This window comes from Heterodontus francisci, unplaced genomic scaffold (genome assembly GCF_036365525.1).
Source record: "Heterodontus francisci isolate sHetFra1 unplaced genomic scaffold, sHetFra1.hap1 HAP1_SCAFFOLD_940, whole genome shotgun sequence".
In the NCBI taxonomy this organism is placed as follows: Eukaryota; Metazoa; Chordata; class Chondrichthyes; order Heterodontiformes; family Heterodontidae; genus Heterodontus; species Heterodontus francisci.
In genome coordinates this window covers 1,413-145,591 of record NW_027140924.1, presented here as the reverse complement: position 1 = coordinate 145,591, position 144,179 = coordinate 1,413, and the positions used below count along the sequence as shown (strand labels likewise).

Sequence of the window (144,179 nt, the reverse complement as noted above, 5' to 3'; positions counted from 1 at the left end):
AGTAAGGCTTTTGGTAAGGTCCTGCATGGGAGATTGGTTAAGAAGGTAAGAGCTCATGGGATCCAGGTCAACTTGGCAAATTGGATCCAAAATTGGCTTAGTGGCCTGAAACAGAGGTAAATGGTTGAGGGTTGTTTTTGCGAATGGAGGGTTGTGACCAGTGGTGTATCACAAAGATCGGTGCTGGGACCCCTGCTGTTTGTAGTGTACATTAATGATTTAGAGTGAATATAGGAGGTATGATAAGGAAGTTCGCAGATGACACAAAAATTGGTGGTGTCATAAATAGTGAGGAGGAAAGCCTTAGATTACAGGGAGATATTGATGGGCTGGTAAGATGGGCGGAGATGTGGCAAATGGAATTTAATCCTGAGATGTGTGAGGCGATGCATTTTGGGAGGACTAGCAAGCCAATGGAATATACAATGGATGGTAGGACTCTAGGAAGTACAGAAGGTCAGAGGGACATTGATGCACTTGTCCATAGATCACTGAAGACAGCAGCACAGGTAGATAAGGTGTTTAGGGAGGCATATGGGATTCTTGTCTTTATTAGCCGAGGCATAGAATATAAGAGCAGCGAGGTTACGATGGCACTGTATAAAATCCTAGTTAGGCCACAGCTGGAGTACTGTGTACAGCTCTGGGCACCACACTATAGGAAGGATGTGATTGCACTGGAGAATGTGCAGAGGAGATTCACCAGGATGTTGCCTGGGCTGGAGCATTTCAGCTGTGGAGAGAGACTGAAAAGGCTAGGGTTGCTTTCCTTAGAACAGAGAAGGATGAGGGGGGACATGATTGAGGGACACAGAATTAAGAGGAGCATTGATAGGTTAGATAGGAAGAGACTTTTTCCCTTAGCAGAGGGGTCAATAACCAGGGGGCATAGATTTTAGGTAAGGGGCAGGAGGTTTAGAGGGAATTTGAGGAAAACAAATTCACCCAGAGGGTGTTTGGAATCAGGAATACACTGCCTGAAGGGATGGTAGAGGCAGGAACCCTCACAAAGTTTAAGAAGTATTTAGATGAGCACTTGAAACGCCATAGCATACAAGACTACGGGTCATGTGCTGGAAAATGGGATTAGAATTGATGGCTGGCACAGACACGATGAGCCGAATGGCCTGTTTCTGTGCTGTATAACTTGATGACCTCATGTCTCTATGAACATCAAAGAGTGCTGGACATTAAGAACAACAGCAACCAGCCTCTGAGGTTATAACTTAGTCAGACATTGTTTATTCATTCAGGGGATGTGGGCGTGGTTGGAAAGTCAAACATTTATTTAATCATTCCTAATTGTCCCTGAGGAGGTGGGAATGAGCCAGCTTCTTGAACTGCTGCAGCGCGTGTTACTCATATGTTACTCCAATAGTGCTGTTTGATAAGGTGCTCCAGGATTTTGACCCAGTGACAATAACCGAACAGTGTGTGCTTGGAAGGAAACTTGGAGGTGGTGTTATTCCCATGTGCCTGTCTGCTTTGTTCTTTAGCTGTTATCGGTCGCAGGTTTGAAATATGCTGTCAAAGTCATTTGGCGGAATGCCTCATCACCAGAACTTTCAAACAAGCACCAAGATGTAGCTTGGCTGGTGGTGAGAAGGGCCCTCCCCGTCAGATCCTTCATGCACACCCGAAGTCTCGCCCCCTCCGCACAGTGCCCCCGCGTTGGCTGTGGTGGGGAAGAGACGGTCGCCCATCTCCTCCTGGAATGTGCCTTTGCAAAGCAGGTGTGGAAAGAGATGCAGTGGTTTTTGTCAAGGTTCATCCCAAGCAGCTCTGTAACACAGGAGTCTGTGCTCTACGGGCTGTTCCCAGGGACGCACACCGAGACAAACATCAACTGCTGCTGGAGGACTATCAATTCGGTGAAAGACGCCCTTTGGTCTGCCCGAAACTTGCTGGTCTTCCAGCGCAAAGAGTTGTCCACCACCGAATGTTGCAGACTGGCACATTCCGAGGTCCAGGACTACATGCTGAGGGACGCACTAAAGCTTGGGGCAGCCGCAGCAAAGGCTCAATGGGGAAAGACCACAGTGTAAGGTTCCCCCACCAAGATGGACTGAGGGGCTGGATCCATGGGAAACCCCTCGAACTGTATCGTTAATATTCTCAATTGCTGTAAATGTAAAACTGTAATTGACATGACAATTGTGAAACGGAAGGGTTGGGAAGAAACTCATGACAGTATTGAAGGAAACTGATCTCCCTTGCAATGTTTGTATTTTTTGGTGCTGTTTGGAAACTGTTTGGCAATGTAATTTTTACAGATTTTTATGAATAAAGTATATTTTGGAAATAAAAAAAAAAGAAATATGCTGTCAAAGTATCCTTGGTGAGTTGTTGCAGTGCATCTTGGAGATAATGCACAACAAAAGCAGGTTGCGTTGCTGGTGGAGAGAGTTAATGTTTATTGGATGCCAATCATGCAGGCTGTTTCTTGGTCCTGGATGGTGTCGAGTTCCTTGAGTGTTGTTGGAGCTGCACTCATCCATACTTCTGACTTGTGCCTTCTCGGTAGTGGAAAGGTTTTGATAGTCAGGAGGAGAGTCACTTGCTGGTCCAGTTAAGTTCCTGATCAATGACAACGCCCAGGATGTTGATGGTGTGAGATTCCACCATGGTAATTTCATTGAAAGACAAGGGTAGATGGGTAGACTCTCTCAATTTGAAGGTACTCATTGCCTGCCAGTTGTGTGGCACAATTTTGCTGAACACTTTTCAGCCCAAGTCGGAATGTTCAGGTTTTGCTTCATGCAGGACATGGACTTCTTCAGTGTCTGAATGGTTGAGAATGGAATTGAGCACTTTTTAATCATCACCGAACATCCCCACTTCTGACCTGATGAAGGAGGGAAGGTCAAAAGCAGCAGACTATGATTGGGTGTAGGACACTACCCTGGGGAACTCCTGCAGCACATGCTAGGGCTAATATGATTGGCCTTCAACAACCAGAAACATCTTTTATGCCAGGAATGACATCAGGCAGTGGATAGATTTCCCCGATTCCCACTGACTTATATTTTACCATGGCCCCTTATTACCACACTTAGTGAAATGCTGCCTTGATGACAGGAGCAGTCACTCTCACCTGACCTCTGGAATCCAACTCTTTTGTTTGTATGGACCAAGGCTGCAATGAGGTCTGGAGCTTACCAGTGTTGACAGAATCCAAGCAGGACATCAGTGAGCAGGTTTTCGGTCAGTAAGTTTCTGGATATATACTTGAGGTGCTGAAACCAGCAGGGCTATGGACCAAGAACTGGAAAGTGCCATTTAGACTGCATAACACTTTTTCTGAAGGCACAAAAACATTATGGTTTGAATGGTCTCCTTCAGAACCATAATGTTTTCCATCTTCTAGGTTTCTATAAAGCCCAGGGAATGGACTGAAGCAGATCCCAGTAAAGGCGATGGTCCAAGATATAAAACCGAGAGGAATGAACTGAAATGGGCCATAACACAGAGCATTGTCTGGGATATAAACCCCAGGGGATGGGCTGAATCTGGTCAGAAAAGAGGGGACATTCTGGGAATGGGGTTTGGTATGGTTAGTGTGGTTTACAGAAAATTACACATTTGCACTTCTATGAGTGAAAATACAGCTGTGTCAGATGAATGGACTTTGAGAGAACAAAAAACTTCAAGCGTAACAAACAGACAGACAACGTGTAATCCAGGGAGGATGGGCCCAGTGAGATCAGACAGTGTGTAACCCGGGGAGGATGGACCCAGTGAGATCAGATAGTGTGTAACCCGGGAAGGATGGACCCAGTGAGATCAGACAGTGTGTAACCCGGGAAGGATGGACCCAGTTAGATCAGACAGTGTGTAACCCGGGGAGGATGGACCCAGTGAGATCAGATAGTGTGTAACCCGGGAAGGATGGACCCAGTGAGATCAGACAGTGTGTAACCCGGGAAGGATGGACCCAGTGAGATCAGACAGTGTGTAACCCGGAGAGGATGGACCCAGTGAGATCAGATAGTGAGTAACCCGGGAAGGATGGACCCAGTGAGATCAGACAGTGTGTAACCCGGGAAGGATGGACCCAGTGAGATCAGACAGTGTGTAACCCGGGGAGGATGGACCCAGTGAGATCAGATAGTGTGTAACCCGGGAAGGATGGACCCGGTGTGATCAGACAGTGTGTAACCCGGGAAGGATGGACCCAGTGAGATCAGACTGTGTGTAACCCGGGGAGGATGGACTCAGTGTGATCAGACAGTGTGTAACCCGGGGAGGATGGACTCAGTGTGATCAGACAGTGTGTAACCCGGGGAGGATGGACTCATTGTGATCAGGCAGTGTGTAACCCGGGGAGGATGGACCCAGTGTGATCAGACAGTGTGTAACCCGGGGAGGATGGACCCAGTGAGATCAGACAGTGTGTAACCCGGGGAGGATGGACCCAGTGAGATCAGACAGTGTGTAACCCGGGGAGGATGGACCCAGTGTGATGAGACAGTGTGTAACCCGGGGAGGATGGACCCAGTGTGATCAGACAGTATGTAACCCGGGGAGGATGGACCCAGTGAGATCAGACAGTGTGTAACCCGGGGAGGATGGACCCAGTGTGATCAGACAGTATGTAACCCGGGGAGGATGGACCCAGTGAGATCAGACAGTGTGTAACCCGGGGAGGATGGTCCCAGTGTGATCAGACAGTGTGTAACCCGGGGAGGATGGACCCAGTGAGATCAGACAGTGTGTAACCCGGGGAGGATGGACCCAGTGAGATCAGACAGTGTGTAACCCGGGGAGGATGGTCCCAGTGTGATCAGACAGTGTGTAACCCGGGGAGGATGGACCCAGTGAGATCAGACAGTGTGTAACCCGGGGGAGGATGGACCCAGTGTGATCAGACAGTGTGTAACCCAGGGAGGATGGTCCCAGTGTGATCAGACAGTGTGTAACCCGGGGAGGATGGTCCCAGTGTGATCAGACAGTGTGTAACCCGGGGAGGAGGGACCCAGTGAGATCAGACAGTGTGCAACCCGGGGAGGATGGACTCAGTGTGATCAGACAGTGTGTAACCCAGGGAGGATGGACCCAGTGTGATCAGACAGTGTGTAACCCGGGGAGGATGGACCCAGTGTGATCAGACAGTGTGTAACCCGGGGAGGATGGACCCAGTGTGATCAGACAGTGTGTAACCTGGGGAAGATGGGCCCAGTGTGATCAGACAGTGTGTAACCCGGGGAGGATGGACCCAGTGAGATCAGATAGTGTGTAACCCAGGAAGGATGGACCCAGTGAGATCAGACAGTGTGTAACCCGGGGAGGATGGACCCAGTGAGATCAGACAGTGTGTAACCCGGGGAGGATGGACCCAGTGAGATCAGATAGTGTGTAACCCGGGAAGGATGGACCCAGTGAGATCAGACAGTGTGTAACCCGGGAAGGATGGACCCAGTGAGATCAGACAGTGTGTAACCCGGGGAGGATGGACCCAGTGAGATCAGATAGTGTGTAACCCGGGAAGGATGGACCCGGTGTGATCAGACAGTGTGTAACCCGGGAAGGATGGACCCAGTGAGATCAGACTGTGTGTAACCCGGGGAGGATGGACTCAGTGTGATCAGACTGTGTGTAACCCGGGGAGGATGGTCCCAGTGTGATCAGACAGTGTGTAACCCGGGGAGGATGGACCCAGTGTGATCAGACAGTATGTAACCCGGGGAGGATGGACCCAGTGAGATCAGACAGTGTGTAACCCGGGGAGGATGGACCCAGTGTGATCAGACAGTATGTAACCCGGGGAGGATGGACCCAGTGAGATCAGACAGTGTGTAACCCGGGGAGGATGGTCCCAGTGTGATCAGACAGTGTGTAACCCGGGGAGGATGGACCCAGTGAGATCAGACAGTGTGTAACCCGGGGAGGATGGACCCAGTGAGATCAGACAGTGTGTAACCCGGGGAGGATGGTCCCAGTGTGATCAGACAGTGTGTAACCCAGGGAGGATGGACCCAGTGAGATCAGACAGTGTGTAACCCGGGGGAGGATGGACCCAGTGTGATCAGACAGTGTGTAACCCAGGGAGGATGGTCCCAGTGTGATCAGACAGTGTGTAACCCGGGGAGGATGGTCCCAGTGTGATCAGACAGTGTGTAACCCGGGGAGGAGGGACCCAGTGAGATCAGACAGTGTGTAACCCGGGGGAGGATGGACCCAGTGTGATCAGACAGTGTGTAACCCAGGGAGGATGGTCCCAGTGTGATCAGACAGTGTGTAACCCGGGGAGGATGGACCCAGTGTGATCAGACAGTGTGTAACCCGGGGGAGGATGGTCCCAGTGTGACCAGACAGTGTGTAACCGGGGGAGGATGGACCCAGTGTGATCAAACAGTGTGTAACCCGGGGAGGATGGACCCAGTGTGATCAGACAGTGTGTAACCCGGGGGAGGATGGACCCAGTGTGATCAGACAGTGTGTAACCCGGGAGGATGGACCCAGTGTGATCAGACAGTGTGTAACCCGGGGGAGGATGGACCCAGTGTGATCAGACAGTGTGTAACCCGGAGAGGATGGACCCAGTGTGATCAGACAGTGTGTAACCCGGGGAGGATGGACCCAGTGTGATCAGACAGTGTGTAACCTGGGGAGGATGGACCCAGTGTGATCAGACAGTGTGTAAGCCGGGAAGGATGGACCCAGTGAGATCAGACAGTGTGTACCCCGGGGAGGATGGACCCAGTGTGATCAGACAGTGTGTAACCCGGGGAGGATGGACCCAGTGTGATCAGACTGTGTGTAACCCGGGAAGGATGGACCCAGTGAGATCAGACAGTGTGGAACCCGGGGAGGATGGACCCAGTGAGAGCAAACAGCGTGTAACCCGGGGGAGGATGGACCCAGTGTGATCAGACAGCGTGTTACCCGGGGAGGATGGACCCAGTGTGATCAGACAGTGTGTAACCCAGGGAGGATGGACCCAGTGTGATCAGACAGTGTGTAACCTGGGGAGGATGGACTCAGTGTGATCAGACAGTGTGTAACCCAGGGAGGATGGACCCAGTGTGATCAGACAGTGTGTAACCCGGGGAGGATGGACCCAGTGTGATCAGACAGTGTGTAACCCGGGGAGGATGGACCCAGTGTGATCAGAAAGTGTGTAACCTGGGGAAGATGGGCCCAGTGTGATCAGACAGTGTGTAACCCGGGGAGGATGGACCCAGTGAGATCAGACAGTGTGTAACCCGGGGAGGATGGACCCAGTGAGATCAGACAGTGTGTAACCCGGGGAGGATGGACCCAGTGTGATCAGACAGCGTCTAACCTGGGGAGGATGGACCCAGTGTGATCAGACAGCGTGTAACCCGGGGAGGATGGACTCAGTGAGATCAGAAAGTGTGCAATATAAGAACATAAGTAATAGGAGCTGGAAATGTTCGCAATAACCTGCACCCGCCATACAGCAGCCTAAAAGGTACCATGCAGACCTTTTGTTGCAACTAACATGTGAGTGCGACCGTGCTGAAAAAAACGCTTGTGAAACCAAGCCACACAGAACAACTCAGGTTTACATTGAACAGCTGAAGTAGGTCATTTATCTCTCAGACCCTCCTTTGCCATTCAATGATATCATGGCTGATCTTCTACTTCAGCTCCTCCTTCCAGCATTTCCTCCAAAACCCTGAATTCCATTATTATCCTCCAATCTATACTCAACGACTGAATACCCATAACTCTCTGGGTTACAGAATTCCAAAGATTCACAACTCTTGAATGAAGAGATTTCTCATCATCTCAGTCATAAATAACTGAGCCCTGATTCTGCGATGATGACCCTGTATTCCAGAGTCACAAGCCAGGGGCAACATTCTGTCAGCGTTTACCCTTTCAAGCCCTTTAAGAATGTTATCTGTTTCAATTCGTTTACCTTTCATGCTTATAAACTCCAGGGCTTATAACCCAGCCTACTCAGTCTCTGCTTATAGTGTTAATTGCATGTTAGTTTTGTTTAGTTGTGTGCAGGTAGTGAGCATTAATTAGTGATTCACTTAACTCCCTATTAATGGACACAGACTAAAACAGTTTCGGGGGTAGGAGGTGTATGCTTGCAATATATAGCTCTGCAAATAAATATATAAATGCCTAAGGATCTATTCAAGTTCTATACTTCATCGACTTGCTTTCTGGAGCAGAATACATAAGACAATTCTCTCATTCCAGGAACCCTAACTTGAGAACATAAATTGTTCTGACTCTTGGCAAGTATTTCCTTCCTTGGGTACGTAAACGAAAGCTGCACACTGTATTCCAAGTGTAGCCACATCAATGCCCTAGTAAGACTTCATTACTGTTATACTCCAATCCCTTCGCAACCAAATAAAACATATGTTCTTCAAGAGAAGGAAATCCGCCGGCCTTGCCTGGTCCGGCCTACATGTGACTCCAGACTCACAGAAATGTGGTTCACTTTTAACTGCATCCCCACTCCCCGAAGTGACCTTGTGAGCTATTCAGTTTTCAAGTACAATTGGGGATGGACAATGATTGCTGGCCTAGCCGGCGATGCTTCCATCTCATGAAAGAATAATAACAATAGTCATATTAATAATATAATTTGTCTTTCTACCTGCTTGCCGTACCTTCAAGTTAACTTTCTATGCTTCAAATACAAGGATGCCTCGGTCGTTCTAACTGCAAACATTTCCCAGTCTCTCACAATTTAAAACATTTTTTTCTGAAGCAAATGGAGGACATGAGACTTTGCCACATTGAATTACATCTGCCATGTTTTTGCCTACTCACTCAATCTGTCTACATCCCTGTGCAGCCTCTTTGCTTCCTGCTCACCGCTTAATTTCCACTTAACTTTGTTTCATCAGTGAACTTGAATATGTTCCTTTCAGTACTGTCACCCAGCAGGGAATGCATGATAATAAACTGATCTCTGGTTGTATTTTGTGGGTTGGACCAGCTACAGATGTGCCGGGTTAGGGCACTGCACAGCCGGGACCACAGAACCACCCCTCCCCTGTACACTGTGGTGGATTATTTAATTTATGCTGATGCCAGTGAGCCTGAGAGTCAAAGAGTCATAGAAAGATACAGCACTGAAACAGACCCTTTGGCCCACCGAGTCTGTGCCGACCATCAACCACCCATTTATACTAACCCTACATTAATCCCACATTCCCTACCACATCCCCACAATTCCCCTACCACCTACCTACACTAAGGGCAATTTACAATGGCCAATTTACCTATCAATCTGCAAGTCTTGTGCATTGGTGACAAACATCAGCAAATTCCGGGTGCGCTGCCATTGGTTAATGGACAGAAAGTCCTGGGCAGAGAATCCACCATTCTCTGGTGTACAGTGTCCATGCCAAAAGCACCAACTCGGAAAAAAGCAATCTTTATGGTCCCTGTCATTTTTTTTATTCGTTCATGGGATACGGGCATCGCTGGCTCGGACAGCGTTTATTGCCCATCATTATATTGATAATACACTGCATGTTTCTGTTGTGCCAGCCATGTTACTGAAGTAATATGCATTTCATATCCAACTGTCAAAATAAACGGACAAGTCGCAACCAAAAGCTGAGTTTTGCTATTCGCTTATTTCCCAGTATTCCATCTATTTCTCGATTGAACACTTACTATTGGATTTAATGATTGATTGAATGTAAACTGGTCAGCAAAATTATAACAATGTTATTTTCGTAGTGAACATTTTTAAACCTGACTAAAGTAATTATTTTGCATTGTCAGAATTAAGGGTTCTCAAACAGTATATTACAGGTAAGAGAGTAGCTAAAGTGAATATTGGTCCTTTGGAGGATGAGACTGGGGAGTTAATAGAGGAGAACACAGAAATGGTGGAGACACTAACTTGGTTTTTTGCCACAGTTTTCGTGGTGGAGGACACTAGTAGCATCCCAATGGTAACAGGAAATGCAGAGGTTATAGGAAGAGAGGAACTTAGAAAAATCATCATCATTAGGCAAAAAGTACTTAGAAAACTATTGGGATTGAAGGCAGACAAGTCCCCAAGGCCTGATGGCCTACATCCTAGGGTCTTAAAGGAAGAGGCAGTGGAGATAGTGGATCCATTGGTTATAATATTCCAAAATTCTCTGGGATGCGGGAAAGGTTCCAGTGGATTGGAAAAAAAGCTAATGTAACGCCTTTATTCAAAAAGGGAGGGAGGCAGAAAGTAGGAAACTATAGACCAGTTAGTGTAACATCTTTCGTTGGGAAATTGTTAGAATTCATTATTAAGGAAGTAATAACAGGACATTTAGAAAGTCAAAATGCAATCCATCAGAATCAGCATGGTTTTATGAAGGGTAAATCATGTTTGACTAATTTGCTACAGTTCTTCGAAGCTGTAACAAGTAAAGTGGATAATGGGCATCCTGTAGATGTAGTATATCTGGACTTCCAGAAGGCATTTGATAAGGTGCCGCACAAAAGATCAAAACACAAGGTAAGATCACATGGGGTTAGGGGCAATTTATTAGCTTGGATAAAGGATTGGCTAACCAACACAAAACAGAGAGTCAGGATAAATGGGTCTTCTTCTGGTTGGCAAGATGTAACTAGTGGCGTGTCACAGGGTTCGGTCCTTGGGCCCCAACTATTTACAATATATCTGAATGACTTGGATTCAGGGATAGAAGGTACTATAGCCAAATTTTCAGATGGCACTTAAATAGGTGGAATAGTATGTTGCAATAAATAAATAAGAAATGTACAAATGAATATGGATAGGTTAGGTGAATGGGCCAAAATTTGGCAGGTGGAGTTTAACGTGGATAAGTGTGAGGTTATCCACTTTGGTCGGAAGAATAGAAAGGCAAATTATTATCTAAATGGAGAGAAACTTCAGAATGCTTTGGTGCAGAGGGATCTGGGTGTCCTCGTGCATGAATCACAGAAAACCAATATGCAGGTAAAGCAGATAATAAGGAAGGCAAATGGAATTTTGGCATTTATTGCTAATGGAATAGAATATAAATGCTGCAACTGTACAAGGTATTAGTGAGACCGTACCTGGAGCACTGCATACAGTTTTGGTCCCCTTATTTGAGGGGGGATGTAGTTGCATTGGAGGCAGATCAGAGGAGGTTCACTAGATTGATTCCAGAGATGAGGGGGTTGTCTTTTGAAGAGAGATTGAGCAGTTTGGGCCTTTACGCTCCAGCATTTAGAAGAATGAGAGGAGGTCTAATTGAGGGATATAAGATGATTAAGAGGATTGACAAAGTATACGTAGAGAGAATGTTTCCTCTTGTGGGCAATATAGAACGAGAGGTCATAGTTTTAGGATAAGGGCTAGCAGATTTAAAACAGAGATGAGGAGAAATTACTTCTCTCAAAGGGTTGTGAGTCTGTGGAATTCACTACCCCAGAGTGCGGTGGATGCTGGGACATTGAGTAAATTTAAGGAGGAGATAGACAGGTTTTTTTAATTAGTAAAGGGTTGAAGGGTTGTGGAGAACGGGCAGGAAATTGGAGTTGAGGTGGAGATGAGATCAGCCATGATTGTATTGAATGGCGGAGCAGGCTCGAGGGGCTGAATTGCCAACTCCTGCTCCTAGTTCTTATGACCTTATGACCTTACGTCATTAATGCAGATTGTGAATAGCAGAGGCCCAGGTACTGATTCTTGTTTCCCCCTGTTAGTTACAATTTGCCAACCTGAAAATGTCCCATTTATTCCTACTCTCTGTTTTCTTTCCATGAACAGCGCTCACCCATGCTAATATATTAACCCACAATTCAATGAGTCCTAATTTTGTGTTGTAACCTTTTGTGTGAGATCATTTTTGAAAATCCAAATAGTTTACGCCCATCTTATCCCTCTTACTAGTTATATATTTCAAAAGCTGAGATTTGTCAAACACAATTTCCTGTCATAAATCCATGTTGAAGCTGCTTCCTCATATTATGATTTATACATGCCCAGTTGTAATGTCCATAATAATAGATTCTAGAATTTTGACTACTAATGATGCCCAGTTATGGGGCTATAGTTGCCCATTTACACTCTTCCTGTACTCTTAAAAAATGGCATTATGTTTGGTACTTTTTAATCCTTGCGAATCTTTCTACAATCTAAGGAATTCTGGAAGATCAAAATCAGTGTATCCACTATTTCTAGAGTTACCTCTTTTAAAGGCCTAGGAGGCAAGTTGTCAGCTGTAGGGTATTTTAACCATCTAGTCCCATTAATTTGTCCAGTGATACTTCTGTAATTACACTGATTTCTGTAAGTTCCCATTCATGTTAGACTCTTGATTCATTGTTCTCCATCATAATGCCACCTGTCTCTGTCTCGAATGGGCCAATGTTTACTTTCAAGAATCTTTTCCTCTTAACATACCTATCGAAATCTTTGCAATCTCTTTTGTGTCTCTACCCAGACTACTCTCATATTCTCTTTTCTCTTTCCTTATCAATTTATTTATCATCCTTTGCTGAATTGCAAATCCCCCACCCCGAAAATCCTCAGGCTTCATACTCTTTTTGTCAACATTACAAATCTCTTCCCTTGATCCATTACTATCTAACAACTCCTCTTCTAAGCCACAGTTTTTATGCCATAAAGGAATGTATATTTGTTGCAAATTATGCATTCATCTATTAAATGTGAGCCATTGTTTGTCTATCATTATACCTTTTCATATATTTTTCAATCTTCTTTTACCAACTCTCCCCTCGTACCTATGTGATTTGTTTTGTTTTAGATTTAAGACCTTAGTTTTAGACTTAACTAAATCACTTTCAAACTCAGTTTAAAACTATATCGTATCACGGTTACCCTTTCTTAAAGATCTCTGTACTACAAGTTTATTGATTAACTCGTTCTCGTTGCACAATACTAGATACAAAATAGCAGTTTCTCTAGTTGGTTCATCCACATTCTGATCAAGAAAACTATCTTTTATAAATACCATGAACTCATGCTCCACATTATTCCTGCAAATGTGGTTTGCAGAGTCTGTATGAAGATTAGAATTCCCCATGATTACTGTATTGTCCCATTTATTATCCCATCCTCTCAGCCATCGGCACTCCTGCTATTTTATTATAACAATTACATTTTTGCGTTAGGACTTGTTGAAACTAAAACCTGCTGCTTGCGCGGTGAGGAAGCATTTTTATCTGAATGTCTGAATGTGAGATTAGAAATCGCTGTTTACATTTCTAGACCATCTATAGAATCGTGTTCGTATTTAAAAAGACCGCCTAAAATCAGCAACATCAATTGAAATGTGGGGAGAAAATCATTTGGATGGAAGCACAGTATGGGCAGTGTTGCACTGGCCGTTTGTTATACCTGCCACACCGTACACCGTTCCCTTGAAGTCAGTGGAACTGAATATGGGGCTGGGTATTCACCAGCGGCCGATGTGAAATAATCCATTTTGCACCTCTGCTCAAGTCGATTTTCTACTCTTAACGCACTCAAGTTCACCAACGTGCCATGTGTATCATTATATTTTGTAGTGAAAGCGACCCATGGTATATTTGAGAATTTGTGACCGTGTACTTGCTATTTTTGTTTATTTGATTTATTAACAATTTACAATGGGATGTGAAAGTCACTGCCAATGCTGGCCTTGATTGTCGATCGCTTATTGCCTTGATACAATTGAATGACTTTCTCAACAACTTCAGACAGCAGTTAACTGGAGTCATAGGGAATACCGGATAAGGACCACCGTTTCTCTTTACTTTCACCAATATGACAGCTTCGTGATCATTTTTGCTGATTATTTTTATTATTTCGAGACTGAAACTTATTGCAAATACTCAACTGGAAATGGTGAGATGTGAACTCACATTCTCTGGATTATTAGCCAAAAGCTCTGAATTGCCAGCCCAGACACATAACCACAACATGACCATAATAATGGACATCATTATTTATTGTGGCAAAATGTTTCTGTCAAAGTCATTTTGAAATACTTCTCATCACATTACACGAATAAAGGTCGGGAGCTCAACAGATCAGCAATGTCTCCATCACATCTCACTATGTTTAAATTGTGGAATGTTTTAAAGAGTCAATTTCTAACTGCATGATGCTGCAGACTACACTAACCATTTCATTGAACTTTGTTGAGCTGCGTGAAGCACATTGCAGGATGTTAATTGTCATAACACTAGCAGGTTATTTAACTTCGCTGTACACCGCTAAGCGGATGGAAATTCTGGACATAATTTTAACTTTGGACGAGGGCCTGCACCATTTAATGGAAGTAAATGGAAGAAAGCGGGTTTGGTCGCTAGGTATGGGATCAGTCGTTATTAGTTGCGGAACCTCCAAAGCTGAAGGAACTGACTAATTTGAACATTGGCCAGTGGTATAACTGGGTGATAATGAATTAGCCGCCTATTATACACCATGCCTGATATCCGATTCTGCTCACTCCAAATCGATCTCGCCAGTTTTACAGCATTTACAGCAGTTTTACAGCTAACAGGTTTTGACTTTTTTTTGGTTTTTCAGTAGATTTGTTGGGAATTTAGAATAGTGGGAATGGAGGTTAAGGCAGTTGTATGTTCCTCCTGCAGAATGTGGGAGGTAAGGGTCGCCAAGAGTATCCCTGCTGAATGCATCTGCGGGAAGTGCACCCAACTCCAGCTCCTCACAGACCGCGTTAGGGGACTGGAGCTGGAGCTGGATGAACTTCGGATCATTCGGGAGGCGGAGGGGATTATTGAGAGGAGTTATAGGGAGGCAGTCACACCTCAGGTAAAAGAAGTAGGCAGATGGGTTACCGTCAGGGGAAGGAGAGGGAACCAGCAGGCAGTGCAGGGATCCCCTGTGGCCGTTTCCCACAACAACAGGTATACCATTTTGGATACTGTTGCGGGGGACGACTTACCAGGGGTAAGCAATGGGGTACAGGTCTCTGGCACAGAGTCTGTCCCTGTTGCTCAGAAGGGAAAGGGGAAGAGGAGCAGAGCATTAGTCATTGGGGACTCCATAGTTAGGGGAACAGATAGGAGGTTCTGTGGGAACGAGAGAGACGCACGGTTGGTGTGTTGCCTCCCAGGTGCGAGGGTACGTGATGTCTCGGATCGTGTTTTTGGGATCCTTAAGGGGAGGGGGCGCAGCACCAAGTCGTGGTCCACATAGGCACCAACGACATAGGTAGGAAGAGAGATGGGGATTTAAGGCAGAAATTCAGGGAGCTAGGGTGGAAGCTTAGAGCGAGAACAAACAGAGTTGTTATCTCTGGGTTATTGCCTGTGCCACGTGCTAGCGAAGAGAGGAGGAATAGGGAGAGAGAGGAGTTGAACACGTGGCTGCAGGGATGGTGTAGGAGGGAGGGTTTTGGTTTCCTGGATAATTGGGGCTCTTTCTGGGGTAGGTGGGACCTCTTCAAACAGGATGGTCTTCACCTGAACCAGAGGGGTACCAATATCCTGGGGGGGAGATTTGCTAGTGCTCTTCGGGGGGGGGTTTAAACTAATTCAGCAGGGGAATGGGAACCTAAATTGTAGTTCCAGTGTACAGGATGTTGAGAGTAGTGAGGTAGGGGATAAGGTGACAGGGACGCAAGAGGGCACTGGCAAGCAAGAACCTGGTTTAAAGTGTGTCTACTTCAACGCCAGGAGCATCCGGAATAAGGTGTCTGAGCTTGCAGCATGGGTTGGTACCTGGGATCTCGATGTTGTGGCCATTTCGGAGACATGGGTAGAGCAGGGACAGGAATGGATGTTGCAGGTTCCATGATTTAGATGCTTCAGTAAGAACAGAGCAGATGGTAAAAGAGGGGGGGTGGGGTGTGGCATTGTTAATCAAGGAGAGTATTACGGTGGCAGAAAGGACGTTTGAGGACTCATCTACTGAGGTAGTGTGGGCCGAGGTTAGAAACAGGAGAGGAGAGGTCACCCTGTTGGGAGTTTTCTATAGACCTCCGAATAGTTCCAGAGATGTAGGGGAAAGGATAGCGAAGATGATTCTCGACAGGAGCGAGAGTAACAGGGTAGTGGTTATGGGGGACTTTAACTTTCCAAATATTGACTGGAAATACGATAGTTCGAGTACTTTAGATGGGGCTGTTTTTGTCCAGTGTCTGCAGGAGGGTTTTCTGACACAGTATGTAGACAGGCCAACCAGGGGCGATGCCACATTGGATTTGGTACTGGGTAATGAACCCGGCCAGGTGTTAGATTTAGATGTAGGTGAGCACTTTGGTGATAGTGATCACAATTCGGTTAGGTTTACCTTAGCGATGGGCAGGGACTGCAGGGCAAGAATTACAGATGGGGGCAAGCAAATTATGACGCGATTAGGCAAGATTTAGGATGCGTAGGATGGGGAAGGAAACTGCAGGGGATGGGCACAATCGAAATGTGGAGCTTATTCAAGGAGCAGCTAATGTGTGTCCTTGATAAGTATGTAACTGTCAGGCAGGGAGGAAGTTGTCGAGCGAGGGAGCCGTGGTTTACTAAAGAAGTTTAAGCGCTTGTCAAGAGGAAGAAGAAGGCTTATGTTCGGATGAGACGTGAAGGCTCAGTTCGCGCACTTGAGAGTTACAAGCTAGCCAGGAAGGATCTAAAGGGAGAGCTAAGAAGAGCAAGGAGAGGACACGAGAAGTCATTGGCGAATAGGATCAAAGAAAACCCTAAGGCTTTCTATAGGTAAATCAGGAATAAAAGAATGACTAGAGTTAGATTAGGGCCAATCAAGGATAGTAGTGGGAAGTTGTGTGTGGAATCAGAGGAGATAGGGGAAGCGTTAAATGAATATTTTTCATCAGTATTTACAGTAGAGAAAGAAAATGTTGTCGAGGAGAATACTGAGATTCAAACTACTAGGCTAGATGGGATTGAGGTTCACAAGGAGGAGGTGTTAGCAATTTTGGAAAGGGTGAAAATAGATAAGTCCCCTGGGCCAGATGGGTTTTATCCTCGGATTCTCTGGGAAGCCAGGGAGGAGATTGCAGAGCCGTTGTCCTTGATCTTTATGTCGTCATTGTCGACAGGAGTAGTGCCGGAAGACTGGAGGATAGCAAATGTTGTCCCCTTGTTCAAGAAGGGGAGTAGAGACAGCCCTGGTCATTATAGACCTGTGAGCCTTACTTCAGTTGTGGGTAAAATGTTGGAAAAGGTTATAAGAGATAGGATTTATAATCATCTTGAAAAGAATAAGTTCATTTGCGATAGTCAGCACGGTTTTGTGAAGGGTAGGTCGTGCCTCACAAATCTTGTTGAGTTTTTCGAGAAGGTGACCAAACAGGTGGATGAGGGTAAAGCAGTGGATGTGGTGTATATGGATTTCAGTAAGGCGTTTGATAAGGTTCCCCACGGTAGGCTATTGCAGAAAATACGGAAGTATGGGGGTTGAAGGTGATTTAGAGCTTTGGATCAGAAATTGGCTAGCTGAAAGAAGACAGAGGGTGGTGGTTGATGGCAAATGTTCATCCTGGAGTTTAGTTACCAGTGGTGTCCCGCAAGGATCTGTTTTGGGGCCACTGCTGTTTGCCATTTTTATAAATGACCTGGATGAGGGTGTAGAAGGGTGGATTAGTTAATTTGAGGATGACACGAAGGTCGGTGGAGTTGTGGATAGTGCCGAAGGTTGTTGTAGGGTACAGAGGGACATCGATAGGCTGCAGAGCTGGGCTGAGAGATGGCAAATGGAGTTTAATGCGGAAAAGTGTGAGGTGATTCACTTTGGAAGGAGTAACAGGAATGCAGAGCACTGGGCTAATGGGAAGATTCTTGGTAGTGTAGATGAGCAGAGAGATCTTGGTGTCCAGGTACATAAATCCCTGAAAGTTGCTACCCAGGTTAATAGGGCTGTTCAGAAGGCATATGATGTGTTAGCTTTTATTAGTAGGGGGATCGGGTTTCGGAGCCACGAGGTCATGATGCAGCTGTACAAAACTCTGGTGAGGCCGCACCTTGCGTATTGCGTGCAGTTCTGTTCACCGCATTATAGGAAGGATGTGGAAGCTTTGGAAAGGGTGCAGAGGAGATTTACTAGGATGTTGCCTGGTATGGAGGGAAGGTCTTACGAGGAAAGGCTGAGGGACTTGAGGTTGTTTTCGTTGGAGAGAAGGAGGAGGAGAGGTGACTTAATAGAGACATATAAGATAATCAGAGGGTTAGATAGGGTGGATAGTGAGAGTCTTTTTCCTCGGATGGTGATGGCAAACACGAGGGGACATAGCTTTAAGTTGAGGGGTGATGGATATCGGACAGATGTCAGAGGTAGTTTCTTTACTCAGAGAGTAGTAGGGGCGAGGAACGCCCTGCCTGCAACAGCAGTAGACTCGCCAACTTTAAGGGCATTTACGTGGTCATTGGATGAAAATGGAATAGTGTAGGTCAGATGGTTTCACAGGTCGGCGCAACATCGAGGGCCGAAGGGCCTGTACTGCGCTGTAATGTTTTATGTTCTATGATCTATGTCAGGCTTCATTTGGTGTAGAAACATAACTGCTGCGATGGTCAATACCGGTAACATTCTGGGAAGCTTGGTGCGAGCATTGCAGGAGTGCATCTCACTATCTGATGTCATTCCTCATTGACAAGTGCTACGGGGATCTTGTCACAGGATAAGTTTTCAAATGGAGGAAACTGTCAGAATTCGATCAATGTGATGTTTCATCTCTTTTGCCCCAGATACTGAATTGAAATGTTAATTGTACACTGACTGGTGTCTCTCACTCATCATAGATAGAGCTTGCTGTTTTTATTTTTTCAGTTGATAAAAGTACCATGAGCAATAGTATTACAATTCTGTCCCAGTGTCCGAAATCGAATCCTAAAGGAATGCATATAGGACCATTTTGCAAAATGAAGAGAGCGAGATTATTCTGCCCTGTTGTTCAGTCACTGGTAAAGGGGATCAGCGTAACATGGTCACAAAGTGAATAAGCGGAGGGATTAGCAGAAAAATATGCAAAGGTTGGTGGAGAATGGAATGTTTTGCCACAGAGAATAGTTAAGGGGAAAACAGATGTATATTTGAAGCAGAGAATTTAAATGTCTGTGGAAAGATGAGAGTAATGCTGTAATCCAAGAACCAGTACAGATAGACAAATGATCAAATCCCACCCAGAATATATCAATGCTTTTATTGTATTACCGATATGGCATGATTTTCATTTTCTTTACTAAGATACTGTCAACCCCATTGAGATTATATTAAACAGAACATATTTAATAATCTGTTAACAAGAAGATGCCAGAGCTTCAATCGACACCATTACCTTGCAGGTTGCTTTTGGTAAATAGTCTACTTTCAATATGTAACTACCTCTCTGTGCAGTGCCAGACTTCCCACTCCACCCCATAATTCCGCATCGTTTGCAGAAATTCCAGGAATTCACAATTCCAGCTTTGAAGAAATTACACAAAATTGCGCTTTATGTCATCAGAACACAGGATTCCTTCAAATAAATGTCGGTTTTAAGATAATAAGGAGATGGACAAAGTTCTTTTTCTCAATTTCATCACGGCGACACGGGTTCAATAGAGTCATAGAGTTAAACAGCATAGAGACCGGCTATTCGGCCCATCATGTCTGTCTCGGCCATCAAGCACCTATCTATTCTCATCCCATTTTCCAGCACTTGGCCCTTGCATGCTCTGGCGTTTCAAGTGCTCGTCTAAATACTCCTTAAGTGTTGTGAGGGTTCCTGCCTCTACCACCCCTTCAGGCAGTATGTTCCGCATCATAACAATCTACAAACTGTGAATTTAGAAATGGAATAGTCTTGGCAGGCCATATACTTCAGTGTAGTAGAAGAGAATGAGAATTCTAATACTTAATGGTATGACAGAAATTCACAATTTTCTCCTGACAGTTTGTAATGGGATAGTCTGTGGCACCTGTCCCTCCTTTCATAAATAAAAAGAAAAAAACCCTGGCAATTCAGTTAGCTGCACTTTCTTGAAGTTCAAATAATGGAATTCTCATCGTATTGTATTTACCGAGCCCATACACAGCCTCAGGCGCACGGAATATCATCTGCTCTGAATCCAAGTACTATCCTAAACTGTGGAGATCCTGTTGTAAGAAAGCTGAGTTTTGGTATCCTGAAAGATAACAGTTGAAAAATCAGACGGATCTCACATTCCTTCCTTTAACTCCTGATTAAGGAATTGTCTGGGATTGGTGGGAGGAGATTGGGTTGGGTGGTTTACTCCCAGTAGAGGTGGAGGGATGAATGATGTTTGACTCCGTTCATGACCTCTGTTTCTTTGAACCCAGTTTGGATCAAAAAGAATGCAATTTATGACCCATCAATCAAGTTATCATCAATCATCATAATGAGAGAATTTCTCCAAAACAATGAAGGAAAATCCAACTCGACATCATGCACTAAACAAATTTAACGATCGCAATTCAGAACTGAAAACTAAAGTTAGGCACACAGAAGCTTAATAGGCATTAACACATATAAAAAGATTTATCTGGCAACTGAGTACTAAAACACTAATGGGTAGTTACTTAACAAAATTATGTAGCGAAGCTTGTCCAGGCAATTAACCTATCATTATAAATCAGTATCAAAGGAGGCTGAGCTTTCAGCACAACAGCAACGAGACCCTAAGGTTATACATTGGTGAGACACTTTTTATTCATTCACGGGATATGGCGTGGCTGGAAATCCCAGCTTCTGTTGACCATTTTTAATTGTCCAGGAGGAGGAGGTGATGGTGAGACACCTTTTTGAAAGGCTGCTGTCCATTTGTGAAGGCATGTTCATAGTGCTGTTAGGAAGGAAGCTACAGGATTTTATCCCGGCGACAGTGAATGAAAGGTATGTGGTTTGGAAGGGAACTTGGAAGTGGTGCAGCGTTTTATTGGTTAAGGAATCAATAACAGCTGTGAGGAGAGATGATATGCTAAATGCTTCATCCAATGATGTCAGATGGGTTGAGCTGTGAAATTCAAAAGGGGCTGCCACAGTACTAGAAGTGTACTGTGGACTCCCATATGGAGAAAGGGAGATAGAAGAACAAATACGTAGGTGAATGTTTGAGTACAACAACATGAGGGCAATAATATTTGGGCATTTCAACTACCCTAATATGGACTGGGATACAAACAGTGTGAAAGGCACAGAGGGCACAAAATTCTTGAACTGCATTCAAGAAAATTTATTTTTAGGGAGTGCGATTCTAGATGTCGTCTTCGGTAATGAAGCTGGACAAGTGGAGGAAGTAGCAGTGGGTGACCATTTGGAGACAGTGACGATAATACAGTTAGTCTTAGTGTAATCATGGAAAAGGGCAAAGATAAAACAGGAGACAAAGCTCTAAATTAGGGAAAGCAACGTTTATGAAGATGAGAGGTGATCTGGCGAAAGTGGACTACTTGAAGGGGAATTATTGGCAAACCAGTGGGACACATTCAAAAGCGAGATTCTACAGGCACAGTGTAGACATGTCCCCACAAAGATAAAGGGTGGTACGGCCAACTCTAGAGCACTCTGGGTATCTAGAAGCAAACAGGGCAAGCTTAAGCAGGAAAAGAAATCTTATTACGGTCACAAAAATCTTAATACTGTAGAAAGTCTAGAGGAGTATAGAAAGGTGAAGTAGAAATGAAAATTACGAAAGTAAAGAGAGGGCATGAAAAAATATTGGTAGGCAAAATGAAGGAAAACCCAAATATATTTTCAGTACATTAAGAGAACAAGGATAACAGAAAGAGTAGGGTCTATCAGAGATGTACAAGGGAACTTATGCATGGATGCAGAAGGTGTGGGCAGGGTTCTTAATCAGTTTTTTGTCTCTATCTTTACAAAGGACAGGGATGATGCAGTCATTGTAGTACAAGAGGATGCGTGTGAAATATTAGATATGATAAACATAATGAGGGAAGTACGAGAGTGTCTGAAATCCTTGAAGGTGGTTAAATCACCAGAGCCAGATGGATTGTATCTCAGGTTGTTAAAGGAAGCCGGGGAGTAAATAGCAGATGCTCTGTGGATCATCTTCAAATCCTCACAAGATACAGGTGAAGTACCAGAAGATTGGAGGTCTGTGAACATTGTACCATTGTTTAAAAAAGGTGTGAGGAATATGCCAAATAATTAAAGACTGGTCAGTCTGATCTCGGTGGTGGGTAAATTATTAGAATCAATTCTGAGAGACAAGGTAACCTGCCACTTAGAAAGGCGTGGAATAATCAGGGATAGCCAGTTCTGAAGAAGCGTCACTGACCTGAAACGTTAACTCTGCTTCTCTCTCCACAGATGCTGCCAGACCTGCTGAGTATTTCCAGCATTTCTTGTCTTTATTTTAGATTTCAAGCAATCACAGTATTTTGCTTTTAATTTAGATTAATCAGGGATAGTCAGCATGGGTTTGTTAGGGGAATATCGTGTCTTAATAACTTGATTAAATTTCTGACGAAGGAACAAGGGAGATTGATGAGGGTAGTGCAGTGGATGTGGTCTACATGGATTTTAGTAAGGCATTTGACAAGGTCCCAAATGGCATACTGGTCAGTAAAATGAAAGCCCATGGGATACAGGGGAATGTGGCGAATTGGGTCCAAAATTAGCTTAGTGACAGGAAACAAAGGGTAATGGTCGACAGATTTGTTTGTGAATGGAAAGCAGTTTCCAATGGCGTTCCACAGGGTTCAGTGTTGTGTCCCTTGCTGTTTTTGGTATATATTGATGACTTGGACTTAAAGGTGGGTGGCATGATTGGGAAATTTGCAGACAACACAACAATTGGCCGTGTAGTTGATAGTAAAGTTGACAGCTGTAAACTGCAAAAAAAAAATGTTTATTCATTCACGGGATGTGGGCGTCGCTGGCCAGGCCAGCATTTATTGCCCATCCCTAATTGCCCTCGAAAAGGTGGTGGTGAGCTGCCTTCTTGAACCGCTGCAGTCCATGTGGGGTAGGTACACCCACAGTGCTGTTAGGAAGGGAGTTTCAGGATTTTGACCCAGCGACAGTGAAGGAATGGCGATATAGTTCCAAGGCAGGATGGTGTGTGACTTGGAGGAGAACTTGCAGGTGGTGGTGTTCCCATGTATTTGCTGCCCTTGTCCTTCTAGTTGGTAGAGGTCGTGGGTTTGGAAGGTGCTGCCTAAGGAGCCTTGGTGCATTGCTGCAGTGCATCTTGCAGATGGTACACACTGCTGCCACTGTGCGTCGGTGGTGGAGGGAGTGAATGTTTGTAGATGGGGTGCCAATCAAGAGGGCTGCTTTGTCCTGGATGCTGTTGAGCTTCTTGAGTGTTGTTGGAGCTACACCCATCCAGGCAAGTGGAGAGTATTCCATCACACTCCTGACTTGTGCCTTGTAGATGGTGGACAGGCTTTGGGGAGACAGGAGGTGAGTTACTTGCCTCAGAATTCCTAGCCCCTGACCTGCTCTTGTAGCCACGGTATTTATATGGCTACTCCAGTTCAGTTTTCGGTCAATGGTAGCCCCTAGGGTGTTGATAGTGGGGGATTCAGTGATGGTAATGCCGTTGAATGTCAAAGGGAGATGGTTAGATTCTCTCTTGTTGGAGATGGTCATTGCCTGGCACTTGTGTGGCGCGAATATTACTTGCCACTTATCAGTCCAAGCCTGGATATTGTCCAGGTCTTGTTGCATTTCTACACAGACTGCTTCAGTATCTGAGGAGTCGCGAGTGGTGCTGAACATTGTGCAATCATCAGCGAACATCCCCACCTCTGACCTTATGATTGAAGGAAGGTCATTGATGAAGCAGCTGAAGATGGTTGGGCCGAGGACACTACCCTAAGGTACTCCTGCAGCGATGTCCTGGAGCTCAGATGATTGACCTCCAACAACCACAACCATCTTCCTTTGCGCTTGGTATGACTCCAGCCAGCGGAGGGTTTTCCCCTGATTCCCATTGACCTTAGTTTTGCCAGGGCTCCTTGATGCCATACTCGGTCAAATGCTGCCTTGATGTCAAAGGCAGTCACTCTCACCTCACCTCTTCAGTTCAGCTCTTTTGTCCATGTTTGAACCAAGGCTGTAATGAGGTCAGGAGCTGAGTGGCCCTGGCAGAACACAAACTGAGCATCACTGAGCAGGTTGTTGTTAAGAAAGTGCCGCGTGATGGCACTGTAGATGACACCTTCCATCACTTTACTGATGATTGAGAGTAGGCTAATGGGGTGGTAGTTGGCCAGGTTGGATTTGTCCTGCTTTTTGTGCACAGGACATACCTGGGCAATTTTCCACATTGCAGGGTAGATGCCAGTGTTGTAGCTGTACTGGAACAGCTTGGCTAGGGGCATGGCAAGTTCTGGAGCACAGGTCTTCAGTACTATTGCCGGAATGTTGTCAGGCCCCATAGCTTTTGCAGAATCCAGTGCCTTCAGTCATTTCTTGATATTACGCGGAGTGAATCGAATTGGCTGAAGTTTGGCATCTGTGATGCTGGGGACTTCAGGAGGAGGCCGAGATGGATCATCAACTCGGCACTTCTGGCAGAAGATTGTTGCAAAAGCTTCAGCCTTATCTTTCGCACTAATGTGTTGGGCTCCCCCATTATTGAGGATGGGGATATTTGTGGAGCCACCTCCTCCAGTTAGTTGTTTAATTGTCCACCACCATTCATGGCTGGATGTGGCAGGACTGCAGAGCTTAGATCTGATCTGTTGGTTATGGGATCGCTTAGCTCTGTCTATCGCATGCTGCTTATGCAGTTTGGCATGCAAGTAGTCCTGGGTTGTAGCTTCACCAGGTTAACACCTCATTTTGAGGTATGCCTGGTACTGCTCCTGGCATGCCCTCCTGCACTCTTCTTTGAACCAGGGTTGGTCTCCTGGCTTGATGGTAATGGTAGAGTGGGGAATATGCCGGGCCATGAGGTTACAGATTGTGGTTGAGTACAATTCTGCTGCTGCTGATGGCCCACAGTGCCTCATGGATGCCCAGTTTTGCATTGCTAGATCCGTTCAAAATCTATCCCATTCAACACGGTGATAGTGCCACACAACACGATGGACGGTATCCTCAATGTGAAGGCGGGACTTCGTCTCCACAAGGACTGTGTGATTGTCACTCCTTCCAATACTGTCATGGACAGATGCATCTGCGGCAGGCAGATTGGTGAGGACGAGGTCGAGTATGTTGTTCCCTCGTGTTGGTTCCCCCACCACCTGCCGCAGACCCAGTCTAGCAGCCATGTCCTTTAGGGCTCGGCCAGCTCGGTCAGTAGTGGTGCTACCGAGCCACTCATGGTGATGGACATTGAAGTCCCCCACCCAGAGTACATTTTGTGCCCTTGCCACCCTCAGTGCTTCCTCCAAGTGTTGTTCAACATGGAGGAGTACTGAGTCATCAGCTGAAGCGGGGGCGGTAGGTGGTAATCAGTAGGAGGTTACCTTGCCCATATTTGACCTGATGCCATGAGACTTCGTGAGGTCCGGAGTCGATGTTGAGGACTCCCAGGGCAACTCCCTCCCGACTGTATACCACTGTGCCACCACCTCTGCTGGGTCTGTCCTTCCGGTGGGACAGGATGTACCCGGGGATGGTGATGGCAGTGTCTGGGACATTGTCTGTTAGGTATGATTCCGTGAGTACGACGATGTCAGGCTGTTGCTTGACTAGTCTGTGGGACAGCTCTCCCAACTTTGGCACAAGCCCCCAGATGCTAGTCAGGAGCACTTTGCAAGGTCGACAGGGCTGGGTTTGCCGTAGTCGTTTGCGGTGCCTAGGTCGATGCCGGGTGGTCTGTCCGGTTTCATTCCTTTTTATAGACTTTGAAGCGGTTCGTTACAACTGAGTGGCTTGCTTGGCCATTTCAGAGGCATGTAAGAGTTAACCACATGGAAACTAAGGAGATGACAAATGAATTGAGGATGTATTTTTCACTGATCTTCACTATCGAGGATACAAGTAACATAAGAACATCAGAAAAAGGAGCAGGAGTAGGCCATTCAGCCCCTCAAGCCTGCCCCGCCATTCAATAAGATCATGGCTCATCTGTCCCAGGCCTCAACTCCTCTTTCGGGCCTGACTCCCTGAGATTTCAAAAATCTATCTACCTCCTCCTTAAATCCATTTAGTGATCTAGCCTCCACAACTCTCTGAGGCAGAGAATTCCAGAGATTCACCACCCTCAGAGAAGAAATTCCTTTGCATCTCAGTTTTAAATGTGTGACGCCTTATTCTGTAATTATGTCCCCTAGTTCGAGATTCCCCCACCAGTGGAAACATCTTCTCAACATCCAGCATGCCAAACCCCCTCAGAATCTTATATGTTTCAATAAGATGAACTCTCATTCTTCTAAACTCTAATGAATAAAGGCATAACCTGTTTAGCCATTCTTGATAAGACAACCCCTTCATCCCAGGAATCAGCCTAGTGAACTTTTTCTGAACTGCCTGCAATGCTAGTATATCCTTCCTTAAATACGGGGACCAGAACTGCACACAGTACACCAGGTGTGGCCTCACCAACACCCTGTATAGTTATAACAAGACTTCACTATTTTTAAACTCTAACCCCCTGGCAATAAAGGCCAAAATTCCATTTGCCTTCCTAATTATTTGCTGCACCTGCATGCTAACCTTTTGTGTTTCATGTCCAAGAACACCCAGATTGGCGGCACAGTGGCGCAGTGGTTAGCACCGCAGCCTCACAGCTCCAGGGACCCGGGTTCGATTCCGGGTACTGCCGGTGTGGAGTTTGCAAGTTCTCCCTGTGTCTGCGTGGGTTTTCTCCGGGTGCTCCGGTTTCCTCCCACAAGCCAAAAGACTTGCAGGTTGGTAGGTAAATTGGCCATTATAAATTGTCACTAGTATAGGTAGGTGGTAGGGAAATATAGGGACAGGTGGGGATGTTTGGTAGGAATATGGGATTAGTGTAGGATTAGTATAAATGGGTGGTTGATGTTCGGCACAGACTCGGAGGGCCGAAGGGCCTGTTTCAGTGCTGTATCTCTAATCTAATCTAATCTAAATAGTTGTAAATCAGGAAATGGAAGGGAGGGAGGAACTCAATAAAATTACAATCACCAGGGAAGTAGTCCCGAGCAAACTGTTGGAACTGTGGACTGACAAGTCCCAGGGTCCTGGTGGACTTCATCCTAGATCCTAAATAGTGGCTAGGAAGATTGTTGATGCATTGGTTTTCATTTTCCAAAATTCCCGAGATTTGGCGAAGGTTGTATTAGATTGGAAAATAGTGAATGTAACTCCTTTTATTTAAAAATGGGAGGGAGACAGAAAGTCGAAAACAACAGGCCAGTTAGCTTAACATCTGTCTTAGGGAAAATGTTAGAAGCTATTATTAAAAATGTTACAGCAGGGCACATAGAAAAATTCAAGGTAATCAGGCAGTCAATATAGTTTTGTGAAAGGGAAATCATGTTTAACCAATTCGAGTACTTTGAAGAAGTAACATGTGCTGTGGATAAAGGGAAACCAGTGGATGTATTGTACTCAAATTTCCAGAAGGCATTTGACAAGGTGACGCATCAAAGGTTATTGCGGAAAATAAAAGCTCATGGTGTAGGGGGTAACATATTGGCATGTATAGAAGATTAGCTAGCTAACAGGAAACAGAGGCATAAATGTGTCATTTTCTGGTTGGCAAGATGTAACGAGTGGTGGGCTACAGTGATCAGTGCTGGGCCTCAACGCTTTACAAATTATATAAATGACTTGGATTGGATGATGGACCCCTAGGTCTGGTTGCTATATTTGCTGATGACACAAAGATAGGGACAGAAAGTAAGTTGTGAAGAGGACAAAAGGTGACTACAAATGGATATAGCTAGGTTATGTGATGGGCAAAGATCTGGCAAATTAAGTAGAATGTGGAAAATGTGAAATTGCCCATTTTTACAGGAAGAATAAAAACAAAGCCTATTATCTAAATGGTGAGAGATTGCACAGCTCTGAGATGCAGAGGGATCTGGGTGTCCTAGTGCATGAAACGCAAAATGTTAGAATGCAGGTACAGCAATTAATTCAGAAAGCTATTAGAATGTTATCGTTTATTATGAGGGGAATTGAATACAAAGGTAAGGAGGTTTTGCTACAGTTATGCAGGGCATTGGTGAGACCACATCTGGAATACTATGTACAGTATTGGTCTCCTTTTTGAAGGAAGGATGTAAATGCATTGGAAGCAGTTCAGAGAAGGTTTACGAGATTAATAGCTGGAATGGGTGAGTTGTCTTTTGAGGAAAGGTTGGACAGGCTAGGCTTGTATCTGCTGAAGTTTATAAGAGTAAGAGGCAACTTGATTGAAACATGTAAGATCCTGAGGGGTCTTGACAGGGTTGATGTGGAAAGGATGTTTCCTCTTGTGGGAGAATCTGGAACGAGAATTCACTGTTTAAAAATAAGGGGTCGCCCATTTAAGACAGAGATGAGGAGAATTATTTCTCTGAGGGTCATTAGTTTTTGGAACTCTCTTCCTCAAAAGGCGGTGGAAGCAAGATTTTGAATATTTTTAAGGCAGAGGTAGATAGATTCTTGATAAGCGGGGGGGGTGACAGGATCTTGGGGGTAGATGGGCTCAGCCTTGATCTTGAAGAATGTCGGAGCAGGCTCGAGGGGCCAAGTGGCCTCCTCCTGCTCCTAATTCGTATGTCCATGTAGGTACCAACGATATAGATAGGACTAGGAAAGAACTTCTACATAGGGAGTATGAGGAGCTCGACACTAAATTAAAAATCAGAACCTCAAAGGTAAAAATTTCTAGATTATTAATCGAGCCACGTAGGATTAATAAGATTAGAGAGTTATAAGCTTGGCTCAAAGATTGGTGTGGGAGAATTGGTTCCAGTTTGTGGGGCACTAGCACCAATCCTGGGGAAAGTGGGAGCTGTCCTGCTGGGACAAACTCTACCTGAATCCAAGGCCCAAAAACACTCCTTTCAGGTGAAGCAGCGATTTACTTGTCCTTCTTTCAATTTGGTATATTGTATTCGCTGCTCACAATGTGGTCCGCTCTACATTGGGGAGATCAAACACAGATGGGGTGACCACTTTGCTGAACACCTCTGCTCAGTCTGAAAGCATGAGGGTCGTGAGCTTCCGGTTGCTTGCCATTTTAACACTCCCCCCTCCCCCCACCCCCCCCCCCCCCTACCCCCGACCCCTGCTCTCATGCCAACATTTCTGTCTTTGGCCTGCTCTAGTGTTCCAGTGAACATCAACGCAAGCTCGAGGAGCAGCACCTGATCTTTCGATTAGGCACTCTACAGCCATGCAGACTGAACATTGAGTTCAATAACTTCAGAACATGACTGGCCTTTTTAAAATATTTTATTTAATAACCCTGTGCCTGCTTTTCATGTGGTCTGAGCTGCTCATTATTCAGCTATTAACAGTCTCACTGGACTAATGCTTTGTCTTTCACCACAAGCATTAATACACTCTTTGCCTTTGTCCCAGGACAGCGTTGTTATTTCATCTCTCCTGCCCTATCAAACACCTTCCTCTTTGTTCTCTCCCACACACCCGTCCCCTTCACTTGCTTCAAACCTAATTCTTTTCTAACCTTTACCAGTTCTGATGAAAGGTCACAGACCTGAAACATTAACTTTGCTTCTCTTTCCACAGATTCTGCCAGACTTGCTGAGTATTTCCAGCACTTTTTGTTTTTGTTTACCTGAACCATGCTGGGACCAGTGTTCCAGTGAGTCACATAACTAGTGAAGTAGAGAGGGCTTTAAACTAAATAGTGTTGGGGGGAGGGGGGGTGGGATCATGTAGGGGAAGATTAACTAAATTAAAGGGAAATGACAAGACAATAGATCAAGGTAGCAATGAAGGTAATGATAATCAGAGTATGGTTGGAAGGGATAGTGATTGCAAACTTAAAAGTGTGCCAGCGGCTAGTGCCAGAGTTTACAAAAACAGTAAAAACAAAATGAATTAAAGGTTCTGTATCTGAATGCTTGGAGTACTTACAATAAAGACAGATGAACTGTCAGCTAAAATAGAAATTCATATGTTGGACCTGATAGCAATTAGAGAGACGTGGCTACAAGGAAACCAAAGCTGGGACCTGAATATCAAAGGGTATGTGACATTCAAGAAGGACAGGAAGATGGGAAAAGGTGATGGGGTAGTTCTCTTAATTAAAGAGGGCAAGTATAATACAGGAATCATGGGGAATTTCAATCTACATATAGACTGGGTAAACCTAATTTGTACTAATGTTGTGGAGGAAAAATTCTTGGAATGTATGCAAGATGGTTTTCCAGAGCAGTACATTGAGGAACCAACTAGGGAATGGGCTATTTTAGATTGAGTATTGTGCAATGAGAAAGGGATAATTAAAAATCTTGGTGTAAAGGAGGCTTTAGGAAAGAATGACCATGACATGATAGAATTTTACAATCAGTTTGAAAGTGATGTTAAACAATCAGAAACTAGGGTCTTAAATCTAAACAAAGGAAACTATGAGGGGAAAATTGGCTATGGTAGATTTGGAAACTACGTTAAAAGGTATGATGGTAGATAGGCAATAGCTAACATTTAAAGAACTAATACATAGTTTACAACAAAGTACATTCTGTTCATGCAAATAAACGCAGCAAGGAAAGTGGTCCAACCGTGGCTAACAAAAGAAATCAACGATTGGATTAGATCACAGGAAGAGGCGTATAAAGTTGCCCAGAAAAATGGTATGCCTGAGGATTGTGAGCATTTTCGAATTCTGCAGAGGACCAAGAAAAAGATTAAGGAAGAGGAAAAAAAAAATGAAAGTAAACTTATGAGAAACATAAAAATGGACTGTGAAAGCTTCTATAGTTATGTAAAGAGGAAAAGATTAGCAAAAACAAATGTGGGTCCAATACAAATGGAGTCAGGAGAAATTATAATGGGGAATAAAGAAATGGTAGAGAAACTAAACAAATACTTTGTGCCTGTCTTCATGGAGGAAAATACTAAAAACCTCCCAGAAATAATGGAGAATCAAGGGACTAGCGGAAACAAGGATCTGCAAGATATTAATATTAGAATTAGAACATTACAGCGCAGTACAGGCCCTTCGGCCCTCGATGTTGCACCGACCTGTGAAACCATCTGACCTACACTATTCCATTTTCATCCATATGTCTATCCAATGACCACTTAATTGCCCTTAAAGTTGGCGAGTCTACTACTGTTGCAGGCAGGGCGTTCCACGCCCCTACTACTCTCTGAGTAAAGAAACTACCTCTGACATCTGTCCTATATCTATCACCCCTCAACTTAAAGCTATGTCCCCTCGTGTTTGCCATCACCATCCGAGGAAAAAGACTCTCACTATCCATCCTATCTAACCCTCTGATTATCTTATATGTTTCTATTAAGTCACCTCTCCTCCTCCTTCTCTCCAAAGAAAACAACCTCAAGTCCCTCAGCCTTTCCTCGTAAGACCTTCCCTCCATACCAGACAACATCCTAGTAAATCTCCTCTGCACCCTTTCCAAAGCTTCCACATCCTTCCTATAATGCGGTGACCAGAACTGCACGCAATACTCAAGGTGCGGCCTCACCAGAGTTTTGTACAGCTGCATCATGACCTCGTGGCTCCGAAACTCGATCCCCCTACTAATAAAAGCTAACACATCATATGCCTTCTGAACAGCCCTATTAACCTGGGTAGCAACTTTCAGGGATTTATGTACCTGGACACCAAGATCTCTCTGCTCATCTACACTACCAAGAATCTTCCCATTCGCCCAGTCCTCTGCATTCCTGTTACTCCTTCCAAAGTGAATCACCTCACACTTTTCCGCATTAAACTCCATTTGCCATCTCTCAGCCCAGCTCTGCAGCCTATCTATGTCCCTCTGTACCCTACAACACCCTTCGGCACTATCCACAACTCCACTGACCTTCGTGTCATCCGCAAATTAACTAATCCACCCTTCTACACCCTCATCCAGGTCATTTATAAAAATGGCAAACAGCAGTGGCCCCAAAACAGATCCTTGCGGTACACCACTAGTAACTAAACTCCAGGATGAACATTTGCCATCAACCACCACCCTCTGTCTTCTTTCAGCTAGCCAATTTCTGATCCAAAGCTCTAAATCACCTTCAACCCCCATACCTCCGTATTTTCTGCAGTAGCCTACCGTGGGGAACCTTATCAAACGCCTTACTGAAATCCATATACACCACATCCACTGCTTTACCCTCATCCACCTGTTTGGTCACCTTCTCGAAAAACTCAATAAGATTTGTGAGGCACGACCTACCCTTCACAAAACCGTGCTGACTATCGCAAATGAACTTATTCTTTTCAAGATGATTATAAATCCTATCTCTTATAACCTTTTCCAACATTTTACCCACAACCGAAGTAAGGCTCACAGGTCTGTAATTACCAGGGCTGTCTCTACTCCCCTTCTTGAACAGGGGACAACATTTGCTATCCTGCAGTCTTCTGGCACTACTCCTGTCGACAATGACGACATAAAGATCAAGGACAAAGGCTCTGCAATCTCCTCCCTGGCTTCCCAGAGAATCCGAGGATAAAACCCATCTGGCCCAGGGGACTTATCTATTTTCACCCTTTCCAAAATTGCTAACACCTCCTCCTTGTGAACCTCAATCCCATCTAGCCTAGTAGTTTAAATCTCAGTATTCTCCTCGACAACATTTTCTTTCTCTACTGTAAATACTGATGAAAAATATTCATTTAACGCTTCCCCTATCTCCTCTGATTCCACACACAACTTCCCACTACTATCCTTGATTGGCCCTAATCTAACTCTAGTCATTCTTTTATTCCTGATTTACCTATAGAAAGCCTTAGGGTTTTCTTTGATCCTATTCGCCAATGACTTCTCGTGTCCTCTCCTTGCTCTTCTTAGCTCTCCCTTTAGATCCTTCCTGGCTAGCTTGTAACTCTCAAGTGCGCGAACTGAGCCTTCACGTCTCATCCGAACATAAGCCTTCTTCTTCCTCTTGACAAGCGCTTCAACTTCTTTGGTAAACCATGGCTCCCACGCTCGACAACTTCCTCCCTGCCTGACAGGTACATACTTATCAAGGACACGCATTAGCTGCTCCTTGAATAAGCTCCACATTTCGATTGTGCCCATCCCCTGCAGTTTCCTTCCCCATCCTACGCATCCTAAATCTTGCCTAATCGCATCATAATTTGCTTGCCCCCATCTATAATTCTTGCCCTGCAGTCCCTGCCCATCGCTAAGGTAAACCTAACCGAATTGTGATCACTATCACCAAAGTGCTCACCTACATCTAAATCTAACACCTGGCCGGGTTCATTACCCAGTACCAAATCCAATGTGGCATCGCCCCTGGTTGGCCTGTCTACATACTGTGTCAGAAAACCCTCCTGCACACACTGGACAAAAACAGCCCCATCTAAAGTACTCGAACTATAGTATTTCCACTCAATATTTGGAAAGTTAAAGTCCCCCATAACCACTACCCTGTTACTCTCGCTCCTGTCGAAAATCATCTTCGCTATCCTTTCCCCTACATCTCTGGAACTATTCGGAGGTCTATAGAAAACTCCCAACAGGGTGACCTCTCCTCTCCTGTTTCTAACCTCGGCCCACACTACCTCAGTAGACGAGTCCTCAAACGTCCTTTCTGCCACCGTAATACTCTCCTTGATTAACAATGCCACACCCCACCCCCCCTCTTTTACCATCTGCTCTGTTCTTACTGAAACATCTAAATCCCGGAACCTGCAACATCCATTCCTGTCCCTGCTCTACCCATGTCTCCGAAATGGCCACAACATCGAGATCCCAGGTACCAACCCATGCTGCAAGCTCAGACACCTTATTCCGGATGCTCCTGGCGTTGAAGTAGACACACTTTAAACCAAGTTCTTGCTTGCCAGTGCCCTCTTGCGTCCCTGTAACCTTATCCCCTACCTCACTACTCTCAACATCCTGTACACTGGAACTACAATTTAGGTTCCCATTCCCCTGCTGAATTAGTTTAAACTCCCCCCGAAGAGCACTAACAAATCTCCCCCCCAGGATATTGGTACCCCTTTGGTTCAGGTGAAGACCATCCTGTTTGAAGAGGTCCCACCTACCCCAGAAAGAGCCCCAATTATCCAGGAAACCAAAACCCTCCCTCCTACACCATCCCTGCAGCCACGTGTTCAACTCCTCTCTCTCACTATTCCTCCTCTCTTCGCTAGCACGTGGCACAGGCAATAACCCAGAGATAACAACTCTGTTTGTTCTCGCTCTAAGCTTCCACCCTAGCTGCCTGAATTTCTGCCTTAAATCCCCATCTCTCTTCCTACCTATGTCGTTGGTGCCTATGTGGACCACGACTTGGTGCTGCTCCCCCTCCCCTTAAGGATCCCAAAAACACGATCCGAGACATCACGTACCCTCGCACCTGGGAGGCAACACACCAACCGTGCGTCTCTCTCGTTCCCACAGAACCTCCTATCTGTTCCCCTAACTATGGAGTCCCCAATGACTAATGCTCTGCTCCTCTTCCCCTTTCCCTTCTGAGCAACAGGGACAGACTCTGTGCCAGAGACCTGCACCCCATTGCTTACCCCTGGTAAGTCGTCCCCCGCAACAGTATCCAAAATGGTATACCTGTTGTTGTGGGAAACGGCCACAGGGGATCCCTGCACTGCCTGCTGGTTCCCTCTCCTTCCCCTGACGGTAACCCATCTGCCTACTTCTTTTACCTGAGGTGTGACTGCCTCCCTATAACTCCTCTCAATAATCCCCTCCGCCTCCCGAATGATCCGAAGTTCATCCAGCTCCAGCTCCAGTCCCCTAACGCGGTCTGTGAGGAGCTGGAGTTGGGTGCACTTCCCGCAGATGCATTCAGCAGGGATACTCTTGGCGACCCTTACCTCCCACATTCTGCAGGAGGAACATACAACTGCCTTAACCTCCATTCCCACTATTCTAAATTCCCAACAAATCTACTGAAAAACCAAAAAAAAAGTCAAAACTTGTTAGCTGTAAAACTGCTGTAAATGCTGTAAAACTGGCGAGATCGATTTGGAGTGAGCAGAATCGGATATCAGGCATGGTGTATAATCGGCGGCTAATTCATTATCACCCAGTTATACCACTGGCCAATGTTCAAATTAGTCAGTTCCTTCAGCTTTGGAGGTTCCGCAACTAATAACGACTGATCCCATACCTAGCGACCAAACCCACTTTCTTCTATTTACTTCCATGAAATGGTGCAGGCCCTCGTCCAAAGTTAAAATTATGTCCAGAATTTCCATCCGCTTAGCGGTGTACAGCGAAGTTAAATAACCTGCTAGTGTTATGACAATTAACATCCTGCAATGTGCTTCACGCAGCTCAACAAAGTTCAATGAAATGGTTAGTGTAGTCTGCAGCATCATGCAGTTAGAAATTGGCTCTTTAAAACATTCCACAATTTAAACATAGTGAGATGTGATGGAGACATTGCTGATCTGTTGAGCTCCCGACTTTTATTCGTGCAATGTGATGAGAAGTATTTCAAAATGACTTTGACAGAAACATTTTGCCACAATAAATAATGATGTCCATTATTATGGTCATGTTGTGGTTATGTGTCTGGGCTGGCAATTCAGAGCTTTTGGCTAATAATCCAGAGAATGTGAGTTCACATTTCACCATTTCCAGTTGAGTATTTGCAATAAGTTTCAATCTCGAAATAATAAAAATAATCAACAAAAATGATCACGAAGCTGTCATATTGGTGAAAGTAAAGAGAAACGGTGGTCCTTATCCGGTATTCCCTATGACTCCAGTTAACTGCTTTCTGAAGTTGTTGAGAAAGTCATTCAATTGTATCAAGGCAATGAGCGATCGACAATCAAGGCCAGCATTGGCAGTGACTTTCACATCCCATTGTAAATTGTTAATAAATCAAATAAACAAAAATAGCAAGTACACGGTCACAAATTCTCAAATATACCATGGGTCGGTTTCACTACAAAATATAATGATACACATGGCACGTTGGTGAACTTGAGTGCGTTAAGAGTAGAAAATCGACTTGAGCAGAGGTGCAAAATGGATTATTTCACATCGGCCGCTGGTGAATACCCAGCCCCATATTCAGTTCCACTGAGTTCAAGGGAACGGTGTACGGTGTGGCAGGTATAACAAACGGCCAGTGCAACACTGCCCATACTGTGCTTCCATCCAAATGATTTTCTCCCCACATTTCAATTGATGTTGCTGATTTTAGGCGGTCTTTTTAAATACGAACACGATTCAACAGATGGTCTCGAAATGTAAACAGCGATTTCTAATCTCACATTCAGACATTCAGATAAAAATGCTTCCTCACCGCGCAAGCAGCAGGTTTTAGTTTCAACAAGTCCTAACGCAAAAATGTAATTGTTATAATAAAATACCAGGAGTGCCGATGGCTGAGAGATTGGGATAATAAATGGAACAATACAGTAATCATGGGGAATTCTAATCTTCATACAGACTCTGCAAACCACATTTGCAGGAATAATGTGGAGCATGAGTTCATGGTATTTATAAAAGATAGTTTTCTTGATCAGAATGTGGATGAACCAACTAGAGAAACTGCTATTTTGTATCTAGTATTGTGCAACGAGAACGAGTTAATCAATAAACTTGTAGTACAGAGATCTTTCAGAAAGGGTAACCGTGATACGATATAGTTTTAAACTGAGTTTGAAAGTGATTTAGTTAAGTCTAAAACTAAGGTCTTAAATCTAAAACAAAACAAATCACATAGGTACGAGGGGAGAGTTGGTAAAAGAAGATTGAAAAATATATGAAAAGGTATAATGATAGACAGACAATGGCTAACATTTAATAGATGAATGCATAATTTGCAACAAATATACATTCCTTTATGGCATAAAAACTGTGGCTTAGAAGAGGAGTTGTTAGATAGCAATGGATCAAGGGAAGAGATTTGTAATGTTGACAAAAAGAGTATGAAGCCTGAGGATTGGCGGGGTGGGGGATTTGCAATTCAGCAAAGGATGATAAATAAATTGATAAGGAAAGAGAAAAGAGAATATGAGAGTAGTCTGGGTAGAGACACAAAAGAGATTGCAAAGATTTCGATAGGTAGGTTAAGAGGAAAAGATTCTTGAAAGTAAACATTGGCCCATTAGAGACAGAGACAGGTGGCATTATGATGGAGAACAATGAATCAAGAGTCTAACATGAATGGGAACTTACAGAAATCAGTGTAATTACAGAAGTATCACTGGACAAATTAATGGGACTAGATGGTTAAAATACCCTACAGCTGACAACTTGCCTCCTAGGCCTTTAAAAGAGGTAACTCTAGAAATAGTGGATACACTGATTTTGATCTTCCAGAATTCCTTAGATTGTAGAAAGATTCGCAAGGATTAAAAAGTACCAAACATAATGCCATTTTTTAAGAGTACAGGAAGAGTGTAAACGGGCAACTATAGCCCCATAACTGGGCATCATTAGTAGTCAAAATTCTAGAATCTATTATTATGGACATTACAACTGGGCATGTATAAATCATAATATGAGGAAGCAGCTTCAACATGGATTTATGACAGGAAATTGTGTTTGACAAATCTCAGCTTTTGAAATATATAACTAGTAAGAGGGATAAGATGGGCGTAAACTATTTGGATTTTCAAAAATGATCTCACACAAAAGGTTACAACACAAAATTAGGACTCATTGAATTGTGGGTTAATATATTAGCATGGGTGAGCGCTGTTCATGGAAAGAAAACAGAGAGTAGGAATAAATGGGACATTTTCAGGTTGGCAAATTGTAACTAACAGGGGGAAACAAGAATCAGTACCTGGGCCTCTGCTATTCACAATCTGCATTAATGACGTAAGGTCATAAGGTCATAAGAACTAGGAGCAGGAGTTGGCAATTCAGCCCCTCGAGCCTGCTCCGCCATTCAATACAATCATGGCTGATCTCATCTCCACCTCAACTCCAATTTCCTGCCCGTTCTCCACAACCCTTCAACCCTTTACTAATTAAAAAAACCTGTCTATCTCCTCCTTAAATTTACTCAATGTCCCAGCATCCACCGCACTCTGGGGTAGTGAATTCCACAGACTCACAACCCTTTGAGAGAAGTAATTTCTCCTCATCTCTGTTTTAAATCTGCTAGCCCTTATCCTAAAACTATGACCTCTCGTTCTATATTGCCCACAAGAGGAAACATTCTCTCTACGTATACTTTGTCAATCCTCTTAATCATCTTATATACCTCAATTAGATCTCCTCTCATTCTTCTAAATGCTAGAGCGTAAAGGCCCAAACTGCTCAATCTCTCTTCAAAAGACAACCCCCTCATCTCTGGAATCAATCTAGTGAACCTCCTCTGATCTGCCTCCAATGCAACTACATCCCCCCTCAAGTAAGGGGACCAAAACTGTATGCAGTGCTCCAGGTACGGTCTCACTAATACCTTGTACAGTTGCAGCATTTATATTCTATTCCATTAGCAATAAATGCCAAAATTCCATTTGCCTTCCTTATTATCTGCTTTACCTGCATATTGGTTTTCTGTGATTCATGCACGAGGACACCCAGATCCCTCTGCACCAAAGCATTCTGAAGTTTCTCTCCATTTAGATAATAATTTGCCTTTCTATTCTTCCGACCAAAGTGGATAACCTCACACTTATCCACGTTAAACTCCACCTGCCAAATTTTGGCCCATTCACCTAACCTATCCATATTCATTTGTACATTTCTTATTTATTTATTGCAACATACTATTCCACCTATTTAAGTGCCATCTGCAAATTTGGCTATAGTACCTTCTATCCCTGAATCCAAGTCATTCAGATATATTGTAAATAGTTGGGGCCCAAGGACCGAACCCTGTGACACGCCACTAGTTACATCTTGCCAACCAGAAGAAGACCCATTTATCCTGACTCTCTGTTTTGTGTTGGTTAGCCAATCCTTTATCCAAGCTAATAAATTGCCCCTAACCCCATGTGATCTTACCTTGTGTTTTGATCTTTTGTGCGGCACCTTATCAAATGCCTTCTGGAAGTCCAGATATACTACATCTGCAGGATCCCCATTATCCACTTTACTTGTTACAGCTTCGAAGAACTGTAGCAAATTAGTCAAACACGATTTACCCTTCATAAAACCATGCTGATTCTGATGGATTGCATTTTGACTTTCTAAATGTCCTGTTATTACTTCCTTAATAATGAATTCTAACAATTTCCCAACGAAAGATGTTACACTAACTGGTCTATAGTTTCCTACTTTCTGCCTCCCTCCCTTTTTGAATAAAGGCGTTACATTAGCTTTTTTTCCAATCCACTGGAACCTTTCCCGCATCCCAGAGAATTTTGGAATATTATAACCAATGGATCCACTATCTCCACTGCCTCTTCCTTTAAGACCCTAGGATGTAGGCCATCAGGCCTTGGGGACTTGTCTGCCTTCAATCCCAATAGTTTTCTTAGTACCTTTTGCCTAGTGATGATGATTTTTCTAAGTTCCTCTCTTCCTATAACCTCTGCATTTCCTGTTACCATTGGGATGCTACTAGTGTCCTCCATCACGAAAACTGTGGCAAAAAACCAAGTTAGTGTCTCCACCATTTCTGTGTTCTCCTCTATTAACTCCCCAGTCTCATCCTCCAAAGGACCAATATTCACTTTAGCTACTCTCTTACCTGTAATATACTGATTGAGAACCCTTAATTCTGACAATGCAAAATAATTACTTTAGTCAGGTTTTAAAATGTTCACTACGAAAATAACATTGTTATAATTTTGATGACCAGTTTACATTCAATCAATCATTAAATCCAATAGTAAGTGTTCAATCGAGAAATAGATGGAATACTGGGAAATAAGCGAATAGCAAAACTCAGCTTTTGGTTGCGACTTGTCCGTTTATTTTGACAGTTGGATATGAAATGCATATTACTTCAGTTACATGGCTGGCACAACAGAAACATGCAGTGTATTATCAATATAATGATGGGCAATAAACGCTGTCCGAGCCAGCGATGCCCGTATCCCATGAACGAATAAAAAAAATGACAGGGACCATAAAGATTGTTTTTTTCCGAGTTGGTGCTTTTGGCATGGACACTGTACACCAGAGAATGGTGGATTCTCTGCCCAGGATTTTCTGTCCATTAACCAATGGCAGCGCACCCGGAATTTGCTGATGTTTGTCACCAATGCACAAGACTTGCAGATTGATAGGTAAATTGGCCATTGTAAATTGCCCTTAGTGTAGGTAGGTGGTAGGGGAATTGTGGGGATGTGGTAGGGAATGTGGGATTAATGTCGGATTAGTATAAATGGGTGGTTGATGGTCGGCACAGACTCGGTGGGCCAAAGGGTCTGTTTCAGTGCTGTATCTTTCTATGACTCTTTGACTCTCAGGCTCACTGGCATCAGCATAAATTAAATAATCCACCACAGTGTACAGGGGAGGGGTGGTTCTGTGGTCCCGGCTGTGCAGTGCCCTAACCCGGCACATCTGTAGCTGGTCCAACCCACAAAATACAACCAGAGATCAGTTTATTATCATGCATTCCCTGCTGGGTGACAGTACTGAAAGGAACATATTCAAGTTCACTGATGAAACAAAGTTAAGTGGAAATTAAGCGGTGAGCAGGAAGCAAAGAGGCTGCACAGGGATGTAGACAGATTGAGTGAGTAGGCAAAAACATGGCAGATGTAATTCAATGTGGCAAAGTCTCATGTCCTCCATTTGCTTCAGAAAAAAATGTTTTAAATTGTGAGAAACTGGGAAATGTTTGCAGTTAGAACGACCGAGTCATCCTTGTATTTGAAGCATAGAAAGTTAACTTGAAGGTACGGCAAGCAGGTAGAAAGACAAATTATATTATTAATATGACTATTGTTATTATTCTTTCATGAGATGGAAGCATCGCTGGCTAGGCCAGCAATCATTGTCCATCCCCAATTGTACTTGAAAACTGAATAGCTCACAAGGTCACTTCGGGGAGTGGGGATGCAGTTAAAAGTGAACCACATTTCTGTGAGTCTGGAGTCACATGTAGGCCGGACCAGGCAAGGCCGGCGGATTTCCTTCTCTTGAAGAACATATGTTTTATTTGGTTGTGAAGGGATTGGAGTATAACAGTAATGAAGTCTTACTAGGGCATTGATGTGGCTACACTTGGAATACAGTGTGCAGCTTTCGTTTACGTACCCAAGGAAGGAAATACTTGCCAAGAGTCAGAACAATTTATGTTCTCAAGTTAGGGTTCCTGGAATGAGAGAATTGTCTTATGTATTCTGCTCCAGAAAGCAAGTCGATGAAGTATAGAACTTGAATAGATCCTTAGGCATTTATATATTTATTTGCAGAGCTATATATTGCAAGCATACACCTCCTACCCCCGAAACTGTTTTAGTCTGTGTCCATTAATAGGGAGTTAAGTGAATCACTAATTAATGCTCACTACCTGCACACAACTAAACAAAATTAACATGCAATTAACACTATAAGCAGAGACTGAGTAGGCTGGGTTATAAGCCCTGGAGTTTATAAGCATGAAAGGTAAACGAATTGAAACAGATAACATTCTTAAAGGGCTTGAAAGGGTAAACGCTGACAAAATGTTGCCCCTGGCTTGTGACTCTGGAATACAGGGTCATCATCGCAGAATCAGGGCTCAGTTATTTATGACTGAGATGATGAGAAATGTCTTCATTCAAGAGTTGTGAATCTTTGGAATTCTGTAACCCAGAGAGTTATGGGTATTCAGTCGTTGAGTATAGATTGGAGGATAATAATGGAATTCAGGGTTTTGGAGGAAATGCTGGAAGGAGGAGCTGAAGTAGAAGATCAGCCATGATATCGTTGAATGGCAAAGGAGGGTCTGAGAGATAAATGACCTACTTCAGCTGTTCAATGTAAACCTGAGTTGTTCTGTGTGGCTTGGTTTCACAAGCGTTTTTTTCAGCACGGCCGCACTCACATGTTAGTTGCAACAAAAGGTCTGCATGGTACCTTTTAGGCTGCTGTATGGCGGGTGCAGGTTATTGCGAACATTTCCAGCTCCTATTACTTATGTTCTTATATTGCACACTTTCTGATCTCACTGAGTCCATCCTCCCCGGGTTACACGCTGTCTGATCACACTGGGTCCATCCTCCCCAGGTTAGACGCTGTCTGATCACACTGGGTCCATCCTCCCCGGGTTACACACTGTCTGATCTCACTGGGTCCATCCTCCCCGGGTTACACACTGTCTGATCACACTGGGCCCATCTTCCCCAGGTTACACACTGTCTGATCACACTGGTCCATCCTCCCCGGGTTACACACTGTCTGATCACACTGGGTCCATCCTCCCTGGGTTACACACTGTCTGATCACACTGGGTCCATCCTCCCCGGGTAACACGCTGTCTGATCTCACTGGGTCCATCCTCCCCGGGTTCCACACTGTCTGATCTCACTGGGTCCATCCTCCCCAGGTTACACACTGTCTGATCACACTGGGTCCATCCTCCCCGGGGTACACAGTGTCTGATCTCACTGGGTCCATCCTCCTCGGGTTACACACTGTCTGATCACACTGGGTCCATCCTCCCCAGGTTACACACTGTCTGATCACACTGGGTCCATCCTCCCCGGGTTACACACTGTCTGATCACACTGGGTCCATCCTCCCCGGGTTACACACTGTCTGATCACACTGGGTCCATCCTCCCCGGGTTACACACTGTCTGATCTCACTGGGTCCATCCTCCCTGGGTTACACACTGTCTGATCACACTGAGTCCATCTTCCCCAGGTTACACACTGTCTGATCACACTGGTCCATCCTCCCCGGGTTACACACTGTCTGATCACACTGGGTCCATCCTCCCTGGGTTACACACTGTCTGATCACACTGGGTCCATCCTCCCCGGGTAACACGCTGTCTGATCTCACTGGGTCCATCCTCCCCGGGTTCCACACTGTCTGATCTCACTGGGTCCATCCTCCCCAGGTTACACACTGTCTGATCACACTGGGTCCATCCTCCCCGGGGTACACAGTGTCTGATCTCACTGGGTCCATCCTCCTCGGGTTACACACTGTCTGATCACACTGGGTCCATCCTCCCCAGGTTACACACTGTCTGATCACACTGGGTCCATCCTCCCCGGGTTACACACTGTCTGATCACACTGGGTCCATCCTCCCCCGGGTTACACACTGTCTGATCTCACTGGGTCCATCCTCCCCAGGTTACACACTGTCTGATCACACTGGGTCCATCCTCCCCGGGGTACACAGTGTCTGATCTCACTGGGTCCATCCTCCTCGGGTTACACACTGTCTGATCACACTGGGTCCATCCTCCCCAGGTTACACACTGTCTGATGACACTGGGTCCATCCTCCCTGGGTTACACACTGTCTGATCACACTGGGTCCATCCTCCCCCGGTTACACACTGTCTGATCTCACTGGGTCCATCCTCCCCGGGTTACACACTGTCTGATCACACTGGGACCATCCTCCCCGGGTTACACACTGTCTGATCTCACTGGGTCCATCCTCCCCAGGTTACACACTGTCTGATCTCACTGGGTCCATCCTCCCTGGGTTACACACTGTCTGATCTCACTGGGTCCCTCCTCCCCGGGTTACACACTGTCTGATCACACTGGGACCATCCTCCCCGGGTTACACACTATCTGATCACACTGGGACCATCCTCCCTGGGTTACACACTGTCTGATCACACTGGGTCCATCCTCCCCCGGGTTACACACTGTCTGATCTCACTGGGTCCATCCTCCCCGGGTTACACACTGTCTGATCACACTGGGACCATCCTCCCCGGGTTACACACTGTCTGATCTCACTGGGTCCATCCTCCCCGGGTTACACACTGTCTGATCTCACTGGGTCCATCCTCCCCGGGTTACACACTGTCTGATCACACTGGGACCATCCTCCCCGGGTTACACACTGTCTGATCTCACTGGGTCCATCCTCCCCGGGTTACATACTGTCTGATCACACTGGGTCCATCCTCCCCGGGTTACACACTGTCTGATCTCACTGGGTCCATCCTCCCCGGGTTGCATACTGTCTGATCACACTGGGTCCATCCTCCCCGGGTTACACACTGTCTGATCACACTGGGTCCATCCTCCCCGGGTTCCACACTGTCTGATCTCACTGGGTCCATCCTCCCCGGGTTACACACTGCCTGATCGCACTGAGTCCATCCTCCCCGGGTTACACACTGTCTGATCACACTGAGTCCATCCTCCCCGGGTTACACACTGTCTGATCACACTGAGTCCATCCTCCCCGGGTTACACACAGTCTGATCTCACTGGGTCCATCCTTCCCGGGTTACACACTGTCTGATCACACCGGGTCCATCCTTCCCGGGTTACACACTATCTGATCTCACTGGGTCCATCCTCCCTGGGTTACACACTGTCTGATCTCACTGGGTCCATCCTTCCCGGGTTACACACTGTCTGATCTCACTGGGTCCATCCTTCCCGGGTTACACACTGTCTGATCTCACTGGGTCCATCCTTCCCGGGTTACACACTGTCTGATCTCACTGGGTCCATCCTTCCCGGGTTACACACTATCTGATCTCACTGGGTCCATCCTCCCCGGGTTACACACTGCCTGATCACACTGAGTCCATCCTCCCCGGGTTACACACTGTCTGATCACACTGAGTCCATCCTCCCCGGGTTACACACTGTCTGATCACACTGAGTCCATCCTCCCCGGGTTACACACAGTCTGATCTCACTGGGTCCATCCTTCCCGGGTTACACACTGTCTGATCACACCGGGTCCATCCTTCCCGGGTTACACACAGTCTGATCTCACTGGGTCCATCCTTCCCGGGTTACACACTGTCTGATCACACCGGGTCCATCCTTCCCGGGTTACACACTATCTGATCTCACTGGGTCCATCCTCCCCGGGTTACACACTGCCTGATCTCACTGGGTCCATCCTTCCCGGGTTACACACTGTCTGATCTCACTGGGTCCATCCTTCCCGGGTTACACACTATCTGATCTCACTGGGTCCATCCTCCCCGGGTTACACACTGTCTGATCTCACTGGGTCCATCCTTCCCGGGTTGCACACTATCTGATCTCACTGGGCCCATCCTCCCTGGATTACACGTTGTCTGTCTGTTTGTTACGCTTGAAGTTTTTTGTTCTCTCAAAGTCCATTCATCTGACACAGCTGTATTTTCACTCATGGAAGTGCAAATGTGTCATTGTCTGTAAACTACACACTAACCATGCCAAACCCCATTCCCAGAATGTCCCCTCTTTACTGACCAGATTCAGCCCATCCCCTGGGGTTTATATCCCAGACAATGCTCTGTGTTCTGGCCCATTTCAGTTCATTCCTCTCGGTTTTATATCTTGGACCATCGCCTTTACTGGGATCTGCTTCAGTCCATTCCCTGGGCTTTATAGAAACCTAGAAGATGGAAAACATTATGGTTCTGAAGGAGACCATTCAAACCATAATGTTTTTGTGCCTTCAGAAAAAGTGTTATGCAGTATCAATGGCACTTTCCAGTTCTTGGTCCATAGCCCTGCTGGTTTCAGCACCTCAAGTATATATCCAGAAACATACTGACCGAAAACCTGCTCACTGATGTCCTGCTTGGATTCTGCCAACACTGGTAAGCTCCAGACCTCATTGCAGCCTTGGTCCATACAAACAAAAGAGTTGGATTCCAGAGGTCAGGTGAGAGTGACTGCTCCTGTCATCAAGGCAGCATTTAACTAAGTGTGGTAATAAGGGGCCATGGTAAAATATAAGTCAGTGGGAATCGGGGAAATCTATCCACTGCCTGATGTCATTCCTGGCATAAAAGATGTTTCTGGTTGTTGAAGGCCAATCATATTAGCCCTAGCATGTGCTGCAGGAGTTCCCCAGGGTAGTGTCCTACACCCAATCATAGTCTGCTGCTTTTGACCTTCCCTCCATCATCAGGTCAGAAGTGGGGATGCTCGGTGATAAAAAGAACAAAGAACAAAGAACAGTACAGTACAGGAACAGGCCATTCGGCCCTCCAAGCCTGCGCCGATCTTGATGCCTGCCTAAACTAACACCTTCTGCACTTCCAGGGCCCATATCCCTCTATTCCCTTTCTATTCATATATTTGTCAAGATGTCTCTTAAACGTCGCTATCGTATCTGCTTCCACCACCTCCCCTGGCAGCAAGTTCCAGGCACTCAGCACCCTCTGTGTAAAAAACTTGCCTCGCACATCCCCTCTAAACTTTGCCCCTTGCACCTTAAACCTATGTCCCCCAGTAACTGACTCTTGCACCCTGGGAAAAAGCTTTGATTAAACAGTGCTAAATTCCATTCTCAACCATTCCGACACTGAAGAAGTCCATGTCCTGCATAAAGCAAAACCTGAACAACATTCCGACTTGGGCTGAAAAGTGTTCAGCAAAATTGTGCCACACAACTGGCAGGCAATGAGTACCTTCAAATTGAGAGAGTCTACCCATCTACCCTTGTCTTTCAATGAAATTACCATTGTGGAATCTCACACTATCAACATCCTGGGCGTTGTCATTGATCAGGAACTTAACTGGACCAGCAAGTGACTCTCCTCCTGACTATCAAAACTTTTCCACTACCGAGAAGGCACAAGTCAGAAGTGTGGATGAGTGCAGCTCCAACAACACTCAAGGAACTCGACACCATCCAGGACCAAGAAACAGCCTGCATGATTGGCATCCAATAAACATTAACTCTCTCCACCAGCAACGCAACCTGCTTTTGTTGTGCATTATCTCCAAGATGCACTGCAACAACTCACCAAGGATACTTTGACAGCATATTTCTTTTATTTTTATTTCCCAAAATATACTTTATTCATAAAAATCTGTAAAAATTACATTGCCAAACAGTTTCCAAACAGCACCAAAAAATACAAACATTGCAAGGGAGATCAGTTTCCTTCAATACTGTCATGAGTTTCTTCCCAACCCTTCCGTTTCACAATTGTCATGTCAATTACAGTTTTACATTTACAGCAATTCAGAATATTAACGATACAGTTCGAGGGGTTTCCCATGGATCCAGCCCCTCAGTCCATCTTGGTGGGGGAACCTTACACTGTGGTCTTTCCCCATTGAGCCTTTGCTGCGGCTGCCCCAAGCTTTAGTGCGTCCCTCAGCACGTAGTCCTGGACCTCGGAATGTGCCAGTCTGCAACATTCGGTGGTGGACAACTCTTTGCGCTGGAAGACCAGCAAGTTTCGGGCAGACCAAAGGGCGTCTTTCACCGAATTGATAGTCCTCCAGCAGCAGTTGATGTTTGTCTCGGTGTGCGTCCCTGGGAACAGCCCGTAGAGCACAGACTCCTGTGTTACAGAGCTGCTTGGGATGAACCTTGACGAAAACCACTGCATCTCTTTCCACACCTGCTTTGCAAAGGCACATTCCAGGAGGAGGTGGGCAACCGTCTCTTCCCCACCACAGTCAACGCGGGGGCACTGTGCGGAGGGGGCGAGACTTCGGGTGTGCATGAAGGATCTGACGGGGAGGGCCCTTCTCACCACCAGCCAAGCTACATCTTGGTGCTTGTTTGAAAGTCTGGTGATGAGGCATTCCGCCAAATGACTTTGACAGCATATTTCAAACCTGCGACCGATAGCAGCTAAAGAACAAAGCAGACAGGCACATGGGAATAACACCACCTCCAAGTTTCCTTCCAAGCACACACTGTTCGGTTATTGTCACTGGGTCAAAATCCTGGAGCTCCTTATCAAACAGCACTATTGGAGTAACATATGAGTAACACGCGCTGCAGCAGTTCAAGAAGCTGGCTCATTACCACCTCCTCAGGGACAATTAGGAATGATTAAATAAATGTTTGACTTTCCAACCACGCCCACATCCCCTGAATGAATAAACAATGTCTGACTAAGTTATAACCTCAGAGGCTGGTTGCTGTTGTACTTAATGTCCAGCACTCTTTGATGTTCATAGAGACATGAGGTCATCAAGTTATACAGCACAGAAACAGGCCATTCGGCTCATCGTGTCTGTGCCAGCCATCAATTCTAATCCCATTTTCCAGCACATGAGCCGTAGTCTTGTATGCTATGGCGTTTCAAGTGCTCATCAAAATACTTCTTAAATTTTGTGAGGGTTCCTGCCTCTACCATCCCTTCAGGCAGTGTATTCCAGATTCCAAACACCCTCTGGGTGAATTTGTTTTCCTCAAATTCCCTCTAAACCTCCTGCCCCTTACCTAAAATCTATGCCCCCTGGTTATTGACCCCTCTGCTAAGGGAAAAAGTCTCTTCCTATCTCACCTATCAATGCTCCTCTTAATTCTGTGTCCCTCAATCATGTCCCCCCTCATCCTTCTCTGTTCGAAGGAAAGCAACCCTAGCCTTTTCAGTCTCTCTCCACAGCTGAAATGCTCCAGCCAAGGCAACATCCTGGTGAATCTCCTCTGCACATTCCCCAGTGCAATCACATCCTTCCTATAGTGTGGTGCCCAGAGCTGTACACAGTACTCCAGTTGTGGCCTAACTAGGATTTTATACAGTGCCATCGTAACCTCGCTGCTCTTATATTCTATGCCTCGGCTAATAAAGACAAGAATCCTATATGCCTCCCTAAACACCTTATCTACCTGTGCTGCTGTCTTCAGTGATCTATGGACAAGTGCATCAATGTCCCTCTGACCTTCTGTACTTCCTAGAGTCCTACCATCCATTGTATATTCCATTGGCTTGCTAGTCCTCCCAAAATGCATCGCCTCACACATCTCAGGATTAAATTCCATTTGCCAAATCTCCGCCCATCTTACCAGCCCATCAATATCTCCCTGTAATCTAAGGCTTTCCTCCTCACTATTTATGGCACCACCAATTTTTGTGTCATCTGCGAACTTACTTATCCTACCTCCTATATTCACTCTAAATCATTAATGTACACTGCAAACAGCAGGGGTCCCAGCACCGATCTTTGTGACACACCACTGGTCACAACCCTCCATTCGCAAAAACAACCCTCAACCATTTACCTCTGTTTCAGGCCACTAAGCCAATTTTGGATCCAATTTGCCAAGTTGACCTGGATCCCATGAGCTCTTACCTTCTTAACCAATCTCCCATGCAGGACCTTACCAAAAGCCTTACTGAAGTCTGTGTAGGCAACATCAACTGCTTTATCTTCATCTACACATCTAGTCATCTCCTCGAAAAATTCAATCAAGTTGACACGATCTCCCCCTGACAAAGCCATGCTGACTATTCCTGATTATTCCCTGCTTCTCCAAGTGGATATTAATCCTGTCCCTCAGAATTTTGTCCAATAGTTTCCCAACCACTGATGTTAGACTCACCGGCCTGTAATAACCTGGTCTGTCCCTGCTACCCTTGTTGAATAATGGTACCACATTTGCTGTCCTCCAATCCTCTGGCACCTCTCCGATGGCCAGAAAGGATCTGAAAATTTGTGTTAGATAGAGCCTGGGTTTTTTCAGGACTCAGAGAGAAATGTTTCTGTTTTCCAGCAAATTTTGAGGGGATAGAAAAAAAATGTGGCCCTTCCAGAACTTTCCATTGCTCCTTCTTTGGCCTCTACAGCATCTCCCACTTCTTCCTGCCGCGATTGGCAGCTATTCTTTCAGTGTTTTAGGCCCAAACCTCGCTGCCTCTTTCTCATACTTTAAGACGCTCCTTAAAGCCTATCTCATTGACCAATCTGTTGGTCATCTGTCCTCATATCCCCATAAGTGGAACGAAGGCAGTTTCCTCTGAACATTGTTTTCAAGAAGTTCTGCACTCAACTCTCAACATCAAGATTGGCTGGATGGAAGCTCTCAATTTCTTCAAAGAGGCCCACTTTCTCCGGATCAAACCGCTCTCCCTGAAAATTGTGGTGAATTCAGGAGAAATCTCCCAGCTAATCCCATATCTCCATCAGTCTGAGAGATCAACCTCTACACTGAATATCACTTTGATGTCACTGTCAGCAAAAGAAAAGTCGTTGTTATCTCAATTATTTTGTCTGAAAAATCTGGTCACAGCTGATTCAGTCGGAACTTTCAAAAGGGAACATGATATATACTTCTAGCGGAAAACATTGCAGCAATGTCGGGGAAGAGCAGGAGAGTGGGACTCATTGGCAGTGAGTCAAAACCTCCTTAAAAAGTGTTCAAAGCCACAGGTTGCCAGAAAGGGAGTCTACGTTTTAAGAAGTATATAACAACAAATTAACTTATAGAAATAAGACCTCCATGAATCTGTAGCCCAGTCTGCGGTGCACAAAGGAGAGAAATAGAGAAAACAAATTGTGTAGAAGTTACATGACCAGATGCCATGCACGGACCACAAAGTTTGCTCTACATCACAGATCATTTTTTGAAAGAGTCAGCACAGACAGTGATGGGTGAAATGCTGTTCTGATTGATTCTCTGGCCCCTATTTTGCAGTCAGCAGTGAAGTTACTGTGCTTGCCACTGACCTCGACCAAAAATGTCAACTTCCCAAACTTTATGATCCAGGTGAAAATTTTAATGAGATTCCCAGATGATTTCCTCAGGATGTGGGTCCCACCAGATCTCTCCAGCATAGTTCAATGTAATTGTAAATGTTAGAGCACGTACAGGAGTGAAGAGGAGACAGGCTCACGGAATCAGCCAAAACTAACAGCAGCATAAGGCATGTCCCAAAAGTTACCTGGAGCTTACAGGAAGGTGAGTAGTGTTTACCTAACCTATTAAGTCCTTTCCCCTAAAACTGGTGAGTAAAACTTTTATAAACGTTGATTTTTTTAAATTTTCCAAAACATTTAAAAAACGTTTAAATAAATGGCAAAGTGTATGGGACAGTTTGTAAAAAAAACATTGAGCTAACATAAATAACAGTTGTTAGAGGTGTGCGAAATAATTAACAGTCATTAAAAGACATGGACGGAAACAAGAAATAGAGGGAACCAGAAAAAGTAATATGTTGGCTTGGAAGGAGGTGGCATGGAGAGTCGACGAATGGCAGAGGAGTTTGATTCATGAAACATGATCTATTAGAGCCGAGGAGCGCCAGGAGACAGAGAGCAGCAATGGCTGGGGAGTGGCGGAGCCAGGAAACATCGAGGGCTGAGGAGTGGCGGGATCCAGGAAACATCGAGGTCTGGGGAGTAGCGGGAGCCAGCAAGCAGCGATGCCCGAGGAGCAGTGGAAGCAAGGGTGTGGCGATGACAGAGGAGTGGAAAGGACTGGTGAGTGGCAGGAGCTGGGACAGGGCCCAGGACCCGAGTTGAATGTTGAGGCGGGCATTACTGGGAGGGTCCGATGTTAAGGCTGGGTTTCACTGAGGGAATTTGATATTGAGGTGACTTTTTATTTCTCAGCGGGTTGAATGTTGAGGTGGGCAGTACTGGAGGTGTTAATGTTGAGGTACTCTCAAACCCAGACAAGAAGTTTTAAACAGCGAAAAATGGAATGAGGACACCCGACCAGAGTGGGAAAATAGACATCTGCATGAAAGAGTTGTTTGGACTCAACATCAATAATTTAGAAGAAGGGTCAGTGACCCGAACGTTAACTCTGCTTCTCTTTCCACAGATGCTGCCAGACCTGCTGAGTGGTTCCAGCATTTCTTGTTTTTATTTCAGATTTCCAGCATCCGCAGTATTTTGCTTTTAGATTTTCTGATGATCAGTGAAAGAAACAAGAACAGCATCAAGAAAGCCTTCACTTGCCCAAGTACAGCCATTAATTCAGATCATTGCCTGCTTGTAATGACGATGAAGAGGGGCAGTAACTGCAGTGAGACAAGGACACCAGGAGATGGAGATGGTGAGAGGGGGCAGTAACTGCTGTGAGAGAGGGACACCAGGAGATGGAGATGGTGAGAGGGGGCAGTAACTGCAGTGAGACGGGGACACCAGCAGATGGAGATGGTGAGAGGGGGCAGTAACTGCAGTGAGACGGGGACACCAGCAGATGGAGATGGTGAGAGGGGGCAGTAACTGCTGTGAGAGAGGGACACCAGCAGATGGAGATGATGAGAGGAGGCAGTAACTGCAGTGAGACGGGGACACCAGCAGATGGAGATGGTGAGAGGAGGCAGTAACTGCAGTGAGACAAGGACACCGGGAGATGGAGATGGTGAGAAGGGGCAGTAACTGCAGTGAGACAAGGACACCGGGAGATGGAGATGGTGAGAGGGGGCAGTAACTGCAGTGAGACAAGGACACCAGGAGATAGAGATGGTGAGAGGGGGCAGTAACTGCTGTGAGAGAGGGACACCAGCAGATGGAGATGGTGAGAGGGGGCAGTAACTGCAGTGAGACAAGGACACCAGGAGATGGAGATGGTGAGAGGGGGCAGTAACTGCAGTGAGACGGGTACACCAGCAGATGGAGATGGTGAGAGGGGGCAGTAACTGCAGTGAGACAGGGACACCAGCAGATGGAGCTGGTGAGAGGGGGCAGTAACTGCAGTGAGATGGGGACACCAGCAGATGGAGATGGTGAGAGGGGGCAGTAACTGCAGTGAGATGGGGACACCGGGAGATGGAGATGGTGAGAGGGGGCAGTAACTGCAGTGAGACAGGGACACCAGCAGATGGAGATGGTGAGAGGGGGCAGTAACTGCAGTGAGATGGGGACACCAGCAGATGGAGATGGTGAGAGGGGGCAGTAACTGCAGTGAGATGGGGACACCAGCAGATGGAGATGGTGAGAGGGGGCAGTAACTGCAGTGAGACAAGGACACCAGGAGATGGAGATGGTGAGAGGGGGCAGTAACTGCAGTGAGACGGGTACACCAGCAGATGGAGATGGTGAGAGGGGGCAGTAACTGCAGTGAGACAGGGACACCAGCAGATGGAGATGGTGAGAGGGGGCAGTAACTGCAGTGAGATGGGGACACCGGGAGATGGAGATGGTGAGAGGGGGCAGTAACTGCAGTGAGACAGGGACACCAGCAGATGGAGATGGTGAGAGGGGGCAGTAACTGCAGTGAGATGGGGACACCAGCAGATGGAGATGGTGAGAGGGGGCAGTAACTGCAGTGAGATGGGGACACCAGCAGATGGAGATGGTGAGAGGGGCCAGTAACTGCAGTGAGACAAGGACACCGGGAGATGGAGATGGTGAGAGGGGGCAGTAACTGCAGTGAGACAAGGACACCAGCAGATGGAGATGGTGAGAGGGGGCAGTAACTGCAGTGAGACAAGGACACCAGGAGATGGAGATGGTGAGAGGGGGCAGTAACTGCAGTGAGACAAGCACACCAGTAGATGGAGATGGTGAGAGGGGCAGTAACTGCAGTGAGACAAGGACACCAGCAGATGGAGATGGTGAGAGGGAGCAGTAACTGCAGTGAGACGGGGACACCAGCTGATGGAGATGGTGAGAGGGGGCAGTAACTGCAGTGAGACGGGGACACCAGCAGATGGAGATGGTGAGAGGGGGCAGTAACTGCAGTGAGACGGGGTCACCAGCAGATGGAGATGGTGAGAGGGGGCAGTAACTGCAGTGAGACAAGGACACAGGGAGATGGGGATGGTGAGAGGGGGCAGTAACTGCAGTGAGACGGGGACACCAGCAAATGGAGATGGTGAGAGGGGGCAGTAACTGCAGTGAGATGGGGACACCAGTAGATGGAGATGGTGAGAGGGGGCAGTAACTGCAGTGAGATGGGGACACCAGCAAATGGAGATGGTGAGAGGGGGCAGTAACTGCAGTGAGACAAGGACACAGGGAGATGGGGATGGTGAGAGGGGGCAGTAACTGCAGTGAGACGGGGACACCAGCAGATGGAGATGGTGAGAGGGGGCAGTAACTGCAGTGAGATGGGGACACCAGCAGATGGAGATGGTGAGAGGGGGCAGTAACTGCAGTGAGATGGGGACACCATTCCCACTGACCGAGAGAGAGAGAGAAACCCACACCGAGACACATATATTCACATTGACCAAGTTAGACAGGTAAACACAAACACTTCCCTCTGTGTAAATAATGTTTTTACAAACATCAAAATCTCTCTTTTTATCCTTTCATATTTCACTCTTGGGGTTTAAATTTACTGTCAATCTGATTTCACAGGGACCAGAAGTTTTGCTTTCCTTTTCCTGGGGTTAGGGGGTTATGGGTCAATGCCAGTATCTGTGCAGTCTGTGACCCCTGACCCAGTGTTGTGACCCCGAGGGGGAACAGGGAGGGGGTTAGTCCCAACCTCTTAAAGGGACCCCGCACCGCCAGAACTGCTCCTCAGATTTAAACCTTCGAGTGAGTCAGGAGGAGTTTGAACAAGGATGGGAACAAAGTGACATTGAATCTTCAAATATTTATTCATTCAGTGATGTTAATAAACAGCAAATTATCTGTCAAGCCCAAATTCACACAAGTAAAATTGTGAATTCGGATTAATAATTTTAAAGGAGAAACTATTGTTAGTTAATTCCATTTAATTTGCTAAAAATGATCATCACTACCTTGTTTAGTTCAGTATTTAATATTAATAAAGCCCTTAGGAAGAGAGGAGGAGGCCATTTGGCCCCTCGAGCCCGTCCTATCTCTTTGAGATATTTTATTCCTCACCCTCTCCCTTACTGTGTGTGTCTCTCTCTGTCCCTCAGCCAGTCTCTCTCTCTCGTCCTTACCTGTCTCTCTCCCTCCCTCACCCTGTCTCTGTCTATCTCTCTCTCACCCCGTCTCTCTCTCTATCTCTGTATCTTTCTTTCTCTCTCTCTCCCAAACCCATCTCTCTCTCTGTCTCTCCCTCACCCCATCTCTCTCTCTCTCTCTCTCTCTTACCCCATCTCATTCTCTCTCTCTCTCAGAACAGGACCATCGAATCATAGAGTACTATAGCACATTAGGAGGTGATAGGATCAGTAATCTTAAATGAGAAACTATTGTCAATTAATTCCATTTTATTTATTCAAAATTATCATCACAACCTTGTATATTAGTAAAGCCCTGAGGAAGATAGGAGGAGGCCGTTCGGCCCCTCAAACTTGTTCCATCCCTTTGGGATATTTTATTCTTCACCCTCTCCTTCACCCGGTCTCTCTCTCTGTCCCTCAGCCAGTCTCTCTCTCTCTCTCCCCCGCCCCCACCCCCCTCAGTCGGTCTCTCTCTCTCTCTCTCCACCAGTCTCTCTCTCCCCGTTTCTCTCTCCCTCCCTCCCACTCTCTCACTTGCCCTCCCTCTCTCCCTCCCACTCGCTCTCTCTTTCTCCCCCTCCCGCCCCCTCTCTATCTCTCTCGCTCTCTCTCTGTCCCTCTTTCTCTCTCTCTCTGTCTTTATTTCAGTTCTTTCAGATATATGGATAGATTGGAGAGCTTGGGTTGTTCTCCATAGGCCCTTCCTATCCACTGTATCTAGGCTCTTCACAATTTTATACACCTCCATTAAATCTCCCCTCAGCCTCCTCTGTTCCAAAAAAAATAACTCCAGCCTGTCCAATCTTTCTTCACAGCTACAATTCTTCATTCCTGACAACATCCTCTATAAATCTCCTCTGTATCCTCTCTCCTACAATCACATCCTTCCTGTAATGTGCTGACCAGAACTGTATGCAGTACTCTAGCTGTGGTCTAACTAGTGTTTTATGCAGTTCAAGCACAACCTCCCTGCTCTTATATTCTATACATCGGCCAATAAAGGAAAATACAATCGAAAATCCTGTGAGTAAAACAATCCCTATTGTTAAAAAAAAATGATAACAATTGTCACAGTGCAACACAAGTGTGATTTATTAAACTTTAACACAACAGAGTTTGTTACTCAGCCGTGTAAAGTGTATTGCACTGTTACTGACCTTTACTCCAGTCCCTCAATCCCACTTCATCTCTGGAAGATTGTTATAAGATTCACCCCATCCTTTCAAACATAAATATTACCATCATCAAACCAGAGCAATTAGAAATTGTATACAGCGGCTGATAGCTAGTAACAAGACTGAAGGTATTCCAACGACCAGAAATTATTACATCTCCAACCGAGACAAATATATATCTTTATTTATATTAATATCCATCCATCCATCTGAATGAAGTCAAATGGAGGCCAGGCCTCTCCCATAACAACATTGTTTAACCATTTCACTTTTTATGACAGACTGAAAGCTTTCACCGATCTGGTCTCTATTTTACTCCAATTCTCTGTCTGATATTAATGAGTTGTTTATTTCTGTAGGATCTGCGATGACCTCTCCCATGACAGAGAATCCTGTGACAAGAACATCAGGTGAAACCTTTCTCTCCTGAAATCCCTGTTTCCTGTTTGTTTCTTGCTGTCTTGTTGCCAATTCTGTCTGGAGGGAGCTGAGTGAAAAGGCTGAGGGGATTTGCGGGGAAGGAGGTTTTTCAATCTCAAACTGTACCGGAGCAAGTGGAACTCTCTTCCACAAACGGCAATTGATGCTGAGCCACTTGTTAATGTTTAAATCTGAGTTTGATAGATTATTGTTAACCAAAAGTATTAAGTGATAAGGGGCCAAGACGGGTATATGGTCTTAGATCACAGATCAGCCATGAGCTTGTTTAATGACAGAACAGGGTTGAAGGGCTAAATGGCCTCCTTCTCTTCCTATGTTCTGTGACAAAATTACTGCGATCACTCTCTGTGTCTCACTCACCCTCTCGGTCTGTGTTTTCTCTCTATCTGCCTGTCTGACTCTCTCTCCTCTCTCAGAACGTAAAGACCAGACATCAGTCAGACATTTTAGGTTTGTTCTGTGTTCTCTGTTCAAAGTCACGAGGGGTCCAGACAGGTTAAAAGTTTGGGACAGTTCTGGCAGTGCAGGGTCCCTTAATCTGAGGCAAAATTTTGTGGATGCTGGAAATCTGGAAACCATCTCTCTGTCTCTCTCCCTCCCTTTCGCTTTCTCTCTCCCTCCCTCCCTCTCTCTGTTTCTGTCACTCTCTCACTCCATGCCTCTGTCTGCCCTCTCTTACTCTCTCTGTCTCCCTTGCTCTGTCTCTGCCTCTCTCTCTGTCTCGCTCTCTTCTCCCTCTCTGCCTTTCTTTCACTCCCCTCCCTCTATTTCTCTCTCTCTCTCTCCCTACATGTCTCTCCCTCCCTCTCTTTCTTGCTCCCTCTCTCTGTATGTCTGTCTCTTTACCCCTCCCTCACTTCGTCTCCCATTCCCTCCCTCTCTGTCTCTCTCTCTCTCCCTCCCTCCCACTCTATGTCTCTCTCTCACCCTCCCTCTCTCTGTCTCTCTATGCCCCCCTCTCTCTCTCTCTCTCCCTCCCTCACTCTCTACATCTCTCTTTCTCTCTTTCCCCCTTTGTCTCTCTCTGCCTCCCTCTCTGTCTCTCTATGCCTCCCTCACTTCGTCTCCCTCTCTCTGTCTCTCTGTTTATCTCTCCCTCCCTCTCACTGTCTCGATGTCTCCTTCTCTTTATCTCTCCCTCCATCCCTCCCTCTTTCTCTCTCTCCCTCCCTCTCTGTCTCTCTCTCCATCTCACTCTGTCTCCTTCTCTCCATCTCTCTCTCTCTCTTTCCCTCCCTCTCTCTGTTTCTGTCACTCTCTCACTCCATGCCTGCCTGTCTCCCTGCTCTGTCTCTCTCTCTCCCTGTTCTGTCTCTCTCTCCCTCTCTTTTCCCTCTCGCTCGCCCTCTATCTCGCTCTCCCTCTCTCTGTTTCTGTCACTCTCTCACTCCATGCCTGTCTGTCCCTCTTGCTCTGTCTCTCTCTCCCTCTCTTCCTCTCTCGCATCCTCTTTCTGTCTCTCTCTCTCTCTCTCTCCCTCTCCCTCTGTCTCTCTCTCTCCCTGTTCTGTCTCTCTCTCCCTCTCTTTTCCCTCTCGCTCGCCCTCTATCTCGCTCTCCCTCTCTCTGTTTCTGTCACTCTCTCACTCCATGCTTCTGTCTCGCTCCCTCTCTACCTCTCTCTGTCTCCCTTGCTGTGTCTCTCTCTCACTCTGTCTCACTCTCTTTGATGTGTCACCTCTCTCTCTATCCCACCCTCTCTCTGTCTCTCTATGCCTCCCTCTCTCTCTATCTCTCCCTCCCTCGCTCTCTCTAGCGCTCCCTCCCTCGCTCTCTCTAGCTCTCCCTCCCTTGCTCTCTCTTTCTCTCCCTCCCTCTCTCTGTCTCTCTCCCATCCTCTCTGTCACTCTCTCTGCCTCCCTCTCTGTTTCTCTCCCTCCCTCTCTCTGTCTCTATGTCTCTCTCCCACCCTCTCTCTGTCTCTCTCTATGCCTCCCTCACTTCTGTATCTAACATTGACCAAGAGACAGAACACAGAGAGTATTGGTGAACGGTTGTTTCAGACTGGAGGGAGGTATAGAGTGATGTCCCCCAGAGGTTTGTATGGGACCACTGCTCTTGTTGATGCATATTAATGACCTGACTTGGGTTCACAGGGCAGAACATCAAAGGAGTGTGAGCTGTGAGGAGGATGCAGAGAAACTCCAGTGTGATTTGGACAGGTTGAGTGAGTGGGCAAATACATGGCAGATGTGGATAAATGTGAGGTTATCCACTTTGGTGGCAAAAAACAGAAAGGCAGCTTATTATCTGAACAGCGATAAATTGGGAAAGGGGGAGGTGCAGCGAGACCTGGGTGTCCTTGTGCACCATCGCTGAAGGTAAGCATGCAGGTGCAGCAGGCAGTTAAGAAGGCAAATGGTATGTTGGCCTTCATAGCGAGAGAATTCGAGTACAGGAGCGAGGATATCTTGCTGCAATTATACAAGGCCTTGGTGAGACCACATCTGGAGGATTGTGTGCAGTTTTGGTCTCCTTATCTGAGGAAGGATGTTCTTGCTCTGGAGGGAGTGTAAAGAAGGTTTACTAGACTGATTCCTGGGACTGACGTATGAAGAGAGATTGGGTTGATTAGGCTTGTATTCGTTAAAGTTTAGAAGAATGAGAGGGGATCTCATAGAAACCTGTAAAATTCTAACAGGACTGGACAGACTAGATACAGGAAGGATGTTCCCGATGGGGGGGGAGTCCATGACCAGGGGTCACAGTCTAAGGATAAGGTGTAAGCCATTTAGGACTGAGATACGGAGAGATTTCTTCACCCAGAGAGTGGTGAACCTGTAGAATTCTCTACCACGGAAAGCAGTTGAGGCCAAATCATTAAATATATTCAAGAAAGAGTTAGATATAGATCTTAGGGCTAATGAGATCAAGGGATACAGGGAGAAAGTGGGAAGAGGTTACTGAGTTTGGATGATAAGCCGTGATGATATTGAATGGCGGAGCAGGCTCGAAGGGCCGAATGGCCTACTCCTGCTCCTATTTTTCTCTGTTTCGATAACACAAAACTTTGGAAATGTAGTAAAGAGAGAAGAGAATAGTAGCAGACTTCAGGAAACTATTGGCAGTCTGGTGAATTGGACAGACACACGGCTGGTTAACTTCAATGCTGAGAAATGTGAAGTGATGGATTTTAGAAGGAAGACTGTGGGACAGGCTCTTTTCTTCTTCTTTTGGGCCTCCTTATCTCGAGAGACAATGGATACGCGCCTGGAGGTGGTCAGTGGTTTGTGAAGCAGCGCCTGGAGTGGCTATAAAGGCCAATTCTGGAGTAACAGGCTCTTCCACAGGTGCTGCAGAGAAATTTGTTTGTTGGGGCTGTTGCACAGTTGGCTCTCCCCTTGCGCCTCTGTCTTTTTTCCTGCCAACTACTAAGTCTCTTCGACTCGCCACAATTTAGCCCTGTCTTTATGGCTGCCCGCCAGCTCTGGCGAATGCTGGCAACTGACTCCCACGACTTGTGATCAATGTCACACGATTTCATGTCGCGTTTGCAGACGTCTTTATAACGGAGACATGGACGGCCGGTGGGTCTGATACCAGTGGCGAGCTCGCTGTACAATGTGTCTTTGGGGATTCTGCCATCTTCCATGCGGCTCACATGGCCAAGCCATCTCAAGCGCCGCTGACTCAGTAGTGTGTATAAGCTGGGGATGTTGGCCGCTTCAAGGACTTCTGTGTTGGAGATATAGTCCTGCCACCTGATGCCAAGTATTCTCCGAAGGCAGCGAAGATGGAATGAATTGAGACGTCGCTCTTGGCTGGCATACGTTGTCCAGGCCTCGCTGCCGTAGAGCAAGGTACTGAGGACACAGGCCTGATACACTCGGACTTTTGTGTTCCGTGTCAGTGCGCCATTTTCCCACACTCTCTTGGCCAGTCTGAACATAGCAGTGGAAGCCTTACCCATGCGCTTGTTGATTTCTGCATCTAGAGACAGGTTACTGGTGATAGTTGAGCCTAGGTAGGTGAACTCTTGAACCACTTCCAGAGCGTGGTCGCCAATATTGATGGATGGAGCATTTCTGACATCCTGCCCCATGATGTTCGTTTTCTTGAGGCTGATGGTTAGGCCAAATTCATTGCAGGCAGACGCAAACCTGTCGATGAGACTCTGCAGGCATTCTTCAGTGTGAGATGTTAAAGCAGCATCGTCAGCAAAGAGGAGTTCTCTGATGAGGACTTTCCGTACTTTGGACTTCGCTCTTAGACGGGCAAGGTTGAACAACCTGCCCCCTGATCTTGTGTGGAGGAAAATTCCTTCTTCAGAGGATTTGAACGCATGTGAAAGCAGCAGGGAGAAGAAAATCCCAAAAAGTGTGGGTGCGAGAACACAGCCCTGTTTCACACCACTCAGGATAGGAAAGGGCTCTGATGAGGAGCCACCATGTTGAATTGTGCCTTTCATATTGTCATGGAATGAGGTGATGATACTTAGTAGCTTTGGTGGACATCCGATCTTTTCTAGTAGTCTGAAGAGACCACGTCTGCTGACGAGGTCAAAGGCTTTGGTGAGATCAATGAAAGCAATGTAGAGGGGCATCTGCTGTTCACGGCATTTCTCCTGTATCTGACGAAGGGAGAACAGCATGTCAATAGTCGATCTCTCTGCACGAAAGCCACACTGTGCCTCAGGGTAGACGCGCTCGGCCAGCTTCTGGAGCCTGTTCAGAGCGACTCGAGCAAAGACTTTCCCCACTATGCTGAGCAGGGAGATTCCACGGTAGTTGTTGCAGTCACCGCGGTCACCTTTGTTTTTATAGAGGGTGATGATGTTGGCATCGCGCATGTCCTGGGGTACTGCTCCCTCGTCCCAGCACAGGCATAGCAGTTCATGTAGTGCTGAGAGTATAGCAGGCTTGGCACTCTTGATTATTTCAGGGGTAATGCTGTCCTTCCCAGGGGCTTTTCCGCTGGCTAGGGAATCAATGGCATCACTGAGTTCCGATTTGGTTGGCTGTATGTCCAGCTCATCCATGACTGGTAGAGGCTGGGCTGCATTGAGGGCAGTCTCAGTGACAGCATTCTCCCTGGAGTACAGTTCTAGGTAGTGCTCAACCCAGCGGTCCATCTGTTTGCGTTGGTCAGTGATTATGTCCCCCGATTTAGATTTGAGGGGGGTGATCTTCTTGATGGTTGGCCCAAGAGCTCTCTTCATGCCATCATACATTCCTCTGATGTTTCCGGTGTCTGAGGCCAGCTGAATATGACTGCATAGGTGTTGCCAGTAGTCGTTTGCGCAACGCCTAGCTGTTCTTTGTGCAGTACTTCTGGCTGCTTTAAGTGCTGCGGATGTTAAATCGCTGGGGGCTTTCTTGTAGTTCAAAAGTGCAATGCGCTTAGCGGCTATGACAGGTTCCAGCTCTTCATTATGAGATTGAAACCAGTCTGCATTTCTCTTCGCACTTTTGCCGTAGGTGGTCAAAGCTGACTCATAGATGGCGTCTCTGATGTGGGCCCACTTGGTCTCAGCATCCCCTGTGGGAGTGTTTTGAAGGGCTGTTACAAGTGAATTTAGAAATTTTTGTAACAGCTGTGGGTGAGAAATTCTGCTCGTGTTGATGCGCGGGTGGCCCTTCTGCTTGGAATGATGCAACTTCTTTGGTCTGAGTCTAACCTTGCTGCACACCAGGGAGTGGTCGGTGTCGCAGTCCGCACTGTGGAAGCTGCGTGTGATTTAAACCCTAACAGAAAATCCGGAGCGGAACCCCGTAGGCGGTCATGTGTCACCTTTGGCATGTTTCCGGCAGTTCCTGCAGCCATACTGGTGCCAAACGTCGTGTCCTGCACTCCTTTGGACCCCACCAGAAAGGCCGAGAGGGGGGTTTTGACGACTGGGCAACTCTCAACCTCCATAAATTTGCCCAGGCATGCGCCATGGAGAGGTCACTCCATAGTTGCCTCACAGCGACTGAAACAACACGGAAGGCAGCAGTTACGGGTTATAAGTCCAGATAAATTGGCGTAGAAACTGGGCGCCACGGGTTGCCTTTGTCGGTGGGAGAGGTCATTGCACCTCACTGGACAGCTACCGCCCGCCTCAAACCGGGCAGCCCCCGGTCAATAAGGTTCTGTCCCGCCACAGTCTGCCTGCTTCAATGGGTGCTTGGAGCTCAGGGTCATTGCCCGAAAGGTGGACTGATACACCGCACCAAACAACATGAAAAAAGGAAAGAAGGTACCAGCCCTTCGCTTTGCAAGCTGGAACGTCAGAACTATGTGTCCTGGCCTGTCGGAAGACCTTACACAAATCAACGATTCTCGGAAGACCGCCATCATTAACAACGAGCTCAGTAGACTCAATGTGGACATTGCAGCACTTCAGGAGACTCGCCTCCCCGCGAGTGGCTCTCTAGCAGAGCAAGACTACACCTTCTTCTGGCAGGGCAGGGATCCTGAAGAACCAAGACAGCATGGAGTGGGCTTCGCCATCAGAAACTCCTTGCTCAGCATGATAGAGCCTCCCTCAAATGGCTCGGAACGCATACTGTCCATCCGACTGCTCACCACCTCTGGTCCAGTACACCTACTCAGCATCTATGCTCCAACACTCTGTTCCGCACCTGAAGCTAAAGACCAGTTCTATGAACAACTCCATAACATCATTAGCAGCATCCCCAACACCGAACACCTATTCCTGCTGGGGGACTTTAATGCCAGGGTTGGGGCCGACCATGACTCATGGCCCTCCTGCCTTGGGCGCTATGGCGTTGGAAGGATGAATGAGAACGGGCAGAGACTGCTTGAGTTGTGTACCTATCATAACCTCTGCATCACCAACTCGTTCTTTCACACTAAACCCTGTCACCAGGTTTCATGGAGGCACCCGTGGGACAGGCAATATAAACTAAATGGTACAATGTTAAAACGGGTACAGGAACAGAGAGACTTGACTTTCTACCCACAGTACGTTACACATACTGGAGCAGGCAGTCTCTCTGTCTCTCTCTGTCTTTCCATTTCGCTCACTCTCTTTCTCTTTCAATACCTATCCTGACTTTTCTCTGAATACTTCTTGGTTGAGTAGGCTCCTGAAATATTTCAGTCTCAATGTTTAAAATACAGCTGACGTTTCTTTCTTTCAATTCAGACATTCCTGCATTGTGGAACTGTCAGTTATCTGTGCAGAGACAGGATATCAGGGTGTTTGAATGAAGTTGAAGATTTTGTTTGATTGAATATGCTGTGAATTCGATTGTGGATTGCGTCCCTTGCAGATACACACAACTGAAGGTCTTTACAGTAGGTGTCCTGAGAGATTGAAGTGGTTCACAATGTCTGACTAACATTAGACACATGAAAGAAAAAGATTGGGGACAATATACGATAGCGACGTTTAAGAGGCATCTTGACAAACACATGAATAGGATGGGAATAGAGGGATATGGTCCCCGGAAGTGCAGAAGGTTTTAGTTTAGACAGGCATCAAGATCAGCGCAGGCTTGGAGGGCCGAATGGCCTGTTCCTGTGCTGTACTGTTCTTTGTTCTTTGTTCTAATATGCAAAAGCTGAGACAGTCAGTCAACAGTAGGAAGGTGAATGTCTTTTGTGAACTTGAATTTCTCTGAAAATAAAAAATAAATCTGGAATAATAAATCCTCCAAGATGAAATGATTCCCTCTCACTGCTCTGACACTGATTTACCTTCAAGTAGGTTTTCCCAGTCCACTTTTTCTAACTCGCCTTCCAGTGGCCCAGCTTCATTCCCGAAAACTAAGTGTAGAACTGATCCATCTCTTGTTGGCCTTGCTACGTACTGGCCTAAAATAGTTTCCCTGAATGCATTTGAAGAATTCTGCATCCTCGCTACCTTTTACACTAGCCTCAGTTATCAATGCACTAGTTAGGACTGCACTAGACCCCATCTTACACATGGCCTTGTCTCTGTTATAAAAATTGGGTTAAAATGTGAGAGGTGTATGTGGCCCCGCCCTCCATTTTACACATCTGGTGAGAACACCCTCCATTTTATACACAAGATCATAAGAAATAGGATTAGGAGTAGGCCATTCAGCCCCTCGGGCCTGCTCTGCCATTCAATAAGATCATGACTGATCTGATAGTGGCCTTAACTCTATTTTCCTGCCTATCCCCTGCCCCCATAACCTTTGACTCCCTTGTTGCTCATAAATCTGTCTAACTGAGCCTTGAATATATTCAATGACACAACCTCCACTGCTCTCTGGGGAAGAGAATTCCAGAGTCTAAACAACTGCTGAGAGAGAAAAATTCCTCCTCATCTTTGTCATAAATGAGAGACTCCTTATTTTTAAACTGTGCCCCCTAGTTCCAGACTCCCCCACAAGGGGAACATCCTCCCAGCATCCGCCCTGTAAAGTCCCCTCAGAATCTTGTATGTTTCAATAAGATCACCTCTCATTCTTCTAAACTCCAATGTGTACAGGCCCAACCTGGTCAATCATTCCTTATAGGACAACCCCTTCATCCCAGGAATCAGTGTAGTGAACCTTCTCTGAACTGATTCCAATGCATCCAGGCCTGACCATTTATTCACTTTCAAAACTGCCAAAAACCTTAATATTTCCCTCTCACTCTGTTTATCCCATCCAATATTTCACACCCTCCTCTTTAACTGCACTGTCCGCATCATTCCCCATCTTTTATGAAGCCAGACATAATGTATTCATTAAGAACCATGCCCACATCATCCACCTCCACAGGTAGGAAGAAGGAGGAGAGGCAATCTAAATTAAAGGATACAGTTATAAAGGGGCTAACGTTATATGCCTCTTCCTTTGCTCTGATATAATACTGGAACAATTTACTGAGCTTCTGTCAAGGTCCATTCACATTCTTTATCTGTGTCTCTGTCTCAGAGAGATGGTGAAAAAACTATTGATGTGTTTCGTTCAGTTCAGTTTGATGTCAATGTTTCCCCAGGATATTGATGCTGGTGGATTCAGCGATGGGATAATGCTTTGAATGCCATGGGGAGGTGGTTGGATTCTCTCGTATTGCAGATGGTCATTGCCTGGCACTTGGGTAACGTGAATGTTAATTGCCACTGGTCGGCCCAAGCCTGAATGTTGTCCGGGTCTTGGTGCATGTGTCTCTGGATTGCTACATTATCTGAGGCAAAATACTGTGGATGCTGGAAATCTGGAAACCATTGAGCTGAATCACTAACTCTGTTTCTCTCTCCACAGATGCTACTTGCCCTGCTCAGTATATCAAGCATTTTCTGCTGGGATCTCAGTTGAAGATGGTTGGGCTGAGGACATTACCCTGAGGAACTCCTGCAGTGATGGCCTAGGACTGAGATGATTGACCTCCAACAACCACAACCATCTTCCTTAGTGCATGGTATGATACCAACCAGCACAGCGTTTTCCCCCTGATTCCCACTGACTTCAATTTTACTCAGGCTCCTCGATGCCACACTCAGTAAAATGCTGCCTTGATGTCAAGGTCAGTCTTTCTTCCCAGTAGCAGACAGGTGTGAATCATTTCCTTTGACCCGTTGTGTACTGAACATGCTCTGCTTCCTCACAGCCTGATACAGGACTGTACACGTCCGATTAATGTAGCCCATCAAACACTCCATTGAATGCCGGAACAGGGTTGTGGGGTTAAATTGCATCCTCCTCTTCCAATATCCGATGTTAAATATCATTCTTTCACTCTCAGTCACCCTGTCGGTCTGTGTCTCTCTGTTTCTGTCTCTCTCTGTCTCTGTTTCGGACAGTGTAGAGTGAGATTCACTCTGTATCGACCCCATGATGTCCCTGACCTGGGAGTGTTGGATGGGACAGTGTAGAAGGAGCATTACTCTGTATCTAATCCATGCTGTACCTGTCTGGGGAATGTTGATGGGAAAGTAGAAACAGAGAGGTCTGGGACCAGGGTCCTCATGGGGAGGACTTAATGGTGCCTCATAATAAACCAGTTAGCAATACTAGTGCTCCATGGATGAAAGGGGCTGTGGCTGAGTGGATATGACATTGGCTGAGAGAGTGGACAATGGTTGTTTCAGACTGGAGGGGGTATACAGTGGAGGCTTATATGAGGACCACTGTTCTTTTTGATATATACAAATGACTTGGACTTGTGTTTACAGGGCATAACTTCAATGTTTGCCAACATTTGTGTCATCTGCAATGTAATAAACAGGGAAGGGAGTAGTAGCAGACTTCAGGAGGATAGAGGCAGTCTGGTGAAATGGAACACACAAGAACAAAATAAATCGGAGCAGGAGAAGGCCATTCGGCCCCTTGAGCCTGCTCTGCCATTCAATGGCTGATCTGATTGTGACCTCAACTCCACTTTCCTGTCTGCCCCCATAACCCTTGACTCCCTAATTGATCAAAAATCTATCTAACTCAGCCTTGAATATATTCAATGATCCAGCCTCCACTGCTCTCTGGGGAAGAGAATTCCACAGACTAACCACCCTCTGAGAGAAAAACATTTCTCCTCATCTCAGTTTTAAATGGGATGCCCCTAATTTTTAAACTGTGTTCCCTAGTTCCAGACTCCCCAACAAGTGGAAACATCCTCTCAGAATCCTCCCTGTCCAGTTCCCTCAGGACCTGAGATGTTTCAATAAGATCACCTCTCATTCTTCTAAACTCCAGTGAGTATTGGCCCAACCTGTTCAACCTTTCCTCATAAGATAACCCCTTCATCCAGGAATCAGCCGAGTGAACCTTCTCTGAACTACTTCTAATGCAATTATATAATTTCTTAAGTAAGGAGACCAAGACAGTCCACAGTACTCCAGATGTGCTCTAACTTATGTCCTGTACAGCTATCGCAACACTTCCCTACTTTTATATTCTATTCACCTTGCAATAACCAACAACATTCAATTTGCCTTCCGAATCACTCGCTGCACCTGCATAGTAACATTTTGTGATTCATGTACCAGGACACCCAGATCCCTCTGTACTGTACAGATCTGCAGTCTCTCTCCATTTAAATAATAGACTGCTTTTTATTCTTCCTGCTAAAGTGGACAAGCTCACATTTTCCCACATGAGACTCCATCTTTTTTGCTCACTCACTTAACCTATCGAAATCTCTTTGTAGACTCTTTATGTCCTCTTGACAGCTTACTATCCAACCTATCATTGGACAGACACATGGCAGGTTACTTCAATGCTGAGAAATGTGAAATGATGCATTTTGGAAGGAAGACTGAGTGATATAAACTAAATGGTACAATGTTAGAATTGGTGCCAGGACAGAGAGACCTGGGATTTCATCTATGTTACCTTTTCTACCATAAAGCTCAATTTGGGGCTTGGAATCTGTGAGTTGTAACTAGCTCCTCATCCTGAAATGTGTCGGGAAATGTGTCAAAAGCTGTTTCCATTCAGACATTCCTGCATTGTAGAAATGTGAGATATCTTTACAGAGACAGGAATTAGGGGTGTTTGAATGGACTTGCAGGTTTTGGTTGATGAGATAAGGTGAGAATTTGATTTGTATCCCTTGCAAATACACAGAATTGAAGGTATTTACAATTCAGCACATGAAGGGAACAATATACAAAACCTGAGACAGTCAGGCAATAGCAGTAGGAAAGTGAATCTCTTTTTAATGGTTTTAATTTGAAGGCCTGAGTTGTTGATTGAAAAAAGCAGGAGTTCAAATCCCACACTAACTGCTGGGAACTTGAATTCTGATTTTTTCTTTGAAAAAACATAAATCTGGAATTAAAAACCTCTAGGATGGAATGATTCCCTCCTGTCTGCTGGTACAAAGCCCGTGTGTGTCTCAGTTTTACTGTATTTATTAATGATTGAAGATGATGGGGTAGAATGCCACATTCCCAGGTTTCCCATTGACACAGAAATAGGCAGCATTGTCAGCAGTGTAGCTGGAAGCATAAATTTACTAAGAGATATTAATGTCTCACGTGAATGAGCAAAACTGTGGTGGATGGATTTCAATGTCAGCAAAAAAGAACAGAACAGAAACTTTATAGATATGAAAAACTAGAAACACTGGAGGTGCAAAGAGACTTTGGGGAGGGGGGGGTTGGGGGGGTGGGTGGTGGTTCCATGTCCATTTGAGTGCAGTGTAGATTTACCAGAATGATAACTGGACTCCAAGAGTTAATTACGAGGTGATATTACACAAGTTAGGGATGTATTCCCTCGAATTTAGGTGGGTCAGGGCTGATTTGATCAATGTTGTTGAGATATTAAAGGGAATTGATGGGATAGCTTGGGTAAAACTATTTCGGTAGGTTGGGGAGTCTGGGACAAGTGAGCATAGTCTAAAAATGAGAGGCAGACATTTCAGGAGTGAAGTTAGGAAACACTTCTCCACACAAAAGGTGGTATTCGTTTGGAAATGTCTTCTGCAAATACTCATTGATGCAAAATCAATTGTTTATTTTTAAATCAAAGATTGACTTTATTGAATTCCTTCTGGAAATTTAAAAATACTTCTGTCGCTCTTTGTCCCTCAGTCACTCTGTCTGTGTGTGTGTGTTTCTGTCTGTCTGTGTGTGTTTCTGTGTCTGTATTTGTGTGTGTGTCTCCAACAGTTGCTCTCTGCTCTCTCAGAACCTCAGTAAAACTATACATATATCTGTTTACCATTTTAAGTCATAGATTGTGCATAGATCTTTGAATGTGGCAGGGCATATTGAGAGAGTGGTTAGTAAAGTATGTGGGATCTTGGGATACAAAAGCAGGGAAGTTTTGGTGAAACTTTATAAAGCTCTGGTTCGGCCCCAACTGGAGAAAACTGTGTCCAGTTCTGGTCACCACACTTCAGGAAGGATGTGAGGGTCCTTGAGAGGGTGCAGAGGAGATTTACCAGACTGGTTCCAGGGATGGAGAATTTAGTTACAAGGTTAAGTTGGAAAAGCTGGGTTAGTTTTCTTTAGAACAAAGGAGATTGAGGGGAGATTTAATAGATGTGTCTCAGATTATAACAGGCTTCGATAAGTTAAACAAGGAAAAGCTGTTCCCATTAACAAATGTTACAAGGACTTGGGGACACAGATTGAAAGTTTTGTGCAAAAGATGCCGGGGGGAATATGAGGAAACACTTTTTTACACAGTGGGTGGTAATGACCTGGAACTCACTGCCCACAAGGGTGGTGGAAGTGGAGACGATCAATGACTTCAAGAGGAAGTTGGATAGTCACCTGAGAGAAATAGACTTGCAGGGCTACGGGGATCAAGCCAGGGAGTGGGACTGACAGCATAGCTCTGTGGAGAGCTGGCATAGACTTGATGGGCGGAATATCCGCCTTCTGTGCCGTAAATGAGTCTGTGACTGTCTGACTCTGTGGTAATGAACGGAGTGGACGGAGAACCAAAGTCTGATATTTTAAGCAGTGACTTACAGACACAAGGTGTATTCTGCTAGACTAACCTTTTTACATGTGTGAAATTCAGTGGTTCACTCCATATCATATTTTAGTTGAATTATTTGAAGTAACACAAAACCCTGAAATGTAAATACTGAACTCAGTAAGTGGAAGGTGCGGTGCCCAAGAGATCAGAAAGATTACTCGCCCCTTTGCTGAATATTTTCAGAGTAATTTGAATAAAGCAGCCAGTTTAACAAGTAATAAAAGCAGAAAATACAGGTAACATTCCCCGGTTTAGGTAATATCTGGGATTTCACACTTTGCCTTAGTTTGTCTAGTAAACCGTTTTCAGGGCTGACTAATGGACTCAGTACGAATAGACCAGCTTTAACAATAATAAGAGGCCAATCAACCTGCCGTCTCTTAATTCAATTTACTCACATTTGTTTCCTAACCCTTTCTACCTTTTTGCTCACACATATTCTCCCTCTAGCTAATAGTGAACAAATCTGTCTGGAATCAACAATTCTAAAAGGCCCGAAACCTTCCGTTGTATAAATCCTCCTGGGGCATAAATGAACAGTATATTAATCTCATCTCTGTGATGATAACAACTCAAACATGACCACTAGGAGGTCATTCAATCCCTCTGTGTCTTGAACCCGTTGACCGGCCTTTTCACATTGTCTAACTCATCAGTCAGGTCCATCAATATGTTTTCACTTTTCAAATACACCCTCAGCATCCACAGTCGTTTCAGTGAGGATCCAGATTTCCACTTTTCTTATTGGGGGAAGTGCTTCCTGACATCACCCTGATCAGCCTAGATCTGATTGTAACTTTATAACCCTGGTCAATAGTAAACTTCAACAGAGATGCAGTAGAGTGTGAAAACAGGTGACCTGCTGTGTGAGAAGTAAAAGATAAACACCTTAGCAGAATCTCAGAGGCTCAGATATAGGTAGTGCCGAGGCAAATTAGCTGGATGTTAAGGCCACATCATTTCGACTTGCTTTTACCAGGTGTTCACATTCGAGCTGATAGGAGTCCGAGTGTGGGAAGTCAGAGATTTTGAGATTCTGACCTGGTTTGGGTGGACAGATCGTTTCCTAATTGGACAATTCAAACAATAGTGAGGTCACGATTGAATGAACTCAGTCTCCAGAGGCTTTTCTATGACCAGAAAATATAAGAAGGGATTCCATGGTCAAAACTCTCTGAAACTATTCTCAAATTTGAAGTTGGTAAGAAGTCCTGAGATGTACTTGTTAAGATAATGTATCATTTAATTCAACATCACACAATAACAATTCTCATCAGTACTGTTACATCATCCAGGAGGCAGTGATACAGAGGTGAAGTTTAATAAAACATTTCCAAGTGGAAGTCATTATACAAATCCAGGTGAGTACAGGTAACAAGTCCGTTCATCGACCCCTCAGTTTCCTCCGGATGTTTCACAGGGTCATTGCACCTTTTCACAATCTCATGGTTTACAGTCTCAGGTGATTCCGTTTGAAAATTCAGTCCACAGTAAGTACACAATGTTTAATTTCCATGGTAACACCAGTACCTGCTCCCATGTTGGTGCCAGAAACACGTTAAGTTCAGGATCCTTAAACACTACAAATGCTCACGGTCACCCAGACAGAACAGTGGGATTCCCGACTGGCACTTTCCCCATTTCTCCTCTCGCAGTGCTGACCCATCCTGGGTGCACCAGTTTCAGGAACCTCCCCAATAGGATACTCTCTGGGTGACCCCAGACACTGGGTATTGGTATCTATTGGACGGTGGGATCTATCCAAGCTGAACAGAGCCTGTCTCCATCCTGAACACACACAGGTTCACTTCCCAGCAGGGTCAGGGATATTGAGTGTAATTACCAGTGTTCCACTGCAGCCCAGACTGAGCCCCACCCTGGACCCTTCCTGTCTGTACATTTCCCCAGTGCCCCATTGGGGAACATTCAGTCCCGGATATCCTACAGAAACAGCGCTGTGGGGCCGGGCGGCTGAGTCACGTGACCCTGTTGCTGGGCCTCTCAAGTCACAATGGGAGATGACACTCGCTCAGCTCGAACTAGAAACAGTGAAACAGCCAATAAGAATTAAACCTGGAGCGCGGCCAATTAAAGGGGAAGGACAGAAAATTGGCCAAAAATATTCATGTAGAGAGACCAGTGATATTTACAAATTGAAATGTTCACAGAAACACATCCAGTCCGGGTCTTGTACCCTGCAGCGACTTCAGCTGATTCTTTCCATTTGAACTGAACTGATTCCCCCCTAAACTGAAACAGATTAAAGATTAAACAGGAAATAAACAGATTGAACAATAGTGTAAATAACAGGGAGACTGGGATTAATATTTCAATAATAATTACAGAGATATTACTGATAAGAATGACTGAATCCCATTTATATTTTATTTATTACATTAAACATTAACACAAACACTCACCAGATCTTCTCCAGACTCCTGCAGTTCAGTATGAGGCGGTGGAAAGCAGGGACAGATTGGTCTGTGAAGGAGTTTGATCCCAGTTTCAGCTCCATCAGTGACTGGTTTGCACTGAGAGCAGAGGCAAGAGCCTCGGCACAAGAATCTGTGAGACCGACACCCCATAGACTGGGGATCAGAGAGAGAAATAACAGGAATGTGTAAATCTCCAGCGTTCATTAATAACACTATTACTTATATTAATAAATAATAATTAATAATAATATTCATTAGTAAAGATGTTGAAAGGTTTTTCACCATTTCCACAAAGTAGATGAGATTTGAACAAACTGAACAGGAAAGACTGGGAGAGGTCATCGCATCTCACTGGACAGCTACTGCCCGCCTCAAACTGGGCAGCCCCCGGTCACTAAGGTTCTGTCCCGCCACAGTCCACCTGCTTCAATGGGTGCTTGGAACTCAGGGTCATTGCCCGACAAGTGGAATGTAACACTGCACCAAGCATGACAAAAAAAGGAAAGAAGGTACCAGCCCGTCGTTTTGCAAACTGGAATGTCAGAACTATGTCTCCTGGCATGTCGGAAAACCTTACACAAACCAACGATTCTTGGAAGACTGCCATCATTGACAATGAGCTCAGTGGACTCAATGCCAGCACTTCATTGCAGCACTTCAGGAGACACGCCTGCCTGTGAGTGGATCTCTAAGAGAGCAAGACTACACCTTCTACTGGCAGGGTAGGGATCCTGAAGAACCAAGACAGCATGGAGTGTGCTTCGCCATCAGAAATCTTTTGCTCAGCATGATCGAGCCACCTTCAAATAGCTCGGAACGCATACTGTCCATTGGACTGCTCACCGCCTCTGGTCCAGTACACTTACTCAGCATCTAAGCTCTAACACTCTGCTCCCCACCTGAAGTTAAAGACCAGTTCTACGAGGAACTCCATAATATCATTAGTAGCATCCCCAATACTGAACATCTGTTCCTGCTGGGGGACTTTAACGCCAGGGTTGGGGCCGACCATGACTCATGGCCCTCCTGCCTCGGGCGCTATGGCATTGGAAGGATGAATTCGAATGGACAGAGACTGCTGGAGTTGTGTACCTATCATAACCTCTGCATCACCAACTCGTTCTTTCACACTGAACCGGCATTTCTTTCAAGCCAGCAAGATCGATCTGGAACCTTTTCTGACACTTTTAGTAGAATGTGCATCAGCCAACAATGAACAATTATCTACATAACATTCAATGAGTATGTGATCTTCAGTAAACCCCTGGTATAGAATCTCACTTACAATATTTGACAAATAGAATCCCATATCCACTGTCTCCACAAGGGCCAGTGTGTCAATCAGCTGAAGTACTTTTAACAACCCTTTTTATTTTCTGAGCTTCCCAAGCTGAAGGACAGTATCTCCCATTTTCACCCATCAGTAATATTATGAAACCAGCTGCACTAGAATACCCATCAGGAAGATTAGCATGTAAACCATCGCTAAAAATGACTAGTTTCATGTTCTTTGGGTCACCTAGGGATGGGAACTTAAACACACATTTCTCCAGATTTCTCATCGGGACACAACCCATATCCACATCTCCACTTCATTCTTCCACTGGTTATTTTTTATACTTATTTGTTTTGTGGGATGTGGGTGTCACTGGAAAGACCAGTATTTGTTGCCCATCCCTAATTGCCCTTGGGAAGGTGGTGGTGAGCTGCCTTCTTGAAGCTCTGCAGTCTATCTGGTGTAGGTATATCCACAATGCTGTTAGAGAGGGAATTCCAGGATGTTGATCCAGCAACAGTGAAGGAACGGTGATATATTCTCAAGTCAGGATGGTGTGTGGCCTGGAGGAAAACTTCCCACGCATCTGCTGCCTTTTCCTTCGAGGTGGAAGAGGTCGCGGGTTTGGAAGGTGCTGTTGAAGGAGGCATGGTGAGTTGCTGTAGTACATCTTGTATCTGGTACACTCTGCTGTCACTGTCTGTCCCTGGTGGAGGGAGTGAATGTTTAAGGTGGTGGATGGGGTGTCGATCAAATGGGCTGCATTTATCCTGGATGGTGTTGAACTTCCTGAGTGTTGTTGGAGCTGCCCTCATTCAGGCAAGTGGACAGTATTCTATCACACTCTTGATTTGTGCCTTGTAGATGGTAGACAGGTTTGGGGAGTAAGGGGGTTGACTACTCACTGTAGAATTTCCAGCCTCAGACCTGCTCTTGTAGACACAGTATTTATAATGCTGCTCCAGTTCAGTTTCTGGTCAATGGTAACACCCAGGATGTTGATAGTGGGGGATCCAGTGATGTTAATGCCGTTGAATGTCAAGGGGAGATGGTTAGATTCTCTCTTGTTGGAGATGGGCATTGCCTGGCACTTGTTTGGCATGAATGTTACTTAGCACTTATCAGCCCAAGCCTGGATGTTGTCCAGGTCTGGCCTCATGGGGACATGGACTACTTCAGTATCTGAGCAGTTGAGAATGATAGATGGAATATAATGTAGGGAAGTGTAAAGTTATTCACTTTGGTTGTAAAAATAGAAAAGCAGAGTGTTTTTTAAATGGTGTGAAACTTGTAAGTGTTGATGTTCGAAGGGAATATATTTATACTTTCCCATTTCAACCTGTGTGTTAATAACCTTTGCATCTTTATGAAATGAGTCTTGTTTTATAATAAATTAATAATTTTGTTTATTATTAAAGAAACTTGGTTGGTAGATTTTTATTCAGAAACTGAAATAGATGAAGTATATAATTGTCTGTATCGGTAACTGGGTAAAACATTTAAATATATGTTGTGACCTGTGGAGAAGTGGAACTAGAGAAAGACAGTGCACTCCTCCATCCTCGCTCATAACACCAACCAGTGGAGAGTTTTCCCCCTGATTCCCACTAACTTCAATTTGCCTCGGGCTCCTTGATGTCCCACTCGGTCAAATGCTGCCTCGATATCAAGAACAATCACTTTCACCTAACCTGGTCATATGGTTCAGATTCCGAGAACATCGGAGGGTAATCAAAGCCCAACAATTTACACTTGCTTTCGGCTATTTCTGATCATTGCTGCGAGGATTGTAGATTTTTGTCTGTTATTAGTGGCCAGCTTGCCAGTATGGGTCTGTGCACGTGTGTGTCAACGTCACCACGTAATGACATCAGACGTAATAATGTCCGAGTGTTGCTTCACCCCTCAGTGGCCGTGTTCACAATCTCTCTCCCTCCAACAGTACCCCGCTCCCTCCCGCCGTCACACCTCAGTCGCTGCTTCTCTTCCTCACTCTCTCCCACTGTTCTCTCCCGTGCCCGCCTGCTCTCCACTCCCGACTCTTCACTGCTCCATCCTGCCTCGCTACTAAATCCCCACCCACACCCTCCAACTGCCCCGGCCACCTCTGCTGCTCCATCCCGCCACTCGCTTCCTGCCGTACTCACTTCTGTCACCCACACACGCAGCCCCAGCATCCCCGCTGCTTCTCTGGGTGGTGAGGTGGGGATCGAGCAGCGGGAGGGAACAGCGAGCAGACGGGTACGGGAGAGAATGGTGAAATGGAGTGGCAAGAAGTCGGGAGTGGCAGGAAGATGTGTGTGGGAGGGAGCGGGAAAGAGAAGCGGCAATCGCGGGAGGGAGTGGTGTATTTGACAGGGGGTGGAACTGGTGATCACTGCTATTGAGGGGTGAGGCAGTTCGGGTTCGATTGTTTTTGTTTTGTGTTGAATTGAGCAGCCTGACATCATCAGACTACACCGAGCTGTACACATGTGCAAACAGGCTCCTACTCTCTGCACGTGTGTGGCATTCCGCATTGCCAGGACTGGTTGGCACGTGTGTGCTGCCATGGGTTTGGTTGCCTTTCTGTGATTATTTGAGCAGCGCCATATTTAGTCCTGGCAGCTACCCGAACACCGCAGACATCGACGTTTCAGTGCAGCAGGCTGTATTTACACTTGTGCCAGTGCAGCGCCACCTAGTGGTTACATTGTCAGCAAACGCAGCCTTTTTTTCATTACCTTCGACCTTCACCTTGAGGCAACCATTCTGTGTTCCCATATTCTACTCTGGAAAGCCAGTTGGTGAAGAATATTACTGGAGTTAATCTTTATTCAGTCTTACATTAGTTTAGAGTTTAGCATTACAAACAGACACCTCCTCACTCAACCACACCACAGTATTGATAAGTGTCTCTTCATAGGAGCTCAAGTGAAACCCCAGTTACTGCCCACTATCTAAACAGAATTAATATGCAATTAGCACTTACCACAGATCCTGCATTTTACAGTCCGGGTTCCTCAGAGCCTCAGAAAGTTGTTTCACTCCTGAATCTCCCAGTTTATTATCACTCAGGTCCAGATCCGTCAGTGACCGGTTTGTACTGACAGCGGAGGCGAGAACTTCGATACAAGAAGCTGTGAGATTGTTATTTTCCAGCCTGGGATCAAAGATGGAGAAATAACAGGAATTAGAGTAAATCCCTAGTGTTTACGAATAACATTATTACTGATGCTGTTATTACTAGAGTAACATGCAGTGCTTAGTAATAACACTATTGCTGATACTAATAATAATGCACAATGTATATTAATAACACTATCACTGATATTAATAGTAACGTAGTGTCAGATACCCAATTATTATAAAGGGGGGAAGCAGGAAGAGAGCGAGGGGGGGAAGCGGGAAGAAAGCGGGGTGGGGGAAGCAGAAAGAGAGCGGGGGGGGGGGGAAGCGAGATGAGAGCGAGGGGGGAAGCGGGAAGAGAGAGAGGGGGAAGCGGGAAGAGAGCGAGGGGAGGAAGCGGGGAGAGAGAGAGGGGGAAGCGGGAAGAGAGCGAGGGGGAAAGCAGGAAGAGAGCGAGGGGGAAAGCGAGATGAGAGCGGGGAGGTAGCAAGATGAGAGCGAGGGGAGGTAGCAAGATGAGAGCGAGGGGGGGGAAGCAAGATGAGAGCGAGGAGGGGGAAGCGGTAAGAGAGCGAGGAGGGGGAAGCGGTAAGAGAGCGAGGAGGGGGAAGCGGTCAGAGAGCGAGGAGGGGGAAGCGGGGAGAGAGCGAGGGGGGGAAGCGGGGAGAGAGCGAGGGGGGGAAGCGGGGAGAGAGCGAGGGGGGGAAGCGGGGAGAGAGCGAGGGGGGGAAGCGGGGAGAGAGCGAGGGGGGGAAGCGGGGAGAGAGCGAGGGGGGGAAGCGGGGAGAGAGCGAGGGGGGGAAGCGGGGAGAGAGCGAGGGGGGGAAGCGGGGAGAGAGCGAGGGGGGGAAGCGGGGAGAGAGCGAGGGGGGGAAGCGGGGAGAGAGCGAGGGGGGGAAGCGGGGAGAGAGCGAGGGGGGGAAGCGGGGAGAGAGCGAGGGGGGGAAGCGGGGAGAGAGCGAGGGGGGGAAGCGGGGAGAGAGCGAGGGGGGGAAGCGGGGAGAGAGCGAGGGGGGGAAGCGGGGAGAGAGCGAGGGGGGGAAGCGGGGAGAGAGCGAGGGGGGGAAGCGGGGAGAGAGCGAGGGGGGGAAGCGGGGAGAGAGCGAGGGGGGGAAGCGGGGAGAGAGCGAGGGGGGGAAGCGGGGAGAGAGCGAGGGGGGGAAGCGGGGAGAGAGCGAGGGGGGGAAGCGGGGAGAGAGCGAGGGGGGGAAGCGGGGAGAGAGCGAGGGGGGGAAGCGGGGAGAGAGCGAGGGGGGGAAGCGGGGAGAGAGCGAGGGGGGGAAGCGGGGAGAGAGCGAGGGGGGGAAGCGGGGAGAGAGCGAGGGGGGGAAGCGGGGAGAGAGCGAGGGGGGGAAGCGGGGAGAGAGCGAGGGGGGGAAGCGGGGAGAGAGCGAGGGGGGGAAGCGGGGAGAGAGCGAGGGGGGGAAGCGGGGAGAGAGCGAGGGGGGGAAGCGGGGAGAGAGCGAGGGGGGGAAGCGGGGAGAGAGCGAGGGGGGGAAGCGGGGAGAGAGCGAGGGGGGGAAGCGGGGAGAGAGCGAGGGGGGGAAGCGGGGAGAGAGCGAGGGGGGGAAGCGGGGAGAGAGCGAGGGGGGGAAGCGGGGAGAGAGCGAGGGGGGGAAGCGGGGAGAGAGCGAGGGGGGGAAGCGGGGAGAGAGCGAGGGGGGGAAGCGGGGAGAGAGCGAGGGGGGGAAGCGGGGAGAGAGCGAGGGGGGGAAGCGGGGAGAGAGCGAGGGGGGGAAGCGGGGAGAGAGCGAGGGGGGGAAGCGGGGAGAGAGCGAGGGGGGGAAGCGGGGAGAGAGCGAGGGGGGGAAGCGGGGAGAGAGCGAGGGGGGGAAGCGGGGAGAGAGCGAGGGGGGGAAGCGGGGAGAGAGCGAGGGGGGGAAGCGGGGAGAGAGCGAGGGGGGGAAGCGGGGAGAGAGCGAGGGGGGGAAGCGGGGAGAGAGCGAGGGGGGGAAGCGGGGAGAGAGCGAGGGGGGGAAGCGGGGAGAGAGCGAGGGGGGGAAGCGGGGAGAGAGCGAGGGGGGGAAGCGGGGAGAGAGCGAGGGGGGGAAGCGGGGAGAGAGCGAGGGGGGGAAGCGGGGAGAGAGCGAGGGGGGGAAGCGGGGAGAGAGCGAGGGGGGGAAGCGGGGAGAGAGCGAGGGGGGGAAGCGGGGAGAGAGCGAGGGGGGGAAGCGGGGAGAGAGCGAGGGGGGGAAGCGGGGAGAGAGCGAGGGGGGGAAGCGGGGAGAGAGCGAGGGGGGGAAGCGGGGAGAGAGCGAGGGGGGGAAGCGGGGAGAGAGCGAGGGGGGGAAGCGGGGAGAGAGCGAGGGGGGGAAGCGGGGAGAGAGCGAGGGGGGGAAGCGGGGAGAGAGCGAGGGGGGGAAGCGGGGAGAGAGCGAGGGGGGGAAGCGGGGAGAGAGCGAGGGGGGGAAGCGGGGAGAGAGCGAGGGGGGGAAGCGGGGAGAGAGCGAGGGGGGGAAGCGGGGAGAGAGCGAGGGGGGGAAGCGGGGAGAGAGCGAGGGGGGGAAGCGGGGAGAGAGCGAGGGGGGGAAGCGGGGAGAGAGCGAGGGGGGGAAGCGGGGAGAGAGCGAGGGGGGGAAGCGGGGAGAGAGCGAGGGGGGGAAGCGGGGAGAGAGCGAGGGGGGGAAGCGGGGAGAGAGCGAGGGGGGGAAGCGGGGAGAGAGCGAGGGGGGGAAGCGGGGAGAGAGCGAGGGGGGGAAGCGGGGAGAGAGCGAGGGGGGGAAGCGGGGAGAGAGCGAGGGGGGGAAGCGGGGAGAGAGCGAGGGGGGGAAGCGGGGAGAGAGCGAGGGGGGGAAGCGGGGAGAGAGCGAGGGGGGGAAGCGGGGAGAGAGCGAGGGGGGGAAGCGGGGAGAGAGCGAGGGGGGGAAGCGGGGAGAGAGCGAGGGGGGGAAGCGGGGAGAGAGCGAGGGGGGGAAGCGGGGAGAGAGCGAGGGGGGGAAGCGGGGAGAGAGCGAGGGGGGGAAGCGGGGAGAGAGCGAGGGGGGGAAGCGGGGAGAGAGCGAGGGGGGGAAGCGGGGAGAGAGCGAGGGGGGGAAGCGGGGAGAGAGCGAGGGGGGGAAGCGGGGAGAGAGCGAGGGGGGGAAGCGGGGAGAGAGCGAGGGGGGGAAGCGGGGAGAGAGCGAGGGGGGGAAGCGGGGAGAGAGCGAGGGGGGGAAGCGGGGAGAGAGCGAGGGGGGGAAGCGGGGAGAGAGCGAGGGGGGGAAGCGGGGAGAGAGCGAGGGGGGGAAGCGGGGAGAGAGCGAGGGGGGGAAGCGGGGAGAGAGCGAGGGGGGGAAGCGGGGAGAGAGCGAGGGGGGGAAGCGGGGAGAGAGCGAGGGGGGGAAGCGGGGAGAGAGCGAGGGGGGGAAGCGGGGAGAGAGCGAGGGGGGGAAGCGGGGAGAGAGCGAGGGGGGGAAGCGGGGAGAGAGCGAGGGGGGGAAGCGGGGAGAGAGCGAGGGGGGGAAGCGGGGAGAGAGCGAGGGGGGGAAGCGGGGAGAGAGCGAGGGGGGGAAGCGGGGAGAGAGCGAGGGGGGGAAGCGGGGAGAGAGCGAGGGGGGGAAGCGGGGAGAGAGCGAGGGGGGGAAGCGGGGAGAGAGCGAGGGGGGGAAGCGGGGAGAGAGCGAGGGGGGGAAGCGGGGAGAGAGCGAGGGGGGGAAGCGGGGAGAGAGCGAGGGGGGGAAGCGGGGAGAGAGCGAGGGGGGGAAGCGGGGAGAGAGCGAGGGGGGGAAGCGGGGAGAGAGCGAGGGGGGGAAGCGGGGAGAGAGCGAGGGGGGGAAGCGGGGAGAGAGCGAGGGGGGGAAGCGGGGAGAGAGCGAGGGGGGGAAGCGGGGAGAGAGCGAGGGGGGGAAGCGGGGAGAGAGCGAGGGGGGGAAGCGGGGAGAGAGCGAGGGGGGGAAGCGGGGAGAGAGCGAGGGGGGGAAGCGGGGAGAGAGCGAGGGGGGGAAGCGGGGAGAGAGCGAGGGGGGGAAGCGGGGAGAGAGCGAGGGGGGGAAGCGGGGAGAGAGCGAGGGGGGGAAGCGGGGAGAGAGCGAGGGGGGGAAGCGGGGAGAGAGCGAGGGGGGGAAGCGGGGAGAGAGCGAGGGGGGGAAGCGGGGAGAGAGCGAGGGGGGGAAGCGGGGAGAGAGCGAGGGGGGGAAGCGGGGAGAGAGCGAGGGGGGGAAGCGGGGAGAGAGCGAGGGGGGGAAGCGGGGAGAGAGCGAGGGGGGGAAGCGGGGAGAGAGCGAGGGGGGGAAGCGGGGAGAGAGCGAGGGGGGGAAGCGGGGAGAGAGCGAGGGGGGGAAGCGGGGAGAGAGCGAGGGGGGGAAGCGGGGAGAGAGCGAGGGGGGGAAGCGGGGAGAGAGCGAGGGGGGGAAGCGGGGAGAGAGCGAGGGGGGGAAGCGGGGAGAGAGCGAGGGGGGGAAGCGGGGAGAGAGCGAGGGGGGGAAGCGGGGAGAGAGCGAGGGGGGGAAGCGGGGAGAGAGCGAGGGGGGGAAGCGGGGAGAGAGCGAGGGGGGGAAGCGGGGAGAGAGCGAGGGGGGGAAGCGGGGAGAGAGCGAGGGGGGGAAGCGGGGAGAGAGCGAGGGGGGGAAGCGGGGAGAGAGCGAGGGGGGGAAGCGGGGAGAGAGCGAGGGGGGGAAGCGGGGAGAGAGCGAGGGGGGGAAGCGGGGAGAGAGCGAGGGGGGGAAGCGGGGAGAGAGCGAGGGGGGGAAGCGGGGAGAGAGCGAGGGGGGGAAGCGGGGAGAGAGCGAGGGGGGGAAGCGGGGAGAGAGCGAGGGGGGGAAGCGGGGAGAGAGCGAGGGGGGGAAGCGGGGAGAGAGCGAGGGGGGGAAGCGGGGAGAGAGCGAGGGGGGGAAGCGGGGAGAGAGCGAGGGGGGGAAGCGGGGAGAGAGCGAGGGGGGGAAGCGGGGAGAGAGCGAGGGGGGGAAGCGGGGAGAGAGCGAGGGGGGGAAGCGGGGAGAGAGCGAGGGGGGGAAGCGGGGAGAGAGCGAGGGGGGGAAGCGGGGAGAGAGCGAGGGGGGGAAGCGGGGAGAGAGCGAGGGGGGGAAGCGGGGAGAGAGCGAGGGGGGGAAGCGGGGAGAGAGCGAGGGGGGGAAGCGGGGAGAGAGCGAGGGGGGGAAGCGGGGAGAGAGCGAGGGGGGGAAGCGGGGAGAGAGCGAGGGGGGGAAGCGGGGAGAGAGCGAGGGGGGGAAGCGGGGAGAGAGCGAGGGGGGGAAGCGGGGAGAGAGCGAGGGGGGGAAGCGGGGAGAGAGCGAGGGGGGGAAGCGGGGAGAGAGCGAGGGGGGGAAGCGGGGAGAGAGCGAGGGGGGGAAGCGGGGAGAGAGCGAGGGGGGGAAGCGGGGAGAGAGCGAGGGGGGGAAGCGGGGAGAGAGCGAGGGGGGGAAGCGGGGAGAGAGCGAGGGGGGGAAGCGGGGAGAGAGCGAGGGGGGGAAGCGGGGAGAGAGCGAGGGGGGGAAGCGGGGAGAGAGCGAGGGGGGGAAGCGGGGAGAGAGCGAGGGGGGGAAGCGGGGAGAGAGCGAGGGGGGGAAGCGGGGAGAGAGCGAGGGGGGGAAGCGGGGAGAGAGCGAGGGGGGGAAGCGGGGAGAGAGCGAGGGGGGGAAGCGGGGAGAGAGCGAGGGGGGGAAGCGGGGAGAGAGCGAGGGGGGGAAGCGGGGAGAGAGCGAGGGGGGGAAGCGGGGAGAGAGCGAGGGGGGGAAGCGGGGAGAGAGCGAGGGGGGGAAGCGGGGAGAGAGCGAGGGGGGGAAGCGGGGAGAGAGCGAGGGGGGGAAGCGGGGAGAGAGCGAGGGGGGGAAGCGGGGAGAGAGCGAGGGGGGGAAGCGGGGAGAGAGCGAGGGGGGGAAGCGGGGAGAGAGCGAGGGGGGGAAGCGGGGAGAGAGCGAGGGGGGGAAGCGGGGAGAGAGCGAGGGGGGGAAGCGGGGAGAGAGCGAGGGGGGGAAGCGGGGAGAGAGCGAGGGGGGGAAGCGGGGAGAGAGCGAGGGGGGGAAGCGGGGAGAGAGCGAGGGGGGGAAGCGGGGAGAGAGCGAGGGGGGGAAGCGGGGAGAGAGCGAGGGGGGGAAGCGGGGAGAGAGCGAGGGGGGGAAGCGGGGAGAGAGCGAGGGGGGGAAGCGGGGAGAGAGCGAGGGGGGGAAGCGGGGAGAGAGCGAGGGGGGGAAGCGGGGAGAGAGCGAGGGGGGGAAGCGGGGAGAGAGCGAGGGGGGGAAGCGGGGAGAGAGCGAGGGGGGGAAGCGGGGAGAGAGCGAGGGGGGGAAGCGGGGAGAGAGCGAGGGGGGGAAGCGGGGAGAGAGCGAGGGGGGGAAGCGGGGAGAGAGCGAGGGGGGGAAGCGAGGAGAGAGCGAGGGGGGAAGCGGGATTGAGTGAGGGGGTGAGCGAGGGGGGAAGCGGGGAGAGAGCGAGGGGGGAAGCGGGGGGTGAGCGAGGGGGGAAGCGGGGGGTGAGCGAGGGGGGAAGCGGGGGGTGAGCGAGGGGGGAAGCGGGGGGTGAGCGAGGGGGGAAGCGGGGGGTGAGCGAGGGGGGAAGCGGGGGGTGAGCGAGGGGGGAAGCGGGGGGTGAGCGAGGGGGGAAGCGGGGGGTGAGCGAGGGGGGAAGCGGGGGGTGAGCGAGGGGGGAAGCGGGGGGTGAGCGAGGGGGGAAGCGGGGGGTGAGCGAGGGGGGAAGCGGGGGGTGAGCGAGGGGGGAAGCGGGGGAGAGCGAGGGGGGAAGCGGGAAGAGAGCGAGGGGGGAAGCGGGAAGAGAGCGAGGGGGGAAGCGGGAAGAGAGCGAGGGGGGGGGAAGCAGGGGGAGAGCGAGGGGGGAAGCGGGGAGAGAGCGAGGGGTAAGCGGGGGAGAACAAGGGGGGAAGCGGGGGGAGAGCAGCCTGAAGAACTTGGTGGCGGCGGGTATGAGTGTGCACTCCTCCTCCCCAGCCCCCGGCCACTGACTGCAAGCCACTCACTCCCTGCTTCCTGCCGCTCTCTCCCCCACCACTCACTCCCCACCCCCCCTCTTCGCTCCCCTCTTCGTTCTCCTTCCCCACTACCCCCCACTCCTCACCCACCATCCTCACTCTGGTCGCCCACTGCCCCACCCCTCCTTCTCCCCACTCCCCCCTCACATCCCCCCGCCACACACCACTGCCTGTCCAGCGATTGTGTGCTGCCATGGGTTTCGGTTGCCTTTCTGTGATTATTTGAACAGCGCCATCTTTAATCCTGGCAGTTACCCGAACACCGCAGACAGTGACGTTTCAGTGCAGCAGGCTGTGTTTACACATGTGCCAGGGCAGCGCCACCTAGTGGTTACATTGTCAGCAAACGCAGCCTTTTTTTCATAACCTTTGACCTTCACTATGAGGCGACCATTCTCTGTTACCATATTCTACTCTGGAAATCCAGTTGGTGAAGAATATTACTGGAGCTAATCTTTACTCAGTCTTACATTAATTTAGAGTTTAGCATTACAAACATACATCTCCTCACTCAACCACACCACATTATCAATAAGTGCCTCTTTATATGTGCTCAAGTGAAACCCCAGTTACTGCCCACTATCTGCACATAATTAATATACAATTAGCACTTACTGCAGTCTCTGTATTTTACAGTCCGGGTTCCTCAGAGCCTCAGACAGTAGTTTCACTCCTGAATCTCCCAGTTTATTATAACTCAGGTCCAGATCCGTCAGTGACCAGTTTGTACTGAGAGCGGAGGTGAGATCTTCGATACAAGAATCTGTGAGTTTGTTATTTTCTAGCCTGGGATCAAAGATGGAGAAATAACAGGAATTAGAGTAAATCCCCAGTATTTATTAATAACATTGTTACTGATGGTGTTATTACTAGAGTAATATGTCGTGCTTAGTAATAACACCATTGCTGATACTGATAATAATGCACAATGTTTATTAATAACACTATTACTGATATTAATAGTAACGTAGTGTCAGATACCCAGTTATTATGAAGGGGGGGAAGCGGAAAGAAAGCGGGGTGGGGGAAGCGGAAAGAGAGCGGGGTGGGGGGGGGAAGCGAGATGAGAGCGGGGGGCGTAGCAAGATGAGAGTGGGGGGGGGAAGCAAGATGAGAGCGAGGAGGGGGAAGCGGAAAGAGAGCGAGGGGGAAGTGGGAAGAGAGCGAGGGGGAAGCGGGAAGAGAGCGAGGGGGAAGCGGGAAGAGAGCGAGGGGGAAGCGGGCAGAGAGCGAGGGGGAAGCGGGCAGAGAGCGAGGGGGGAAGCGGGCAGAGAGCGAGGGGGGAAGCGGGCAGAGAGCGAGGGGGGAAGCGGGCAGAGAGCGAGGGGGGAAGCGGGCAGAGAGCGAGGGGGGAAGCGGGCAGAGAGCGAGGGGGGAAGCGGGCAGAGAGCGAGGGGGAAGCGGGCAGAGAGCGAGGGGGGAAGCGGGCAGAGAGCGAGGGGGGAAGCGCGCAGAGAGCGAGGGGGGAAGCGGGCAGAGAGCGAGGGGGGAAGCGGGCAGAGAGCGAGGGGGAAAGCGGGCAGAGAGCGAGGGGGAAAGCGGGCAGAGAGCGAGGGGGGAAGCGGGCAGAGAGCAGGGTGGGGGAAGCGAGGGGAGAGGTGGGGAGAGTGCAGGGTGGGAGAAGCGGGGAGAGAGCGAGGAGGGAAGCGGGGAGAGAGCAGGGTGGGGGAAGCGGGAGAGAGCGAGGGGGGAAGCAGGGAGAGAGCAGGGTGGGGGAAGCGGGAGAGAGCGAGGGGGGGGCAACAGGGAGAGAGCGAGGGGGAAGCGGGGAGCAAGCAAGGGGGGGGAGGTGGGGAGAGGGCGGGGTGGAAGAAGCGGGAAGAGAGCGTGGGGGAAGCAGGGAGAGAGCGGGGGGAAGCAGGGAGAGAGTGGGGGGAAGCAGGGAGAGAGCGGGGGGAAGCAGGGAGAGAGCGGGGGGAAGCAGGGAGAGAGCGGGGGGAAGCAGGGAGAGAGCGGGGGGAAGCAGGGAGAGAGCGGGGGGAAGCAGGGAGAGAGCGGGGGGAAGCAGGGAGAGACCGAGGGCGGAAGCGGGGAGAGACCGAGGGCGGAAGTGGGGAGAGACCGAGGGCGGAAGTGGGGAGAGACCGAGGGCGGAAGTGGGGAGAGACTGAGGGCGGAAGTGGGGAGAGACCGAGGGCGGAAGCTGGGGGAGAGTGAAGGGGGAAGCGAGGGGTGAGCGAGAGGGGGAAGCGGGGGGTGAGCGAGAGGGGGAAGCGGGGGGTGAGCGAGAGGGGGAAGCGGGGGGTGAGCGAGAGGGGGAAGCGGGGGGTGAGCGAGAGGGGGAAGCGGGGGGAGAGCGAGGGGGAGGCGGGGAGAGAGCGAGGGAAGCAGGGAATGGGGGGAAGCAGGGGGAGGGGCAAAGCTGGAAGAGCGCAGGGGAGAGGTGGGGAGAGAGCAGGGTGGGGGAAGCGGGAAGAGAGCGACAGGGGGAAGCGGGGAGAAAGTAAGGGGGGAGGCAGGGAGAGCAAGAGGGAGGCAGGGAGAGAGCAAGGGGGGATGCGGGGAGAGAGTAAGGGGGGATGCGGGGAGAGAGTAAGGGGGGGAAGCAGGGAGAGCGAGGGGGGGAGCAGGGAGAGAGCGGGGGGGGGGGGGGGGAAGCGGGGAGAGACCGAGGTGGGGGAAGAGGGGAGAGAGCGAGGGGAGAGCGAGGGGGGGAAGCGGGGAGAGAGCGAGGGGGGGGAAGCCGTTGAGAGAGCAAGGGGGGGGAAGCCGGTGAGAGAGCGAGGGGGGGGAAGCCGGTGAGAGAGCGAGGGGGGGGAAGCCGGTGAGAGAGCGAGGGGGGGGAAGCCGGTGAGAGAGCGAGGGGGGGGAAGCCGGTGAGAGAGCGAGGGGGGGAAGCCGGTGAGAGAGCGAGGGGGGGGAAGCCGGTGAGAGAGCGAGGGGGGGGGAAGCCGGTGAGAGAGCGAGGGGGGGGAAGCCGGTGAGAGAGCGAGGGGGGGGAAGCCGGTGAGAGAGCGAGGGGGGGGAAGCCGGTGAGAGAGCGAGGGGGGGGAAGCCGGTGAGAGAGCGAGGGGGGGGAAGCCGGTGAGAGAGCGAGGGGGGGGAAGCCGGTGAGAGAGCGAGGGGGGGGAAGCCGGTGAGAGAGCGAGGGGGGGGAAGCCGGTGAGAGAGCGAGGGGGGGGAAGCCGGTGAGAGAGCGAGGGGGGGGAAGCCGGTGAGAGAGCGAGGGGGGGGAAGCCGGTGAGAGAGCGAGGGGGGGGAAGCCGGTGAGAGAGCGAGGGGGGGGAAGCCGGTGAGAGAGCGAGGGGGGGAAGCAGGGAGAGAGCAAGGGGGGGGGGAAGCCGGGGAGAGAGCGAGGGGGGGAAGCAGGGAGAGAGCAAGGGGGGGGTAAGCGGGGAGAGGGCGAGGGGGGGATGCGGGGAGAGAGCGAGGGAGGGAAGCGGGGGGAAGCGAGGGGGGGGAAGCGAGGAGAGAGCGAGGGGGGGAAGCGAGGGGAGAGCGAGGGGGGGAAGCGAGGGGAGAGCGAGGGGAGAGCGAGGGGGGGAAGCGGGGAGAGAGCGAGGGGGGGAAGCGGGGAGAGAGCGAGGGGGGGAAGCGGGGAGAGAGCGAGGGGGGGAAGCGGGGAGAGAGCGAGGGGGGGAAGCGGGGAGAGAGCGAGGGGGGGAAGCGGGGAGAGAGCGAGGGGGGGAAGCGGGGAGAGAGCGAGGGGGGGGAAGCCGGTGAGAGAGCGAGGGGGGGGAAGCCGGTGAGAGAGCGAGGGGGGGGAAGCCGGTGAGAGAGCGAGGGGGGGGGAAGCCGGTGAGAGAGCGAGGGGGGGGAAGCCGGTGAGAGAGCGAGGGGGGGGGAAGCCGGTGAGAGAGCGAGGGGGGGGAAGCCGGTGAGAGAGCGAGGGGGGGGAAACCGGTGAGAGAGTGAGGGGGGGGGAAGCCGGTGAGAGAGCGAGGGGGGGGGGAAGCCGGGGAGAGAGCGAGGGGGGGGAAGCCGGGGAGAGAGCGAGGGGGGAAAGCCGGGGAGAGAGCGAGGGGGGGAAGCCGGGGGAGAGCGAGGGGGGGAAAGCGGGGGGAGAGCAGCCTGCAGAACATGGTGGCAGTGGATGCGAGTGTGCACTCCTCCTCCCCAGCCCCCGGCCACTGACTGCAGGCCACTCACTCCCTGCTTCCCCCCGCTCACTCCCCTGACCACTCGCTCCCCACTCCCCTCTTCGCTCCCCTCTCCCCACCCCTCTTCGTTCTCCTTCCCCACTCCCCCCCCGCTCCTCACCCACTATCCTCACTCTGGCCGCCCACTGCCTCACCCCTCCCTCTCCCCCCTCCCCCCTCGATTGTGTGCTGCCATGGGTTTGGTTGCCTTTCTGTGATTATTTGAACACTGCCATCTTTAGTCCTGGCAGCTGCCCGAACACCGCAGACAGTGACGTTTTAGTGCAGCAGGCTGCATTTACACTTGTGCCAGTGCAGCGCCACCTAGTGGTTACATTGTCAGCAAACGCAGCCTTTTTTTCATAACCTTCGACCTTCACCTTGAGGCGACCATTCTCTGTTACCATATTCTACTCTGGAAATCCAGTTGGTGAAGAATATTACTGGAGCTAATCTTTACTCAGTCTTACATTAATTTAGAGTTTAGCATTACAAACATACACCGCCTCACTCAAACACACCACAATATCAATAAGTGTCTCTTTATATGTGCTCAAGTGAAACCCCAGTTAATGCCCACTATCTGCACATAATTAATATATAATTAGCACTTACTCCAGTTTCTGTATTTTACAGTCCGGGTTCCTCAGAGCCTCAGACAGTAGTTTCACTCCTGAATCTCCCAGTTTATTATAACTCAGGTCCAGATCCGTCAGTGATCGGTTTGTACTGAGAGTAGATGCGAGATCTTCGATACAAGAATCTGTGAGATTGTTTCCTACCAGCCTGGGATCAAAGATAGAGAAATAACAGGAATTAGAGTCAATCCCCAGCGTTTATTAATAACATTATTACTGATGGTGTTATTACTAGAGTAATATGCAGTGCTTAGTAATAACACCATTACTGATACTAATAATAATGCACAATGTATATTAATAGTAACGTACAGTGTCAGATAGCCATTTATTATAAAGGTGGGAAGCGGGGAGAGAGGGGGGGAAGCGGGTAGACAGCAAGGGGGCAAGTGGGTGGAAAGCGAGGCGGGGGGGGAGTGGGTGGAGAGCGAGTGGGTGAAGCGGGAGGAGAGCGAGTGGGTGAAGCGGGAAGAGAGCGAGGGGGGGAAGCGGCAAGAGAGCGAGGGGGGGAAGCGGCAAGAGAGCGAGGGGGGGAAGCGGCAAGAGAGCGAGGGGGGGAAGCGGCAAGAGAGCGAGGGGGGGAAGCGGCAAGAGAGCGAGGGGGGGAAGCGGCAAGAGAGCGAGGGGGGGAAGCGGCAAGAGAGCGAGGGGGGGAAGCGGCAAGAGAGCGAGGGGGGGAAGCGGCAAGAGAGCGAGGGGGGGAAGCGGCAAGAGAGCGAGGGGGGGAAGCGGCAAGAGAGCGAGGGGGGGAAGCGGCAAGAGAGCGAGGGGGGGAAGCGGCAAGAGAGCGAGGGGGGGAAGCGGCAAGAGAGCGAGGGGGGGAAGCGGCAAGAGAGCGAGGGGGGGAAGCGGCAAGAGAGCGAGGGGGGGAAGCGGCAAGAGAGCGAGGGGGGGAAGCGGCAAGAGAGCGAGGGGGGGAAGCGGCAAGAGAGCGAGGGGGGGAAGCGGCAAGAGAGCGAGGGGGGGAAGCGGCAAGAGAGCGAGGGGGGGAAGCGGCGAGAGAGCGAGGGGGGGAAGCGGCGAGAGAGCGAGGGGGGGAAGCGGCGAGAGAGCGAGGGGGGGAAGCGGCGAGAGAGCGAGGGGGGGAAGCGGCGAGAGAGCGAGGGGGGGAAGCGGCGAGAGAGCGAGGGGGGGAAGCGGCGAGAGAGCGAGGGGGGGAAGCGGCGAGAGAGCGAGGGGGGGAAGCGGCGAGAGAGCGAGGGGGGGAAGCGGCGAGAGAGCGAGGGGGGGAAGCGGCGAGAGAGCGAGGGGGGGAAGCGGCGAGAGAGCGAGGGGGGGAAGCGGCGAGAGAGCGAGGGGGGGAAGCGGCGAGAGAGCGAGGGGGGGAAGCGGCGAGAGAGCGAGGGGGGGAAGCGGGGAGAGAGCGAGGGGGAAGCAGGGAGAGAGCGAGGGGGAAGCAGGGAGAGAGCGAGGGGGAAGCAGGGAGAGAGCGAGGGGGAAGCAGGGAGAGAGCGAGGGGGAAGCAGGGAGAGAGCGAGGGGGAAGCAGGGAGAGAGCGAGGGGGAAGCAGGGAGAGAGCGAGGGGGAAGCAGGGAGAGAGCGAGGGGGAAGCAGGGAGAGAGCGAGGGGGAAGCAGGGAGAGAGCGAGGGGGAAGCAGGGAGAGAGCGAGGGGGAAGCAGGGAGAGAGCGAGGGGGAAGCAGGGAGAGAGCGAGGGGGAAGCAGGGAGAGAGCGAGGGGGAAGCAGGGAGAGAGCGAGGGGGAAGCAGGGAGAGAGCGAGGGGGAAGCAGGGAGAGAGCGAGGGGGAAGCAGGGAGAGAGCGAGGGGGAAGCAGGGAGAGAGCGAGGGGGAAGCAGGGAGAGAGCGAGGGGGAAGCAGGGAGAGAGCGAGGGGGAAGCAGGGAGAGAGCGAGGGGGAAGCAGGGAGAGAGCGAGGGGGAAGCAGGGAGAGAGCGAGGGGGAAGCAGGGAGAGAGCGAGGGGGAAGCAGGGAGAGAGCGAGGGGGAAGCAGGGAGAGAGCGAGGGGGAAGCAGGGAGAGAGCGAGGGGGAAGCAGGGAGAGAGCGAGGGGGAAGCAGGGAGAGAGCGAGGGGGAAGCAGGGAGAGAGCGAGGGGGAAGCAGGGAGAGAGCGAGGGGGAAGCAGGGAGAGAGCGAGGGGGAAGCAGGGAGAGAGCGAGGGGGAAGCAGGGAGAGAGCGAGGGGGAAGCAGGGAGAGAGCGAGGGGGAAGCAGGGAGAGAGCGAGGGGGAAGCAGGGAGAGAGCGAGGGGGAAGCAGGGAGAGAGCGAGGGGGAAGCAGGGAGAGAGCGAGGGGGAAGCAGGGAGAGAGCGAGGGGGAAGCAGGGAGAGAGCGAGGGGGAAGCAGGGAGAGAGCGAGGGGGAAGCAGGGAGAGAGCGAGGGGGAAGCAGGGAGAGAGCGAGGGGGAAGCAGGGAGAGAGCGAGGGGGAAGCAGGGAGAGAGCGAGGGGGAAGCAGGGAGAGAGCGAGGGGGAAGCAGGGAGAGAGCGAGGGGGAAGCAGGGAGAGAGCGAGGGGGAAGCAGGGAGAGAGCGAGGGGGAAGCAGGGAGAGAGCGAGGGGGAAGCAGGGAGAGAGCGAGGGGGAAGCAGGGAGAGAGCGAGGGGGAAGCAGGGAGAGAGCGAGGGGGAAGCTGGGAGAGAGCGAGGGGGAAGCAGGGAGAGAGCGAGGGGGAAGCAGGGAGAGAGCGAGGGGGAAGCGGGAAGAGAATAAGGGGGAGGCTGGGAGAGAGCAAGGGGGGATGCGGCGAGAGAGTAAGGGGGGAAGCAGAGAGAGCGAGGGGGGGGAAGCACGGAGAAAGCGGGGGGTGAGCAAGGGGGGAAGTGGGGAGAGAGTGAGGGGGGAAGCAGGGAGAGCGAGGGGGCAAGCAGGGAGAGAGCGAGGGGGGAAGCGGGGAGAGAGCATTGGGGGGGCAATGGGGAGAGAGCATTGGGGGGGCAATTGGGAGAGCGTGGGGGGGGAAGCAGGGAGAGAGCGAGGGGGAAGCAGGGAGAGAGCGAGGGGGAAGCAGGGAGAGAGCGAGGGTGAAGCAGGGAGAGAGCAAGGTGGAAGCGGGAAGAGAATAAGGGGGAGGCGGGGAGAGAGCAAGGGGGGATGCGGCGAGAGAGTAAGGGGGGAAGCAGGGAGAGCGAGGGGGGGGAAGCGGGGAGAAAGCGGGGGGTGAGCAAGGGGGGAAGTGGGGAGAGAGTGAGGGAGGAAGCAGGGACAGCGAGGGGGGGAGGCGGGGTTGAGCAAGGGGGGAAGTGGGGGGAGAGTGAGGGGGGAAGCGGGGGGTGAGCGAGAGGGGGAAGCGGCGAGAGAGCGAGGGGGGGAAGCGGCGAGAGAGCGAGGGGGGGAAGCGGCGAGAGAGCGAGGGGGGGAAGCGGCGAGAGAGCGAGGGGGGGGAAGCGGCGAGAGAGCGAGGGGGGGAAGCGGCGAGAGAGCGAGGGGGGGAAGCGGCGAGAGAGCGAGGGGGGGAAGCGGCGAGAGAGCGAGGGGGGGAAGCGGCGAGAGAGCGAGGGGGGGAAGCGGCGAGAGAGCGAGGGGGGGAAGCGGCGAGAGAGCGAGGGGGGGGAAGCGGCGAGAGAGCGAGGGGGGGAAGCGGCGAGAGAGCGAGGGGGGGAAGCGGCGACAGAGCGAGGGGGGGAAGCGGCGAGAGAGCGAGGGGGGAAGCGGGGAGAGAGCGAGGGGGGAAGCGGGGAGAGAGCGAGGGGGGAAGCGGGGAGAGAGCGAGGGGGGAAGCGGGGAGAGAGCGAGGGGGGAAGCGGGGAGAGAGCGAGGGGGGAAGCGGGGAGAGAGCGAGGGGGGAAGCGGGGAGAGAGCGAGGGGGGAAGCGGGGAGAGAGCGAGGGGGGAAGCGGGGAGAGAGCGAGGGGGGAAGCGGGGAGAGAGCGAGGGGGGAAGCGGGGAGAGAGCGAGGGGGGAAGCGGGGAGAGAGCGAGGGGGGAAGCGGGGAGAGAGCGAGGGGGGAAGCGGGGAGAGAGCGAGGGGGGAAGCGGGGAGAGAGCGAGGGGGGAAGCGGGGAGAGATCGAGGGGGGAAGCGGGGAGAGAGCGAGGGGGGAAGCGGGGAGAGAGCGAGGGGGGAAGCGGGGAGAGAGCGAGGGGGGAAGCGGGGAGAGAGCGAGGGGGGAAGCGGGGAGAGAGCGAGGGGGGAAGCGGGGAGAGAGCGAGGGGGGAAGCGGGGAGAGAGCGAGGGGGGAAGCGGGGAGAGAGCGAGGGGGAAGCGGGGAGAGAGCGAGGGGGAAGCGGGGAGAGAGCGAGGGGGGGGGGAGATGGGGAGAGAGCGGGGCGGGTGAAGTGGGAAGAGAGCACGTGGCAAGCGGGGAGAGAGCGAGGGGGAAGCGGGGAGAGAGCAAGGGAGAAGCGGGGAGAGAGCATTGGGGGGCAATGGGGAGAGAGCATTGGGGGGGCAATGGGGAGAGTGCATTGGGGGGGCAATGGGGAGAGTGCATTGGGGGGTGCAATGGGGAGAGAGCATTGGGGGGGCAATGGGGAGAGAGCATTGGGGGGGGCAATGGGGAGAGAGCATTGGGGGGGGCAATGGGGAGAGAGCATTGGGGGGGGCAATGGGGAGAGAGCATTGGGGGGGGCAATGGGGAGAGAGCATTGGGGGGGGCAATGGGGAGAGAGCATTGGGGGGGGCAATGGGGAGAGAGCGAGGGGGGAAGCAGGGAGAGAGCGAGGGGGGAAGCAGGGAGAGAGCGAGGGGGGAAGCAGGGAGAGAGCGAGGGGGGAAGCAGGGAGAGAGCATTGGGGGGGCAATGGGGAGAGAGCATTGGGGGGGCAATGGGGAGAGAGCATTGGGGGGGCAATGGGGAGAGAGCATGGGGGGGGCAATGGGGAGAGAGCATGGGGGGGGCAATGGGGAGAGAGCATGGGGGGGGCAATGGGGAGAGAGCATGGGGGGGCAATGGGGAGAGAGCATTGGGGGGGCAATGGGGAGAGAGCATTGGGGGGGCAATGGGGAGAGAGCATTGGGGGGGGAAGCAGGGAGAGAGCATTGGGGGGGGAAGCAGGGAGAGAGCGAGGGGGAAGCAGGGAGAGAGCGAGGGGGAAGCAGGGAGAGAGCGAGGGGGAAGCAGGGAGAGAGCGAGGGGGAAGCAGGGAGAGAGCGAGGGGGGAAGCAGGGAGAGAGCGAGGGGGGAAGCAGGGAGAGAGCGAGGGGGGAAGCAGGGAGAGAGCGAGGGGGAAGCAGGGAGAGAGCGAGGGGGAAGCAGGGAGAGAGCGAGGGGGAAGCAGGGAGAGAGCGAGGTGGAAGCGGGAAGAGAATAAGGGGGAGGCGGGGAGAGAGCAAGGGGGGATGCGGGGAGAGAGCAAGGGGGGATGCGGCGAGAGAGTAAGGGGGGAAGCAGGGAGAGCGAGGGAGGGGAAGCGGGGAGAAAGTGGGGGGTGAGCAAGGGGGGAAGTGGGGAGAGAGTGTGGGGGGAAGCAGGGAGAGCGAGGGGGGAAGCAGGGAGAGAGCGAGGGGGGAAGCGGGGAGAGAGCATTGGGGGGGCAATGGGGAGAGAGCATTGGGGGGGCAATGGGGAGAGAGCATTGGGGGGGCAATGGGGAGAGCGTGGGGGGAAAGCAGGGAGAGAGCGAGGGGGAAGCAGGGAGAGAGTGAGGGGGAAGCAGGGAGAGAGCAAGGTGGAAGCGGGAAGAGAATAAGGGGGAGGCGGGGAGAGAGCAAGGGGGGATGCGGCGAGAGAGTAAGGGGGGAAGCAGGGAGAGCGAGGGGGGGGAAGCGGGGAGAAAGCGGGGGTTGAGCAAGGGGGGAAGTGGGGAGAGAGTGAGGGAGGAAGCAGGGAGAGAGAGGGGGGGAAGCGGGGTTGAGCAAGGGGGGAAGTGGGGGGAGAGTGAGGGGGGAAGCGGGGGGTGAGCGAGAGGGGGAAGCGGGGGGGGAAGCGGGGAGAGAGCAAAGGGGGAAGTGGGCAGAGAGCGAGGGGGGGAAGCGGGGAGAGAGCGAGGGGGGGAAGCGGGGGGTGAGCAAGGGGGGAAGCGGGGGGGGGAGAGCAGCCTGAAGAACTTGGTGGCGGTGGGTCCGAGTGTGCACTCCTCCTCCCCAGCCCCCGGCCACTGACTGCAGGCCACTCATTCCCTGCTTCCTCCCGCTCACTCCCCCCACCACTTGCTCCCCACCCCTCTTCGTTCTCCTTCCCCACTCCCCCCCGCTCCTCACCCACTATCCTCACTCTGGCCGCCCGCTGCCTCACCCCTCACATCTCCCGCCACCCACCCACCCCGCTCCATGTACAGCGATTGTGTGCTGCCATGTGTTTCAGTTGCCTTTCTGTGATTATTTGAGCACCGCCATCTTTAGTCCTGGCAGCTACCCGAACACCGCAGACAGTGACGTTTTAGTGCAGCAGGCTGTATTTACACATGTGCCAGTGCAGCGCCACCTAGTGGTTACATTGTCAGCAAACGCAGCCTTTTTTTCATAACCTTCGACCTTCACCTTGAGGCGACCATTCTCTGTTACCATATTCTACTCTGGAAATCCAGTTGGTGAAGAATATTACTGGAGCTAATCTTTACTCAGTCTTACATTAATTTAGAGTTTAGCATTACAAACATACACCTCCTCACTCAATCACACCACAGTGTCAATAAGTGGCTCTTTATATGTGCTGAATTGAAACCCCAGTCAATGCCCACTATCTGCACACAATTAATATACAACTAACATACAATTCGCACTTACCACAATTTCTGTATTTTACAGTCCGGGTTCCTCAGAGCCTCAGACAGTAGTTTCACTCCTGAATCTCCCAGTTCATTATAATTCAGGTTCAGATCCGTCAGTGATCGGTTTGTACTGAGAGCAGATGCGAGATCATCGATACACGAAGTTGTGAGATTGTTTCCTACCAACCTGGGATCAAAGATAGAGAAATAACAGGAATTAGAGTAAATCCCCAGTGTTTATTAATAACATTATTACTGATCATGTTATTACTAGAGTAATATGCAGTGCTTAGTAATAACACCATTGCTGATACTAATAATAATGCACAGTGTTTATTAATAACACTATTACTGATATTAATAGCAACATAGTGTCAGATACCCAGTTATTATAAACACAATCTCACACAGTCTGGCACTTACCACAGTTCCTGTATTTTACAGTCTGGGTTCTTCAGAGCCTCAGACAGTAGTTTCACTCCTGAATCTCCCAGATTATTACCACTCAGGTCCAGATCCGTCAGTGACCTGTTTGTACTGAGAGCGGAGGCGAGATCTTCGATACAAGAATCTGAGAGATTGTTTCCTCCCAGCCTGGAATCAAAGATGGAGAAATAACAGGAATTAGAGTAAATTCCCAGTGTTTATTAATAACACCATTACTGATATTAATAGTAACGTACAGTGTCAGACATCCAGTTATTATAAACACAATCTCACACAGTCTGGTACTCACCACAATTTCTGTATTTTACAGTCCGTGTTCCTCAGAGCTTCAGACCGTAGTTTCACTCCTGAATCTCCCAGATTATTATCACTCAGGTCCAGATCTGTCAGTGACCGGTTTGTACTGAGAGCGGAGGCAAGATCTTCGATACAAGAATCTGTGAGATTGTTTCCTCCCAGCCTGGAATCAAAGATGGAGAAATGACAGGAATTAGAGTAAATTCCCAGTGTTTATTAATAACACTATTACTGATATTAATAGTAATGTACAGTGTCAGATACCCAGTTATTATAAACACAATCTCACACAATCTGGTACTTACCCCAGGTCCTGTATTTTACAGTCTGGGTTCCTCAAAGCCTCAGACAATAGTTTCACTCCTGAATCTCCCAGATTATTGGAATCCAGTCTAAACACAAACAGACAGAGAGTGAGAAACAAACTGAATCAAACCCGGACCTGATACAATTCACTTTCTGTTGAATGTTACAGGAAACACTGAAAAAGACTTGAGGAAATTAACAACCAGATTTTCCCATCACTGACAATGAACCTCACACTGTAGAACTCCTCATATATTCAGGAGCTGTCAATAAACATCAAAGAGGGAAGTAACGGGACAGAAGGTAGGTGATTGGTTGGTGAGTATTACAGTGTGTTTTTGTCTCTCTAAGTGACAGCATTTGAATAAAGTATTGCTTGGGGTAATAAATCTATTACTTTATTAAATTAATTTGATAAATGAACTAATTAATACATTTATTATGAATTGTTTTAAAAGACCTAATTACATTTATTCAGGTTATCAATAAGGAAATTAATGATAAAAGACTAGAGATGACAGGGCAGGCTACGTGTTGTGACTGTAGGATGTGGGAGTTTGTGGATAGTGAGACTGTCCCACATTCCCACACCAGCAGGAAATGTCTCCATCTTCAGTCATTCCAGCTCAGAGTCAATGGGCAGGAATGTGAGTTAGAGACATTCCCAAACATAAGGGAGGGGGAGGAATTTCTTCACAGTTTTATCCAGAACACAGTCACAGTTCAGAGAAAATCACAGGTTCAAGAAGAGGGTGTAACCATTAGGGAGCAGCATGGTGAGGACTGAGGAGAGATTGAGAAGGAGGTTCCTCAAACACAGGTCCTGTCCAAAAGGTACAATGTACTTGTTACCTGTGAGGACAAGGAGAAAGACTGTGGGGAGGACAGTCACAATGTAGACCAAGGTACTGTGGCTCAGAAGACTGTCCAAGGGGGAAAGAGCAGAATAGAATGTGGTAGTGATAAGGGTTTCTATAATTAGAGGGATGGATAGTGTCCTCTGCAGCCATGAATGAGAATCCTGTCGGGTGCGTTGTCTACAAGGTGCCAGGGTAAGGGATATCTTATGGTGGCAGGAGAGCAATTTGGAAGGGGAGGGAATAATCCAGTTGTCGTGGTTGATGTTGGAACAAACGACATATGTAGGAACCGGGAGGAGATCCTGCTGAGGGAATATCAGGTGTTTGGAGCTAAATTAAAAAGCAGGACCTCAAGGGCAATAATCACTGGATTATTTCCCAATCCACATGTGAATTGGCAAAGAAACAGTCAGATCAGGAGAATTCAAGTGTGGCTAAAGAGCTGGTGTGGGAAAGAGGGGTTCCTTTAAATGAAACATTGGCACCGGTACTGGCACAGGAAGGAGTTATACTGAGTTTACAGACTCCACCTGAACCGGGATGGGACCTGTGTCCGAGTGGAAAGGGCAAACAAGGAGATGGTAAAGGCTTTAAACTAATAAGACGGGGCAGGGTGGGGGTGAGGGGGTGTGGGGGAGATGGGGAGGGACGAACAGAAAATGAATTCAGCCTGAATAGAAACAATACAGGAAAGTGGAGCATTCTCATAGAGTCGTACAGCATAGAAACAGGCCCTTCGGCCCACTGTGTCCATGCCGAATCCCACCTGCCTGCATTAATTCCATATCCCTCTATGACTCTCTCATTCAAGTACCTGTCCAGATGCCTCTTAAATGTCGCTACTGTACCTGCCTCCACCACCTCCTCTGGCAGCTCATTCCAGATACCCACTATTCTTTGTGTGAAAAATTTACCCCTTTGATCACCTTTAAAACTCCTCCCTCTCACCTTAAATCTATGGCCTCTAGTTTTAGTCACTCCTATCATGGGAAGTAGACTCTGGCTATCTACCCCTCTCATAATTTTATATACCTCCATCATGTCCCCTGTCAGCCTCCTTCGCTCCAGGGAAAACAGACCCAGCCTATCCAATCTCTCTTTATAACTCAGGCCCTCCAAACCAGGTAACATCCTTGTGAATCTTTTCTGCATCCTCTCTAGCTTAATCACATCTTTCCTGTAGTGCGGCAACCAGAACTGCACACAGTCCTCCAAGTGTGGCCGAACCAACGTTATGTACAACTGTAACATGACGTCCCAACTCTTGTAGTCAATGCCTCGGCAAGCATGCCATACGCCTTCTTCACCACCCTGTCTACCTGTGTTGCCACTTTCAGGGAACTATGTACTTGCACACCAAGGCCGCTCGACTCAACAACACTCCCCAGGGTCCTGCCATTCACTGTCTATGTCCTGCCCTGGTTTAAGTTCCCAAAATGCATCACCTCACACTTGTCTGCATTAAATTCCACTTGCCAATCCCTTGCCCACTTTCCCAGTTGATCTATATCCTTTTGTAACCTTAGACAACCTTCTTGACTGTCCACTCTCCCTCCAATTTTGGTGTCATCTGCAAACGTACTGACCATGCCCGACATTCACATCCAAGTCATTAATATATATGACAAACAACAGAGGGCCCAGCACCGATCTCTGCAGCACACCACTGGTTACCGGCCTCCAATCTGAAAAACAACCCTCCACCACCACCCTCTGCCTCCTATCACCAAGCCAAATTTTGTATTCCAATTGGTTAGCTCACCCTGGATCCCATGTGTTCAAACCTTCCGGACCAGCCTACCATGCGGGACCTAGTCAAAGGCCTTGCTAAAGTCCATGTAGACAACGTCCATCACCCTGCCCTCGTCAATCCTCTTGGTCAAATCCTCAAAAAACTCAATCAAATTCGTGAGACATGATTTCCCACGCACAAAGCCATGCTGACTATCCCTAATCAGACCATGCCTTTCCAGATGCATATAAATCCTGTCTCTCAGAATCCCTTCCAATAACTTTCCCACCACTGATGTAAGACTCATCGGCCTGTAGTTCCCTGGCTTATCCCTGCTGCCCTTCTTCAATAAAGGCACAACATTAGCTATCCTCCAGTCTTCCGGTACCTCACCCGTGACTAATGATGATACAAAAATATCTGCCAGGGCCCCAGCAATCTCCTCCCTTGCTTCCCATAGCATCATAGGATACACCTGGTCAGGCCCTGGGGATTTATCCACCTTAATGCGCTTCAAAACCTCCAACACCTCCTCCTTTGTAATGTTGATATGCTCCAGGATATCGCTGTTCCCTCCCTTGAACTCACTAGCTTCCATGACCTTCTCCACGGTAAATACAGATGAGAAGTATTCACTTTAAGACCTCACCCATTTCCCATGGCTCCACACATAGATTGCCACACTGATCTTTAAAGGAACCTACTTTCTCCCTAGCTACCCTTTTACTCTTAATATACTTATAGAATCTTTTAACATTCTCCTTTTATCTTATCTGCCAGGGAAATCTCATGGCCCCTTTTCGCCCTCCTAATTTCCTTCTTAAGTGTACTCCTGCATCCCCTATACTCCTCGAGGGACTCGCTTTATCCCAGCTGCCTATACCTGATATTTGCCTCCTTCTGAGAGTTCCTGTCTGATGCCATCGAAATTAGCCTTCCCCCAATTTAAGACTTCAACCTGAGGACCAGTCCTATCCTTTTCCATAACTATCTTGAAGCTAATAGAGTTATGGTCACTGGTCCCAAAGTGCTCCCCCACTGACACATCAACCACCTGCCCAGCCTCATTTCCCAAGAGGAGGTCGAGCCCCTTTTCAAGGAGAGCCATCCACACACTGCTTCAGAAAACTATCCTGGACACACTTAACAACTTCTTCCCCATCTGATCCCTTAGCACTAAGGCAGTCCCAGTCAATATTGGGGAAGTTAAAATCACCTACTATTACAACCCTATAATTCCGACACCTATCTGTGATTTCCCTATATATATGCTCCTCCAATTCCCTCTGACTATTGGGGGGCCTATAGTATAATCCCATCAAAGCGATCACCCCTTTCTTATTTTCTCAGTTCTACCCATATGGCCTCGCTGGACATTCCCCCCAGGACATCCTCTCTCAGTACTGCCGTGATATCCTCCCTAATCAATAGTGCAACTCCCCCTCCTCTCTTACCTTCACCTCTGTCACACGGGAAGCTTCGGTACCCCGGAACATTGAACTGCCAGTCCTGCCCATCCCTCAACCACGTTTCCGTAATAGCTATAATATCACAATCCCATGCACCGATCCATGCTCTGAGTTCATCTGCCTTCCCTGTAAGGCTTCTTGCATTAAAGTAAATGCAATTTAGCCTACCAGACTATCCACACTCCCTGTCCTGCCTACTGGACTTGCTTGCTTTAACCTCCACATTTGTCTCAACTATCTCATCAGAAAGGTCCCACCCCCCTGCCAGACTAGTTTAAACCCTCCCGAGTAGTACTAGCAAACCTCCTCGCAAGGATATTGGTCCCCTTCCAGTTTAGATGCAACCTGTCCCTCTTGTACAGGTCACCTCTGCACCAGAAGAGATCCCAATGATGCAAGTAGCTGAAGCCCTCCTGCCTACACCAGCTCTTCAGCCACACATTCATTTACCTTATCCTCCTATTCCTACCCTCACGAGCACGTGGCACAGGGAGTAATCCTGAGATTACAACCCTAGAGGTCCTGCTTTTTAACCTTCTGCCTAACTCCCTATATTCACTTTGCAGGACCTCATCTCTCTTCCTGCCTATGTCGTTAGTACCAAAATGCACCATGAGCTCTGACTGCTCAACCTCCCCTTTCAGAATGTCCAGCAGCCGCTCTGAGACATCCTTGACCATAGCACCAGGGAGGCAACATACCATCCTGGAGTCTCATTTGTGGCCACAGAAACGCCTATCTGCACCCCTTACGATAGAATCCTCCTATCACTGTAGCTCTTCCACCCCTTTTTCCTCCCTTGCTGTGCAGCAGAGCCCTCCATGGTGCCACAGACCTGGCTGTTGCTGCTTTCCCCTGGGAGCTCATTCCCCCCAACAGTATCCAAAGTGGTATATCTGTTTGAGAGGGGGATGACCACAGGGGACTCCAGCATTACCTGCCTGTGCCTACTACTCCGTCTGGTGGTCACCCATCTCTTTTCTGCCTGTGCAGCCATTACCTGCGGTGTGACCACCTCACTAAACGTGCTATCCACGACGTCCTCAGCATCGCGGATGCTCCACAGTGAATCCACCCACAGCTCCAGCTCTGTAATGTAGGTAGCCAGTGGCTGCTGATGGATACACTTCCTGCACACATGGTCACCAGGGATACTGGAAGCATCCCTGATTTCTCACATAGTGCAGGAGGAGTATACCACAGGGCTGAGCTCTCCTGCCATGACTTACCTTTAAATTAATTTAGTTACTTCCTTTACAAAATACTAATTACACCAGGGGCCTTGTTCTACCCACTACGATATAAAGTCCTTAATAAGCTACACTGAATTGAAAAAAAAACACTCTTTAGTAGCACTCATTGGAAAGAAAAAAGTGAGTACTTCGATAGAAAGGAGGTAAATAGAATTATGGAGTATGATTGTAAAAAGCTGGTAAAAAAAATGAAGTAAGAGGAACTGTTATTACAAATGAGTTAAAGTTTTCATACAGCAATACACACAGTGTCAGTAATAAAACAGGGGAACTGGAGGCAATACTACATTGTGAGGATCCATATTAGGGATTACTGAGACACAGCTATGGAAAAATCTGGACTGAGCATTAAACATTGCAGGATATAAACTACTTAGAAAAGATAGAGGGGAAATTGGGGAGTTGGAGTAGCTGTACTTAATACTGAAAACAATGGCAGTAGCAAAATGTGACATGGACATCAGCAAGAGAGAAATAGAATCCACATGGATAAAGATAAAAGATAATAAAGGATTAACCACATTAACAGGGATAGTCGACGGACCACATAATAGTGGAAGGAAGGTGAGGGAGAAGTATACAAAGAAATTAGGGAAATTAATAAAAAAAACATGGAATAATCATGGGGGAATTTCAACTAACATGAGATTAATTGGCCAGAAGAGATATGTAAATGAAATAAGGGAATGGAGTTACTACAATATGTACAAGACTCCTTTCTAACCCACTATGTAAGAAGCTCAACAAGGGAGGATTCCCTACTGGATCGAGTAATGGGGAATGAGCCAGAGCAGATAAAAGAAGTAAAAGTAGGGGAACATCTAGACAATAGTGAACATTAATATTATATACTTTAAGACAATAATTGAGAAGGACGTAAGTATGACGAAGACCAGGGAATAGATTGGAGAAAAGTGGATTTTGAGGGTCTGAGAATAGAGCTGAGGGAAATAAAACTGACAACAATATTAGATTAGATTAGATTAGAGATACAGCACTGAAACAGGCCCTTCGGCCCACCGAGTCTGTGCTGAACATCAACCACCCATTTATACTAATCCTACACTAATCCCATATTCCTACCAAACATCCCCACCTGTCCCTATATTTCCCTACCACCTACCTATACTAGTGACAATTTATAATGGCCAATTTACCTATCAACCTGCAAGTCTTTTGGCTTGTGGGAGGAAACCGGAGCACCCGGAGAAAACCCACGCAGACACAGGGAGAACTTGCAAACTCCACACAGGCAGTACCCGGAATTGAACCCGGGTCCCTGGAGCTGTGAGGCTGCGGTGCTAACCACTGCGCCACTGTGCCGCCCTATTGTCAAACAGTGATGGAGAACAGCAATGGGAAACATTTAAAACCATGTTCGACATAGTCCAGGAAAAATATATTCTGTGTAAAAGACAAGAACAAGTGAAACACTAATGAGTTACCATGGATGAACAAAGATATCAGATAAAGAAAAATGAGGTCTTGGAAAAAGACAGACATTAAGTACATGAGCAGCAGGGGAGAGCATGACAAAGAGATTAGACATTTTAAAAAAAGGACAAAAAGGAACAATTAAATTATCAAGGAACAAATAGTAAAATATTTTATAGGCACATAAATAAAAAAAGGAAAATCATGATGGAAAAGGGTCAATTATTGATGGTCAGGATTATATCACAACAGGCAATGATAGAGAAATGACAGAAATATTAAATAATGACCTTGCTTCAATATTTACCAGGAAAACAGGATAGGTGGACAGATTAGAAATCAGATAACAGCATTGAAAATAAAAAGGTGAAGTTTTAAATAAACTAATCAAACTCAGAGGATAAAAACCCCTGGTCCAAATGGATTACATCCACACATTTTAAAAAAATCTAGGGAAGAGATAGCAGAGACATTACTACACATTTTTAATCATTCTTTAGAGAAAGGTGTAGTGTCAGAAGACTGGCCGATAGCTAACATTATACCGATATTTAAGAAAGGAGATAGAACATGTACCGGGAACTATAGACCAGTTGGCTTAACATCAGTGATAGGAAAAATAATGGAATCTCTACTAAAGGTGGGAATAGAAGAATATCTGGAAACCAAAGATATAATAATGAATAGTCAGCATGGATTTAAAGAGAAAGTCTTGCTTAACCAACCTTGTTGAATTTTTTGAAGAGGTGACAGAGAAAGTAGACAATGCTAATGCAGTAGATACAATTTATCCAGATTTTCAAAAAGTCTTTGATAAGATATCACATAACAGACTAATGAATAAGGTCAGAGATTGCAGGATAAGGGAACAAGCAGAATGGACAGCTAGCTGGCTTCAAAACAGAAAGCAGAGAATAGGGATAAAGAGTAGTTACTCAGAATGGCAGAAGGTGGAAAGTGATGTTCCACAAGGATCAGTGCTGGGATCACTGTTTTACAATTTATATTAATGATTTAGACTTTGGAATCAAAAACACAATTTCTAAATCTTCAGATGGCACCAAACTTGGGGTTGGGGGGATAGTTAATCTGAGGAGGATAGCAACAAATTACATGAAGATATTCACAAACTTGCAGAATAGACATGTAATTGACAAATTAATATCAACATTGATAAATGTGAGGTATTACATTTTGGAAAGAAAAGTAAAGAGGTTACATATTACTTACAAAATAAGAATCTAAATAGGGCAGAGGAGGTAAGTGATCTGGGAGAACAAATACACAAATCACTAAAAGTAATTACACAGGTTAACAGTAAACCAAGCACTAAGGTTTATTCCTAGGGGGTAGAATTGAAAAGTATCGAAGTTATGCTAAACTTGTGTCAAACCCTGGTTGGACCACACCTGGAATACTGCAGACAATTCTGTTCATCATATTATAAAAAAGATATGGAGGCACTGGAGAGTGTGAAAAATATTCACAAGGATGATACCAGAAATGCAGGGAATACCGATCAGGAGGGAATGAACAGACTGGTCTCTTTTCTCTAAAAAAAAAAGGAGCAGGCTGAGGGGTGATCTAATAGAGGTGTTTAAAAGTATGAAAGGTTTCAATAGAGGAGACACAGAGAATGTTTCCACTTGTGCGGAAAAGCAAAACTAGAGGCCATCAATGTAAGATAGTCACCCACAAATCAAACAGTGAATTCATATTGGTCAGTCCTAGATGATGTGTTACCTCCCTGGTACTGGGGTAAAGGACATCACGGAGAATGGGCTAAGTACATTCCAACAAGCTGGAAAGGTCGGGGAAACAAAGCCAGGGCTCCTTGGATAATGAGGGAGATAGAGAATATGACAAAATAAAAAAACAGTGTATGGAGCATGTCAGGTGAATTATTCAAGCACGAACCAGGCCAAACACAATGGGCTGGATTTTACCGAGCCCCTGGTTTCAGGCTCCGTGGTGGGGGAGGTGGAAGATGCTTCTGGCAGAGGTTCACCATGGAGCCCGATTCCGGGAGGGCCCGGCCTGATCCTCCTGGTGGTGACAAGGCTCTGTGACGGCACCCCTGCCGCTGGGCGGCGGGACCTGCATTGAAATATTTTAATGAATAGATTGAAATAAACTTACCTCGAATCTTCCGGGCCCACCATGATCTCCAGTGCAGCAGCCGGCACTCCCACACCTTCACTTCCCCGTCTGGGAAAAGCAGGCAGGACACTGGTGTGGGGTGGGGGGGCGGGGGGAAATTAAGATATTTAGTGTGGGGGGGGCGGGGAGCAGTGATGGGGGGACGGGGTCAAATAATCATCATCAGTATATGGGATTGTGGGAAGGGATGAACTTTAAACTTTGTACAGTCTCGGGGAACAAAGGTCACGTTTCAAAGTTAAGTATTTTGTGGGGGGGGGGGGGGGGGGGAAAGGGAAAATAGTTAATGTAATTCTTATTGGGGGTAGGAAAGGGGCATTACAATTTTGTTAGGTAAATTTTGGGGGCAGCACTGGTTGCCCTTGAAAGATGGGACCAGCTCCTGCACACAGGCATCTGAAACCATTGCCGGTGTCAGACAGCCCACCCCCTCCACGTTGGGGGGGGCTGTGCTGGCTTTAAATGAGCTGCCGTGTGGGAGATTGCTGTGGCTCTGATGTGTGTGATCATCTGAGAATGGAATGGCAGTTAACGTAAAAGGGAACCCAAAAATCCTCTAACAGCATGTAAATGGTAAGAAACATAGAAACACAGAAAAAGTACAGCATAGAATGAGGCCATTCAGCCCATCGTGTTCATGCTGGCTAAAGAAGCTATCCACCCAAACTAATACCACCTTCCAGCCCCTGGTCCACCGCCCTGCAGGTTACAGCACCCTCGGTACATGTCCAGGTACCATTTAAAAGAATTGAGAGTTTCTGCCTCCACCACCATTCCTGACAGTGAATTCCAGACACCCACCACCCTCTGGGTGAAAACGTTTCCTCTCATGTCCCCTCTAATCCTTCTACCAATCACCTTAAGGGTTTAAGGGGGTAGTAAGATGTGGGGTGAGGCCGATTAGGGTCAAAGAGGGTGATATATGCTTAGAGGTGCAGGGCAAGGCTAGAACATGAAATGAATACTTCGTATTGGTGTTTACTAAGGAAGTGGAATGTGACAAAATACCAGTTGAAGCGGAGATGGTAGGGGTAATGGATGGGGTGAAGATTGATCGGCAGGATGTACTGGAAAGGCCGGCTCTGCTTAGAGTGTATATGTCACCTGGTCTGGATGTCTTGCATCCAGGTTGTTTAAGGAAGTGAGGGTGGAGATATGGAAGGGCTTGCCATAATCTTCTAATCTTCCCCAGATACGGGGAAGGTGCTAGAGGATTGGACAGTGACAAATGTGACACCCTTGTTCAAGAAACTTTGTAAGAACATGCATCGTAACTACAGACCAGTCGGTTTAACTGTGTTGGGTAAGATTTTGGAAACAATGATCAGGGAAAAAATTAACAGGTGTTTGGAGAGGTTTGAGTTAATTAAGGAGAGTCAGTACGGATTTGTAAAAGGCAGATCATGCTTGACTAATCTAACTGAATGTTTTTAATGATGTAAGAGAGAAGGTCGATGAGGGGAATTCGGTGGACATTCTCTATATGGTTTTTAAAATACCTTTTGACAAAGTTCCACATAAAAGGCTGGTTAATAAAAAAACATCGAGGTGTCTGGAATAGAAAGGTAAGTGTCAGCTTAGACAAAAAAACTGGTTTAAGTATGGAAACCAGCGAGTGGTGGTAAATGATTGTTTATCAGACTACTGGATGGTGGACATTGACATTCCCCAAGGGTCAGTGCTGGTGCACTGATTTTATTTGTGACATATATAAATGACTTGGATGTTCAAATGGAGTAAAATTTCAAAATTTACTGATGATACCAAACTCGGAGATGTAGCAGACTGTGAGGATGTCACCAATCGACTGTAACAGGGCAGAGATAGACTAGTAATATAGGCAGACAAGTGGCAGATGGAATTTAATACAGTGAAGTGTGAGGTGATGCATTTTGGCAGAATGGGGAGGGAGAGGCAATATAGACTTAATGCCATAGTTCTAAAGAGTGTGGAGAGACAGAGGGACAATGTCTTCCCTAATCAGTACTGTCACCACTCTTCCCTTTTATCCTTCCCTATCTTTACATCAGTTCTGATGAAAGGTCACAGACCTGAAACGTTAACTCTGCTTCTCTCTCCACAGATGCTGCCTGACCTGCTGAGTATTGACTGCACTTTCTGTTTTTATTTCATATTCCCACATGCTGTTTGTACTTGTAGCTCAACAAACTTATTCACCACACTTTGTGCTTATACACATATGTCTAAACATGTCTTTGTATTCCTTGTAATCCTTCTTAATCTCTCTATCTCTGTAATCTCCTCCAGCCCCACAACCCTCCGAGATATCTGTGCTCCTCTAATTCTGGCCTCTTGTACATCCCTGATTTTAATCGCTCCACCATTGGTGACCTTCAGTTTTCTAGGCCCCAAGCTCTGGAATACCCTCCCCAGAACACTTTCCTCCAATAAGACACTCCTTCAAACTGACTTTTCCAAGCTTTTGATCACCTGATCCAATATCTCCATGTAAAGAAAAATACTTGCATTTCTATATCGCTTTTCACAACCACCAAACATCTCAAAGCACTTTACAGCCAATGAAGTACATAAAGAGTCTACATAGAGATATAGATAGGTTAAGTGAGGAGGCAAAATTTTGGCAGATGGAGTATAATGTGGGAAAGTGAGTACTTGTTCACTTTGGCAGGAAGAATTGAAAAGCAGTATATTATTTAAATGGAGAGAGATTGCAGAACTCTGCAGTACAGAGGGATCTGGGTGTCCTGGTACATGATTCACAAAGTTAGTATGCAGGTACAGTGAGTGATTAGGAAGGAAATGGAACGTTGTTGTTTATTACAAGGGGAATAAAATATAAAAGTAGGGAAGCTTAGCTACAGTTGTACAGAGTGTTGGTGAGACCACATCTGAAGTACTGCATTCAGTTTTTGTCTCCTTACTTAAGAAAGGATAGAATTGCATTAGAAACAGTTCAGAGAAGATTCACTCGACTGTTTCCTGGGATGAAGGGGTGATCAGAAGAGGAAAGGTTGGACAGGTTGGGTCTGTTTTCACTGGAGTTTAGAAGAATGAGAGGTGATCTTATTGAAACATATAAGATCCTGAGGGGACTTGACAGGTGGATGCTGAAAAGATGTTTCTCCTTGTGGGAGAGACTAAAATTAAGGAACACAGTTTAAAAATAAAGGGTCTCCCATTTAAGACAGAGATGATGAGAAATGTTTTCTCTCATAGGGTTGTTAGTCTGCGGAATTCTCTTCTCCAGAGAGCAGTGGAGGCAGGGTCATTGAATATTTTTAAGGCGGAGTTCAACAGATTATTGATTGACAGGAGTGTCAAAGGTTATAGCAGCTAGACAGGAAAGTAGAGTTGGGGCCGCAATCAGATCAGTCATGATCTGCTCAAATGTTGGAACAGGTTCGATGGGCCGAATAGCCGTCTCCACCTACTAAGGTGTATGCTTGTATCTAATATGGTCCTCCCTCCTTCTCTAGTACTATCCAATATACTCACTCCTTTATGTACCTTATTCCTCTATTGTACTTCTATATGCTGGTGATCATCCTCCTGCCACTTTAATTTAAACCCTCCGCAACCGCGCTAGTGAACATCCCCACGCGGCCATTGGTCCCAGTCCTGTTGGGGTGGAACATTTCCCTTTTGAATAGGTGCCTTCAGCCCCAGAACTGGCCCCAATGTCCCAAGAATCTGAAGCCCTCCCTCCTGCACCATGCTTCAAGCCACATATTGATGCTCCCTGTCTTCCAATTTATACTCTCACTGGTGTGTGACACTGGGACTAATCCAGAGATTATTATCTTTGAGGTCCGACTTTTTAATTTTCTCCCGAGCTCCTGAAAATCAGACTATAGGACCTCAATACCTGCCCTCTCTATGTCGTTGGTACTGATGTGTACCACAACTTCTAGCTCGCTTCCTTCCCCCTGCAAACTATTCTACACTCTCTCCTTTACCCCGGCATTAGGGAGACAACACACCATGTGGGACTCACAATGAGAGTTACAGAAATACCTGACGATGGAATCTCCGATAACCACTGCATTCCTACACTTTGCTGTTCCCCCCTGTGCAGTCTCTTGCTCATTGGTGCCATGGTCTGGACTGCTCTCCAATGTGTTGTCATTCTCAGCAGTCTCCAATGGGAGGAGATGTTTCAGGTACAGGTTCATTACATTCCAACAAGGGTAAAAGTTAGTGGAACCAAAGCCAGGACTCCTGGGATGATGAACGAGATAGAGAATATACTGAAACAAGAAAAGGGTGTCTGATGCATGTCAGCTGGATTCTTCATGACAGAACCAGGACAAATACAATAAGTTGAAAGGGGAAGTGAAGAGCAAAATAAGACTGGCAAAGAGAGAATATAAGAATAGAATGGCAGTTAATATAAAAGGGAATCCAAAAATCTTCTGCAGGCATGTAAATGGTAAGTGAATAGTCAGAGGCAGGGTGGGTTCCATCAGTAACTTAGTGATATATGTTTTGAGAGACAGGGCATGGTTAAAATACCTAATGAGTACTTTGTATTGGTGTCTGCTAAGGAAGATGATACTGACAAAATAGCAGAAGTGGAGATGCTGGAAGTAATGGACGGGTGAAAATGGCTCGGCCGGATGGACTGGAAAGGCTGGCTTTGCTTGGAGTGGATAGGTCGTCTGGTCCGGATGGCTTGCATCCCAGGTTGCTCAGGGAGGTGGGGTGGAGAGAGCAGAAGGGCTTGTCATAATCTTCCAATCTTCCCGAGATACAGGGGAGGTGCCAGAGGATTGGAAAGTGGTAAATATGACACACCGACTCAAGATAGGGTGTAAGGACATTCGTAGTAACTACAGGACGGGCAGTTTAACATCAGTGGTGGGAAAGGTTTTAGAAACAATAATCAGGGAAAAAACATTGATCAGCACTTAGAGAGGTTTTAACAGCAAATAGTATTTGACGAAAGTAACTGATTTTTTTTTTAATGAAGTAACAGGGAAGGTTGATAAAGGGAATTCGGTGGATGTTATCTATATATAAGAAAACATTTGACAAAGTACCACATAAAAATAAAAGGCCGGAATTGGAGGGTCAGTGTCAGTCTGGATAAAGCATTGGCTTAAGGACAGAAAACAGTGAGCCTTGTTGTTTTTCAGAGTGGAGGATGGTAGACAGGTGTTAGTACTGGGATCACTGCTTTTTTGATATATACAAATGACTTAGATATTGGAATACAGAGTCGAATTTCAAAATTTGCCAATGATACCAAACTTGGAGATGTCAAAAACAGTGAAAATCAGGAGGCAAAAGAGAGGGAGGAATTTAAAACAATCACTCTGTGGTTAGCACCGCAGTCTCACAGCTCCAGCAACCCGGGTTCAATTCTGGGTACTGCCTGTGTGGAGTTTGCAAGTTCTCCCTGTGTCTGCATGGGTTTTCTCCGGGTGCTCCGGTTTCCTCCCACAAGCCAAAAGACTTGCAGGTTGGTAGGTAAATTGGCCATTATAAATTGCCCCTAGTATAGGTAGGTGGTAGGGAAATATAGAGACAGGTGAGGATGTGGTAGGAATATGGGATTTGTGTAGGATTAGTATATATGGGTGGTCGATGGTCGGCACAGACTCGGTGGGCCGAAGGGCCTGTTTCAGTGCTGTATCTCTAAACTAAACTAAAACTAAGTCCCCTGGTCCTGATGGCCTGTGGCCGAGCGTCTTTAAGGAAGTGGCTGCAGAGATAGTGGATGCATTGGTTTTAATCTTCCAAAATTCCCGAGATTCTGGAAAGGTCCCAGTGGATTGGAAAAAACACGAGTATAACACCTCTGTTCAAGAAAGGACAGAAAGCAGGAAACTACAGGCCAGTTAGCCTAACATTTATCGTTGGGAAAATGCTAGAATCCATTATTTAAAGAGGTAGTAGCAGGACATCTGGAAAAATCACAACACAGTCAGGCAGAGTCAACATGGTTTTGTGAAAGGGAAATCGTGTTTGACAAATTTATGAGAGTTCTTTGAGGATGTAACAAGCAGGGTGGATAAAGGGGAACCAGTAGATGTAGTGTATGTGGATTTCCAAAAGGTATTCGATAAGGTGACTCATAAAAGGTTACTGCACAAGATAAGAGCTCCTGGTGTTGAGATGATATATTAACATGGATTGAGGACTGGCTAACTGACAGGAAACAGAGAGTCGGGATAAATGGGTCATTTTCAGGACGACAAACTGTAACTACTTACAATCTATAAGAATGATTTTGATGAAGAGACAAAATGCATTGTAGCCAAATTTGCAAACACTATAAGTTTATTCCTGCTAAAGTGGACAACCTCACATTTTTCACATTATACTCCATCTGCCAGCAGGAATACAATTATTTACATGGAGAGAGACTGCAGAATGCTGTGATCCAGAGGGACCTGGGTGACCTTGTACATGACTCACAAACAGTCAGCATGCAGGTACACCAAGTAATTAGGAAGGCAAATGAATGTTGGCCTTCATTGCAAAGGGGATGGCATATAAAAATAGGCAAGTCTTGCTACAACAGTACAGATCATTGTTGTATCCGCATCTGCAGTACTGTGTACAGTTTTGGTCACCTTATTTAAGGGGGGACACACTTGCATTGAAAGTAGTTCAGAGGCCACTAGGCTGATTCCTGAATGAGGGTGTAGGCCTGAAATGTTGGTCAAGTAACACTTTGTACCCAGCATGCTCTAAGGCAGCTAAACATAAGCACAGAACTTAAGAGTCATAGAGAGATACAGCACTGAAACAGGCCCTTCGGCCCACCGAGTCTGTGCCGACCAGCAACCACCTATTTATACTAATCCTACATTAATCCCATATTCCCTACCACATCCCCACCATTCTCCTACCACCAACCTACAATAGGGGCAATTTACAATGGCCAATTTACCTATCAACCTGCAAGTCTTTGGCTGGTAAGCTAACAGACATGTCAAAGCTTATGGTTAGGGATATGTGACCATGAGACCAAAGTGTTGAACAAGAATAGATAAAAGAGGAACAGATATAGGTGGCTATTGGAAACAAGTCTGGACTTCTGTTCAGATGGCTAAATGGCTAATGTTGTCCAAAGATGAGATAATGCTTGAAGATTTGTGCAAAACAAGATCATGTGAGCCATGGGTTGAGCAAGGAGCCTTCAAAGAATATATAAGGGTTAACACTGGAGGGTATTCTCAGCGAGAACCCGGGAACAACTCTCGAAGACAGGACCCTGAGTCTGGAGGCTCAGTGATCAACCGTGACAAGAGACTGATCACCTCTGTGTTGACGGGTAGTATCTTGTACAAGAAGTGAGACTTGTACTTATTTGGTGTCTAAATAAAACTGTTGTAAGCTTTTGTATGCTTTAAGTGATTCCAGTAGTAATAAAGTGAAGTGATGCGATACTTAGGTTTTAGTGTATCTTTGTCTGTCACATCAGTTGATACCCTACAGAGAAAAAGGGTCAACAAGGGGTTTGTCTGATGAGGAAAGGTTGAGCAAGTTGGACGTATACTCATTGGAGTTTAGAAGATTGAGATGTGATCGAATTGAAAAATATAAGATTCTGAGGGGACTTGACAGAGTAGATGCTGAGGGGATGTTTACCCTAGTGGGGAATGTAGAACGGGGTGGGGGGGTCGGGGAGGGGGTGGGGCACAGTTTCAAACTAAGGGGCCTCCCATTTAAGACGGAGATGAGGAGGAACAACTTCTCTGAGGGTTGTTAGTGTTTGGAACACTCTTCCCCAGAGAGCAGTGGAGGCTGGATCATTGAATATATTCAAGGCTGAGTTAGACAGGTTTTTGATTGACAAGGGAGTCAAGGTTTATTGGGGGCAGGCAGGAAAGCAGAGTTAAAACCACAATTAGATCAGTCATGATCTTATTGAATGACGGAACAGATTCAAGGGGCTGAATGGCCTACTCCTGCTACTATTTCTAATGTTCTTATGAGGATGATACCAATCGCCTGCATCAGGACATAGATAGGCTATCAGAATGGGCAAACAAATAGCAGATGGAATGTCATACAGAGAAGTGTAAGGTGATGCATTTGGCAGAAGAGATAGGGAGAGGCAACATAGACTTAATGGCACAGTTCTAGAATTTGCAGGAACAGAGGGATCTGGGGGTTCATGTGCCTGTATCTTTGAACGTGACAGGACATATTGGGAGAGTAGTTAACAAAGTTTATGAGATCTTGGGCTTCATAAATAGAAGTATTGAGTACAAAAGCAGGGAAGTTATGTAGCATCTTTATAAAGCTCTGGTTAGGCCACAATTGGAGTATTACGTCCAGATTTGGTCACCACACATTCGGAAGGATGTGAGGGTCCCCGAGAGGGTGCAGTAGAGATTTAACAGAACAATTCCAGGGATGGGGGATTTTAGCGACAAGGTTAGATTGGAAAATCTGGGGTTGTTCTCTTTACATCTGAATTAGGAGCAGGAGAAGGCCACTCAGCCCCTTGAGTCTGCTCCACCATTCAACATGATCAAGGCTGATCTCCTGCCTACCCTCAATAACCTTTCACCCCCTTGCGTATGAAGAGTCTATCTACCTCTTACTTAAAAGCATTCAAAGACTCTGCTTCCACCACCTTTTGAGAAAGGAAGATCCAAAGACTCTCAAACCTGAGAGAAAAAAAATTCTCATCTCTGTCTTAAATGGGTGACCCCTTATTTTTAAACAGTGACCCCTGATTCTAGATTCTCCCTCAAAAGGAAACGTCCTTTCCACATCCACCTTGTCAAGACCCATCAGATTCTTATATGTTTCAATCAAGTCGCCTCTTACTCTTCTGAACTTCCAGCAGTTACAAGTCTAGCCTGTCCAGCCTTTCCTCATAGGACAACCCACCCATTCCAGGTATTACTCTAGTAAACCTTCTTTGAACTGCATCCAATACATTTCCATCCTTCCTTAAATAAGGAGACCAATACAGTACACATTACTCCAGATGTGGTCTCAACAATACCCTGTATAACTGAAGCATAACCTCCCTACTTTTGTATTCAATTCCCCTCACAATAAAGGATAACATTCTATTAGCTTTCCTAATTACTTGCTGTACCTGGATACTAACTTTTTGTGATTCATGCACTTGGACACCCAGATCCCTCTGCATCTCCGAGCTCTGCAATCTCTCACCATTTGGATAACATGTTTCTTTTATTCTTCCTGCCAAAATGGACAATTTCAGAATCACAGAATTGTTACAGTGCAGAAGGAGGCCATTCAGCCCATCGTGTGTGCATAAGCCCTCTGAATGAGCAATTCACCGAATGCCAGCCTCCTGCAAATCTTTCCTTTCAAGTATTCCCTTTTGAAAGTTATGATTAAATCTGCTTCACTGTCATTTCAGGCAGTGCAATCCAGATCACAGCAAATGACTGTGTAAGACACTACTTCAGCCTCAGCTGGAGTATTGCGTCCAATTCTAGGCACCACACTTGAGGGAAGACGTGAGGGCTTTGGAGAAAGTACAGAAAAGATTAAAAAGAATGGTTCCAGGGATGAGGAACTTCAGTTATGAAGATAGACTGGGGAAGTTAGGACTGTTTTCCTCAGAGAAGGCAGAGAGGTGATTTGATAGAGGTGTACAAAATCATGAGGGATCTGGACAGAGTCGACAGAGAAAAACTGTTCCCAATTGTGAAAGGATCTCGAATGAGAGGGCACAGATTTAAAGTGTTTGGTAAGAGAAGCAAAAATGACATGAGGAAAAACTTTTTCACACAGCGAGTGGTTAAGGTCTGGAATGCGCTGCCTGGGAATGTGGTTGCAGCAGGTTCAATTGAAGCATTCAAAAAGAAAATTAGAGAGTTATATGAAAAGGAAGAATGGACTGTGTTATGGGGAGAAGGCAGGGGAATGGGACTGAGGGAATTTCTCTTTCAGAGAGCCAGTGAGGACATGATGGGCCGCATGGCCTCAGTCTGCACTGTAACAATTCAGTGACTCGGTAAAAAGATTTGCCTCACCTTCTCCCTGATTCTGTTGCTAATTATCTTAAACCTGTGTTTTCTGGTTATGGCCCCTCCCACCAGTGGAAACAGTTTCTCCCGATCTGCTCGATCAAAGCCCTTCATGTTTGTAAGACTAAAAAAATGGAACATTTTATCAAGAGAACTTGCCCTGTAGCTCACTGGACTAGTGCTTGTAAAATCCAGTCCTACAGCAGTTCTTAAAGGGCTGTAGATTTTTACAAAAGGAGAAGTTTTCATTGTACATAATGACACAGTGGAGACATGTGGGCAACACTATGTCCTTTGATGTTAAAGAGTTGGAGTTCGTGCAGGAAGTGCACTAAAGGAGGATGGTTCTACTTGAGATTGAGTGTCACCCTTCAGTAAAAGCACAGTCGGCAGCTGCATGAAGGGAGGTTGTCAATTGAGCCAAAGTAGTTCCCCAGGTGTCTGGAACATGGCTGCAAATGAGGACGAGGTGTGTTGGTGTCAAGAGAAGGTGAAAGTAAATATCCTTCACCAGGGCCGGATGGATTGTATCCCGGGTTGTTAAAGGAAGCCAGGTAGGAAATAGCTGATGCACTGAGGATCATCTTCAAATCCTCACTGGATACGGGCGAGGTGCCAGACGACTGGAGGTCTGCGAACGTTACACCATTGTTTAAAAAGGGTGCGAGGGGTAGGCCAGATAATTATAGACCACTCAGTCTGACCTCGGTGGTGGGTAGATTATTAGAATCAATTCTGAAGGACAGGATAAACTGCCACTTAGATCAGGGATAGTCAGCATGGATTTGTTAAGGGAAGGTCATGTCTTACCAACTTAATTGAATTCTTTGAGGAAGTAACAAGGAGGTTTATATGGATTTTAGTAAAACATTTGATAACGTCCTACATGGCAGACTGATCAGTAAAATGAAAGCCCATGGGATACAGGGGAATGTGGCAGGTTGGATCCAAAATTGGCTCGGTGACAGGAAGCAAAGTGTGGTAGTGGACGGATGCTTTTGTGAATGGTAATCTGTTTCCAATGGCGTTCCACAGGGCTCAGTGTTGGTCGCTTGCTGTTTGTGGTATATATTCATAATTTGGACTTAAATGTGGGAGGCATGATGGGGAAATTTGCCAATGACACAAAAATTGGTCGTGTAGTTGATAGTGAAGAGGATAGCTGTAGACTCCAGAATGAAGTAAATGGTTTGGTTCAGTGGGTGGGAAAGTGACAAATGGAATTCAATCCGGAGAAGTATGAGGTAATGCACTTGGGGAGGGCAAATAAAGCGAGGGAACACACAATAAACGGGAGGATATTGAGAGGGATAGAAGAAGTGAGACACCTTGGAGTGCATGTCCACAGGTCCCCAAAGGTGGCAGGACAGGTAGATCGAGTGGTGAAGAAGGCATATAGAATGCTTTCCTTTATTGGGCAAGGTATACAATTCAAAAGCAGGAAAGTAATGCTGGAACTGCACAAAACGCTGTTTCAGCCACAGTTGGAGTATTGTATACAGTTCTGGTCATTACATTACAGGAAGGGCATAATTGCTCGGAGAGAGAACAGATGAGATTTGCTAGAATGTTGCCAGGGCTTGAAAGTTACATGTATGAGGAAAGATTGGATAGGCTAGGGTTGTTTTCCTTAGAACAGAGAAGGCAGAGAGGTGATTTAATTGAGGTGTACAAAATCATGAGGGGCCTCGATAGAGTAGACAGGAAGGACCTGTTTCCACTAGCGCAGAGGTCAATTACCAGGGAGCACAGATTTAAGTGATTGGTAGAAGGATTAGAGGGACATGAGGAAAACTGTTTTCACCCAGAGGGTGGTGGGTGTCTGGAATTCACTGCCAGGAATGGTGGTGGAGGCAGAAACTCTCAATTCTTTTAAAACGTACCTGGACATGTACCTGAAGTGCTGTAACCTGCGGGACTATGGACCAGTCACTGAAAGGTGAAATTAAATTGGGAGGATAGTTTTCAGCCGGCAGGGACATGACGGGTTTAATGGCCTCCTTCTGTGCTGTAATTTTTCTGTGGTTCTTTGATCACATACATTCCTGGTCTGGTCCACCAATCACTGCACAAACCTCAGCTGGGAACCAAACACCTGAAGGATTTTGGATTTTTCGATGCCAGTTTTAAGGATTAATTACCTGCTAAAGGATCTGAGTTTGTTTCAGGGTATTAATTTAACAAAGGAACTGTTAAATAGACTGATCAACAGCATGATGGTAAGGGTGACTGCATTCGAAATGTCTTATTCAGCAGACTGTGGGACCCGACTCCGCGCCGGTGGGTGAGGCGACCCGACTCCGCGCCGGTGGGTGAGGCGACCCGACTCCGCGCCGGTGGGTGAGGCGACCCGACTCCGCGCCGGTGGGTGAGGCGACCCGACTCCGCGCCGGTGGGTGAGGCGACCCGACCCCGTGCCAGTGGGCGGCTGGACCCTGAGAAAGCATTTTAACAGCAGCAGCCAATTCAGACTCTGCCCGAGCCAGGCAGGCAGACCTCAGCGATCGGGAGGAGAGAAAAATTCATCTTCCATCATTGGTGCTGTCGCCACGAGGGTGACCATTGTGAGCAGGAGACCTCTTCATGGACCATGGAGCAGCCATAAAGGAGGATTTACCTGGCACTCTCCCAATATCAGCGAGGGTGGGAGTTGCCTCTTCACTGGGCACTTAATTGCCTCAATTGGCTGCCCGGTAGGTGGCAGTGCCACTGAGGTTCCTGCTGCTGGTAAAATGCCCTGGAGAAAAGAAGGTTGAGAGGAGATCTGATAGAGATGTACAAGATTATGACAGGTTTAGATAACGGAGACTAAGAATATTTGTTCCCATTAGCTGATGGTACAAGGACTGGACAAAGTTTAAGTTTTTGAGCAAAACATACAGGGGGTACATGAGGAGTAACTTTTTTTTTTACAGTGAGAAACATAGAAACATAGAAAATAGGAGGAGTCGGCCATTCAGCCATTTAGCCCTGCTCTGCCACTCAAAAAAGATCATGGCTGATGGTCTAATTCAGTACTCTGTTCCCGCTTTCTCTCCATATTCCTTGATCCTGTTGGAATTAAGAAATACATCTATCTCTTTCTTGAATATATTTAATGATTTGGCCTCCACTGCCTTCTGGGGTAAAGAATTCCACAGGTTCACCACCCTCTGAGTGCAGAAATATCTCCTCATCTCAGTTCTAAATGTCATACCCCGTATCCTGAGACTGTGACCCCTGGTTCTGGACTCCCCAGCCATCGGGAACATCCTCCCAGCATCTAGCCTGTCTAGTCCTGTTAGAATTTTATCGGTTTCTATGAGATCCCCTCTCATTCTTCGAAACTCTCGTGAATATAGGCCCAGTCAACCCAATCTCTCCTCACACGTCAATCCTACCATCCCAGGAATCAGCCTAGCAAATCTTCATTGCACTCCCTCCATGGCAAGAACATCCTTCCTCAGATAAGGAGGTCAAAATTGCACACAATACTCCAGATGTGTTCTGGATAACTGCAGTAAGACATCCTTGCTCCTGTACTCAAATCCTCTTGCAATGAAAGCCAACATACCATTCACCTTCCCAACTGCTTGCTTTCAGCAACTGGTGTCCAAGGACACCCAGTTCTCATTGCACCTTCCCCTTCCCCAATCTATCATAATTCAAACAATCTGCCTTTTTGTTTTTACAACCAAAGTGGATAACCTCATATTTATCCACGTTATACTGCATCTGCCATGCATTTGTCCACTCACCCAACTTGTCCAAATCACATTGGAGCCTCTTTGGATCGTCCTCAGAGCTCACATTTCCCCCCAACATTGTGTCGTCTGCGAACTTGGAAATGTTACATTTAGTTCCCTCAAAAAAGTCATTAATATAAATTGTGAATAGCTGGGGCCCAAGCATTGATCCCTGCGGTACCCCACTAGTCAGTGCCTGCAACCCGGAATAAGACCCGTTTAATCCTACTCTCCGTTTCCTGTCTGTCAACCAATTCTCAATCCATGCCAGTATATTACCCCCTATCCCATGTGCTATAATTTTGAACACTAACCTCTTATGTGGGACCTTATCAAAAGCCTTCTGGAAATCCAAATACACCACATCCACTGGTTCTCCCTTATCTATTCTACTAGTTACATCCTCAAAAAACTCCAGTAAATTTGTTAAGCATGATTTCCCTTTTGTAAACCAATGCTGACTTTGTCCAACCCCGTTTATGCTTTCCAGATGTTCTGCTATCACATCCTTTATAATAGACTCCAGCATTTTCCCCACTACTGATGAAAGGCTAACTGGTCTGTAATTCCCTGTTTTTTATCTCTCTCCTTTTTTAAACAGTAGGGTTACATCTGTAGGAACTGCTCCAGGGTCTACAGAATTTTGGAAAATGACCACCAATACATCCACTATTTCCAGGGCCATTAATAAGTAGTAATGACTTGGAACTCACTGCCTATGAGGGTGTTGGAAGTGGAGATGATCAATGATTTCAAAAGAGAATTGGATCGGCACTTCATGGAAATAAACTTGCAGGACAATGGGGATAGAGCAGGGGACTGAGTGAACTACAATACAGAGAGCTGGCATGGACTCAATGGGTCAAATGGCCTCCTTCTGTGACATAAAGACTCTCGAATGAGAATGTGGAACCTGCTACCACAGTAGGTATTTGTGGTGAATAGTTTATATACATTGAAGGAGAGTCTGGATAATCAGATGAGTGAGAAGACAATAGAGAGTTATGTTGATAGAATTAGATGAGGAAAGACGGGAGGAGGCTCGAGTGCAGCATAAATGCCTGCATGGACTGGTTGGGCCGAATGGCCTGTTTCTGTGCTGTATATCCTATGTAATACAGTACTGTCTGTGTGAAGTCTTTAACTGTCCCTCAGTCTGGTCTCATTACCTGATGATCGGAATTACCCTCCTGGAGATTAGTGACCAGCCTCGTCATGTTTGGGGAAAATGGTCTCATTTCTGTCACTTCTTAAATCCTGGATTTTATGGGAATGGGGTGATTTCCCCTGAATTAAATGATAAAACCGTGATTTCCTGTACTTTTTACTCTGTACAGTAGATCAATCTGTATAATACCTGGGGTGAGTTATATTGTGAAATGGTGCTAACTGCTGCTGTAAAATCCATTCTCCCAGGAGTTTATATAACAAGGAGAATTGATTCTGTCCCATTGTAAGTTTTAAATGTGCCTGTGCTCCTATTTTACAGGGGAGGGGAGTCTCTCACTTTATTCCCCATTAAACTGGCACTGCATTTATTTCAAGTGCAACTGGTCTGACAGTTTTTGGGGAATCTTTGGGAGTTCCCTTCCTGATTGGGGCCTCACGCACAGGGGACAGATTATGGGAAATCCCTGGGTTCAGGCCCCAGGTTTTTCCCAGGAGCTGCTGCTGTGAGGCCCCACCACTGACCGGTGTGTGTCTGTACTCTGGGGTTAATACCCCACAACACGTTAGATTGGAGTCTTTTTATCAGCAAGTTTAACCTCCCAAATGTCACTCTTTAATGTTCAGGACTGTGAATAATTCTAAACATTTACAGCTAAAATAATTCCTGCTTCCCCAATACTCCCAATCCAGGAAACGTCTCCCTCGACATACACATCCTGCATGGGATTGGATTAAATATCTAATGTTAATTATTTAAACTCAGGTTTCTGTCCTGTTTCTAGTTAAAATGCTGGATGTGGAAAATATTTGACATTAATTTTCTGTTCAGCTGGTTTATATTTTATATTTACATTTTGCTGTCCAGACTTATTAATGATGATTTATTGTAATTGAATCAGACTCTTTCAGTGACCTGTATTCCATACAGATTGTAAAATCCCTGATGGTTCACAAGGATCCATTTTAGATTTTCCAGCCCTGATGGTAAAACTAAACAATCCTCTTATTATTTGTCATTGTTGTGTTGAATCTGTTTCTCTCTGGTTTAACTGAACTGCAGCCGAAGGTTAACAGCTAAAGCTGTGCAAGGTATGATGGGAAAAGTTGCCAGCTTTACACAAGGAGAAGGAGCTGTGAAGCAGCTGAAGTCATTATTTTCCAGCCTGCTAGGCAGTGGGTGATAAAACATTCGATGAGACTGTGGGATGCCGTGGTAACAAGGTTACAGATAAGAAGGAAGGCCAGCAGATGTATTTTGATTTTAAAACTAAGCAGACAGACGACTCCAGGCCCTGAGTGTACGTGACAAAGAACATTCGCAATGCTGGGAGAAACTGGATAAGAAGGGGAGGCGAGGAGCCCCGAAAGGAGAAGACCTGCAGGACCATCACGGAAAGGGAACCCTGAGTTCACTTCAGTGAAGAGAACCCATCAGAGGGAGACTGATCACCTCACCTCACAACGGGTCGTATTGAAGTCCAAGCCGTGAGACTTGTGATTTATTGTAACAAGTAGTTTAACAAGTGAAATAACAAGTAGCTAAGTGATTTAAGTAACAATAAAAGTGTTTATACGAAGTATCTCGTGCAGGTGTCTTTTGTCCGCCACGACAGTTGACACCCGAGTTTGAGGGTCAACAGAACGGTTTCTTTCCCTTCATTACAGAGCAACAAGACAACCTGTGACTGTTCAACAGTTAGAGACAAATAAACAGTTACCTCAACTCCTGGAATTTGTGCAGTACGGGACTCAGCCGCTGGAGTCCTTCACACTGAATGTTGCAGCCATACAGATCAATGTTTTTTATGGTATCACAGAGACCAATAACGTGAGACAGGACGGCACAGTCAATTGGGGTCAGTTGCAATCCACTAAATGTAAGTATTTCAACAGATCCCACTGTGTCCTGAACCAGTGCTTTATTCTGAGACTCAAATAGGTAGTGCAATGTGTTCAGGAGCTTCCATTTACCAGTTACATTCATGTTTTTTCCAATCTGTCCTTTAACCTTCTCCTTCACCCAGTCAATCACTCGACAGGTTGTTTGATGAGGAAATTGACCCAGAAACTCCTCCAGGGGTCGAGCTGCCTGTGGGGAGGAGAGACCAGCAACAAAACGCAGAAATATCTCAAATCTCCCATCTTCCTCACTGTGAGTTTCACTGAGGAGATTCCAGATGTCCCCGGGATTTGGAGTCAGGAATTGTGCAAGTGCGGCTACAAACTCTTGGATGGTGAGGTGCGGGAATGTGTAAACCACACTCTGGACAGAATCATCTCTCTCCAAAAGTTCCATCAGGAATCCAGACAGGAACTGGGAAGGTTGCAGATTGTACTTGATCAAATCTCCATTTCTAAACACAATCTTCTTCCTGGAGACTCCTGTGAAGGCCATCTCACCGATCTTCAGTAACACATCACGGGGGTTTTCAATCTCTCGGCTATGGTTTTTCAGAATGTTGTAAATATAGTAGGAATATAGCTGGGTGATGGTCTTTGGAACTTGCTGCTGTTTCCTGTCTCTTTGTGTAAAGAAGGGACCCAGTGACAGACAGAGGATCGAGCAGTAGGAAGGGTTGTAGCACATGGTGTACAGGATCTCGTTCTCCTCCACGTGTTTGAAAACAGCTGCTGCCACCGTCTGATCTTCAAAAAACTTGTTGAAATATTCCTTCCGTTCATCACCAACAAATCCCAGGATTTCAGCCCAGACACTGATCTCAGCCTTTTCCAATAAATGTAATGCAGTGGGACGACTGGTCACTAACACAGAACATCCTGGGAGCAGCTTGTGTTGTATTAAACTGTACACAATGTCAGGCACTTCACAGCAGCATTCGGGATCTGTGCACATGTACTGAGGTTCTGTATTTCTCCGATTGTCAGTAAAATCGATCGTGTCCTTGAATTCATCCAAACCATCAAATATAAACAGCAATCCCTCTGGATTCTTCCAGAGCTCTCCCAAAATATTCCCAAAGTAAGGATACAGATCCAGTATCAGATTCCTCAGATTTATTCTGTAGTTAATAGTATTCAAATCCTGGAATTTAAAACTGAAAACAAATTGAAAGTTTGGGTATATTTTCCCAGTGGCCCAGTCATAAACAATCTTTTGTACCATTGTTGTTTTTCCAATCCCCGGGACTCCACTCACTGCTGCTGAACTCCCAGATTTGGATTTTCTCTGGGAAAAACTGCTCTGGAACAATTGATCAGTTCGGATTTTTTCCAGTTCTTTCTGGAGATGTTTCTCTCTCCACTCTTCATGGTCTCGGCCTCTTGCCAGCAGTTCATGTTCGACAAGTGTCCGATCTCGAACAGTAGAAATGACCGTTAGCTCAGCGTATCGATCAACCAGCTGGAAAATCTTAACCTTCTCCTTTATTAGGATAGTGTTCACTCTCAGTGTTTCAGTTTGTACCCGGAGTGTTTCCTTGTGTTTCTGTTGAACATCTTTAATTAGAACAGACAGGAAGTGGTTTTCAATGTTAGCTGTATTGATATAAAAACAACTTCTGAAAACATTTTATTATTCAATAAATGTTGCAAGATTTAATTCACAGCTTCAATAGAGGTGTGTGTATAAATTAAAACTCAGTTAATGAAAACCTCACTTGAAAGTGAACAATGGTGAAAAGAAGTTTTAAATCCTGATTTGATTCTAACATTTACTGAACATGGAGATGCCTACACAGGTGATATTTTCCCTCTGATGGTTAACATGATCTGTCCTGCCCTGTACAATTAGAAATCTCATTACAAATCCACACGTGATCCTGGTTATTAGACAGTAGAGATTCCATTGGATTCATTTTTAAAACCATCAGCAGTGTTTACCTTCTGTAAAAATGGAAAATTTGACATCGGACACAAGTGGGTTATACTGTGAATTGTCAGTAATCCCACTGTTATTGTATCAGACAATGAGCAGTTTATCTGGCTGGACATTGGCTCTCAGTTCAGCAACATATTAATTTAAAAATTCTCATTATTTTCAAATCCCTCCATGGCCTGGACCCTCACTATCTCTGTAACCACCTCCAGCCTGACAAAATTCTGAGGCTCCTGTGTTCCACCAAGGGTAGAGTAACACAGTTATGGCACTGGACGAGTGATCCGGAGATATGAGTTTATATACAACCATGGGAGCTGGGGAATGTAAATTCTGTTCAGTAAATAAATCTGGAATAAAGCTAGTATCAAGAATGTTGTTCATGAAAACTACCAGATTGTCATGAAAACCCACCTGGTTCACTAATGTCGTTTAGGGAAAGAAATCTGCCGTCCATCCAGTCTGGTTCTAGGTGACTACAGACACACAACAATGTGGCTGACTGCTGGCTGAAATGGCCTGGCAAGTTACTCAGTTCTATCAATTTGGTAAAAAAAAGTGTAAGCAGTATAAAACCAGACAAACCACCTGGTGCTGACGGAGGCTCCTGACACCACATGCATAACCAGCCCAGTTAACCCTGTAAACTCCTCTTCACCAACATCTTGTGCCAAAATTCAGAGAGCTGTCTCACAGACTAGTCAGGCAACAGCCTAAGATATTCATAATCACAGAATCATTTGTAGCTTCACCAGGTTGACACCTCATTTTGAGGTATGCCTGGTGCTGCTCCTGGCATGCTCTCCTGCACTCTGCATTGAACCAGGTTTTGTCTCCTGGCTTGATGGTAATGGTAGAGTGGGGGATATGCCGGGCCTTGAGGTTACAGATTGAGGTTGAGTACAATTCTGCTGCTGCTGATGGCCCACAGCACCTCATGGATGCCCAGTGTTGCATTACTAGATCTGTTCGAAAACTATCCCATTGAGCACAGTGGTAGTGCCACACAACACGATGGAGGGTATCCTCAATGTGAAGGCGGAACTTTATCTCTCCAAGGACTGTGCGGAGGTCACTCCTACCAACACTGTCATGGACAGGTGCATCTGTGGCAGGCAGATTGGTGAGGACGAGGTCAAGAATGTTTTTCCCTCTTGTTGGTTCCCCCACCACCTGCCGCAGACCCAGTCTAGCAGCTATGTCCTTTAGGACTCGGCCAGTTCGGTCAGTAGTGGTGTAACCGAGCCACTCTTGGTGATGGACATTGAAGTCCCCCACCCGGAGTACATTCTGTGCCCTTGCCACCCTCAGTGTTTCCTCCAAGTGGTGTTCAACATGGAGGAGTACTGATTCACAGTTGAGGGAGGGCGGTAGGTGGTAATCAGCAGGAGGTTTCCCTACCCAAGTTTGACCTGATACCATGAAACTTCATCAGGTCCGCAGTCGATCTTGAGGACTCCCAGGGAAACTCCCTTCCGACTGTATTCTACTGTGCCACCACCTCTGCTGGATCTGTCCTGCCAGTAGGACAGGACATACCCAGGGACGGTGATGGCAGTATCTGGCAGGTATGATTCCGTGAGTATGACTATGGTATGTTGTTGCTTGACTCGTCTGTGAGACAGCTCTCCCGACTTTGGCACAAGCCCCCAGATGTTATTCAGGAGAACTTTGCAGGGTCGACAGGGCTGGGTTTGCTGTTGTAATTTCCAATGCCTAGGTCAATGCCGGGTGGTCTTTCCGGTTTCATTCTGTTTTATTGACTTCGTACAATAGGTACAACTGAGTGGCTTGCTAGGCCATTTCAGAGGGCATGTAAGAGTTAACCACATTGCTGTGGGTCTGGAGTCACATGTAGACCAGACCAGGTAAGGACAGCAGATTTCCTTCCCTAAAGGACATTAGTGAACCAGATGGGTTTTTACAACGATCGACAATTGTTTCATGGCCATCATTAGACTAGCTTTTAATTCCAGATTTATTAATTGAATTCCCATTTCACCTTCTGCTCTGATGGGATTTGAACCCATGTCCCCAGAAAAATACCGAGTCTCTGGGTTACTAGTCCAGTGACAATACCACTACACCACTGCCTCCCCGCAGACAAGAAATAAGACTCATCGAAGACAGATTCTTAGAACAAAGGAATGAACCTTCGATACGCGACGATGTATCTGTGTTCCAGGAAAGGCTCACGAAAGCTTGTAACGTCGCTCAGGAACATCTTAAATCATCCCAAGCCAATATGAAAAAAATGGGCGGACAAGAATGCAAAGACCCAAAATTTTCAACTAGGGGATGAAATATTAGTATTATTACCTTTACAGGGTGAACTATTAAAAGCAGGTTCAGTATGAAGTGGTGAAAAGAGTGGGTACGGTAAATTACTTGATTGAAACCCGTGATCACTGGGAAAAGAATTGGCTGTTTGATATCAATATGTTGATGCAATATTACCACAGGGAGGAGGATAAACCAGTGCAGGTATGCTAGGTAATGGGGACTATTGAGAAGGAAAAGGATAGTGAGGATGAGGTAGAAGCAGGCCTAGACAATTTTCAGATTGAACCTCCTACTGTCCAGTTAGCTAATACAGAATGGCAAGGAAAATTGGACAACATGCTTTTGTACTTACAGACAGAACAACGTGAAGACCTAACAAGACTTTTCACAGCATTTAAGAGTCCGTCGGGATAAGCCAGGATGTACAACCTTAGCCACACATGATGTGGATATAGTGGAATCCATTCCGATAAAACTTGTTATCTCTTGCCCCACCCCTGCTTTATTTGCTTAAAACCTATTCCATTTCTTACCTTTGCTAGTTCTGAGGAAAGGTCACTGACCTGAAACATTAACTCTGCTTCTTTCTCCACAGATGCTGCCAGACCTGCTGAGTATTTCCAGCATTTCTTGTTTTTATTTCAGATTTCCAGCATCTGCAGTATTTTGCTTTTATTTTAGCCTATAAAACACCATCCTTACCGCTTAAGTCCAGACAAACAGGCTCAAGTAAAAGCAGAAATCCATGCTGGAAAACAACGTAACTGAATGGAGTCAAAGCAGCTGGAGTTCACCAATAGTTATTAGTGTTTAAATCTGACAGGTCAACCCAACTTTGCATAGGCTACAGAAAAGTCAATGCAGTAATGAAGGCAGACTCTTGCTCAATTTCTCGCTTGGAAGAATATTTACAGAGTGGGCAGTGCCATTTGTATTAGAGGTAAATTTGGTTCGAGAGATACTGGCAAATTCCTTTGACACCCCAAGCTCAGAAAGAAGCTGTTTTTGTTACAATGGACGGGATTTTCCAGTGTCAAGTGATACCACACAGATTACCGACTCAAAATAAAAATTCAGAGACTAGTGAACCCAGTAGTGGCCAGTGTACCTAACGATGCAGGTCATCTTGCTGAGGTGCTGGTCTTTAGGAATACTTGGAAACAACACATGGAAAAACCAGGAGACTATGTTTGAAGGTTGCAATTGGCTGATGGAAACAACCTTTGTAAAAAAAAAATGTTTAAACCAAAATGCTAGACTATAAAGATAAAGTTTATTGTTACAGCCTTATCATTTGAAGATTGGACACATTTTGGGGGGGAAAAACGACGTTATCGCCGATGCTTTGTCACAAATTTAACCTTATTTCAGTTCCAGGAGCAACAATGCTACAAAGAAAAATTGTGTTAACGACCAGTAGAATGAATGATGGGTATGAATGCGAAAATGTGTTTATACTGTTGGCGTTTCATTTCACCAAGGGCGGAGGTGTTACAAGTGTTTTATTTTTCAAAAGAAAACTTCGAGTTTTGTGTTTTGAAAGACTAGGAGAAAAAGGGATTTCTCTCTGAGAACACTGAATGCTGAACTGGGTGGGTATAGATTGCAAGGCAACCTGTTTCCAAACAACAGCAAGGGAACTGACAGGTCACCTGACTTACTGTTAAGAGTTCAGTTTCACTTTTGCTTTGTGAAAGACCAGTGCTGGACAGGCAGGAGGCAGAACAAACTGGCAGGCAGTTGTTTTTTTTTGTTCGTTTTTCTTTTTGCAAACCAGAGAAAGACCTCTCCCTGAACAGAAGACTTGTCTCTCTTAAGAAAGGGAATCCTACATCTGAAATAAAAGCAAAATACTGCGGATGCTGGAAATCTGAAATAAAAACAAGAAATGCTGGAACCACTCCGCAGGTCTGGCAGCATCTGTGGAAAGAGAAGCAGAGTTAACGTTTCGGGTCAGTGACCCTTCATCGGATGAAGTTGTGGCTGTGTTCTACCTGGAGAGAGAAAAACAGCCCTGGAGAGGAAAAGACCCAGAGAAAGAGGAGTTGCTGCTCTCTATGGAGAAAGGCTCCTTTGCTAAGAGGAAGCCCTGCATTGTTAAAGGTAGCAAATTGCTATTGCCTCCACGTTCTGGAAAATCTCTGCCTCAAGAGTGATTCCTGTTCTTTGTGTTTTGGGAGATCTTGAAATTTCAAGAAAGCTTCTATTGCTAGACTGTTACTTTAAAATTTAGGTAGAGCTGTTGCTGTATCCTTTGCTGAAAGACCCGTTTGACACCTGCTGCAGATGAATTACCTTGCACGCCTACCCATCACAGACTGTTCATCAAACCCGCCTGGAGAGACTTCGAGTAGCATCTGACTATTCGATTCTGGGATCCCTCTCCGATCTAGAAATATCCTACCAGCCCATGACCACCAACTATCTCATTATTGCTAAGAAATAGTTGAACACCAAAAAGCTTTTTCCCCCAGTTAACTGATTTTTGAATGCATGTGTGTGTGCATGAGGGCTAGGAAGAATAAGAAGTTATAAAATCTTTTTATATACAAAGTGATTGATGACAACGCTACGTCATCAGAATGCGCCGCGGTGCGCACATGCGCACACGGTCTCAGGCCCTCTGCGCATGCGCTGCGGTCCGGATTGCCAGGACCAGTTTGTGCAGGCGCAGATGACGTCATCACGAACGTCATCTTCCTCGGGGAACACGCCAGGTTGGCCTTTGCGCATGCGCCAACTGGTCCTGGCAATCCGGACCGCAGCGCATGCGCAGATGACCGGAGCCCGTGTGCGCATGTGCGTCAATCTTCCAAAAGCTTCAGCGCGAGTTTTTGAAAATGGAAGGAGGAGAGGTTTCGTCGGGCATTTTAGCTCAATTATTTAGTCATTTTGGACATTTGCTTCATTTTTATTAGACAGAGGAGATTGTTCCAAGGTAAGTTGCTCTGAAAATACATTTCAAGGGAGGGAAGGGAGGGAAGGGAAGGGAGGGAAGGAAGGGAGGGAGGGAGGGAAGGAAGGAGGGAAGGGAGGAGGGAAGGGAGGAGGGAAGGGAGGAGGGAAGGGAGGAGGGAAGGGAGGGAAGGGAGGGGGGAAGGGAGGTCGGGGGGGAGCAGCGGAGCGGCAGGGGAGTGCCTTTTTCTGTGCATGCGCCATAAACACAAGGACTGGCTGATGAGATGGAGCCAATTAATTTGCCCAGCAATTGCCCGGAAGCACCTTCGGATGGAGGTGGCCACGCGCTGAACATCAGTCATGTGCCACAATCCATGGATCCTGAGCGTTTCACCCCCTGGCCTAATGATCTGATGGACCATACATACGCCTGCCTGTTCAAAGCTCCACTACCCGCACCTGCGGTACCCTCTCCTTGCTGTTCAGTTACACAGTCACCTGTTCCTACACCCATCCAAGCAGTGCACATGGACACACAGTCACCTGTTCCTGCACCCATCCAAGCAGTGCACGTGGACACACAGCCACGTTTCCCCATCCGCCCTTGAAACAACCATGCAGAGCCTTGTGAGACTCCGCAATTGCCAGCTGCTGCCTGTCAAGCAGAGAAGGCATCCAAAGGGGTCAAGCACTTGGGGAACATTCAGCAAGAAGAGACTGAGCACTAAAAGAAACAAGCATGCCGTGTCCAGTGGTAGCACAAATGTGAATGCTCTTGCTGCGTACACAACTGGTGAGGTGGGAGTGCAGCCACACCATTCTCCATCCTCAGTGTTGCTTTAAGGCAAAGGTAGATAAGAGTGAAAGAAATGGAAGATGATGCTGATAGTAGTAGGCAGGATTAAATGGGAATGGATGGGAAGGCGCACGAGTAGCATAACCACTAGCAGGGATCAGCTGGGCTAAATGGCCAGCTTTATGTTCATAGTCCAAAAGAAATGTGCTTCTTTTTCCAGCACCCTCACATCATTCATGTTTTCCCTGAGAGCAGCATTGAACCATCACGAGATAGGGGCAGTTACATCATCCTGACTCCTACAGCTGAGGTGGGTACTAAGTGATTCATTGGCCTATACTGCAGAGCATAAAGCATGCGCAACAGTAATTTCATTGGAGGGAGGGAAGCTCTGACACTGATGTTCTTTCGTTATTTCCTTTCATGTAAAATGTGCCCTTGAGAAAACAATCCTTGACACTTAAGGACGGCATTCCAGCAAAGGAGGCAGTGCAGGAGATGACGCAAGGATGTGCTGATTCCTGCATCTGAGGTGGGTAATAAGTGCTTCATTGGCGACGTTATCAATTGGTGCCTTCACTGCAGAACTTAAAAAGGTGTGCACAACAGTAATTTCAGTGGATGAAGGGAGGCAAGCTCTGACTCTGATTTGCTTTATTTCTTTTCATGTAAAACATGCCGTCGAGAAAACAATCCTCGAGACTTACGGTCAGCATTCAAGCAACGAAGGCAACTGGATCATGCTGCGGAGCTCATCACGATGTGGAAAGGAACGTTGCATTTATGGATGAATTGGGAATGCACATTGGGATGCGCTTGGGGAACATTCACCAAGAATAGACTGAGCTCAGACTCTTGTGACTTTGCCTTCTTCACATGGACAATACAGTAGTGGAATAGAGAGCCAAGCGTTTATTCACCACAAGGCTCTCCAGGAAGAATCTCTTTAGCTGTGCATGGCAGAGACTCGGCCTGTCTGTCTAACGGGAATGCTGGACACATCCATGCACAGCAGTTCCTCGGATACTTAATGAACTTAATAAAACTTTTCAATAATTAAACCCAGAATTGTTGAGGTTTTATTTTGCATGCTATTTCCCCGACTTTGCAACTGCACTTCAGATATTCAACTATGGTGGAGGGGTGGAGGTAAGGGGGTAGAGGGAGGGGTGGGTGAAGAGGGGGAGGGGTGGGGAGAGGGAGAGGGAGCATGCAAAATGCAGGGACCAGACAGTTGCAATGCCTGAAGTACTGTGGAGAAGGGGAGAAAGCAACTGGATTGGGCATCCGCAGCTGGAGGGAACGGCTGAATGGAGAGGGCCGGAAGCGAGCGTGCGAAGACCTTGGTGTCACCGGGTCCAGGGACTGGCCAGTAAGTCTTTTGCTGTTGTGTTTATGGCGCATGCACAGAAAAAGGCACTCCTCTTCCGTTCCGCTGCTCCCCCCCACTCTCTCCCCTTCCTCCCCCTCCCCCCCCACTTCCCCCTCCCTCTCCCCCTCCCCCCCACTTCCCCCAGCTCTCCCCCGCCCCCCTTCTTTACCCCTCCCTCCTTCCCCCTCCCTCTTTCTCCCCCCCTCCCTCTCCCTCATTCTCCCCCCCTCCCTCTCCCTCATTCTCCCCCCCTCCCTCTCCCTCATTCTCCCCCCCACCCCCCGGCACCGCTACCGCTGCTCTCCCCGCGCTGCTCTCCCCGCTCCCTGCGCTGCTCTCCCCGGCCCGCTCCACTCTCTCACTCCGGCCATTGTATTCTGCCACGTGTTTGTTAGGTTTTATCACTGTGATTCTTTGAGCAGCGCCATCTTTAGTCCTGGCAGCTGCTACAGTCGCAGGCTGTGACGTTTTCGTGGCACATGCTGTATTTGCGCATGTGCCAAAACAGCGCCACCTACCGATCGCGTTGTCAACAATTGCGGTCTTTTATGTATACAGATTTAACCCATTACTGTTTAAGATTTAGTTTAATAGTAAATAGTTAATTTTGTTGTTGTTTAAAGAAACCTGGTTTGGTGTGCTTTATTCTGGGGGAGAAATAAAGTGTTTAATTTGGCTAATTTTCAGTAGGAAGGAAACTTTACTGGTATGTTGTGACCCGTGAAGTAGTGGGACTGAATTAGCAGTGCATTACTCCCACCTTGGTGACTACAATGTGAATAGGTATGAAGTTATCCACTTTCGTAGAAAAAACAGTACAACAGAGTAATTCTTAAATGGTGAGAGGTTGGGAAATGTTCATGTCGAAAAGGACCTGGTGTCCTTCTTCATGAGTCATTAAAAGCGAGCGTGCAGGTGCAGCAAGCAATTAGGAAGATAAAAGGTATGTTGGCCTTCATTGTAAGAGGATGAGAATACAAGAGTAAAAATGTCTTGCTGCAGTTGTATAGAGCCTTGGTGAGACCAACCCTGGAATATTGTGCACAGTTTTTGTATCCTCATTTAAGGAAGGATATACTTGCCATAGAGGGAGTACAATGCAGATTCACCAGACTTGTCCCAGGGACACTGTCTTATGAGAAGAGATTGAGGAAACTGGGTTTGTATTCTCTAGATTTTCAAAAAAATGAGAGGTGATCTCATTGAAACATACAAAATTCTTACAGGGTGTGACAGGGTGGATGTAGCTAGGATGTGTCTCCTGGCTTGTGAGTCTAGAACCGGGGGACCTAGTCTCAGAATAAGGGATAGGCCATTTAAGACTGAGATGAGGAGGAATTTCTTCACGCAGAGGGTAGGAAATCTTTGGAATTCTCTACTCCAGAGGGCTGTGAAAGTTCAATCATTGAGCATGTTCAAGACAGAAATTGATAGCTATCTGGATGCTAATAACATCAAGAGATATGGAGATAACGTAGGGTAGTGGCATTGAGGTAAATGATCAGCCATGATCTAACTGAATAGTGGAGCAGGCTCAATGGGCAGAATGACCTACTCCTGCTCCTTTGTTCCTATGCTGCTAATTAAAATTACAGGCGACTGGAAGCTAACAATTATTCAGCAGTTTTACACATACATTCATTGATTGTGGTTTGATAACAGTCCGGTCATGTTACTGATTAGAATTAGAAATTGAACTACTGCCCACTTCACTCAGTGTAATGTTAGAGCAGAAAACATTCGCAGTTCATCTGAACTGTTCTACCAATAATTATACTGCATTGTTTTGTTTTGGTCTTGATTTCCTACAATGCAGGTTTAGGAAATTAAAAATATGTTTCTGTTAGTCATTACATTGGGTTCAAAAACAACTCCAGAGTTAAAGGATTATTCTTTGTGTAGAATGAGATTCTCTCTTTCACTGTCATTAGGAAGTTGGCCAATAACTAACTTTCCAGTCACTCTGAACATTGTCTTTTCCTCACATTTCTCCACAGATTAATGTTCTATTGTGTGAACATTAACATATATTCTCAGATTGGATCAAACACATTCTGATGTCTCATTCTTTGCTGTGAAATGATAACGTTTTAATATTTCACATTTCTCCACCTCTTTCCCTACAGTTTAAAAGGAGACAAATCAGAGCCAGGGAACTACAGGCCTATCATGCTGACATCCCTTATTGGGAAGATGCTAATGGGATCAGAAAAGATGTCCTTTATGTTTACAGGGAAATGAAGGGACCAATAGAAATTTATAACTGAGCTTCTGAGAAAATAGCTTCTGACCAACAAATTTTGCAGAGTATTATTTTGAGGAAGTCATTGGGATGGTGGATGAGGGAAATCCTGTGCACATTGTCTACTTGGACTTTCAGAAAGTCTTTGATAGGGTTCCTCACACTAGGTTACTTCAGAAGATGGAATCTTGATGTATCAGTAGAAATTTGAAATGCTGGATTAGGAATTGTCTTCAATCCTGCAGCCAAAATGTTATAATTAACAGATGTGATTCAGCTTGAAGACATGTTACAAGTGACTGGTCCTAGACCTGCTACTTTTCACAGTCTGTATTAATGACCTGGACAGTGGCGTTGGGAGGATGGGAAGTAGGTTTGCAGATGGCACTAACATATGTGCAACGGTTAAAACGGTTGAGGAGGGCAATCAAATCCAAAAACATTGTAGATGTGCCAGGAGAGTGAAGCAAACATGGGAAATGGCATTTAATTTAGTTAAATGTAGTGCCACACATATTGATCGGGCAATCAGAGAACACAGGAATCATTCGGAGGCATCAATAGTGAGAGAGTGTGAGAGGGAAAAAAGATCTTGGTGTTATTGTACACAGATCACTGAAGGTTAATGACCAATGTAAAGAAATCATTGCTAAAGTTACCAAAGTACTGGGTTATATTAATCGAACCACTCAGTATAAAAGACAAGGCACCACTTTGACACTGGACAGGTCACTGGTCAGACCACATCTGGATACTGTGCCCAGTCTTGGTTCCCCCACATGGTGGATGATATAGTGCCATTGGAAAAGGTACAGAGGAAATCTTCAGGAATGATTCCGATCTTAGGGAACCTGAGCTACTGAGACAATGTCAAGGACCTTGGTCTATTTATTTTAGAGCAGCACAGACTTACAGGCAACCTGATAGAGGTATGTTAAATAACTGAATGGCTGGATAGAGTATATTATAGATAGATTATTCTAGTTTATCAGATTGGGAGGATCAGCAAACACACATTTAAACTATGTAAATGTAGGAATAAACTGGATGTTCGATGGTTCTTCTTTCCCAGAGAATTGTGAGCCTCTGGAATGTGCTGCTGGCTGCTGACTCTCTGTATACCTTCAAGAGGGAGCTGGACCGGTTCCTGACTGGGACAGAGATCTCACCATGTAGAAGGTAAGTGTCTTTCCAGGTAAAATGTGGCCCATGTAATCTCCTGGATTGCACGGGGATTGGGGGGGGGGAGCAGTCAGAGAGGAATATCACAGAGCACATTTTCCCATATTGACTCTGGGTATTGCCCAGGTATGTCCTGTACACAAAAAGCAGGACAAATCCAACCCAGCCAACGACCGCCCCATTAGCCAACTCTCAATCATCAGTAAAGTGATGGAAGGTGTCATCAACAGCCATCAAGCGACACTTGCTTCGCAACAACCTGCTCAGTGATGCTCAGTTTGGGTTCCGCCAGGGCCACTCAGCTCCTGACCTCATTACAGCCTTGGTTCAAACATGGACAAAAGAGCTGAACTCAAGAGGTGAGGTGAGAGTGACTGCCCTTGACATCAAGGCAGCATTTGACCGAGTATGGCATCAAGGAGCCCTAGCAAAACTGAGGTCAATGGGAATCAGGGGGAAAACCCTCCGCTGGCTGGAGTCATACCTAGCACAAAGGAAGATGGTTGTGGTTGTTGGAGGTCAATCATCTGAGCTCCAGGACATCACTGCAGGAGTACCTCAGGGTAGTGTCCTAGGCCCAACCATCTTCAGCAGCTTCATCAATGACCTTCCTTCAATCATAAGGTCAGAAGTGAGGATGTTCGCTGATGATTGCACAATGTTCAGCACCATTCGCAACTCCTCAGATACTGAAGCAGTCTGTGCAGAAATGCAGCAAGACTTGGACAATATCCAGGCTTGGGCTGATAAGTGGCAAGTAACATTCGCGCCACACAAGTGCCAGGCAATGACCATCTCCAACAAAAGAGAATCTAACCATCTCCCTTTGACATTCAACGGCATTACCATCGCTGAATCCCCCACTATCAACATCCTAGGGGCTACCATTGACCGAAAACTGAACTGGAGTAGCCATATAAATACCGTGGCTACAAGAGCAGGTCAGAGGCTTGGAATCCTGAGGCGAGTAACTCACCTCCTGACTCCCCAAAGCCTGTCCACAATCTACAAGGCACAAGTCAGGAGTGTGATGGAATACTCTCCACTTGCCTGGATGGGTGCAGCTCCAACAACACTCAAGAAGCTTGACACCATCCAGGACAAAGCGGCCCGCTTGATTGGCACCCCATCTACAAACATTCACTCCCTCCACCACCGACGCACAGTGGCAGCAGTGTGTACCATCTACAAGATGCACTGCAGCAATGCACCAAGGCTCCTTTGACAGCACCTTCCAAACCCGCGACCTCTACCAACTAGAAGGACAAGGGCAGCAAATACATGGGAACACCACCACCTGCAAATTCCCCTCCAAGTCACACACCACCCTGACTTGGAACTATATCGCCGTTCCTTCACTGTCGCTGGGTCAAAATCCTGGAACTCCCTTCCTAACAGCACTGTGGGTGTACCTACCCCACATGGACCGCAGCGGTTCAAGAAGGCAGCTCACCACCACCTTCTCAAGGGCAATTAGGGATGGGCAATAAATGCTGGCCTGGCCAGCGACGCCCACATCCCGTGAATGAATTTAAAAAAAATGTTTCCATGTTTTGCTTGACTGTGGGAGTGGTGTCTTGTGGGGGTAAGGGGCGAGGGAGGGATGAAGTTTTTAGCTATAATGCTCGAGCCTTCGTGGAATGGGGTGGGTTTGATGGAGCATCTGGTCTCTTCCTGCTCATCATTTTGGTGGGACATATTGCTCGGGATGCAGGAACCCTTAACATCTGGGTCAAGGCACTGCTCTTTACTGTGAGCCCAGAGCATCCGTGCAGCACACAGGAGGTTTGTATTAAGATTCACAGCTTATCAGGATCCTGCCAGATGTGTCTAAGATTTCAGAAATAATAATGATCAGCAGCTGGATTAAGTGAAATAATACAATGTTCACATATTTACAGGATATGACAGAAATCATATGAATTGTAACTTGAATCTATGCAGAATATTTGAGAATTGACAACAAATCCAAACAATTTTCAATCTTGTTTCTCCAGCCTTTGATTATCTGATTCCCAGATTCTGTCAATCTCTTAAACAAACGGCTACAGTCAATCATTCTGATTCTCGGAAGTGAAATAAACAGTTTGAAATCTCCATGTCATCACTTACCTTTCAGGTCACTGGGTATTTCAGATAAACCTCGTGCGATGTCCATATAATCAAATGAATCACAACCTGTTAAAATCAATCAATTTTCATGAAATCAGATTTGTGTAATATTACAGTAAATTCTGCCGTGTTTGAATCTGAAGTTGAATTCAGTGTGTGATTTTACCGTACCGAGTTCCTGTATTTCTTTCAGTATTTTGTACAACTTTGGTAACCTGTGGCACATTTTCACAAAGGATTCCCACATCAGCCTTCGGACCCGAGAGTCTTTCTCCATCACCAGATTTAGGAGAAGTTTGGAACTGTCCGCCCGGTTTCCCTTCTCCACGAGCTCAGTGACTTTCTGTAAAGAATAATAATGAATATCTGAATTCTCAGTTTTGAGCACAGAAAGCAGTCACTGGGCCGGGTACTGATCCATTCTGAACATGGGCTGAATATTCTGTAAACATCTTGATTCAGACATTAATGGCAAATAAATGTGATAAAACTAAATTCAAAATCAGAAGTATTGTTCTCAGAGAGTGAGAAATCACTGAGAATCTGCAGTATCTTAATGGGATTAGTTTTCTCTGTCCTTCAGTGTCCAACATGACATCAGATACTGATTGACAATATGATCCACTTGTTTCTCACACTTATTTCCTGCTGTCACACTTTGTGATTTACTCAGAAATAAAACAGCAGTGAATCAGAACTCAAGTGACAGGGAAGGACGATTCTGAACTGAGGGAAACAGCGAGAAAACCGTCTGACAAATTATCACCAACCAATCGAAACAACCCCTGTTGATTTATCAGTCAGGAGAATTGACCAATAATTATAATACTGAAAATCCAATCACTCCATATATATTCCCCTCAGTAATTGAAATGTCAGATACGCAATGTTTTGTACACCCACTGCCAGTATGAAACCTCAGTAACTGGGAGAACATATCCAGCAATGGATAGTCAGGACTTCCATCGCCAACTTACATTTAATATTGGAATTTTAATGTCGATAAACAACCCAAGATGTTTCACAGAGGCTGAATCAGACAGCGGGCCCGAGACAGAGCAGGATAAATTGGCACAGGTGACCAAAACCTAAAGAAAAGGTAAGTTTTAAGAAGGAATGGGATGGGGATCGGTTTCAGTAGTGAATTTCAGAGTGTGAGGCCCAAGATAACTGAAAGTTTGACCACCAGTGGTGGTGTGAAGGAAGGGCTGTACAAAAGGACAGTGTCAGAGCAATGGAAAATTCCAGTGGTATGAGAACTGAAGAAGGGAACTGCGAAAGGAAGCAATGGGGTCATCAAACTATTTAAATAGAAGGACAGGAATTTTAAATTGAAGGCCTGAGGGTTGGAAGCCATTTTAGGTATGTGAACACACATGTGATATCAGAAATGGGACCTGGAGGGGACAGGGTACAGGCAGCAGACTCTGAGTAGCTGAAGATTACAGAGTGTGTAAGGTGGGAGGCTGGGCAGGAGAACATTGGAATAGTCGTGTCTGGAAGCATGGACGAGGGCTCAGCAGGAGATGGGCTGAAGTAGGGGTAGAGACTGGCAATGTTACATAGATGGAGAGAATGTCGGATATGGAGTTCAGATTGAGGGTGGATGCTGAAATCACAGACAGTCTGTCTTAGCCTCAGGCAGTGGCCAGCAGGAGTTGACAATGTGTCTGCACACCGACACCAGTGTGGTTAAAAATGTTGAAGTCCGTGGTAATTGTAAATGTCTTGCTCCAAGCCTTTAAACCTGTGTTTTAAAATAACCTTAGCCGCTCGGTTATTTTAAAACACAAGTTTAAAGGCTTGGAGCAAGATATTTAAAAATATCAGGAGCGAAGGTAATTAAAAAGCATCAGGGCCTCTCCGGGTGGGGCAGATCACTGACTGTGATGGGAACAGGCATGGTGCTGGTGTATGACTGGAGCAGGTGCTGGAGATGGAGAGAGGGGGTCGGCAGAATGCAGGAAAGTACTGGAGCTGGCGGGTGGAGGAATGGAGGGATGGAGCCAGCGGGTGGGGGTCTGGGGGGGACGGAGCCGGCGGGTGGAGGAATGGAGGGACGGAGCCGGCGGGTGGGGGTCTGGGGGGACGGAGCCAGCGGGTGGGTGGGCGGTAATGCTTCACAAACACCCCCAATAAGCAGCTCCCGGTCCCACGGGACGGCAAGTGCGGAGCTTCTCCTGGTGACAGGTCCGGGTTAACGGCCATCAGCGTTCCAGCTCTTTTGGAGGAAATAAAGATGAATAAACTGTAACATCAAACCCCAAAACTTGAAAGAAACTTATTTCAGTTATAAAGGGGCCTGGGGGAGGGGGAGGGGTGGGAAGAACGATTTGAGACACAGCACAGGTGGGGTGTGTGTGTTAGAGAAAACCTGCTGGAAAGAGGGAGAACAAGTGATGCAGAATGACAACAATTCCTTTCATTAAAAAAAACACCTCTGACCGAAACAAACTAGAAACTCCCCCAAAAATACTAGTTTAGCATTAGAGAAAGGAGAAGAATGGGAAGTTGAGTAAATGAACCGTTTCACAAAGACCACAGCAATATTGCGCAGGTTCTGATGTTAACTTTGCGAAGGACATCAAACTCCACAGTCACATCTCATTCAAGTTTTGGACTGGAACATATTTTATAAAGTCTAACATGTATTAAGTGTCCTCAATGACCAAGGAGGGACTTGGGAAGTAGCTGTGAATTCTAATTGGATGTTAATGTTTTTTCCCGCTTTTGTTCTTACCCATTAAAAAAACGTGGCGTTAACTTCGAAAAGAAAGATTATTCAACCCAGCTTGGGAAAGAGACTGTTACTTCTCGCAGTCTGGTTTTTGTCACATAATAGTTTAGCTCTCTGCCTATATGCAAATACAATGTTAGCACATGGTGTAGCGAGCTCTATTCTGTCAACAAAAGTAATTCACACTGGCATCACATACTGTTTTACTTGCTTGTTAGCAAATACAGTTGTACTGCTTTCCAGTGATGTTTAGCTACTTTATTTATAGGGAGAAATGTGTTTTAAATTTACTCTGTTTTGATGACATTAGGTTGGCTATAGACTTTATATGCAGATTAACTGTCCCCATGTCCATGGTTGAGTCAATAATTTTGTCAAATGTCTGTGCTGCAACATGTTGGTGAATATCACTGGTTGTCTGGCAGGGGGAAAAATCAAGAGGTGAAGAGATGGAGTTTGTGGTGTCAATCTTCCCAATATCTAATGGAGAACATGGAGAGCGACATTCCACACCGAGAGCACAAGGGCAGAAAATTACACACTGAATGAGTTCAATTTCCTGATATTCCACCTGGGAAGTGACGCTGCACACCAAGGGCACAGGGGAAAGTAACTGAGCAAGTTGTGGACAGTTTTGGAATGAAATAAAACAATCGAGACACTGTCCTGCAGATTCATCAGGATGTTACCAGAGACTAAGGAGTTAATGTGGGATTTGAGAATTTAGCAATCATTCCCGCAAGGTGAGAAAATTAAGGGATGAGTTGATGGAAGTCTTCAAGACTGTAAGTATGCGATGAATTAAATGCAGAGTATTAATGGGAAACCAGGTTATTCTGTCCCTTCAGTTTCTTTTTGGGTTGTTTTCCCGTTTTGTATTTCTCACATTTTCATCATTTCAGCTCTTTGTGTTTAAATGGCTTTTGTTTAACCCACAGGCTATTTTTGTCATCTAAAGTTCCCCAATTTACTATTAAGCAGTTTCCTGGCTGGTTCATTGCCTTCCCGCCAATTCCTGCCTGTTGCCTCTCTTCTCTCTTTTTTCCAATCCGACTAAAACTCTTTCCCTTTGTTTTCAGTCCAGACTCCAGTTACACTCGAACCACTACCCTGTTCTTTGTACAGATACTGATGGATCCACTAATATTTTCACCTCTTCAGAACATTGTTTCAGATTCATGGTATTTGCCATTTTATCCTTTCTTTCCTATTTCCCAGTTTCTATCCTTTAACAATCTGCAATTTGAAGATCTAACATTGCAACAATTCTCAGTGGCAGCGTGGAAGCAAATTACATGTTGGGGTGTATTAACAGTGCAAGATTGAGCTGAAAGAATGAGATAATCCTGTCACTTCATAAAATCATTCATGTGACTGCACTTAGATGACTGTAGAATTCTGATTGACTCAGTACATAAACGTTAATGTTGCTACTGAAAAGAGGAAGTAGAATAACTGAGAGAAGGGAGTGGTTGGAATTGAGGAACTATTGTGTAATCTGGGAATGTCCTCACTGGAAAAGAGAATGTTGAGAGGTGATATGATTGCTGTTTCACTTTGTCCAGTACAGTAGAAACAGAGGACACAGCCTGAGCTTCAAGGAGGGTAAATTCACAACTAATCTCTCATAACAATATTACAGTGAGTGAACAGTCAGTCTGTCGGACACACTCCCTAGGGAGGTTGGAGTTAATATTGATTCATTCAACTGTGAATTAGACAGATATATTTCAGAAAATAACATTTTGAGATGCACTATTAGTGTAATTTAAGATATGACAGTTTTTATTTATTCATTCATGGGATGTGGATGCCTCTGGCATGGCCAGCATTTATTACCCATGAGAAGGTGGGGGGTGAGCTGCCTTCCTGAACCGCTGCAGTCCATGTGGTGATGGTACACCCACACTGCTGTTAGAGTTCCAGGATTCTGACCCAGTGACAATGAAGGAATGACAATATATTTCCAAGTCAGGATGGTGTGTGACTTGGAGGGGAATTTGGAGGTGGTGATGTTCCCGTGCACCTGCTTCCCTTGTACTTCTAGGTGGTAGAGGTCATGGGTTTGAAAGGTGCTGTCGAAGGAGCTTTGATGAGTTACTGCAGTGCATCTTGTAGATGGTGCATACTGCTGCCACTGTGCGTCGATGGTGGAGAGAGCGAATATTTAAGGTGGTGGATGGGGTGCCAATCAAGCAGGCTGTTTTGTTTTGGATGGTGCTGTGTTTCTTGAGTGTTGCTGGAGCCGCACTCATCCAGGCAAGTGGAGAATATTCCATCACACTCCTGATTTGTACCTTGGTACTTGTATGGCACGAATGTTATTTGCCATTTGTGAGCTCAAGCCTGAATGTTGTCCAGGTCTTTCTCTATGTGGTCACAGACTGCTTCATTATCTGAGGAGTTGCAAATGGAACTGAACACGGTGCAATCTTCATCCCCATTTCTGACCATATGATGGAGGGAAGGTCATCGCTGAAGCAGCTTAAGATCTTTGGGCCGAGGACACTGCCCTGAGGAATTCCTGTAGTGATGTCCTGGGGCTGAGATGATTGGCCTCCAACAACCACAACCATCTTCCTTTGTGCTAGACATGACTCCAGCCAGTGGAGAGTTTTCCTCGATTCCCATTGACTTCAATTGTACTAGGGCTTCTTGATGTCACATTCGGTCAAATGTTGTCTTGCTGTCAAGGGCCAACACTCTCTCCTTTCCTCTAGAATTTGGTTCTTTATCCAGAGTTGGACCAAGGCCATAATGAGGTCTGGAGCTGGTTGTCTGTGGTGGAACCCAAACTGAGCATCGATGAGCAGATTATTGGTAAGTGCCTCTTGAGAGCATTGTTGACGACACCTTCTATCACTTTGCTGATGATTGTGAGTAGCCTATGGGGCAGTAATTGATTGGGTGATGGATTTGTCCTGCGTTTTGTGGAGCAGGACATACATTGGCAATTCTTCCAATTTGTCAGGCAGCTGCCAGTGTTGGACCAGCTTCCTAGAGATGTGGTTACTTCATCACTACAGATGTGATATCGCCGGGGCCCATAGAAGTTGCTGTGTCCAGTGCACTCAGCCATTTCTTTTATCACGTAGGGTAAATCAAACCGGCTGAAGACCGGCATCTGTGAAGGTGTGGACCTCAGGATGAGGCAGAGATGGATCATCTACTTGAAACTTCTGGCTGAAGATGGCTGCGAATGCTTCAGCTTTGTTTTCTGCACTCTGGGCTTCGCCATTATGGATGATGCAGATGTTTGTGGAACGTCCTCTTCAGTTAGTTGTTTAATTGTCCAGCACTATATGACTGGGTGTGACAGGACTGTAAAGTTTTATGATTTGTTGGTTGTGGGATCACTTGTCTGTTTACAGCATGCCACTTCTGCTGTTCAGCATGTTGTCCTGTGATGTAGTTTCACTATGTTGGCACCTCAATTTCAGTTTGCCTGGTGCTGCTCCTGACATGCTCTCCTACTCTCCTCATTGAACCAGAGTTGGTCCCCTGGCTTGATGATAATGGTAGAGTGAAGGATACGACAGGCCATGAGGTCACAGAATGTAGTGAAATATCATTCTGCTGCTGCTCGTGGCTCCCAGCACCTCATGGATGCTCAGTTTTGGATGATAGATCTATTCTGTATCATCACATTTAGAACGGTGGTAGTGCACACAACATGATGGAGGAGTCTTCAGTTCCCAAACGTGACTTAGTCTCCACAGGGACTGTGTGGTGATCACTCCTACCAATACGGTCATGGACAGATACATCTGCGACAGATAGATGGGTGAGGACAAGTAGATTTTTTCCCTTGTGTTGGTTCTCTCGCCATCCTCTGCATGCCCAGTCTGCCAGATATGTCCTTCAGGATTGGCCAGCTCGGTCAGGAGTGGTTCTACTGACCCACTCTTGATGGACATTACAGATTCTCCACCCTCACCTCCTCCAGAGTAAATTCTGGGCCCTTGCTTCTTCCACGTGACATGAAGGAATACAGATTCCTCAACTGAGGGAGGACAATAATCAGAAAGTGGTTTCCTCGTCCATGTCTGACCTCAGGTCATGAGATTTCACGGGATTCAGAGTCAATGTTGAGGTCTTTCGTGGCCCACCCTGTTTACTGTATATCACTGGGCCACCATCTCCCATCGTTCTGTCTGGTGGGAAAAGACATACCTAGGAATAGTGATGGAGGAGTCTGGGATATTGATTGATGGTTAGACTCGATCATACCTAGGTCAGGCTGTTGCTTAACTGAGCTGTGGGATAAGTTCTTTCAATTTTTTTTCCAAGTCTGCAGATGTTACTGAGGAATTTGGAGGGTCAGCGGGCTGTGTGACAGAATATGATTCTGGTCGGTCCACCTGGTTTTACTATTCTACTTTTTTGTAGCAGTTTGAGTGGCTTTCTAGGCCATTTCAAAGGGCAATTAAGAGTCAACCACGCCACTTTGTCTGGAGTCACAGGTAGGTCAAGCTGGATAAGGATGGCAGGTTTTCTTCCCTAAAGGATGTTACTGAACCAGCTGGGTTTTGACAAATATCCAGTATTATTTAATGAATTCAAACTCACAAACTGCCACAGTGAGATTTGATCTCAGGTGTCTGGATTATTGATCCAGATCTCTGGTATAACAATCCAGTAACATGATCACTATGTCACTGGACCCAAACGTGGTGAGTGTAACATGCTTGGAAGGAACAGGTGACTTTAGACCTCTGGTTCCCAAAGCTCTCCACCTCTGGGCTTTTCCACATACCTGGGTCTGTTGTAGACTAGCTGATAGAGATCAGTTAACAATTAACAACTCCATTATCAGTGCAGTATGTGACTGCCCAAATGTTAGAAGGTGAGTCAGACCTTGGTCATTTTTTACCCAGCATTTCCTATGCTCCCATGTTACAATATTCTATCAGTTCTGTGACATTAGAACAAATTAACCTCATGCTGTATCCCTCCCACTTACTTGATGCTCTTGTCCAGTGAAATGGTCCTCCTCTTTTAATATGAGACTGAGTCCCTCCACTCCTTCTTCAATCGCCTGTTCTAGTCTGTCCCGGTAGAATTTCATCAACTTGAACAGCTGGTAATCGTCGCACTTTGTCAGGAAATCAGTGATTGTGGAGTTCGGATCTGTGAACACAAATGGAGAAAACTAAACACATTGTCGGTATTCTCTCCAAACTGTTACATTTCCTCTGATATCAAACAGCTGAAACCTCCTGTGAGCATTACCAAACAAAGAAAGTGGGGGTGGGGCAAGAGATAACCAAAGAGAAAGTGTTGATAGGACAAGGTCACAGAGAATAACTGACCAGAAGATCATGGGACAAAGACAAATGGTACGTTAATGGTGTGGTAAAAGACAAAGCACAGAGGGTGTTAATTGACAGAACAATAGAACAGCCT

The 144,179-nt window shown here is 47.9% G+C and overlaps 1 protein-coding gene and 1 long non-coding RNA gene across 5 annotated transcripts; one reads left to right on the top strand and one right to left on the bottom strand.

Moving 5' to 3' along the window:
• The first annotated feature begins 51,049 nt into the window (after nt 1-51,049).
• LOC137361407 (uncharacterized) lies at nt 51,050-65,595 on the top strand. The gene is made up of 3 exons (XR_010972189.1): nt 51,050-51,125; nt 56,058-56,108; nt 65,306-65,595. It is a non-coding gene; the product is annotated as an uncharacterized lncRNA (long non-coding RNA).
• A 5,161-nt stretch (nt 65,596-70,756) lies between these two features.
• LOC137361406 (NACHT, LRR and PYD domains-containing protein 3-like) lies at nt 70,757-143,907 on the bottom strand. 4 transcript variants are annotated; one of them, XM_068026274.1, is made up of 14 exons: nt 143,737-143,901; nt 136,208-136,379; nt 136,037-136,102; nt 123,566-123,688; nt 121,035-122,772; nt 95,560-95,646; nt 95,247-95,417; nt 94,934-95,104; nt 94,527-94,697; nt 87,887-88,057; nt 83,808-83,978; nt 76,158-76,328; nt 71,896-72,063; nt 70,757-71,725 (listed from the first exon to the last, which is right to left on the bottom strand). In XM_068026274.1, the coding sequence occupies exons 1-14, from the start codon at nt 143,839-143,841 to the stop codon at nt 71,638-71,640; spliced, it is 3,573 nt and encodes a 1,190-aa protein (XP_067882375.1). In that variant the 5' UTR covers nt 143,842-143,901; the 3' UTR covers nt 70,757-71,637. The 4 variants fall into 4 exon arrangements, with proteins under 4 accessions (XP_067882375.1, XP_067882374.1, XP_067882377.1 ...); XM_068026273.1 differs by having other exon boundaries at nt 70,757-71,720; XM_068026276.1 differs by lacking the exon at nt 123,566-123,688 and having other exon boundaries at nt 143,737-143,907.
• Nucleotides 143,908-144,179: the final 272 nt, after the last annotated feature.

Excerpts from the sequence above, each read along its gene's own strand:
- LOC137361406 (XM_068026273.1), bottom strand. The coding sequence starts at position 143,841 with ATGAAATTCTACCGGGACAGACTAGAACAGGCGATTGAAGAAGGAGTG. Across the intron at positions 122,773-123,565 it reads AAACGACATTAGTGAACCAG|ATGTTCAACAGAAACACAAG; the intron begins GTGGGTTTTCAT and ends TTCTAATTAAAG. Across the intron at positions 95,647-121,034 it reads CACAAATTCCAGGAGTTGAG|ACTGGATTCCAATAATCTGG; the intron begins GTAACTGTTTAT and ends GTTTGTGTTTAG.